At 34.2% G+C, this 144,179-nt stretch overlaps 9 protein-coding genes and 1 long non-coding RNA gene across 18 annotated transcripts; 5 read left to right on the top strand and 5 right to left on the bottom strand.

Moving 5' to 3' along the window:
* Window positions 1-4,101: 4,101 nt before the first annotated feature.
* Window positions 4,102-4,701, bottom strand: LOC117913291 (putative cysteine-rich repeat secretory protein 21). The gene has a single exon (XM_034828239.1). It carries the CDS (start codon window positions 4,699-4,701, stop codon window positions 4,102-4,104), a length of 600 nt encoding a protein of 199 aa, XP_034684130.1.
* Window positions 4,702-39,927: 35,226 nt separating this feature from the next.
* On the top strand, window positions 39,928-41,605 carry LOC117913648. 3 transcript variants are annotated; one of them, XR_004651128.1, is made up of 4 exons: window positions 39,928-40,178; window positions 40,774-40,953; window positions 41,020-41,071; window positions 41,213-41,605. XR_004651128.1 is itself a non-coding variant. In XM_034828680.1 (4 exons), the coding sequence occupies exons 1-4, from the start codon at window positions 40,095-40,097 to the stop codon at window positions 41,220-41,222; spliced, it is 321 nt and encodes a 106-aa protein (XP_034684571.1). In that variant the 5' UTR covers window positions 39,928-40,094; the 3' UTR covers window positions 41,223-41,605. The 3 variants fall into 3 exon arrangements, 1 of the variants encoding a protein (XP_034684571.1); XM_034828680.1 differs by having other exon boundaries at window positions 41,020-41,066; XR_004651127.1 differs by having other exon boundaries at window positions 39,930-40,004; window positions 40,133-40,178; window positions 41,020-41,605.
* Window positions 41,606-58,733: 17,128 nt separating this feature from the next.
* On the bottom strand, window positions 58,734-60,710 carry LOC117913290. Its single transcript, XM_034828238.1, has 2 exons — window positions 59,357-60,710; window positions 58,734-59,218 (listed from the first exon to the last, which is right to left on the bottom strand). The coding sequence occupies exons 1-2, from the start codon at window positions 60,708-60,710 to the stop codon at window positions 58,734-58,736; spliced, it is 1,839 nt and encodes a 612-aa protein (XP_034684129.1).
* A 1,262-nt stretch (window positions 60,711-61,972) lies between these two features.
* LOC117913289 lies at window positions 61,973-63,802 on the bottom strand. The gene has a single exon (XM_034828237.1). The coding sequence runs from the start codon at window positions 63,800-63,802 to the stop codon at window positions 61,973-61,975; it is 1,830 nt and encodes a 609-aa protein (XP_034684128.1).
* A 6,024-nt stretch (window positions 63,803-69,826) lies between these two features.
* Window positions 69,827-78,951, top strand: LOC117912076. 6 transcript variants are annotated; one of them, XR_004650976.1, is made up of 10 exons: window positions 69,827-70,852; window positions 71,384-71,457; window positions 71,539-71,555; window positions 71,725-71,789; window positions 72,690-72,825; window positions 72,940-73,068; window positions 73,157-73,306; window positions 77,146-77,442; window positions 77,550-77,789; window positions 78,454-78,951. It is a non-coding gene; the product is annotated as an uncharacterized LOC117912076 (long non-coding RNA). The 6 variants fall into 6 exon arrangements; XR_004650973.1 differs by having other exon boundaries at window positions 69,827-70,056; window positions 71,539-71,789; XR_004650974.1 differs by having other exon boundaries at window positions 69,827-70,066; window positions 71,539-71,789.
* A 615-nt stretch (window positions 78,952-79,566) lies between these two features.
* Window positions 79,567-85,063, top strand: LOC117913617 (peptide chain release factor PrfB1, chloroplastic). Its single transcript, XM_034828635.1, has 7 exons — window positions 79,567-79,756; window positions 80,435-80,509; window positions 81,522-81,742; window positions 82,270-82,473; window positions 83,469-83,684; window positions 84,244-84,430; window positions 84,610-85,063. Exons 1-7 carry the CDS (start codon window positions 79,594-79,596, stop codon window positions 84,906-84,908), a joined length of 1,365 nt encoding a protein of 454 aa, XP_034684526.1. The 5' UTR covers window positions 79,567-79,593; the 3' UTR covers window positions 84,909-85,063.
* Window positions 85,064-86,460: 1,397 nt separating this feature from the next.
* On the bottom strand, window positions 86,461-101,111 carry LOC117912894 (dehydrogenase/reductase SDR family member 7). Its single transcript, XM_034827683.1, has 11 exons — window positions 101,007-101,111; window positions 100,816-100,905; window positions 100,604-100,702; window positions 100,228-100,376; window positions 99,123-99,161; window positions 98,790-98,882; window positions 98,452-98,550; window positions 95,895-95,975; window positions 90,381-90,464; window positions 87,315-87,380; window positions 86,461-86,757 (listed from the first exon to the last, which is right to left on the bottom strand). Exons 1-11 carry the CDS (start codon window positions 101,074-101,076, stop codon window positions 86,671-86,673), a joined length of 957 nt encoding a protein of 318 aa, XP_034683574.1. The 5' UTR covers window positions 101,077-101,111; the 3' UTR covers window positions 86,461-86,670.
* A 3,310-nt stretch (window positions 101,112-104,421) lies between these two features.
* Window positions 104,422-113,175, top strand: LOC117912895 (acyl carrier protein 2, mitochondrial). The gene is made up of 2 exons (XM_034827684.1): window positions 104,422-104,719; window positions 112,718-113,175. The coding sequence occupies exons 1-2, from the start codon at window positions 104,513-104,515 to the stop codon at window positions 112,892-112,894; spliced, it is 384 nt and encodes a 127-aa protein (XP_034683575.1). The 5' UTR covers window positions 104,422-104,512; the 3' UTR covers window positions 112,895-113,175.
* A 6,154-nt stretch (window positions 113,176-119,329) lies between these two features.
* Window positions 119,330-126,213, top strand: LOC117912225 (calreticulin-3). Its single transcript, XM_034826737.1, has 14 exons — window positions 119,330-119,451; window positions 120,690-120,797; window positions 121,688-121,880; window positions 122,502-122,760; window positions 122,954-123,010; window positions 123,114-123,161; window positions 124,020-124,106; window positions 124,202-124,259; window positions 124,340-124,407; window positions 124,524-124,616; window positions 124,700-124,756; window positions 124,842-124,943; window positions 125,349-125,381; window positions 125,933-126,213. The coding sequence occupies exons 1-14, from the start codon at window positions 119,361-119,363 to the stop codon at window positions 125,942-125,944; spliced, it is 1,266 nt and encodes a 421-aa protein (XP_034682628.1). The 5' UTR covers window positions 119,330-119,360; the 3' UTR covers window positions 125,945-126,213.
* A 162-nt stretch (window positions 126,214-126,375) lies between these two features.
* LOC117912226 (ER membrane protein complex subunit 10) lies at window positions 126,376-141,026 on the bottom strand. Of its 2 annotated transcripts, none has more exons than XM_034826738.1 (9): window positions 140,665-141,026; window positions 139,364-139,426; window positions 139,173-139,268; window positions 130,873-130,920; window positions 130,032-130,103; window positions 129,784-129,842; window positions 129,081-129,171; window positions 128,796-128,954; window positions 126,376-126,766 (listed from the first exon to the last, which is right to left on the bottom strand). In XM_034826738.1, the coding sequence occupies exons 1-8, from the start codon at window positions 140,992-140,994 to the stop codon at window positions 128,799-128,801; spliced, it is 915 nt and encodes a 304-aa protein (XP_034682629.1). In that variant the 5' UTR covers window positions 140,995-141,026; the 3' UTR covers window positions 126,376-126,766; window positions 128,796-128,798. The 2 variants fall into 2 exon arrangements, with proteins under 2 accessions (XP_034682629.1, XP_034682630.1); XM_034826739.1 differs by having other exon boundaries at window positions 126,376-126,754.
* Between the last annotated feature and the right edge of the window lie 3,153 nt (window positions 141,027-144,179).

Here is a 144,179-nt window from a genome sequence, read left to right as displayed (position 1 = left end):
TCGATTACCGCAGTCTGCGCTCATTGTTCAGCCTCTCCGCCTATGTTGGCTCACTGTTATCCTGGTCCTCGTTCAGTATCTTCGACTACGACAGCACATAGATGCTCCACCCGTATCTTGCCACGAATAGAGTTTCCCCTCTATGTCCGTTGACAACAATATTTAGTTGTTGTAATTAAGACAAGGTATATTTCCTTGGTTTATTTTTAATAGAATTGTTTGATTAGATTAGCACAACCTATCAAAATTGAAGAATGATGCAAGGCATGAATTAACATGCTGCCCCCACAATTTTGAGTTATTACTTACATCTACGTGCATGGATATGTCAGAATCAACAATATTTATTAATATTTACGCAATAGTATGCCCACGATCAGTTATATTAGGACACGTGATGTATTTCTCAAACCATTTAGAGATAAAATTGGGCTGAAATCTCCAAGAATGGATGTAATTAATTAACATCTCCACGAAGATTTATGATCTTTGTCCAAATAAAGTATAGCTCTATCAAGAGAATAGTGAAATATAACTAACAATTCATTACCTCATATAGATCATAAAAGAACATGCCTACGATTAGTCATACATATGAGATGCATTCTACAAATGTTATCTAGGATCTATCTCACTAATTGAATCTCCATTTGTTGAGAATTGGACTGAATTTCTCTCCGAATGATCAACCTCATTTATATGAGAATTATGTTCCATCTTCTGTGTGGTACTATGTGTCATAGAGGAGCAGGAAGAGGGAAAGAGTAGCTATTGAATATGGAAGCAATTGAACTCAAAAGGGAAAACAAAATTTGACATTGAACTCAAGAAACTTGGGGACAAAATCCTTGTGGTCAAGTTTTTTTATGGAGATGGGGGATTGTATTTTTGAGAGTTCATATTCTTATTAATTAAACAAGGAAAACTGTGAAGAGAATCTCCATAAATATCCAAAGTTATAAAATAAAAATAGACATGTACAGCTCACACTAAATAGACAAAAATATGAGAAAGAGTATAAAACAATTAGTAAAGCGAAGACTTATGATTTGAGGTGTAAATATAAGGAATGAGAAAAATTAAATATGTTAAAAGTTGTATCTATTTTTCTTTTTAATTTTCTTTATGGCATAATAAAATAATTTTCTTTTCTTTATTGAATAGTTATGACCCACCTAACATATTAGAACCAGGGATTGAAAAATTGGAAAATATCGCCGATATTTCGGAGAAATATCGGATATCGGGCGGCACCGAAACGATAATCGTCACCGATTATCGATCGACGGAAAAATTGGCAAAAAATCGGCAAAATCGCCAATATATTGAAGAAATATCAGTGAAGCACCGATAAATCGGAGAAAAATCGCTAGTGGATCTGATGCGCGGAGCAACCGGAGGAGAATTTCAAAAAATCGCCGAAAATATCGCCAATATTTCGATATTTTTACCTATTTTTCGGAAAATTTCCCGATACCCGCGCACAGGATACAAAATCTGGTGGATTTAGGGTTCGTGAAATTTAAATCCAATGGCACAACAGCAAAGAGACCCTTAAAACAGATCCAGAAAACACAGGGAGTAAAAGAAAAGCAAATTTTTTGGTTTTCTTTGGGGGTTTTGAATGGATTTTCTCGGAAATCAAACGAGAATGAATTTTCTCGGAAATCGAATGGGGGATGGATTTTCTTGGGAATCAAACGAGGGTTGCAAAAAAACATAATATCAACGTGATTAGATTAGTACCTGCGAGGATTGAGAGTGGCAGAGGAAAATAGGTCTTTTTTAGGAATTCTCTCGGCTGGAGGGCAAGTTCAGAAGTGGGTGGCCCTTTTAATTTTTAGATTTAGTAGAGGTAAAAAAAAAAAAAAAAAACAAATCATGAGAACAATTTTCCTCTATCCATATAAATAATTATAAATTATCAAATTTTATTTTGATTATTAAATAAATTAATATTAATAAAAAAACTTGTTACTATATATTTTTAATAAAATTTTAAAAATTAAATCTCAAATAAAATATTTTATATAAATTAATTTAATTTTCATTTAAAATATAATAAAACATGTTTTAATAAAAGTATTTAAAATTTTTTTAAATAAATATTATCTTCAACCAATTGGGTCCTCTTTATCTAACAATATAATGAAACCACATCGATCTCTTCCTTAGTATAAGGACTATTGCAATCTCATATGTATTATATTTATGTATAAATTGTTTTTATTTAATAAAATCAAATATTTTTTAATTCAATTCTAACTTTATACACTTTCAAAATTCATATATATTATTTTTAAAATTCAAATATCGAATCGACCAATATATCTTTATTCACGATATTTTTCTTCTTAATTATATATATGTCAATTACACTTACAAGATAACTTTAAAATGTGTATTTTTACTTATTTTATCATTTTTTGAAGTTTTTTCAAGCATTCCTATTAATTTTAAATAATTTTTACTCTATCGATATTTGTGAAAAAATATCCACCGATATTTCTCCGATATTTCCGATATATCCGTAAAATCGAAGTACCGATATATCCGTAAAAACCAATATTTCAATCCTTGATTAGAACCCATATGTTTCCTTGTGTAAATGATTTATTTTCATCTCTACATTATTATACTAACAAATGAAATTGAAGCTTTTCCCCAACATAACATCAAGTTGTGACATTCATGATCACAACCAAAAGGGGCCTCTGAAAGAGCTTAGACCTATACAAAATCTTTACTCAAGAAAAAGGTTTCCAACCACTCCATACAAGTATAACCTCCTAGAAGATTTGGTGACTTACCTCCCAATATACCAGTATGCAAACTTCTTCCACAATTAGAGGCGGAAAATCACCCTAGTAGATGGCTAAGGTAATATATATATATATATATATATATATATATATATAGATATATAGATATATATATAGATATATAGATATATATATATAAAATTGTCTAATAGATGACTAAGAGTGTGTGTTTTTAAAATTTTCTATTAAAAGTAATTTACTTTCAAATTTTAAGTTATTTTCTACTTTTTCATTACTTATTATAAATTTTCGATTGAATAAAAAAAAATCAAAATATTTGATCTTTTTTATAAATGAAAAAAGTAATATATTGATTTTTCTTTACCTTTTAATATTTAATTGAAATAAAATATTATAAAAACAAACAACTTAATACTCAACAATATTAAGCATTATTTAATTTTAAGTTCTAATTAAAATTAAGAAAAAAAAAAACACCACCTAAGACAAAAGATATCATTATAAATAGCTAAGGCAAAAACATTGCCTTAAAAATTGACAAAGGAAGAAAATTGCTTTAGATTATTAAAAAAGAACTTAGGAAAAATTCTTCATTGAGAAAAAGTAAGGAGAAGATGAAAATTTAAAAATTAAAAAATTAAAAAATTAAAAATAAATAAAAAAAGGGGATAAAATATATACTAGCTATGTATAAAAGAAGAAGAAACCGGCATTATTACAGCTATCAAATATATACTGAAACTGTATTTTTAAAAGATGATTTCTAAAATTCGTATTCAGACTGCATTTTCAAGATAGGAGTTCATACTAATTTACGAAATAATCTAGTAATAATAACAAATAGGTCTAGTTTGGACAATGGTTTCAAAACATACCAAAAATAAATTTGACCCAAAATCCACATGACTCATTGGTTAGTTATTTTGTTTTTCTAAACCATAATAAATTTCCAATCATTTTAATTGATATGATATCCTATGTTATTTCTAAAATTCAACGTCATAAACAATAAAAAAAAAAAAGAAAAAAAGAAAAAAAGAAAGAAGTATCAAATATGAAATTTCAAAAGGCCAAAAAAATTCCAAATAGAAATCCCTGAATGGTCTTCTCAGGAGATTCATGCCACTCTTAATCTAAAAGCAAGTAATATCGTTGAGATGCATACCATTTCCAGTTGTGGCATTGGTTGACGGAGGAAAACTAGGAGGAAAGTTAGTGGGAGATGGTGATGGAGCATCAGGAAGTGGCTCATAGAAGGGGTAGATCTCAAACCGAAAGTTACAACTAGGGGCCACAACTTTCCCTCCTCTCTTCCCATTCATATGCACAGGAATAACCTTAAAAATCTCATCCAGACAGTCAATGCATTACTGCTCTGGTACATCAGGACTGCACTGGACAACTGCATATATAGTTTCAAAGTCGACTTGTTCTCCTGCTGCATGCTTTCGAAGATTCCCACCTGGTTGGACCCATTCACCTCCCAGAAATTTTCACTGTTGGGCTGTTGAAGATGGGGATGTAATTCCCAAGTGCCAAATATGGAGCGGTTAGAGTAACGTAATGTGCAAATATCGTAATATATAATTGCCTCCTTGCTGTTGGGACATAGCCGTCTGAGTTCATGGCTAGAGGTGTTCATACAACTACGGCACTTATCCGGTCCGATGTCGCCTCTACAGAATCCAATTCCTTTGACTTCGCCAGCAGAAGAGTGGTAAAACCCGTAGTCAACCGTGGTATTAGAGAAGGAGGTGAGTAGGGAACTGAGGTTTGCCTGGTAGCTACTGCCGTTTGTGTAGTTGCCTCTCTCTGGAAGGCAGAATGGGGTTATGAGCTGGTGGGCAACAGTGGAAGGAACAAGGTTTGTGAGAATGCATGAAATGAAGAAAAGCCGTCCCAGAGAAGCCATTGCCATTGTTGGACTTTGATAAACTTCAAGAAGAGAGGTTAAGACTCTATACAATCTTTAAATAATACATATGGGCAGGAGAAGAAATGGAGCAATGGGGCCCGGGTCAAATGTTGCCTACTTTTCAAAGCAGGCGAAGGCAGCCGTCTTTAAGAAGCTGTGAAAAAGACGATGCTATTGATGAGGTCCTAGTAGAATAAATTTTGGGCTGGAAAAATTCAGCGTTGAACTATTCTCAATCCAGAGAACAATTGGTGTATGCATTTAATTTATCGCGAGCCATAAATTATGAAAATGGTTGTGAAGGTTCGTAGCCCAATGAGAAGAGGGTAACCAAGGACAAAATGAAAATTCTAAATGCAGGTCAACATTAACATTTGGATCAAAAAGAAAGTTACTGGTAATTTTCTTGTTATTATTATTATTATTTTTAATTTTCTTGGTTTTATATAGATATTTTCATGATTTAAAGGAGATTAATTAAATTTCACTTATGGAGAAAGGACCTAGAATCTTTCATGTAAGAAGAGACTAAAGTTCACTTATGGGCAAAGTACTTATTATCTTTGTATTAAAATAAAGGAGACTGTGAACAAAAATGAAGTTGTAAATATTTTTGAAAAATAATCTCAAAAAATTAAAAGTTGAAAAGAAGGAATATCATGAAGTAACACAAAATAACAAAACCTCAAATTTTGGTTTTTTAAGCAAATATTGTCGTGAATATGTAAATTCTTTCTCTCATCCATCACTTGTTATTTGATCATCCCAATGATAAGTTATACTCAAATAAATAATTGTTTTAAAGAATTTTGAACAAAGTCTTTGCAGAAGTCCTAATTAAATAAAGTCATTTTTCTTATTAGAATTGTGATAGAATTATTTTAGTAATTACTATGTATTAATAGTTTTATCAGGTTGACAATTTTATTTAATCATGCATTATTCTGATATAACTTATTTCTTTATATCTTAACCGTTTTGATGAAGTTTAAGCTACTCAAAGTATGGAAAGTTCAAATGAGGTAAGCATGTGTTTGAACGTAGAAGACAAAGCAATATTATTAATTGAAATTTAAAAAAATTCAAAAGATCAAAGAAAAATGTCAAGAATGGAAAGGGAGGTAGAGTGACCCTTAAACACCCTCCATGTGATGTTCAAACATCATCTTCTCATTGTTTCAACCTTCCTCCCGTTGTTTCAATCTTCTTAAGGTGATGTTTGAAGACCTTATCTAGTTTAAAAGACCAACTTTGAGCAATGCGGTTAGAACATATTGAGTTTTTGTATGAAAATTATGGTTTTAAAAATTTTAAATTATTTTTTTTATAATATATCTCTTCTCAAGTTTACTCAAATTAAGAGTTTGTTTGAATTGCTTTTTCAAAGTACTTTTATTATGATAAGAATTTTTAAAGAAAAATTTGAGGTTTGACAAAATTTAGAAAGTACTTTCAAAAAAATTTAAAAATCATTTATAATACTTTTTATAAAAACACTTGATAGGATTTTTCCCGCAACACTTTTTCGAGAACACTTTTACTAAACACACTTGAAATAGTAACATTAGTAAATGCATTCTAAAAGTTTGTTTAGTAGTAATTTTAAAAAACACTTGTAACTTTTCTAATACTTGAAAAAATTTATTATTCAAGTATTAAAAAAGACTAAAAACGTTTTCTAAAATCAGTACTGGAGCAAACACACTCTAAGAGTCTACTTGACAATGATTTTAGGAAACGTTTTTCCCCTTTCTAATACTTAAAAGCTAAAAAATTTTAAGTATTAGGAATATTATAAACGTTTTTTAAAATCACTTGTACGCACAAATTTCGTAAAATTTTAGTCCTACAAAATTAGCAAAACAAATAGAAAAATAATGCAAACAAAATATTTATTAAAATTGAAAATATTGTGGGTACAATCTCAAAAAATAATATTCTTTTCCAAAAATAATATTTTCCCTCTTATTCTTTTGCCTCGATCACACTTTGAAAGACGACAATGACGTTTTCTGGATTTCGAAGATCAATCGAGGGCCACAAGTGGCTTATTCCCGAATGACCTTGTTGAATGGCGAAGAACGCATGTAGCAGTTCTTTTACCGCTTACCAAACTTGTAGGAGATTTGATGAAGCATTTTTTTTTTCTTTTGTTGTGAAGCCCATTTTCCCATACAAAGTTACCTTTGGATTTTCTCCTAAGGATTTTTCTTTCTGGATTTTTTTCCCTTCTAGATAGAAAACACCTCTATTTATAAGTGTAGATAGAGAATTTGAATTTCAAATTCCCGAATTTTAGTTGCTTAATTCAAGGGATTTAGTTCCTTAATTTTAGCAATTTTTCTTCTAGAGGTTTTACCAACAAGATAATAATAATAATAATAATAATAATAATTTTCTTATTATTATTATTATTATCCTTTTTATAGTTGGAGATTAGGGAAACTTATCCATAAGAGGATTTTTTTTTAATTTATTCATTTTGAATACAAAATTAGTGGTAATTTAATCCACTAAATTTTTTATGTCTACAAAGGCCCCCACTTCAAGATGCATCACGTACATGCATTATCATGTGGATGGGGTGAGCCTTTAAGTAATTTGGTTTTTTTTTTTTTTTTTCAAATTTTTTTTTCTTTCCCACTTTTTTTCCAAACTCGACTTCGTTTTGAATCTTCCGATTCGTTTTCCTTCTTGCTTTACACTTTCAATCCCTTCCAATTTGTCATCCCTATATACATTTTTTTTTTTGTTATTTTAAGGGGGCAATAGTTGAGAAACTTGACTTGAACTTTTTTCAAATAACTCTTTTGATCTTTGGGTGTTCTTCAACCCAACTTGAGAAACCCGACTTGAATTCACTACGAGAAATCTTCACCTCTTTAAATTTGTAAGTTTTTTTTTTGTTATATATATATATATATCATGCCATACCAAGACCATGTAGTGGATGGCATATCAAATTCAATGGAAACGTGCCACAATGGTGTTGCCTTGAAACGTGATCACCTGCATATATATATATATATATATATATATATATATATATATATATATATGTGTGTGTGTGTGTGTGTGTGTGTGTGTGTGTGTGTGTGTGTGTGTGTGTGTGTGTATTTGAGCTTCAATTGGTGTATGGATGAAGATTTAGTATATATCCATTTATGTGATCTCCTAAAAATATATATATAATATATATATATATGTGTGTGTGTGTGTGTGTGTGTGTGTGTGTGTATTTGAGCTTCAATTGGTGTATGGATGAAGATTTAGTATATATCCATTTATGTGATCTCCTAAAAAGTGAATGGAGATTTTCTTTTAATATATATAACATGCATGGAAAAAGTCAACCTTCCATAAGTGATTTCCATACATATTTATATATATGTTGACACGTGTTGTCCTTAAATTATTATTATTTTTCTAACATTTTTTTTTAAAAGAAGAAAAAGACTTACCTTATTCGAACACGCATCAGTCTTCATCATTTATAGAGACGAATTTGATTTCAGGTAATTTTAATTAATTAATTAATTAAATTTTTTAATTACCTTAATATTTGAGGGGAATTTTTTTTTAATAAAATTAAATATCCATAAAAAAATGAATATTTAAAATTTGACCCTCATGTAATCAAGTCGTAGCCCTGACGCGGGGTGGTGTCGTATTTTTGGCACATATGTGCTAAAGTCTTCACCCATGCAAATTGACTTGACTTGAATGCATAGTGGTGTTCCAGTTTTAGTATTTAATTAAAACCAAAATAATACTTGCTATTTGTGCAAACAAGTTATAGCCCTGATGCTACGCAGTGTTGTATTTTCGGCACTTATGTGCTAAAGTCTTCACTTATGCAAATTGGCTTGACTTAAATGCATAGTGATATTCAAGTTTAATATTTAATTAAAATTGGAATAATACTTGGTATTTATACAAACAAGTCATAGCCCTGATGTTACGCGGTGTTGTATTTTCGGAACTTATGTGCTAAAGTCTTCACTCATGCAAATTGGTTTGACTTGAATACATAGTGATATTCAAGTTTTAATATTTAATTAAAACCGGAATTATACTTGGTATTTATGCAAACAAGTTATGGCCCTGATGCTACACAATGTTGTCTTTCCAGCACTTAATACGACTTGAATGCTAAGGTCTTCACTCATGTGAATTGGCCTGACTTAAATGCATAGTGGCATCTAAAAACTTAGACCCATATTTTATTCATCTCTCTTTCTACCTTCCCCCCCCCCCCCCCCCCCCCCCCCCTTTTTTATGTAAGATGACGTTCTTCAAATGTTTCAAAGAGAAGACCATAACCATTCTTGAGGATGATAGTGAAGATTTTAAGGAAGGGACTACCTTGTTAGTGCATAAGTCACTTATTGACCTTCTATCTTTGTCAATGTCAATGACAAAGGACCCATTACACATTTATTCCTAGTCCCGAGTTGCATCTTGCAAGCTTACAAATATCAGCAATTCAAAACTTAATAAGGTGAAACCTATTTCTGATGTTCTACTGTTGAATTCTTCTCACTCAAATACTACTAAAGTTCATGATGAATTTGGATTGTTAGGTTCTCGTGTTCGTGATGGAGAAGCCAAATGGGGAAGCTCATTCAAAGTACTTGGGGAATCTTTCTTTATAGAAGGATATTGGAAATGGGTTGAGGAGGTATTGGGCCAGCATGGACCATTTCTTAAAGGATGTAAGCTTTATGAAGCTATTTTTGCATCCTTATTCAATTATGATCATCATGCCTCTGTGATTAGGGCCTTTTGCGAACGTTGGTGTCCTACCACTAACACCTTGCACACCTCCATTGGAGAGGTTTCCATCTCTCTTTAGGACTTGTATCGTATTGTTGGACTACCCATCAGTGGATCTTTTTATGATGAGATGGTACCGAGCGCGGAAGAGTTATCTAATGATGCAACAAAATCCTCACTCCCACCAAGTTGTCGAAACTTATTCCTTGCATATCATCGAATTTGCTCTTAGACGAAAGGGAAGTCTTCAGTTAAGTTAGCCTCTTGGGTGTCATTTTGGTACAAAGGTTCTATGAAGTATGCAAAACCTCCAAAAAAAAAAAAGTACAAGGAATAAGGTGCAGAGGCCTAACGAGACTCATAACCACTCCGGGGAAATTGATCCTATTAAATCTCGTACTCAGTCAAAGATGGAAGTTTTTGACAACCTTGGCATAGCTAAGACAAATGTTAACGAGACTTACTTGGCCACTTTCTTAGCATGTTGGTTATGTAAGTTTGTTCTTCCTTGGGGGGTGTCAATTTGATTCATCTTGAAGTCTTCAAAGTAGCTAGTAGAATGACTCAAAGTAAGACATTTAGCCTTGTTGTTCTAGTGTTGGCAAGAATTTACAACAGCTTAAATGAAATCGCTTGTTCTTCGAAACCTGGGACTAATGCATCTATTTTCCCTATTCATTACTTATACAGATGGTTAGGTGAATATTTCGACACCCATTTCATTTCTCTCTCCTAGAACCATCCCCCATGGATGACTTATTATGCTTGCGAGTTTTCTACTAAGTGTTTTGATGATTTGCAAGCTTCAAGCTTTGATAATGTCTTGCAAAGGCGTAAAGTTAGACCACTTGGCATTGCGCCACAAGGAGCGTGTGCACTAGACTGATAATGAATCTATTAGTGTTACCAAAGCTTCTTATCTCATAAGTCTTCGCTCTAGCTATTTATTTTTGTTACAAGGTAACCATCGAGTGATCCAACCGTATTATCCTCATCAGTTTTCCAGGCAATTTGGGTATCCTCAGGACCTTCCAGGGAGTTTGCCAGAGATTTTTCGCATTAGAACTTTAGAGGCAGTGTATCAACATTGGGAGTCATGCACCAGGCTTGGTACCTACTCCAAAGTTACTATACCAGATTATTATAGTCTTGAAGAGTTTTTCAGTCACCAAAGCTTATGCGGATTGGTGGATCAGAGTGCGTAATCCTGGTAAGGAAATTCTTACTACTGCTTGTATAGAGCCCCCTCTTGATTTTTCTTGGAAAATACCCTCAAAATCTTTAGAGAGTAGAACGCGCAAGGATGACTCAAGTGTTTCTACTAAGGAAAATGTTCAAGACAATGTTGAGAGTGATTTTGATGATTTACCTGATGATTCAAGAGCTTCTTTTAATCGTTCAATGGGTGGACATCGAACTAATACCTCTACTCACTCAAAGCATGAGGAAACTATTTTCAATGGTGGTAGTACTCATTGTCACAAGACTTTTAAGCAACATAACAATGCGCAGGGTCTTTATGTATCAGATGACGACTCTGAAAATACAAGTGAATATCACTTCAAACGCTAAAAGATTAGACCCAACCCTGTGTACTATGATGAGACCAACTCTCATCCTCTTGATGCAGATGTCTTCTTTGTTGGCGTCCCAACTTCTACTCAACTGATAGAACTTGACTGTGAAGAGGTAATTTTTTTTTTTTTAGCATTGATACTAACAAAAATAAATATTTGCCTTAGGTGGCGGGTGACAACCAATTTTTCGATGAAGGAGATGAGACCTCACCTAAGGATCGGTTCGAAAATGTTGTTGCTACTAAGGAGTCAACGCCCTTTACATTGACTATGCAACGAGATAATCACTCTACCATCTCATTACCTTTGCCTTATTCTCGTTTAGGTGATGAAGGTATTACTAACATCTTAAGTGATGTTCTGATTGAATCTCAAGGTCAAAAGACCACAATTTGAGATACAACATATGATGAATTGACACTTTTAGCAGTTGCAGGTTTAATTGCTCAACAACGAATGACACTCAAGGCCAAGGACACCACCACCTTGCCATGGTGGTGGTTAGGGACAAAGACATCTCTGAGCAAGGAGCAGAGGAGTGGTGGGTGAGCAAAAAAGTGGGTGAAAGCTAGACTGAAAAAAAGGCTAGGACTGTAAGGCTGGATGGGAGCATGTGAGAGTGGGGTTCTGAGAACGTTTTAGGGAGATTAGAGGAGCACTTTCAGGTACCTTTTCCATGCAAATTTCTTATTCACTTTCTTCATTACTCTGTTCTTCATTCTCTTTAGTTGATTTCAGCATGACCTGGATTTCCATTTAATAGGCCGTTTCGATTATCTTTCTTGATCTTAGCTGTACTCTTTTCTAAGTTGTTCATTAATCTGCATTTGGTATTTTTTTACCTTCATCTTTATGTATTATCAATCCATGTGCATGCTTCGGGTCACTCTGTTTTCGCCTTGTGGGTATTTTCTACTGTGTTTTGGGTATAAGTGAGGTACAAAGTTGCGGGTTTGTTGTGCTGAAAGCCAAACACCCTCAAATGAAAGGTTCTCGTTTTTAACTGGAACTAATTACAGTAAAGGGGACTTGATCGCCATGAGAGAAGTGAAGAAGAAGATTCGCTCATTATATCACTCACCCTGGCCCGCACGAAATCAAGTTATGCAGCGACCATAGTTCAAAATCGATCATTGACTCGGGAGGTCCTGAGGCACATCAGTCTCAGTATCTCGGATCAGTATCGGGTGATACACAAAAAAATTATAATTTAAGAGCTCAAAATAATTTTAAAAAATTATGAAAATTATTATAAAAAATTAAATACAAATAAGTAGAGTAAAAAATTAACAAAATAAACTTCTATTATATTAAAATTATTCAAATTATAATAAAAGCATACTTTTGGGATGATTTATAATAATATTAAAAATATCTAAAAATATTTTAATTTAATTACTTGATAATAAATATTTCTTATTAAAAATGAAAATAATAAAAAGTACATTTTTTTATAAAAAATTGTTTAAATTAAATATTTGGTTTTTTAAAAAATATTTTCAATTATTAAAAAGATTAAACCATGATTCATCTTTAAAAAAATAAATAGAATTTTTTTTATAAAATACATTCATTAATTTTAATTTTTATATAAATATTCATTTTCTATTTATTTGATATAAGTCTACTATTTATTATTCATTTTTTTATCATTATAATTTTCATAAAATTATTTAAAACCCAAATCCCCACCAAATACTCATTATCTACTTAGAAAACAAATACATATTAGTCAAAACCTTAGAAAACAAATACATATTATTTAAAACCCAAATCCTCATCTCTGTTAGATACCCATAACCCCCATCCACCGGTTAAACACCTATCTCTCTCAAGATACCCATTTCTCCTCTAAACCCAAATAGCTTGAAAAACCAACACCAAACATAGCAGGAGAGCCTGTCATAGAGTAATGACCAATGGATCGCTTTGAACTGATAGTTTTATTAATAAAAGTTTGGTAATATTGTATTTAACTCCAGGAAATGAAGCACGTGTGAATTTAAGACAAAAATTAATTTCTCATATATACCATGTGCTTAGAAATAGCAATAGCTACCTCCCAATTTCTGAAAATAAAGAAGTTTGAAATTTTACAGTGACAATAGAGAGAAAAGGTTGGGTGTAAGAGCTAGGTCTTTTGCACTTCTCTCTACAATTCAAATTCATTTCTAAATATCTACCTGGTAGGAATCCTCTAATGGCTTCCCCATTATCTTCATCGGTTCTGATCATTCTAAGTTTCACACTCTCTACATGCTGTTTCTTATTCTTTGTGTGAATCGATGCCTAGGGCTTCAATTCAGCTTCCTCTATTTTGCTTCTCTCTCAAGATATCCATTACTCCTCTTAACCCAAAGGATGAAGATGCAAATAGGGATGTAGATGCAGGGTTTTAACTCTCTGTATTTTTCATTTTCGTGGGTTTTGATCCTCTCATCTTCTCCACCATTTCTACTCCAATATTACCTTTTTTTTCCATTACCAATTACCCAAATGGCTTAATCTCAACATGATGTTGGAGTTGTCTCAAAGTTTCCATGGGATTCACTCCGAGACTATTCATTTATCTTCAATTCAATCGAGTTTGTTCACAAGTTGATAAAATATCCAACTAGGGTATCGATCAGGTACCAGCCATGGTTGAGGTGGATACGACTCGACCAAGTCGTACTAGTCTTGACCGAGATTTTGAACCCTAGCAACGACTGCCATCTAGGCTAAACCGGCTTGGTCCCATTGCACCTTCATCACAGCCAATTCCCATGCCTTCTGCCACCTTGCAAACCCACCATTTCTTCAACCTTACCCCACTCATTTCATACCCATCACACCCATGTTGTCGCACCCACACCGCTATATACCTCTCTCTCATCACCACCGTCCATCATCCACCATCACCGCCTCTACCAAATCATTTTCATTATTCATAAGAGCACTTTCCATGGCCATGGAAGCCCAATGTGGCTAGACCACACCAAATTGCCACAGTGAGGTGTATGACGAACCAGGGAGGAGAGAAAATGATGGTCAGACAGGTAAGGAGAGAGAGCTTGTCGATATGTTTCTCACCGATAAAGTTTTGCAGTTCGTTGTTCTTCCAGAGGCGGCTCTCGGTGCCAAACACCATCTCATCATGCATCCCGCCACATGCTACCCCTGCTCCGGTGGCTGTTGTCTCACCAAAAGCGGCTACTTCTCCAGCTCCTCCTCCCATTCCAGTATCAACCGGTTTATGGCACTATTTGTCGCCCCTCTGCTTTCATTCTACTTCATCTCCCCCATTCCCATGCCTTCATTTGCCTACCTATGCCACGATTAAAAAATTGTTGTTTTCATTCCACTTCTCCATTCCCTCACTGCCATCATCAACGTGCATTGGGTTTTGATCTCCACAGTTGATATTTTGAGCTTTGGGTTTTTTTTGGTGGACTCTCAAGGCATTGAGTTGCGATTTAATTTTGGGCCTAAATTGGTTCATGTGGGCTTTAAGCTCCATTTATTGAGTTTAGGCTTCATTTGGGTTTTATATGATTGGGCTTTACAGAAGGTTACTTAGCATGCATATTGATTTTTATTGCTCTGAGCCTTTGTTTGTTTGGTGTAGACCCCAATGGGCCAAGTGTTTGGCCCTCTTAATTCTTTATCTTTTAATGTTAAAAATTAATTTTTTTTTTTATAAAAATTCTATTCTAAAATGACCTTCCAAAATTCACATTTTGAATTCCAATTTTCAAAACTTTCATTTTCAAATACTTTTCCAAAATTCCAATCTTTAAATAATTTTTCAAAATTCCAATTTCTTTCAAATTTAATTTCCAAAACTCCAATTCTAAAATTTAATTTTCAAAATTCTAATTTCTTACAAATTTAATTTTCCCAACTTTAATTTTCAAAACTCTCATTTTCAAATAATTTTTCGAAATTTCAATTTTCAAATTTAATTCTTAGGACTCCCATTTCCAAATATTTTTCTTGAAATTCCAACTTTTAAATTTAATTTTCGAGACTTCAATTTTCAAAACTCCAATTTTCACATTTGATCTTCAAAACTTCAGATTTCAAATAATTTTAATTCCACTTCGTTTTTTTTTAAAGTAATTTTAAGTCTTCAATTTTCGTCTTTCATTAGGGTTTTAAGTTACTAAAAATCCCATTTTTTTAAATAAACTTGCTACCTTTCCTTTAAGGTAAGCACTTTCACAAATTTTCTTTGATTTTAAAATAATTTTTCATTTTCCTTGATTTTTAATAAGCATGAAGACAATTTTCATGATTCCAAAATAATGGAATTTATAGGATTAATTCATGCAAAATAAATTGGGCTTTGGTGGGGGCCTTACATATGAGTTCTGTCTTCTTATTGTCAACTATTATGCTTAATGAATATTGTTTGACTGTCTTTTCCAAATAAGGAGTCATACTTAGGGTTTTCTTTCTTATTTTGTTTTCCCTTAAAAATAAAACAAAAATAAAAAGCGAGTTGCTCCATCGAGTGGGAACGCATCGAGCAAAATGCGGGGTCCACACCAACCTATATATATATATATACTTTTAAAATTAAAAAGGTATTATTTTAAATCTTAGAAACAAAATAAATTTGAAGATAAAGATTCAATTAATTAAGGGAAGATACCATAAATAATTCTAATGGTTTAATCTTACGTCAACTAAGGAAACTTTTCTCCTAAATCACTTCTATATTTCAAAAAATATTAACTTCTCATCAATTTCATGCTTTGGATGGTTATGGCATCCTTAGTAAAGTTACATCAGTAGCACTAGTAGTAATAGTAATGGTAATAATATCTTTGATGTAATTACAATAGTATAATAATAATAATAATAACAATAACAATAATAATAATAATAATAATAATAATAATAATAATAATAATGATAATAATAATAACAATAATAGTAATAACTAATGATAATAATAAAATGATAATGATAATTATAATTTCTTGTTATTCTTAATAAACATATTATATTTATTTTGCTAATAAATATTTACCCTTCTTTTTTTCAAAAAAAAAAAAAATAGTAATTGTTTCTTCTATAAAATTTCACACTTTTTTGTCTTGTGATGCTTAAATACATCCCTTAGAAAGCATGGGAATGCTTAAATACACTTTTGAAAAATCTTAAAATTTAATGAAACAAAAAATTCCCACTTTTTAAAATTTTAAAAAGGTTTTTACGAACACTTTTGGTATAACAGTTACTATATTTTGTACATTAATTAATTTTTTAAAAGTAAAAAAATAAAAATAAAAAGTGTATTAAAATGAATCAAGTAGACATCCAGGCCAGATAACCGCATGCATGCGATTAGTTTCTATCTAAGACTTAACCCGTATAACAAAATATTTTCAAGTTTAAGAATAGATTTGTTAAGTTGAAAATGTTTTTAAGAAAATTTAAGGTTTTTCTTGAAAGACTTAAGGTTCAAAGAGGTCTCCTTGATTGGGTAGCTTAAGTCATCCTTATGTGGAGAACAAGTACTTGAAATACATGCAAAATCAATCAAATAAAACCTAACTAGGATCTTTGTGAAAAATCCAAGATCTTCTTTCACCTTTCCCTTGAATCTTGCAATTTGCTTCCTAAATGGATTCTTGTAGCATATAAAATGATATAACTCTTTTGAAACTATGTTTAACCTTTGCTTTATTATTAACAAAATTAGGTTTACACAACCCATGGGCCTAACAGTATCCCTTTTTTGATGATGGTAAAACTTAGGACGTTACTAATAAACTCTCCTTCAAACTATGCTTATAGTTAATTTTAGATAGAATACGTTTTAAGCAATAGGAGAATACTAAGGAGGCTCTTAAGATATGGAATAAATTTAAAGTACCCAGCAAGATGATAAAACTACATCCATACGTTTCATTATCATGCATTTTTAACCAAATTAGCCTAGCTTCATATAAAGATATATCATTGCTTCCATATGCATACATAGAAAAACATGCAAATGATAGCAACCCAATCCCAGAACACGGAAGGCCCCTTTTGTATATATATTCAAACTATTGCACCTTTAACATTACTATGTTTGGTTCTCAGAAAATTTGAGGGAAAATGTAAGGGAAAGAAAATACAAAGAAAAAATAGAAGGAAAGAAAAAGTGAAGGAAAATAAAAAATGGATTAAAAGTTGATAAGTTATTTTTATTTTTTACTTCAAACTCATTTTATTTATTTTAACTCATTAATATAAAGATTAAATAATTTTAAAATACATAAGTTTTTAATTAGTTTTAATTATATTTGATTTTCTTTTATATTTTTCATAAGACAACCAAACATGAAAAAATCATTTTCCTTTACATTTTTTTTCTTTCCTTAGTATTTTCCGGGAACCAAACATAACCTAAAAGAATAAAGGAAAAAAAAAAAAAAAAACTAATTGTACAGATTATAGTAATATAAATTAAAAAATATATATATATAACTATTCACTGTACTTTTTATTAATGGTCATGAAAAAGAATTAAAAGATGTTAACAACCAACATTATTTTTTCTTTATATTATTATTATTATTTTTTTTCATATTTCCCCCATGATATAAAGAAATATAAAACCTCACTTAACCATTGCCAGCCAAATAAGGACTATGCTGTTGGTTATAAAAAAGAGCTGAAGAGAGATAAATAGTTAGCCCAAAAGGAGTTGAAAAACTTCCTTCACATTACAATGACATTAAGAAATGGATTCTAGATATGAAAAGTTACGATGGTTTTAATATTATTAATAAGTTCTCAATCAGAAAGTTTATTAAAACTTGATTATGGTTGAGTATAAAACCAAAGTTCAAAATAGCCAAAACGTTACAAAGATAGCACGACAGCAACAAAACTCATCATCTAATGCTACGTATTCCCCAAAGTTTTTACATCACAAGCACATTACATTGGATAACTGCATTGACATTCTTAGTAACAGAGACCATACCAGATATAAGGAGCCATGTCATTGGGCTATTATGGCTGAGGAGGAGGAGGAGGAGGAGGTGGTCGTGGTGTTGGTTGTGATGATGGAGGAGGAAGAAGAGGAACTGACAGAAAAACTTGGCGTACATTGACAGTAGGGTGGCTTTCATTCCACTGAACCTGCATGTGAGATATTGAGCTCGAGATTAGGACTTGCCAACGTATAAAAATCAGAAAATTCAGAGCAACAAGAGAATGGTATTTTTCTTACAACACAAACAGCATTGGGATCTTGAGTTGGAGTTGGTTCTGGTGTTGTGGGAGGGCCTACCAGTTTCCTTGACCCATGCATTCAGATTGAGTTTAAGGGAAAGAATAAAAATATCATATAAAGGATGAGAACTGTGATGAAAAGAATTCAATATGGGAATGTACCTGTAATTAGCATACACCTTGGATTAATTTGAAAGCAACAACTTCCAAGTGAAATTCAGTTTCAGATTCTTGACCAAGAATCCGAGAGAGAAACAGTTATGGATCGTAGTTGTCATCACAGCTAATTGATGATGAACAAAGGATTAAAGAATCTGTACCTGATTGATGATGAACAAGACTGAGAAGAAATTGTTGAATGTGAAATCAACAACACCCAAGTTATCAGATTCTTGATAGTTAGCAAACTTGAATTTAATTTTCTGGAGAATGTGAGGCCGAAAGTGAGAGAAAGTGATAGAGAGACAGTTACGATTCCTAAATATGAAACAAACAAATGAACTTGAAATGGATATCTAGAGAAAGAAAGAAAGAAAGAGGGAAGAAAGAGTTCAGAGAATTTTAGCGATTCATGAATAAAAAGACCAAGAAATTGTTGAATGTGAAATCAATAACTTCCAAATTATAAGATTGTGTCAGATTCGTGAAAGCCAGCAAGTTGAATTTTCTAGGGAAAGTGAGAGAAAGCGGGAGTTTGTTATTGGTTTAAAAGAGAGACAGTTATGAATGTGAGAGTAGTAGAAATCAGGTTACTTCCGAGGCCACAATTAAGGCCACAGCATGCCGGAATAAACTACTCGATTAAGGTCTAGGTGAGGGTTCCTAACCAGATTACCGTTTTTTTTTTATTTAAAAAAAAGAAGTAATTTTTTAATAAAATTTCACACTTTTTACCAAAAAAAATAAGAATATTTGTTAAAAGCTTTATTAAATAAATTAAAGAAAATATAACAAAAAGAATTCCTAGAATTAGCTAGGACAACTAGTGGTACATAGTACATTGAAAATAAAAAATACATACTTGGGCACTTGAAAACACTTCTGAAAATTCTTAAAATTTAATGTTGTTATATAACTAGGAACAAACCAGAAATCTTATATGAAAAAGAGTGGAGAGAACTAAACAAAGAATTTCTTTTCGTATATAACTATTGGAATAATAAATGTAATAAATGGGGCAAATGGAAGAGAGGAAGAGGGAAAAGGTGGTGGTCGCCACCACATGTTGAATGCATTTATTAATGCATTTATAACACTTTCCCTTGAATTTCTACCACGCTCTGATGAATATGTGTTATTAAAACCTAATATTTGGTAACAATGACAAGCCGCAGAATGCTTTTGTGTATCCTTAAAATATTGTTGTTCAAGACAATCGATATTGAAAATTTTGGCTATCATTTAGGACAAATGTCTACTATTAGATTTCTCAAGGGAAAAGGCAAGCACACTAGGAATATCCTTTTTCCATAGCCATTGTTTAAGGATTCAACTTGGGAAATATTTGAAAAGGTACGGATTGCCCCAACAAAAATTTCTAAGAACAACCTTTTGCTAGGAGTCTTAAGCATTCCACTCTTGAGACACTTTGCTCGATGCTAAGTAGTTCACAATATTTGCAAACCATGGGATAACTGTTGTAACTAGCAATTGCTCATTCAAGAAGTCGACTTAATTGAGAACCAATTCCTCTTTATCGTCAAAATTCAATCGATGTGGACGGCCAACTACTACATTTTCTACCTCCTTGTCCTTATTTTGAAGCTCAAAACTTATAGTAGTAGTACCCAATGAATCAATCTTGTTTTGGCATCTCTCTCAACTAGCAAGTATTTTAAGGCACAATGATCCATGTACACCACTATTGGGAACCTTATGAGGTAAACTCTAAATTTGTTAAGGGCAAACACAATGGCTAGGATCTCTTTTCCAATAGTGGTGTCATTCATATGTGTACTATAAAGAGTAGTGTTGGTGCATGACATATGGATTTTTGTCTTTCTATCTGTAAGACAACCTAATGGAAAAATCACTTGCATTGCACATCAACTAAAATAGTAAACTCCAATTGAGGGGTTGTATAATAGGTATTGAAATATGTTTTTCATTCATCTATTCAATTGTCTCTTAACACTTTTTAGTCCATTCAAATGCTTGCCTAATAAACATCTTGGGTGAACCTCCTATAAAATCCTACATGTCCTTGAAATGATTTAATTCACTACTACAAAAAAGACATATAATGGCACTTTCTTTCTTGACCCTTCTAAAAATCGTCAATAATTAGCATGACTGATAACATATCTTGGCACTCGTTAAATAACCGGTTAGTAATGGCACTTGTTACAAGCATCATTGATTGACAAATTCTTAAAGACCTTGGCGCTGTATTTAAGTGTAATGAAATAAGCCATTAAACAATATCAAAAAAGCGCCATACTCTAAAATAATATATAAACCCATATTTCTGCCAAATAGATGGTTCTCTCTAAAATTTCATTCTAACAATTGCCACACTGCCTGAAAATCTGCAAATGCTAAACATTGCCCTAAGCCTCTTCTTTGTCTATACTCCTCAGAAACATTTTCTAACCTTAAAACAGAGAAGTTGAAATCCACTACCAATCAACGTGTTAGCAACAACATCAAACATTTTTTAAGCTTAAAATAACAAAGCCAAAGGTAACTCTCTCTTTAGCTCTGTTTTAAAGGTTTATTTTAGGTTAGGGTTTGTATCATGATTGCTTTGCGTGTTTGTATTTTGTTTTTGTTTTTTGTTTTGTTTTTTGTTTTTTGTTTTTTGTTTTACTCTTTTGATTTTTTGTTTATGAAATCAACCTTGTCTATACTCTTCAACAACATGGAAAAATACTTTATCATATTTGGAAGACGATTAAGGTAAGTTTGCTAAACTTTAGTCTTAATTTTGTTTTTCTTCTATTATAAATTCTCATTGATTTCAAATACCTTAGATTAGGTTCGGGTGTGGACAAATTGGGCCACAAGTATTGTTATAATTTGACATTTAGGAAATTAGGTGATTGAATGTTGATTGTTTGATAAATTAAAGTTGTGGTTAGAGTAATTTTTCTTCAAATTCTTTCACCAATATAAGCCATTGGATAGTCAAATGACAATTGGCTTTAGATGAACATTTTAATTTGATTATGACGCTTTGATTTTGCGTTTTGATATTTATAATTCACTTTCATAGTTCACACACACATACTTTTTCTTGGTAGTTTGTATTTAAGATTTCATGTTTTCTAATATTTTTTATAATTATTTGTTTTAAATCTTTTTTCTAATTAAATCAATCCTTAAACTTCTATTTAAAATTCATATTAGTTCCTTTAAGTATGAAATTTCAATTTTCCAAATGACAATGCAACCCCATTTTATTCATCATGCATACTAAAAAGGTTTTAAAATTAATTTTGATCTTGAATGATACATGAATTAAAATTTATAGCTCCAATCAATGAAGTCACTCTTAACCTTGAACTTATAATGATCATTTGAGGTAAAGAATTATGAATGAATTTGTGGAGATTAAAAAGGGATTTGATAGATCCCTATATACAAGGTTTTCCAAAAATTGGTTTTCTATTGCCATTGTTGAATGCCCACTACACCTCTTAACTTGTAAATTGGAGTTCAATAAACTAGAGACCCCCTAAAATTGTTTCAATGATTGGATATTTCTCTAGACTCATCAAATTTATGAAATAAAATAAAATGAAATAACCTAAAACACTTTTTCAATCAATAAATTTAATTTAGTTTTCCAACAGATACAATTTTAACACTATTTTGGATACTCGAAATGTCTTTACAAAATTCAATTATTAAATGATCTCTTTAATTTCCTTGGATTTTTTATTTTATTCTAGACATCTTGAAATTAATTTTTGACACAAAATATTGAAAAATATTTTCCCAATTGGATGATATAATTTTCCCTTTTTGTACCCACCACACTATCACAATTTTAAACCAAGGGGCAATCTAGTTGTTTTTAAAATTGATACATATATTTTCTTGCCTTACCAATATTTTTCTTGTCAAATATGCATCTTAAATTCTTCCATGATTTTTTATATGATTTAATCACATTTATGGAGTGGTTAAAAAAATTGATTTATGCATGCTATAGAATTTATTCTTGTTTTGGAACTTTTAGGATATTTTGGTGAACTGGAATTAATTGGAGCTTTATTAAAATATTTGGTCATTAATATAATAATCTAAAATTTATGAGATATTCTATAAAAAAAATTTAAATTAAATTCACATTCTAGGTATTTTTTTAAGATTTATTTTTTGAACCTTTCTATTATGACTACATGCTGAAATATTCATACAATGTTAGCTTTGTTATTGAATCTGGTGTTGTTTAGCATATCTTTACTTGATCTTGACTTTTTTACTATAATATTGGCATAATGACGATGTTACCTAAAATTTTCCATCATGAAATATTGCATTTAGGTATTTATTTATGATTTTCCTAAAGCAATTGACTATTCAATCACTTTATTGCATATTTTGACTTAGTCACTAATTTTGATATTTTTAATCTCTCTTGCAAATCAATCTATCTTTTATAATAAATTGTTTGTATATCTTATATGATATTTGATATTTTTTAGATTCTTGTCATTTCATTTGAGCCATACATATGCCATGTAAATTAGGGCTTACTGTCATAGTTATTTATTGTCATGATTTATTCTAATCGCTCTAGGTATATGCAGGCATATTGAAAGCTATAAACGTGATCAAGGTATGTCCTTTGTTTCCTTTATTTCTCTAACTCTATAAATAGACTTGTTGTCTTTGTAAACATCTTTATGCTTGATTATACTGTCCTATGCTTTGATCATTGCTTGGATTTCTTGAATGATATGAATTGCATGTTGTATTATTTATTAAACCAACTTTAGTGTTTTCATGAAAGTGCTTTAGGTTTCGGCTCAGGTATGCTCATATCCTTTTCTTTTACATGTGATTGATTTCCTATGATATGTTTGGTTTGGTGTGAATAGCATCCTATAAAGCTTTAGGCATAATCACTTTTATTTTATTTGGTATCCATTGATTCACAAATCAATTATCATAGTTACCTTAACATATTTAGTAGAGACCTGTCTTAAGGCTTAAAGGGGTGCTACCTTCCAGTACCTTCCCAAATAATAGCCTGACCCTCAGACTTGGACTTGGTTTCAAAGACATGTTTTTCCAAAATAAGAAGTCGTATTTAGGGTTTTACTTCTTATTTTGTTTTCTCTTAAAAAAAAATATAAAATAAGTGGCGACTCCAAGTTTTTATAAAAATTAGTTTTTCACTAAAAAGTGAGTCTCGCCATCGAGTGGGATCTCATGTGAAAAATGTAGGTCCACATATATATTTCAAGATTGAATTCTTAGAAGAAATCAAGTCATGCCTTTGGTCAAATTAAGAACACATCTAATCGATTTGTTCTAAGATAGTCGGATTTCTATTTAATACGACATTGTTGATCTACATACAACACAACTTAACTCCCTCTTAATCCTTGTCATCAGATGCCCGAGATTTTATCCTCAAATGCTTGCAAGTCAACCCTAGTGATCAGCCTACTGCTGGTCAGTTACTGGACCATCCATTTGTGAAGAGGCCACTGCACACTTCCTCTAGCCCTGAACCTCCTCGTATGAATGGAATACGACCTTAACAGCTTTTGATCTTGCTACGGAGCATCAAATACATCAAGGTAAAATAAAACACTTTTGTGGATTAATTTCTATTCTTTAGCAACATTGATCCTGGAGGTTTAAAATTGTTGAACAAGGAAAATATAGTGAAAGGATTGACCTCAATATATCCCCTAAATCAATTAGGTGAAGGATGCTTACTTGGAAAACGTCCCTAAAAAAGGTTTTTCAAAGGAAGCAATGACAAGAGCAAAGGACCTCAAAGCTCATTCCTTAGATGTATGGACCCAATTCATCAAAAACATTTTTTTACTTTTTATGAATGATTTTAGAAGAAAAACATGAGTACATTTTTTCAAGGAAAAACTTAAGTATTTAATGCTTTTAAGGAATTTAAAACACTTGTAGAAAAGGAAAGTGACTATAATATAAAGACATTGAGATGTGATAAAGGAGTTAAATTGACATTAAAAGAATTTGAAAAATATTGTGAAAATCATGAGATTTGTCAACCTTTAACAGTTCCATAATCTCCACAACAAAGTGATGTAGTTGAAAGAAAAATAAGAAGATGACTAAAGAATTTTACGCTAAAGTGGTTTATTTATTAAATCATTTTCCTAATTGAAGTGTAAGGAATAAAACATCATAACAAGCTTGAAATGAAAGAAAGTTGAGTATTTCACATTTGAGAGTGTTTGAAGGTATTGCATATGCTCATGTTCTAGATCAAAAGCAACTTACATCAAATGACAAGAGCGAAAAAATATTTTCATTGATTATGGCTAAAGCTCCAAAGACTACATGTTATACAATCCAAACAATGGAAATATTATTATTAGTTGAGATATCACGTTTAATGAAAGTGAAACATAAAATTAGGGTTCTCAAGAAGATAACTACGATATTCCTCCCCTCTATGAAGAAGAAGAATAAACTAGAGAAAGCTTGCAAGAGATTGTTACTCCTCCTTCATCAACACCTCCATCATTGAAGTTCTAACAACATCATCTTCATTGAAAAACTTAAACGAAAGGACAACACATTTTGGAAGTTTACAAGAGATTTGAGGTAACAAAAAATCAAAAAAATCTGATCCTCTTCCAAAAGGGAACCAATATGTTTTGAAAAAATAATTCAAAATAAAAGATGAAAAGAGGATATGGACGAGAAAATAAAAACAATAAAGACGAATGTCAATGAGAAATAATACCTCTTCCAAAAGGGAAAAAGGCAATTAGAATAAGATGAATATAAGAGACAGAAGAATGTAAAGAGAGAAGTACATAGATACAAAGAAAAATTGGTGGCTAAGAGACATGAGCAATAAAAAGGCATTGATTAGGTGAACAAGAAATCATTTATTGCAATGTACAAAAAAATCCTAATTTCCATGATTGAAGCAAGCTCATCAATACAAGATATTATTTTAGTGAAAGATGAAGTGCAATTAAAATTTTCAAAGTTTTAAGATCAAATTGTGGATATGTTACAAAGCTTCTCAAGTTTAAAAATTTTAGAAGACTAAGGATGTTACTTAGAATTATAAATCAAGTTTAAGGGAGCATGTTGGAAAGTTAAACTTGATTTAGAAAGCTTCTAAATATTATAATTAGATTTACTTTCTAAAAGTCAAAGAAAACATTTTATTTCGAGTAGTTGATTTAGTTTCTATATTTAAGTAGTTGAGTACTAAAAGATTTCTATATTTTATTAATAGGAGTTTCTATATTTTTGCTGTTACAAGTTTCTGCCTTGTTAAGTGTGAATATCTACAATGTAATTTTTGAATACGAGTGGTGAAAGACAACAGTTGTGGTGCCATGCCTAATTTTATGACATTTTTTCAAATAACTTCTCTACGAAATCTTGGATAATTGTGACAAGTGGCTACTCCATCAACTGATTCACATGTGGCAGTAGTAGTGTCCCTTTTTGCATCTATATGGTATTTTAAGAGTTTCAAAAGGCAACTGAAATTTTAATAGATGCAGAAAAGGAACCCCTTCTTTTGTTGTTAACAGCTAGCAGATCAAAGTTTTCTGGGTAAGCAAAGAAGTTTGTAATAAGAACAAAGACACGCAGCATGCTAATTACTTCTTAATGCTCTAAAAAGTGTAATAAGTCAGAAAAGATAAAGAGCGGTTGCCTTAGTGTAGGAGTTTTGGATTGGCAATACTTAACAAAAAATCATGTAGAAGAGCTTTCAGCAAAACAGCTGTTATCACATGTATGTTTGGGAATATATCTAGTAGGTTTGAGCTGCCAACAAAAACAACATTTGGAAAAGCAAGCATGAATGATTGTTACCGAATAACAGCAAAGTTGAAGGCCAGCATCTCCCCTTTCATCAGATTTTCTAATTTATTACAAAGACAGGGTTTCGAGGCTACGGATTGTTGGTATAACAGCTGAAAGGACGATTAATTGATTACCTCTTTTGCCATAGGGATGCTGAAGGTATTTGAGCTCCCAAGTACTCTAGATCAAGTTCATGCAACTCTTCACAAACTAATTTTTATCAAGTCATTTATTGATTGATTCTATGAAATATGTTGGCAATGTAGTTGGCAATGGTGAAAAGGAGGCTGTACGTTAGATATGTTCTCAAAAGATTTTCTTGATGCCATCACTCTAAACTATGTGGATATGCTATTCAAGTTTGATGGAGATGTGACTGAAAAATATTTTTCAAGGCAAGGGAGAATGAAGAAATTTTGGGGTTATAATCCAAAACATCGGTTTAGGAGAAGAAATTAAGATGAGTAAACTACCAGAACAGAAAATGAAGGTAGTGTATGCATAGTTTTGGCTACAATGACATACAAGTGATGAAGCCCTTTGGGATAAATATTGAAATGGAAGTCAGAGGCTGTAATGACTTAATGACTGATCAGATAACAGAAGCAGCCAAGTTTGGCATGATTTTATGGATTTTGAGAATGACTTTGTGACTGATCAGGTAACAGAATCAGCCAAGCTTGGCATGATTTTCTGGCTTTGAGGTTTCCTGCAATAGCTGTATGCTTCAATACAAAGTGATCGGTAGAAGCTTAATGATAAAAATCATAAAACTATTACCAAGTTATTTTCTCAATAACTTTATGATTATTTATTAGAGACTGTTAGCAAGCTCATTAATCATCAGTTGTTAGAGGGCTGTACACACATGATTTTGATGGTCTATATAGTTTCTCAATACAGTTTACAGAATGGTAGTACTCTATGGCATTTGTAGTACTTTCTCTTTTGCAAGGAGACTACCTTTACAAAAACAAAAGTTCATAGATCAAAAGCCGAGAGAACTGTATGTAAATGTTCATAAATGTATATATCTCTTCTCCATGTGGTAGATCACCTTGGATGTAAAACTCCTTTTTCAAAGCCCTACAGTATCTAATATGGCATTGATTTCCCAAGCTTTTACCTCTCACAGTGCTCAAACTCGGATTAGGTTCATACAAAAATAATAGGTTTCTTAAAGTCAAGTCAAACCCAATCTAATCATGGGACCAATTCAATGAACCTGTCTATTTTCCAAAACCTAATATTGAATTGTAAACAAATCTATAGCTATATGAACTTAGGCCTATGAAAAATATTGGAATTAATGACTCCAACAGATCATCAAACAAATTCCATGCCCAAATCAAATTATATATACATATGAATCAATGCAGAATATGTTATTAAAAACATGGTCATTGATGTCATAATTTGGCGTCATGTCCTCCTTTAATTTATGCAGTGCACGCATGTTTTCTTGTGATTTTAGCTTAGCCAACTAATTATTCTGTGACATCTACCCAACAAAGGATGCTCTTTCAAGCTCCATCTGTCTCCCTAATCCCTCTTATTCCTTACAAAATCATCTTAATGATTGTCAGTGGGAAGAAAACCAGCACCTTGTCAAAATGAAGGACAATACACAAAACACAAAGATGATAGTTAGAAAAAAAAAACCATATCTTCAGTCTAGGATAATTAGATATATGCCTAATTTAATTAAAAGCAGGAAGAAACCTCAATTATTGATTATGATTAATTATTAAGGAATATTAATTCATAGCTCATACTTCACTAGAGTATCATATCTAATAGTACTACAGTACATGCATGTGATTCACATATCATATATTATCACATGCTTACAGTTGGCAAGAAATAGATCCACTGTGTAAGGAAAACTGAAAGATCTGAAAAAGTTTGAGCCTTCAAATGAACCCAAGAACATTGGATCAAACACTGCCCTAAGCTAAATACTATTTCACAGAAAACGTACCATGTATAGTTATTTTCCAATGTGTATATCTAGGAAAGAAATTATACATTATTGTAGAAACATGTAGTATATCTAGGAAAGAAATTATACATTATTTAAAAATTCAAATATATTTTGATTTAGGAGAAACATGTAGTATCAATTTTGTTCCAAATATTTATATTTCATCCTATCAATAACAAAAATCTTCAATCTTATTGTGATATGTGTTATTTTCAAATCAATATTATTTATAAAAAATTATAAAATAAAAATGCCTTTTAAGCCCAATGGAGCAAATTAGAATGAAAAATTATAAAAGTCGGAACTGCCTTTATATCCACTTTAGGGGTGTTTTCAAATGTAATTTTTTCAATCATCCAATGTAATTATTAAAATCACAAAGTCAACTTCAAAAGAAAAAGGATAATAATAAAATATTTGCTTAAGTAAAACATGCTCCTTATTATATTCATTTAATTAGTAAGAATTAAATTATCTTTGCCTTTAACAAAAATAATTTCTCCATTATTGACGGTTTCAACTTTATTCACATATCCTAAACATCTCTTATCATCATGGGTTTTACATTTATCAAATATTACATTAAGTACTTTAGTTCTAGGGCGAAAGATTTCATTAACAAAAGAAGAGGATTTCATTGTTTCAATCTCTAGAATGAGAGCATTATTTCTCTCGAGAAAAGAATTATGTTTAGACTTGAGAAATCAAATTTTTTTTCAAGGCAACTAGTCCTTTCCTCATTAAGCAATTCAATCTGAGCTTGTGGGCATGAAGAATATCATGATTTTTTAATTCTCACGCTCAACAGCTAGATGATTTTGATAAGCATCATCTTGTTCATCAGTCTAATCACAATAATTGTCACTGTCACTAATCACAATAATTAGACATGAGTCAAGCATTATACCTCTCTATTGAACCATCTATCTTGCATTTGACCTTGAGAACCCACTTGCTCCTAATTATCTTAAGTTGAAAATGGAAGTTCAACCAACTTCCAAATGGAGTTGGTTGTAGCTTTTCACATTTCACAAGTAAAGGAGAGCTTCCTTGAAGTTCCTTGGCATATCATCATCATCATGCAAAGCATACATGAAAACTTCCCCCTTATAGGGTACAACTCCACCTTTGGTTAATTTTTTAATATATTAATAGGCTATCAAACTTTTTTATGTATTTATAATTTAAAAAAGGAAAAGAGAAAAACCCCTAAAGATTAATTAAGTTAGCTTATTATAAGGATTTAGTTTTTTTTTTTCTTTTCATAAATTATAAATTTTTAAAAACTTCTGATCATCTTAATAAATTAAGTGGTTTTTAATTAACAAAAAAGGAAAAATAAAAAGTTGGACAAGTAATTTTATTTTGGAGTGTGGAGCCTTTTTTTTTATTAAGTGATTATAGGACTAATTAGTTGTCGTAATCATTATAAATCCCTTGTATTCTGTTAGCCTGATTTCTCTATGGGGTGTACTCTTGTAAACGAGAAATAGAACAAAAATATACTTGCTCTGATTTATCATAGCAAATATTTATCATATATATTGCTTATAACTCATAAATTAATTAATTTTATTTCATACATAAAATACATATGAGTTCTAATTTTTTAATACATTAATAGGCTATCAAACTTTTTTATGTATTTATAATTAAAAAAAGGAAAAGAGAAAAACCCCTAAAGATTAATTAAGTTAGCTTATTATAAGGATTTAGTTTTTTTTTTTTTTTCATAAATTATAAATTTTTAAAAACTTCTGATCATCTTAATAAATTAAGTGGTTTTTAATTAACAAAAAAAGAAAAATAAAAAGTTGGACAAGTAATTTTATTTTGGAGTGTAGAGCCTTTTTTTATTAAACATCGTTGAATAAATTTTTTTAATCATTTTAATATAAGTACATGAGTTAAAAATTGGTACTTCAATTATAAATTGTTTACAGTTCAATTAGATCTCATATATATGTTAATGAAATCCCTCATTATATTCATTGATTAATCTTGATTCAAGCTAACAATGTCTTACCAAAAAGAAATGTATTCTATATCTCATTAAAGGATTCTATTTAGAGAATATTTAAATAAAAGAATTTGGCTAATAACTATTATTCATAAAATCTTTTGCCCCATTCCTTCCAAAAGTTAATCTCTAATCACTTTCTAATAGATTAGTAAAAATTTTCTTTGCCATAAATAAATATATAAATAACATAATAATAATAATAATAATAATAATAATAATAAGGAAGGAACACTCCTTTTGGTATAATAGAGTGAATGGAGCCCTCAAATATTATGCTAGAGATTATCCCATTAAAAAACAACTTGATTGTTTTGAGATTGAACTGCAATAAATAAATAACATTTGAATAAAAGTTAATTACCATATTAATCCAAAATGCATACCTCATATAATGTGTTACGTTTCAAGATTTGAGATTTCATGACATCTATTAATTCAAATTAGATCATTGAGCTTTCTCAAAGGATTAATTCCTTGGTTATAGAGGATAGAAACTACATATAATTATTAAGTCTTGAAACATCTTATGTTTCAACACTTCTTATATCTATATCTTAAAGTATGAAGTATTATTAGTTCCCTCATTCCACTGGATGTTTCCAACTACTCGTCGTCACATTTCTATCCATCACATATAGTCTTCATAAGTTCATCATCTCTATCCTACAACATTTTCCCACCTGAAATATTTATAAAGATAATTTTAATAATTTTTTTATATTATAAGAAAATATAATATCAAAATGATCAATTCTCAATGCATGAACAATTCAAAAAATTGATAGTAGAGTTCAAGTACTTTTTCTTTTATGGTCTTATATTAATTTATGTATAACTTGTAATGAAATCTTAGCTTGCAAGATTTCATGCTTTCTTTGCTACTCTTATAGATGTTGCCTCCAATAGCCATTCCAACACCATTCAATGTCACATCAATAATGAGTAAGTTTTACTTTTTTACTTGTAAGATTGACCTTTTTGCAAATCTCTAGCTATTGGCTTTATGCCAAAAATTCAAGACTATATAACATTTAGATTAAGAAGAAGAAAATTGGCTTGTATAAATTTTGATTGTCTATATATGTAGAGGTAATGTGACCTTTGGACTAGTCCTAAAACAAATTTTGGGTATACTTATTGGTGGTAATCTAAAACCTCAAGTGGATATTGTCCATCTCTATTGCATTTCATGTCAAATTTTTGTTGGGTGGAGTATCATATATTTTGCTTTATATCTCACAAATAAATTAATTTTATTTCATACATATGAGTTCTAATCTTATAGGTGAATAATATCCCATTCAGGTTTGCGAGCAAAGACAACACATATGAGTTCTAATTTTTTAATATATTAATAAACTATATATCAAACTTTTTTATGTATCAGAATTTAAAAAACGAAAAAACCCTAAAGATTAGTTAAGTTATCTTGTTATAAGGATTTGGTTTTTCCATAAATTATAAATTTAAAAAAAATTCTTATCATCTTAATAAATCAAGTGGTTTTTAATTCACAAAAAAAGAAAAATAAAAGTTGGACAAGTATTTTTTTTACTAGAGCATACATTTAACAATATTTGTACTTTTTGTACCTAAATATCTTCAATCTATCACATACCTACATACATACATACGTACATATATATATATATATATATATATTATATATATATATATATATATATATAATCCAAAGTGGGTTTTATATGATTTCAATTAATAAGTAATTGATAATTTATATATGCCATCAATAAAATGAATTTATAAGACTCCCAACTTTTGAGGAAATATCACCTAAAATATACTCAAAGAACATTTTGTGGTTATTTAGATGAAGTATTGGATATGATGAATTTCTCAAATAATCTAATTTATCTTTAACCATAGGATAATAATTTAACCTTTTTTTTAAAAAAAAAAATGTTAATTTCCACTATTGAATTTTTTTTCTCTTTCTCTAGTATATTGAAGCAAAAAAAAAAAAAAAAAAAAAAAGGACTTATTCATATAAATAGTACTACCTTTAGGACTAAATTCAAATTTTTAGTGGACCCAAATCATATCAAAATACATTCTCCATGTCATATGTGCCAACATCAAGAGCAAGTTTGTAATTACAGAATTCCAATTTTAAATTTTAAATTTTAAAAAGAATTTGAAATATGAAATAAGTAAAATCCTCTCTAAATTTTCCTATCAATAGAGGAGCTTTCTTTTACTTCAAAAGGAGGGAAGGGAATTGGGAAAATTGAGGCAAACCTCATTATCGATTAGAAGGTTTCCTTATACTCTACATCCTCTCTTTGAATGTAATCTTTTGCCATAAGTCAAGCATTATACCTCTCTATTGAACCATCTATCTTGCATTTGACCTTGAGAACCCACTTGCTCCTAATTATCTTAAGCTGAAAATGGAAGTTCAACCAACTTCCAAATGGAGTTGGTTGTAGCTTTTCACATTTCACAAGTAAAGGAGAGCTTCCTTGAAGTTCCTTGGCATATCATCATCATCATGCAAAGCATACATGAAAACTTCCCCCTTATAGGGAACAACTCCACCTTTGGTTTTACCCAATACTTGTCCAATGCAATTTTTTTAGTCAATAAAATTAGACATGAGCATTGAAATCGCATTCCTTAGTGACTAAATTATTAAAATCAAATGAAATCTAATGGTGAAAATGTTTCATATCTCCAAGTTATGTGGAAAATTATTCAAACCTTAACCATGCAATTTGAGTATAAGGTAACAATAATTGAAGAATTGAACGATCATAGTACCATGACATCAAATGAATTGATAGGTTCCTTGCAAGCCCATGAACAACGCTTGGATGAAAGGTCTAAAATTAAGGCGAAAGAAGCACTAAAAAGCCAAGTAAGTCTAAGAAGAGAAAAAATGAGTCTCAAAATAATTCTAAATCAAGTAAGAAAGGTTAGAATTGAAAAATAGACAAGGAAATTCCAAATTAGGCTAAAAATGAGGAAGAGGTAATATTTCAACTAAAGGAAATAATAAATCTCATATATAATATTATAATTGAAAAACAATATGGTCATTGCAAGTTAAAACGTAGGGCTTGGAGATCGAATGAAAGGAAGTTCTAGGCTAATGCTATAAAAGGTAAAGGTAAAAATTCAGAGACCTTCTTATTAGCTTATAGTGTTTGAAAGAATGAAAACAAAAGTACATGGTTTTTGGATACAATCTATAGTAGTCATATGTGTTGTAGAGAAGAGATGCTTTCTAAGTTAGATAGACTTTTAATTTAGAGATAAAATTTGGAAATGACACAATAGTACCAGTTAAGGATAAAGGTAAGATTTTCATTCAATTAAATAATGGATCCTAAAATTTTATCTCTAATTTTTTATATGTTAATAAATATGATACAAAATCGTTTATTTTCGTTAAATATTAATTGTGGATATAACACTACTTCAAAAAATCAAAATAATGACGTTTGATTCCTTGACACTTTTAAAAAGCTTCATTATTTAGATTATAATGTTATATTCAATGGTGCTTATTAAAAGTGCCATTGTTTAGTGTAATATTTTTCAATTCATGGTGCTTATTAGAAGCGTCATTGTTTGATAAGGGCCATCTAGGCATAACTCGGTATATAATGACAGTGTCGTAGCATTAATAATGTACCTTGGCACTTTTCTAAAGCGTCATTGAATTATGGGTACAAATATATCTCCCTAAAATATTTATTCCCCTCCACGATCTCTCATCCGCTAAACATTTCCTCAACCATTTCAAACCCCCTCCCCCAAATGCTCGTCCAAAATCAACCCGTGAGCAAGACTAAATGGGGAGTTGTAGGAGACTTACCAGTGGGCATTATCACACATCCTTCTCATATCCTTCTTCATTCCTAAACCCTAACTTTGACAAACCCTATTTAGGAAACTTATCGAGTTACCCATGTAGCTCACCCTAGATTGAAGCTTTTTTTATTTTATTTTATTGCAAATCAATTAATATCTGTCAATCTATAGTGACCCAAGTGGCATTAAAAACATGTATTTGAGTTATGAGATTCTTAATCCAGTTATTGTGGGTGACAGATATGGGGTTCTTGATTCAGCTATTGTGGGAGAGGCTTGAGGTGGCCATAAGGCATCATCTTGCCTAGATCTAGAGTTACGGCGTTCTTAATCCAGTTATTGTGGGTAATGGATGTGGGGTTCTTGATCCAGCTACTGTAAGCAAGGGTTGGGGTGGCCATAGGGCATCATCTTGCATAGATTTGTAGGGAAGAGTGTCAAATGGGTTGGACTGTTTTGGTTCATGGTGGAGTTGGCCGTCATCGAGGATAATATCCAAGAGGTGATTCCTAGCTGTAGGTTTCTGTTGCTTTGGGCTGGAGTTGAAGATTGGTAAGTCTTTTTGTTTCTTGATTATTTAATAGGGGTTTCTTTGATTCTTTTATTATGAAAAGTTTTATCCTTTTGTTTCTTGAAAACTATTGGGTGAGGAAGTTGGAAGTTGTTTTTGCAGTTGTTATTGCAACAATGGTCCTTTCATTTGGATGTTCGGTGACACTTAAACCCATTGGAAAGGAACTTTTAATAGGCAAGAAATTCATTTTTTATATGAAGTGTTTTTTCCCATGTTTTTATGAAATATTTTCTTAAGTTGCATCCTTGATAAACTGACTTTGACTTTGAATCTATTTCTAGGTGTTGTGATTCCAAACCTTAGCTCAAAAATAATTTGACAGGCAGTAGGAGTTGTTAGTTGTGTTACAATGGCTCACAATGTGTTTTTGCATTCTGCTTTGGTACATTGAAGGAAGATTGACCCTCAAAGTTCAGGTTCAAGAGGCACTTAAATGGTATTCAAGTGAGTCTCCTATTGTCCTTCTCATTTCTTTGGTGATTAATTTGTTTGTGACAATTGTTTTTGAGAAGGGATTTTATGGTAATAAATAGACAGGTCTACTTATGGTAATTCATTTTTTAGAAAGGAGTTTATTGGAATTAAATTAAACTAAAATCTATTTTTAACTATTTATGTTGAAATTTAATTTCTTTAAAACTAAATTCCTTTATTTTAGATATTTAATATAGTAAAATAAGAATCAAAATAAACTTTCATTCATTTATAAGAACCATAAATAGTAATTTAAAGCTAAAAAATTTGATTATATATATTTTAAAAATATTTTTGACAAAAAAAATTGAAGTTTTTTGTCATTGTTAATTAAGTACCATTCTTAAAAAGTTTTATCAAAATTTTAAAGTGATGCAATTCATTTTCTTTGGTGCACTTGGTTTATTTTAAACTATTTCTATTTGAAAGGCATGGTGAATTACACTTAGACTGAAGTTTTCTCTTTGCCTTTGCTTTTATCAGGTAAAACTTGTTCCGAATGGGTACACTATAAAAGGAGAAATGCATATTTTATTGACTAATTTTAATAGGCAAAAAGATAAAATGATGTCATTAGGTTGCCCATGTTTCTCTCTTATGTGTTGTAAGTCTACCCTTCTTGAATTGAATCATTTTCTTTGAAGAATGTGTTGGGTGCACCATATAGAATAATAAACTAAGGTGGTGTTTGTTTTTTTACTTAATTCTAAATAGAACCTTAATGCTTGTTTGTTTTTGTAGTATTTTATTTCTATTAAGTATTAAAAAGTAAAGAAAAATCAATTTGTTATTTTTTCTATTTAGAAAAACTTACATATTTTGGCTTTTTCTATTTAGCAAAAAGTTTATAATAAATTATGAAAAATTAGAAAAACAAACAACTTAAATTCTAAAAACAAATTGATTTCGGTAAAAAGCCAAAAAAACAAACACTACCTAAGTGTCCTCTGTTCTTCTCTCTGCATAAATTTAAAGAAAATTCACAACATTTTCTTTTATAAGGGTCACCTTTTTTAAAGTGAAACACAGTACATGTGTATTAATTATTACCTTTCTTGCTTCAATTGCTTGAACTTAGGCTTTGTAATAGATTTTTTTGAATTAAAACTATGATTTGAATTCTGAAACTTTAAGAGAAAATAGGGACTTAGCTTCAAAGATATAACATTTGAGATTGCTACTCACTATGGATGTATTTATGTTTAACAAAATTAATGAACTATTTGGTTGTTTAGAAATAGTTTAAAATAATCTTAAAATGGTAAAATATGAATATATTATCATTTTTTTCACATTACCCCGTAATTAATATGGCTAGTATAAATGTATAATAATTAATTAATGTCGTATCTAAACTAAAAAATGAAAGTAACAAAATCTATTTCTGCTTTACTAGGATTTTATATGTTTTAAATTCTCCTAATCATAAATAAGATTAAACTTGACATGATTTATTTGTTTTAAAATCTATTTGTGCTTCATTTTTTATATATAAATAATGAAAATTATTAAACTTTACACACACACACATATATATAAACCCACTCTCATTTAATATCCAAAATATTTAAACACCTCAAAAATGGACAAAAAAACCCAATATTTAAACTTTATACATATAAGGGAGAATTGGCTTGGGCTTTAGGCTTTGATAATTTTGGGCCCAACTCATAATTCTCCCTATATATATAATATATAAAATATCAAATAAAACCCAACCCACTCTCACATTCGTGATTGTCTCGCTTTCTCTCACGTTCCCTGCTCATTTCACATTCAACATCTCTTGGTTGTTGTTCAAGAATCCGGTAACATTCTCTTCACCCTTTTCTTTCTTTTTTCTTGTTTCTTTCTTTCTGGAGAGATCCGTACAAGATTCATACCTGTATCACTTTCTCCAGAAAATTCAATTCAAGTCTGTTTCTCTATCACTCTCTCTCTCTGGAGATGCATCTCAAGTAGTCCATTTTCTTTGTTTCATATTTAACAATCATAACTGTTTTTCTATCACTTTCTCCAGAAATTAAATTCGAGTTTGCTAGCTTTCAAGAATCTGATAACTTGGGTGTCGTTGATTTCACATTCAGCAGCTTGTTTCAGGCTCGATGATCATCAATCAGGTATGCAAATCCCAGTTTCTTGGTCAAGAATCTAAAACTAAATTTCACTTTGAATTTGTTGCTTTCTTTTAATCTTTTTTCATCGTCTTGATCTTAAACTTAATTCTGGCAGCGTGGGTTAGGGAGAGTGAAAGTTCCAGAAGTAACCATGCAGCACAAAATCCCGACCCAACTCGAACATGGATCAGCTGTAACCACTGCTCTCAACGTTTTATTCGCAGCCAAAATATTCGAGTATGTCTCTCATATCAGTAATAAATGATTTGCAATGAAGGCACTTGTTTTATGTTTCAGATTTCTCCTTGTAGGGTGTTGTTGTCCAAGACAGGGATGCCGAAGCTAGATATTATGTGGCTGATAACATGTATGTTTACTTGCTAGTAGCTAGGTTTCTCACTGTGCTTTGTTACGGATAGAATAATCATGATCTATATATGTGGATGCAGTCCTGCCATGTTTCCTGTCCGTCCCTAAAAATGGACAAATAATTTATGAAGGATTAGAGGTGCACATCAGTGACTAATTTGACGATGACCCCTGTCTTCTGTTTAATCTGCCGGGAACCTGCTGGCTGGAGAGTCGTAAGAAATACCATACCTTGTTGCTCTGAATTATCTGTTTTATGTGTTGGCAAGCTCTAATCTCTAGCTCAATATCTCACATGCAGCTTAAGCAGAGCCAAAGCCACCCTACTGTCAACGTAGGCAAATTTTTGCTGCCAGTTCCTGATCCTCCTCAGCCATAATGGCTCAAGGACAAGGCTCATGCTCATGGCTGATGCCTCTCTCTGTTACTGAGAATCTCTCAATGTGATGTAATGTAATAGCAATTGAATAAAATTTGAAACTTAATAGTCATTTGCTTCTCTAGCCGAATGTTTTAGGATGAATGAGATATGTGGCAATGTGTAAAATGAGATATGTTGATGCTATGTGGTAATGAGTAAATGAGTACCATTTTTCTTGGTATCCAAGTTGCCATGCCCAAAAGGATTGAATAGCTGACCATTAATTGAATCCCAATTGCTTGAATTAATAATCTAAGAATTTAAGCTAGCTCAAATTGTTCCATCTGATGCAAACCCTATTTTAACTTATCTTTTTTAATAAAATATAAAAGGGTCAGCCCATAATTTAGAACTTGAGGTACCAATTAAAGAACCTCTTATAATATTTATGAGTAAATTTTCTCATTTGAAAGCCTTTAGTGCCATTTGGATTGAAAAACTTCAAGTGTGTCCTTTTATTAGAGTTAGTGGTCTTCATATTTCACTAAATATAGGAAATAGGCCAAATTGAGAAAAAAATAATGAATTTTGTTTGCCAAAAATTAAATTTTCAATTTTTTTTTTATTGGGCAAACCTTTTTTTTAATTAAAAATTTCACTAAAAGCTTTCATTTTATAACTAAAATTGGAAACTCAAATATTTGTTTACTTAGAAATTGTTTTTTAAAGTATTTTTATTCATTTCAAATGGGGTTATATGTTTAAAGCATAAATGTAGTACTAGAAACATAAATCTTGAATTATTAATTCTTATTTGCATACAGATATTATTATTTTTAAAAATGTTGAATAAAACAATTTCAAATTCAAAAATAAAATTTTTTATATCAAAAATAAAAAAATCAATTTTTAATTTTCTAAGTCATATCCTTTATCAATGCAAAATAACAAATGTTATTGTGATGATATTTATTCATCATAAAATATATATAAATCTTTAATATTACTTTTATTTAATTAATTACTTTTTTATGATTAATTTTTATGTGTGTATTTTTATAAATTTGTGTGGTCTAATAATTTGTGATGTTTATTTTTATCAAAAAAATATTTAATAAACAAAAAATCTTATAACATAATAGATTTTTTTATCATATTATATATATACACTAGCAAATAATTTGTCACAATTAAAATATTTTCAAATAGTAACACTTTTATATGGTTCGTGTGTTTGTGTAGTTCACATTTCCAACTGGGCATTTGGTCTCATAAATCATACCATTGAAAGGATACAATAATTTTTAAAATATTAGTAAGTATGACACTTTTAAAATTATTTTACTTCTTCAATAAAATGAAAATGTAAAAGGAATTAATTGGTTAATATATATAATTAAAAACTTATATATGTTCAAATTATTAATTGTTTATATAAATGTAAAAAAATAAGTGATCCTTGTATACATTTTTTATTTAAAAAATAGCTAGTAGTAATAAAAAACGGTTCGAATGATTACCATATTTGTGGAAATAACTCGATCTTTTCAAAACTGAAAGATAAACTCATTTTGGATAAAAATACCCCTTTTATTTTTGTTTCTATCATAGCACAAATTTTCTTTTATTTTCATCTCATTTTTTTCCCTTTTGATTACGTTTTTTTTCTTCATTTATTCTTCGATGGTAAAGAAAGTTGACTTATGACTATTCTTTTCTCTATTCTTCATTAACGGCCATGTAAAGAAATTTAAAGACGCAAACAACTTATTTTATTTTTCATATTTCCCTTTTTTGTCATCAATCCGGTAAAATTCTCCTAACCCTTTCCCTTCTTCCTTTTTTTTCCTTCTTTCTTTCTGTATAGATCCATTATAAGTTCATTTGCGTTGTTTCCTCTATAAGATTCATAACTGTTTATCACTTTCTCTCAGTTTCGCTCACTTTCTCCAGAAAATTAAATTGAAGTTTGCCAGTTTTCAAGAATCTGATAACTTGGTTGTAGTTGATTTCTCCTAACCCTTTACTTTCTTTCTTTCTGTAGAGATCCAATTCAAGTTCATTTGCTTCGTTTCCTATATAAGATTTATGACTGTTTCTCTCTCACTTTCGCTCACTTTCTTCAGAAAATTAAATTCAAGTTTGGTAGCTTTCAAGAATCTGATTGCTTGGGTATGGTTGATTTCACATTCAGCAATTTCTTCCGAGTGTTGTTCATCATTGACTGTTAACACGAATATATTAACTAATCCTTTCTTTCTTTTGTTGGATATCTTAACACATCCTTAACTGTTTGGCTCTCTGTTTCTTGGTCAAGAACCTGAAGCTCAATTTCAGTTGGAAGTTGTTGATTTCTTTTTTCTAATCAGATTGCCTTTTCACGTGGAAGTTGTTGCTTTACAATTAGAAAAAGAATTGATGTGTTTTTAGCTGTTTTTGTGTTTAAAAAATATTTTGATAAAGTATTCTGTTTTCCCCAAAGTGGTTTTCTATTTTCGAGAACTAAGAAAAGAAAAGAGAAAAATATGTAAATATGAACTATTAAAACTATTTTTTTAAGAAATATTACAAAATGAACTATCAAACCTTTAGGTTTCGCTTGGTTGACAAGATAGGATAGGATAGGATATCATATTTATATTATTTTTAAGGTAGGAAATCTAATGAGATATGTTATATCATATTTATATTTAATTTATGAAATGAATAAAAATAATATGAAATATATATTATTCATTTTTCTTAATTTGTCTGAATGATACTGTAGGATCCGTCAAGAAGAGTAGCTGTTAATCTTCGATATTCCAAGTTCCAAGGGCCCTTCCACCAGAAACTGCACGTATGCTTAGTGCTCTTGAAGCCTTTTCTGGATGCCCCGCCACTTTCTTGCGACTTCCGCTGCATCCGTTGCCATAATTACGTTGCTTTTGGCAACAATGTTATTCAGGTAGTTTCTTTTCTGTCATATATATATACATGATTTGTGATTTTAATTTCTTTGCTATTCTTGTAGGATCTTTTTCCATTTTCCATGACTCAGCTCCTCTTTGATGGCGGTGTGTAAGGTTTCCCATGCTCTCAAAACTAAATGTTGTTGACTGTTTTAATTATAAGATTTATGATGTTCCAAGGGTGCAGTATTTGTGTGATGCCTAGAGCATACGATCATTTTCGTGGTGGTCTATTTGTTGGTGGACATCCTGCAGGGAGTCATGAGGATGCGGTTTCTGTCTGCTGTACTTTATGTGGAAGCTGGCTTGGGTGGAGAATAGTAAGGATTTCTATATTTCACAAATTAATTCATTTTCTCTTTGATTTATCTATACCTTAATTGATATTAAGAGTGATAATCATGGCACACATGTTGTTGATTTGGAAGCACAATTACCGCTTTGTAATCCATGAAGGCCAATTTGTACTCGTGGTATGTGGCGATGGTGCAGACATAGAGGCTGTATTTCCTATGTAAATTTTTCTATAGATTTCTATGCAGTTAAAAACACATCAAATGTTGTGATGTCAATGATTGTAAATATAATCGCAATTGTTACTACTACTTGCTGAAGTATGTAGTGCGTACAGTTGCCTCAATATTGGTGCCCCAGAAAGTGTGAGTAATGGTTACAATTCATCAAAATATAACTAAATGAATATTTTACTATTATCTTTTTTCTTTTGAAGTTTTGGTTGTGATTTCAATGATCGTTGCTAATTTTATGGATTGAAAAAATTACATTGGATGATGAGTATTGGGTAGGACCAAAGGTGGAGTTGTTCCCTATTAATAAGGGCGAAGTTTACATGTTTAAATATTGGGTAGCCTCTCATCCTTTACTTGTGAAATGTGCAAAGTTGCAATGATGGAGTCCAGAAGAAAGTACTTCATTTGAGAATTTGTTGAACTTCCACTTGGGCAAAAGACTATTGGGAGTCATGGTTAAAAGTTGTACTCGGAGAGGGTGTCACTATGAGGAAACCTTCTCATCAACAATGAGATTTGTCTCAATTTGCCTATTCCCTTTCTCCACCCCCTTTGGAGTCAAAGAAAGTGCCTTTGTTTATAGGAAAATTTAGAGAGGCTTACTCATTTGATATTTGAAAATCCTTTTTAAATTTATAAATTTAAATTTTTAGGCTTCAATCACAAACCTAATCTTGATGTGTCAAGTTGACATATGTGACATGAAGAATGCATCTTCATATGATTTGGGTCTACCAAAATTTTGATATTTAATCCTATTTTTTATTTTTCATTTTTTAGTGTAAAAAATGTTTTTCTAACTTGTCTAAAAACCTTGCAACAATACTTTTTTAAGTAAATGAAAATATTGAAACTGGTATTACTTGTATGAATAAGTTTTTTTTCCCAAATATACAAGAGGAAGAGAAAAAAAAAAAAAAAAAACTCAATAGTAGAAATTAACATTTGATGTCCTAGTCCTAAAGTCATCAAAAAGTCTGTAAACTACATGGAGTGATATAGATTTGAAGAAAGCGACTCCACTTTTGAATCATGATGATTATTTAACATTTGTTGCATCTCTTGATTCTGTGCATGAGAGTGATAGTGATAGTGACAATGATTGTGATTACACTGATGAACAAAATGGTGCTTATCAGAATAATCTAGTTGTTGAGCATGAGAGTCTTATTAAAAAATATTTAAAAATCATGATATTCTTCATGCCCACAAAGCTAAGATTGAATTGCTTAATGAAGAAAGGACTAGTTGCCTTGAAAAATTTTGGTTTCTCGAGTCTAAACATAATTCTTTTCTTGAGAGAAATAATATTCTCATTCTAGAGATTGAAACAATGAAATCCTCTTCTTTGGTTAATAAAATATTTCACCCTAGAACTAAAGTACTTAATGAAATCTTTGATAAATGTAAAACCCATGGTGATAAGAGAGGTTTGTGGTATGTGAATAAAGTTGAAACCCTTACTAGTGGGGAAATTGTTTTTGTTAAAGGAAAAGATGAAACCCCTAGCTAAGTAGCACCTACCAACACTCCTTCACTTTGCACACATTGTAGGAAGTCTGGACATACTCAACATAGATGCCACACTAGATTTCTTGAGAGGTATGAGTTTCAATTGAATAGGGGCTTGTGAATGATTTTAATTCTCTAAAAAAACAATATTCTAAATAGTGGAAAGTGAAAGAGAACAAATATTAAGCCTAAGAATCAGAAAAACACCCCTAACATGTCCTAGAGTGAAGCAAATTTGGGTTAAAAAAAAAAAAAAAAGACCTCCTCTCTTTCCAAAATAAGGGAAGCAACTATGTCTGAAGATGTTCCTTTATATTCTCTTAGGAATCTGGATCCTAGGAAATCTTTAAGAGTCTCTACCTCTACTTAGCTCATTGCTCCATAGCTTAGGACCCTCTTTTATTGTTTTATCTTTTATCCTAGAGCTATGTTTTGTTTAGAAGTATTTTTTTCTCTCATTATTTCTTTTTAGTATATATATATATTTTTAATGAAAGTAAGTTTCTTGTTTAAGGGGGATTCTTCTTACTTTTACTTAAAAATCATTGGGTGTAGGCCTAAGGATTCATGTTTTTTATACTCATTTTTTTCTTTCTACTCCTTGACCTAAACCAATTCTTCTTATGGAAATTTTGGATACCCTTGTCAGTTGCCTTATTATCATGATTTGTAATATCTCAAGTGTTTAGCCTAGAGAAATATATTAAATCTACAAGATTTGATGTCAATATTCGTAAAATATTTGTTAATCTCTTTTAAGGTATAAGATTCAAGATGAATAAGCATCATTGTATAGTGGAAAATAAACTAAAGTTACATCTTGTGATTGATCAAAAGGGAAACTTCTTAAGTTTAACTAATAAAGTAGATTTGATTTCTTTGCAAGGATTAAAAGTCATGTCTAAATCTTATTGTACACATACCTTGTTTGGCTAAGATCAATATTATTGTTTCCCAAAGAGAGTTAATACAAAATTGAGTTGTCGGCTAAGATTAATTCTTGTATACTTTCCAAGATTCAATCTTTTAATATATGTTGCTCACTTGCAACATTTGGAAACACCCGTAAAAGTGGATACAAAGTCAACCATACAAACAAATAAAGAAAATAATATAGAATCATGGTGTACAATGCCTCCACTTATATATATATATATGTCAAATTATGAGGGAGTTAAGTTGTGTTGTATGTAGATCAACAATGTTGTATTAAATAGAAATCCGACTATCTTAGAACAAATCGATTAGATGTGTTCTTAATTTGACCAAAGGCATGACTTGATTTCTTCTAAGAATTCAATCTCAAAATATATATGTAGATCTATATTTTTCACATGAGATCCCACTCGATGGTCAGACTCACTTTTTAGTGAAAAACTAATTTTTATAAAAAATTGGAGTCGTCACTTATTTTATATTTTTTTTAGGGAAAACAAAATAGGAAATAAAACCATAAATATGACTTCTTATTTTGGAAAAACATGTATTCGAAAACCAAGCCCCAGTCTAAGGGTCAGGTTACTCCTTGGGAAGGTACCGGAAGGTAGCAACCCTTTTAGCCTTAAAACAGGTCTCTACTAAATATGTTAAGGTAACTATGATAATTGATTTGTAAATCAATAGATACCAAAGACAATAAAAGTGATCATGCCTAAAGCTTTATAGGATGCTATTCACACCAAACCAAACATATCATAGGGAATCAATCACATGTAAAAAAGAAGGATATGAGCATACTTGAGCCAAAACCTACAACACTTTCATGAAAACACTAAAGTCGGTCTAACAAATAATACTACATGCAATTCATATCATTCAAGAAAGCCAGGCAATGATCAAAGCATAGGAAAGTGTAATCAAGCATAAAGTCATTTACAAAGACAACATGTCTATTTATAGAGTTAGAGAAATAAAGGAAACAAAGGAGGTACCTTGATCACATTCATAGCTTTCAATATGCTTGCATATGGCTAGAGTGATTAGAATAAATCATGACAATAAATAACTATGATGGTAAGTCCTAATTTACATGGCATATGTATGGCTCAAATGAAATGACAAGAATCTAAAAAATATCAAATATCATATAAGATATACGAACAATTTATTATAAAAGAAAAACTGATTCGCAAGAGAGATTAAAAACCAAAATTAGTGACTAAGTCAAAATATGCGATAAAGTGATTGAATAGTCCATTGATTTGGGAAAATCATAAATAAATACCTAAAAGCAATATTTCATCATGGAAAAGTTTATGTAACATCCTCATTATGCCTACATTATAGTTAAAAAGTCAAGATCAAGTAAAGATATGCCAAACAACACCAGATTAAATAACAAAGCTAGCATTGTACGAATATTTCAGCATATAGTCAATATAGAAAGGTTCAAAAAATAAATTTAAAAAAAATACCTAGAATGTGAATTTAATTAAAAAAAATTTTAGAGAATATCTCATACATTTTAGCTTATTATCCAAGTGACCAAACAATTTAATAAAGCTCCAATTAATTCCAGTTCACCAAAATATCCTGAAAGGTCCAAAACAAGACTAAATTCTATAGCATGCATAAATCAATTTTTTTAACCACTCCATAAATGTGATAAAATCATATAAAAAATCATAGAAAAATTTAAGATGCATATTTGACAAGAAAAATATTGTTAAGGCAAGAAAATATATGTATGAATTTTAAAAACAACTAGAGTGCCCCTTGGTTTAAAATTGGGACAGTGGAGTAGCTGCAAAAAGGGAAAATTGTATCGTCCAATTGGGAAAATATTTTCCAATATTTTATGTGTCAAAAATTAATTTCAAGACGCATTGAATAAAAAAATCTAAAGAAATTAAACAGATCATTTAATAATGAATTTTGTAAAGATGTTTCAAGTATCCAAAATAGTGTTAAAATTATGTCTATTGGAAAACAAAATTAAATTTATTGATTGAAAAAGTGTTTTAGGTTAATTTTTTTTTCATACATTTGATGAGTCTAGAGCAATATCCAAGCATTGAAACAATTTTATGGGGTCTCTAGGTTGTTGAACTCCAATTTACAAGTTCAGAGGTGTAGTGAGCATTCAACAATGGCAGTAGAAAACTGATTTTTGGAAAACTTTGTATATAGGGATCTATCAAATCCCTTTTAATTTCCACGAATTCATCCATAATTGTTTACCTCAAATGATCATTATAAGTTCAAGGTTAAGAGTGACTTCATTGATTGGAGCTATAATTTTAATTCATGTATCATTCAAGATCAAAATTCATTTAAAACCTTTTTTAGTATGCATACCGAATAAAATAGGGTTGCGTTGTCATTTGGAAAATTGAAATTTCATACTTAAACGAACTAAGATGAATTTTAAATAGAATTTTAAGGATTGATTTAATTAGAACACGTGAAATCTTAAATACAAACTACCAAGAAAATGTATGTGTGTGTGAACTATGAAAGTGAATTACAAATATCCAAACGCAAAATCAAAGAGTCATAATCAAATTAAAATGTTCATCTAAAGACAATTGGCATTTGACTATCCAATGGCTTGTATTGGTAAAAGAATTTGAAGAAAAATTACTCTAACCACAACTTTAATTTATCAAACAATCAACATTCAATCACCTAATTTCCTAAATGTCAAATTCTAACAACACTTGCGGCCGGTTTGTCCACATCCAAACCTAATCTAAGGTATTTGAAATCAATGAGAATTAATATAGAAGAAAAACAAAATTAAGACTAAAGTTCAGCAAACTTACCTAAATCTTCTTCCAAGTCTGATAAAGTATTTTTCCAATATGACTTTTTTTTTTTCTCCCAATATGCATCTGCTATGTCTTCATTATTTCCATGAGAATCGGCCATGAATTAACTCTAGTTACTTTGAGGATAATGGATCACTTGCAGACTCTATACTTGGTTCCAATCTACCATCATTATCCATTTCTGAAATACTGAAAGATTCCAAATTCACTCTGACATCTTCCCATTCCATTTTTATCTACTACTCATCAAAGGTGATTTCCTGCCATGTATCAAAGGGAACAATATTATGATAGAAGTAAGTTGTATGAAAGATAGTAAGAAGTGGATGTAATTAAACTACTAATGGTATAATAATAGTGCCAACAAATAAAATGGCCTAATAATTCACTAATTCTCTTCAAAACTTAATTTTCATATTATGGTCATTATTATTTTACTACTATCTTTTTATCAAGGATGCTATAAAGGTCCCAAGTATGAGATTAATGAATAATTAATATTTTTTAATTATAGAAAGAGTTTCTAAAGTTGAGGTAGGATTAAACCATCCAAATTATTTATCATATCTTCCTTTACCTAATGGATTTTTTTTTTTTTCAAAATATTACCTTTTAATTTTAAAAGTAATATATATAATATTTTAAAATAGTATTATTGCACCTTTAACATTTAAAACAAAAAACAAAAACAAGAAAAATTGACAAATTGTGCATGGTCTAATGAAATAAATTTCAAAACAATATAATTATTATTTCCCTTACTCTTTAATATTAATGGTTATGAAAAATAATTAAAAGATGTAATTATATATTTATTTTTCATTCACTGTTGCAAACAAAAGAAAGGAAAAAAAAAAAAGGACTCTCCACTATTAATTATAAAAATAAAAATAAAAGTTAAATAAGTTGAAAATTTTTGGTGGCTTCAATATTGTTGGGAAGTTTTTAGTTAGAATATTTGCCTAAACTTAATTCAAGTTGATTATAAAAAAGTTCCAAAAGGGTGTGTTAATGGGTCATTAAAAATTTTTAATGAATATTTATATGAAATGCCCAATTTTTCTTCACCCTTTAAAATAGTAAGGATATCCTGGATATCCAAAAGGGTTATACCTAAATTCTTTATTTATAAATGACATGAAATATGGGATGAAAAATAATAATTTTTGTTTATTACATTGACTATATACAGTTTATATAGGAGATTACAAGAGAAGAAATAGGAAACAAGAGATATAATAGGAAACTAACTTATTCCTAAATCATAAAACTATCTATTTACAGAAATAGGAAACTAATAAAACTATCTATTTATAGAAATAGGGAACTAACATAATAGAAAAATAATTCTCCTATTTTATTTACAGCTCAACACTCCCCCTCAAGCTGAGGAATAGATGTCTTCCATTCCCAACTTGAATACTAGATCGTGAAACATTGAATGTTCAGCCCTTTTGTTAGGATATCAGCTAATTGATGTTCTAATAGAACATAGAACATACACACTACTCCTTTCTCAAATTTTTATTTGATGAAATGCCTATCAATCTCAATATGTTCTGTCCTATCATGTTATATTGGGCTATGAGCAATATTGATAGCTGAAGGGATTATGGTCTTCAACCTAAGATTCAAAGGATTAAATATTGAGAAAATAACCTAAGATTTATTGAATTAAATAAATAAAAGATATTAAAAAAAGTTTTAAAAAAATTTCAAAGGATTTTATTAAAAATGATTTTGAATTAATGACTTCAATTTATTTACTTACAAAAAAGAATCGATTTATTTTCTCAACTTCATTTGTATTCTATTTTCAAAAAAAGTTATTTACACTTAGTATCAAAAGAATTTATTACAAAATTTCAATTTGGGTACAAAAATTATTTTCACTTGCTTTTACTAGAAAATAATAAATTTTTATAATTTTATTTACAAAAGTATTTAGATTCATTTTCATTTAAAAGAGTGATTTTTACAAATTATTTAAAATGGCATAACTTTATTTGCAAAATAAATTTTAATTAAAAAGAAAAAAAATTAAATCCCTAATTTCTAAAAAATACTTTTAATCCCATTTTAATTAAGGGAAAAAATTTCATTTAAGAAAAACATTTTTTGGACAATTTTATTAAAAATTAAATTTGGGGCAATTTATAAAAACAAATTGGACAATTTTTATTAACAAAGAAATTTTTGGACAATGTCATTAAAAACAATTTTTTGAATTCTATTAAAAACAATTTTTTTGGATTTTTCTAAATGCATTTTTCTGAATTTTTATAAATAATAAAAAAACTTTCTTTTATTAAAAATAATATTTTAAAATCATTGTTTCATCAAAACACATTTACTGAATTCTTCCTCTCATTTAAACAAAATTTCTAGTTTGTTCGATGTTCAATTCTGTACATACAAGTAAATATACACAAATAAATATTTACAAAAATCAATAAAAATAAAACTAAATATAAATGAGAAATAAAAAATGTACCCCAGTAGGCTTACAACAAGTTCAATGCTCCATTTGCAGCTTTTCAAGTCTCACTTTGTTCCATGAAATTCCGTCCTCTGCGTGTCATAAATTTATTCTCAGCCAACAGGTTCACAGAACGAGCCCATGCAAAAACAAAAATAGCACAAGTTTTGTATTAATTTACCATCAACAAATTAACTCAAATTTCATATTAATTCAATAATTCAAATATCACAAACAACAATTATTATTATAATTAAATTGAGCAAAAATGAACAATAATAATAATAATAGTAGTAGTATTGGGAAACGGATGAGATGGGAAGGGGGTCGCCGACCGGCAGTGGCTCCCCGGCGGCGACTGGTCGGTGTCCCGACGGCGGTGAGGGGTTGAGTTTTTGAAAATAATAATAATAAGAAATAAGGAAAAAGAATGGAGAAGGATAGGAAAAAGATGGGAAGGAAATGAGGGGGTGTTTGGCCGGTAGTGTCTGAGGTGCAGTGGATGAAAGGGCTGTTAGGAGAAAGAAAAATGGAAGGGAAAAAGGAAAAACAAGAGGAGAAAATGGAGGTCGGCTGCTGTTAGGGAATTAAGAGGGAAAGATAAGAAAAAAAAATTAGGGCTCGCTGTCATGTATCTGTTAGAAAAACTGAAGAAGAAATAGTGGGGGGAAAATGGGGACTCCAAGTGGGGGCAGCCCGGCCATCCTCCATTTGAAAAAGAAGGAGATGAACTAAAACAAGCCCTAGGGCTTGAATGGGGCCACCAATCGTGCATTGGAATGGGGGAGATGTTAATAAATAAGGAAAGAAATGATGAAGAGTGGAAATTGGGGAGGGCTTGGACGTGAAGTGATGGAAGGGTAGGTGAGGGTAGGTAGGGGAAGAGAGGAGAGAGAGAGAGAATGAGAGAAATAAAAGGAAAAAGAAAAATAAATTAAAATAAAATATAATAATAAAAATAACATAAAAGAAAAAGTAAAATATAATAATAATAAATAAGATAATATAAAAATAATAAATTAAGAATAAATGGTGAGTAAGTAAAAAAAAACACATGTAATCGAGATTTAAATCTATGTACAAAATTGGGTTCAAAATCAATGTAAAATAAAAAATAGACAAATTTTGGGTCTACAGCACCATCTACCCATATGATTTCATTCAACGCAAGAAACGACCTATAATACTCACACTAAACATTAAAAAAAAAAAAAAATTAAGGTTGAAAAATATTTTTTATTTTTTATAGAATAAAAATAAATTTTATGTGTGTGTTTTATTTTTATTATTTTACATATTTATATAATTATTTTTAAAATAATTTTTAGAAAATAAGTAAAAATAATTAAAATATGTTATTTAAAATATTTATTTTTTATTTTTAAAAATAAAAACTATTTTTAAACAATTACTGCCCTAAATTACTATAATAATTTAGTTAAAATATAAAAGTAATTTTTTTTTCTTTCTTTGCAATAGGATAATGGGAAATAAACCATCTCCATATCCTCATCTCTCGTTCAAACCCATTTTTTTCCAATTAGATGAATGATGAAAAACCATCCTCCCTCAGTCAACCTTTTTTTTTCTCTACAAATAGTGAATGAAATTAAAACCATTTGTGATTAAATTCAAGTCTGCTAGTTCTCAAGAATCTGATAACTTGGGTGTCGTTGATTTCACATCACCAACTTGTTTTTGGTCTTGATAATCATCAATCAAGTACAAAATCCCAATTTCTTGGTCAAGAATCTAAAACTAAATTCACTTGGAATTGTTGCTTTCTATTAATCTCATTGAATGTTTTTCATCTCATCCTTTTTACAATATTTTTGTTCTTGATCTTAAACTTAATTCTGACAGCGTGGGTTAGGGAGAGTGAAAGTTCGGGAAACACCAAACAATACGTCTAACAAAGGTTTGGTTCAAACTCATGATTTAAAAAATAAATATAATTAAAAAACAAGTACCATTTCATATTCGAAAAAATGTTGATTAAGTACATCATTGTTATCTTGTAAACTAATTAAGTTTAGTCTTTAAAGATGAAGAAAATAATATATATATAATATATATATATATATAGCATGTATCAATTAATTATTCCAAAAATATGAAAAATATTTTAAAAGTTGTACATTTATAAAAGAAAATAAAATTTCAAACTAAATTTTGTATCAAATAAATTGTTGATTTTTTTTAAACAATTCACTAATTTTTTAATAAATTTTATAATTTTTGAAAAAATAGTTGAGAGTTTATAATATCCAAAATATTTAAACACCTCAAAATGGACAAAAAAAACCCAATATTTAAACTCTCTCTCTATATATAGCATGTATCAATTTAATTATTCCAAAAAATATGAAATATATTTTAAAAGTTGTTACATTTCATAAAAGAATATAAAATTTCAAAGTAAAATTTTGTATAAAATAAATTGTTGATTTTTTTTTTTAAACAATTCACTAATTTTTTTTTAATAAATTTTATAATTTTTGAAAAATGAGTTGAGAGTTTATAATTACCAAAATATTTAAACACCTCAAAATGGACAAAAAACCCAATATTTAAACTCTCTCTCTCTCTCTCTCTCTCTCTCTCTCTCTATATAAATATATTATATTATATATATATAATATATTATATATATGTATGTATGTATATATATATATATGTATGTATAAGGGAGAATTGGGCTTTAGACCCTTTTGCTTGATAATTAATAAAGATCCTTCAACACCCATAATTGATTACAAGGATATGAGATGGAATAGACAAGAATACCCACTTGACTCATTTTTGTCTTATTCTACCACCCTTCACATGCCACTATTCTTTCTTATTTAACTATTTTTGGATTTTTATTATTTTTTAAACTCTTTTTATAAATAATTGAAAATTTGAGCTTAAATATGGAACTGTGGACCCCGCATTTCGGCTCATACGTTTTCCACTTGATGGCGCAAATGATTTTATTTATTGTTTGAAAATGACTTGGAGTCGCCACTTATTTTGTTTTATTTTTTAAAAGGATAAACAAAATAAGAAAGAAAACTCTAAGTGCGACTCCTATTCCGGAAAATATGATCTACGAAAAACCGGATCGGGTTCGAGAGTCAGGTTACTTATCGGGAAGGTACAATAAAGACCGTAGCACCCCTCTAAGTCCCTAAAGTCGGGTCTCTACTAATAAAATGAAGTTGATGTGGTAATTGATGAGGAAATCAATGAATATTCAGAATGATCATACACATGTGAGAATCATAACATACATAGAGGGTGACCGGAGGAGAATGGGTACGGACCTGGTCAGCAAACGGCAATGCGCTATCATAAAAATGGGTAGTGCATAGCAATGAACATGAAATATGTCACTCATATCACCAAACTAAGATAAAGAAGCACATACCAACATTATGCATGACATTTTATTCAATTCCATTCTTATTTTAAAGGAAATTTATTTGATGTTGGGCCCCCACCATAGCCCGTTTATTTTTGTAGGAATTAATTTCGTAAATTCCATTAATTGGAATTACAAAATTAAAATCTTGCTTATTTTAAAACGTTTTAAAACAAATGGGGATGTAGAAATTGTTTGTCAGAAGGAAAGATAGCAACAAAGTTTTATTAAAAATGAGACTCTTGGGGTGATCCTAAAAATTCTAAGGATGAAATATGGGAAGATTGGAATTATTTGAAAATCAGAATTTGAGAAAGATATTTACAAAATGAGGTTGAGAAAATCATTTTTTTTTTAAAATAGTGGATAAGGAAATTGGGGAGTGGCACGCGGCCCAAAGATGGCCCATACTAAAGATGGCCAATGCATGGCCTGGTAGGAATAGGGCCTAGTTGACTTGTCCATACTGGGGCTGCTGATAGACACTGCCTGTAGGTCCCACTATGTCAACAGCACCGGCCATTGTATGAGATTGTTGCAGAAGTGGATGTGCAGGATGATAGATATCGACTGGGCCATGCCCACCTTATGTCGAGGTGAAAGCTACAATGCTGGCTCTGAGGGGGGGATGGCAAGCCAGAAATGTCCGGCTCAGGTGCAGCAATCCAAACTGCTGGACCTTCACTCTGCTGACCAGTGATGCAAACACTATTTTCCTTGAACTGGGATGCAGCTATTTCCTCATGAGCAGTTGAGTTCCCAGCTGCTGGACCTTCATTTTGCTTCTTCATGGTTAATTTCATTATAATAGATGAGTCAACCTAATTGGCTAATCCCCTTTTCATATTTTTGTCTCTTCCATTTACAGAAGAAAAGTTATGCTTAGTTTGACTTTTCCAAAATTTTATTTTTATGATCAAAAGTGTTTTTAATAAAAGTAACATATTCAAACCAAATGGAAAAATATATTGTCACAAAAATAACTTCCAAAGGGTCGAAAGTGTGATACTACATTGGTGGTCAAGCAATATGGCCATAGAGTAATCAATCTCTATATTGACTATTCAATTCCTAGAGCACATAGCTATATTTGATGGATAATTACTAGATAAACCCTTTTGTGGATTATTGAAGCTTCAAGCTATGCAAGGAGTGTTAATCACTCCCCAGGAAATCATAAATTTCGTTGGGCTATCAAATATATTTCCAACAATTTTTTTGCTGAATTCTATTCCACCAAGTGAAGATATTTGAAATAATTGAGGGAGGCCACGTGGGGTCCCGTGATGTGCGTGAATGGCAGGGCATGCCAAAATTGAATTTGGACAATGACACGGACCCCACAAGACAACATGGCTAAATTTGAATTTGGACAATGACTAAGGCCCCGCAAGATACAAAAGCGATTACAAGAGCTAGTGATGGAAAGCTATTTGGACGAGAACTTCTCAAGAGTGAAGCCAAAGCATTCGTCGGATGAGGTGTTGCAGATATGGAGGAATCTTTGCAGTGTTTTCAAGAACCCCAAGCGAAGGTTCCGCTTCACTGCCAACCTCTCCAAGCGTGGCGAGGTGGCTGCTATGCGCCGCACCAATCAGGTCTCCTCTCTAATTCATTACATTTGCCTTTTATTTGTAAATAAGCTCTCGTATTGGAAACCTAAATATTGGACTTGATCTGGAACTTGAATATGGGCATTTATGGGTTTTAAATCTCGTTCCTTTCTCAAACCCTTTGTAACATCTGTTGGTGGCGAAATTTCCCTGCTACAGTGATTGTCAATCAGCAATGAAATCTCGGTCAACGCACAGTATCAGCCCTTCCTTCTTCCTGTAAAAAGGCGTCCGGATGGGATGTCCGGACGCACCCTCCGATGGTTCTGTTAGCCATGGCTCAAGAGATCAAGTTCTCAGGTTGGTTTCAGGGAGAGAAACCTTACCCTCCTCTTGGTGTGAAGACCCTTTTATATAGTGTCAGAAAGCATGGCACCGCTTGGCTAGTGGGTCCCATTGTCATGATTGTGGCCCATAGGCAAAGCAATCATGACATTTCTAGTGTCAGAAGGTGGTTGTCAGGAGGGTATTTAGGCGGTAGACGTCGCCACACTTTATGACTTTTTAAATATCGGAAGTGTGTCAGGAAAACAGAGAAGATTTGGGAATGTATTGTCGAATGTATCTTGCATTAATGATGAGTGACAGTTCAGTGGGCTTGGTCGTCAGTGTTATCAGAGTTATCTTCTTGATATGCGAGCGAGAGTGGATCCAGTGAATCTGTGAATATTCAACTAACTATGCTGTCCGGGTATGCTTTTACTAGAATATCTGGACATGTCTATCCGGAGAAGTCGAATCGTCTTCCCCTTCCCATCCGATGTAAGGTGCCGGATGAGATATACTTGGAGAAGGTGGATCGTCGCCCAGAACCGGATATGAGATATCCGGTTGAGGTGGAAAGTCGTCCGGATATAATGGCGGCTGTGATGCATCCGGATGGGGTGAGCGATGATCCCCGTCCGGGTGGAATTAGTTGTGCCAGGTGTCGTGGGGGGAGACGTCCGCGTGGCCAAAAGAGAGAGAGACACGTGGGACTTTTTAGTGGGGATCCCACAATGCCCCCTTTTATACTACCTGTCTGGCTTCGTCAGAAAAGGCGGGATAAAAATGTTACCTTTACACAATTTCTGTTTTACTTGGACGATGATGACACGTGGCGTTTTCTCGCTTGTGGAAGGTGGTGAAGCGCGCTGACTTTTGAAAATTGTGCCAGACGGTATGTTGCTTCAAAACTTGGTGCCATTATGCTTTCTGCCGTTTGGGAGATTTTTTCGAGGCGTCGCTTTCATAAGTAGGGGCCCAGGATCATCTGTTGATACTTTTCATTCCCTTTCCAGACTTTTGAGTGCTCCCAGAGATCTTTTAGAGCAAGCTTGAAGACGTGATAACTGGTTTTCCACCATTTTCCAGAAATCTTTGCAAGGTTCGCTATTCCACTCTTCTCTTCTCTTTTACTTTGTTGCTTGCGATGTTGCTTGTTTGTCCTTTTGTTGGGATAGATTGGGTTGGTAGAAACTGTTGGTATATGTTGGTTTTTGTTAGGGTTTGAGGTTTGAGGTTTAAAGAAGTCTGTGTCGTGCTGGAGGTTTGATAAAGGGTTTTCAATGCACTTTGAGGGTTATTCACAGGTTTCTTTGAATGTGATGTTGCTGAGAAAATGGTTTTTCTGGTGGGATTGAGTGGTGTCTTCGAGTTAGGGTTTACGGGTTTAGGGTTTTTGCAACGCGACACGCCTTGAATGCGCTTTGATTGTGGCTTTTCTTGTAATGCAGGTTTTACGTAACCTACAATGTCTTCAAAGAAGGGAAAGGTGGCAACTGGTGCAGCCAAGCAAAGCAGTTCAAGCGGGCGATCTAACCCTACTGATCTTTTTAATGAGAAGGAGTTTCGAGATTATTTTAATATTCCAAACGAAGTATCCATCCGTTTGTTAGAGGGTGATGCCGTGTCGACTGCCAAATCGGAGGATAATTCTATTTGCTTCTCCAATGAGCAGTTTAATGCGGGTCTTCGCTTTCCGCTTCCCTCACTCTTCAAGCAGTTCCTTCATTATACACAGATTCCAGCGGCTAGGATTCATCCCAATATTGTCCGGGTGCTGATGGCTTGCAGCATTCTGGATATGTTGTTTAACTTGGATTTGTCCTTGTTGGAGGTACTATTTGTTTACTCCATCAAGAAGGGAAAAAACGACATCTACAGTTTTTTCACCAGTTCTCCATCGCTTCAGCTGGTGACTGGCCTTCCTGATTCAACAAAGGGGGGCGCCACTGGACATGTGGTTGTTGCGGGTGCATGGACGGGTTCGTCAGTGCATCCGGACAAGCAATTCTCTCCCAATCGATCGTTGAAGCACCCAAGTAAGAATAAATTGTCTCTTGCCCTTTTGTAATTGCAAGTTAAATTTGCTTCGTAAGATGACTGATCGGTTTTATTTTCTTGGGTGCAGACAAGGAAAAGAGGGGAAGCTGGTGGAGTGGGTAGAAAAAGCCTCATTTAGCCGTTTGAATAAGATGTTTGAGATTACGGTAAATGAGAGGAACTAGGAAACACTTCTCTCCGCGCAGAATTTGCGTTCAGTTACCCGGGAGCCTCAGCCGTATGTACTTAATATCCTCTCCAGACGGCTTCCCGAGGAGGTGGTGACCGGAGAACATTTCCTTCTTAAAGATCTTCCTTTTTACGCGGAAGCGCGCGAGGCGGACGTCCAGGCCCGTCAGGCACTTCTTAGCGCCCGGGAGGAAAGGAGGCAGGAAGGAACTCTACGAAAGGCTCCCGGTAGTAAACGCCCTGTGCCCTCTTCTCCTGTTGGCGCTCCAGCAAAAAGAAGAAGAAGAAGAAACTGGATAAGGGGAAAGGAATAAAGATGCCAACTCCTCCGAAGGAGTTCGTACCACCTCCTATTGGTTATGAAAAGGAAGTAGAAATAAGAGAGCCAGAAAATCCCCTCCCGCCTTCCATTTCAAGCGGCCCCGGTCATCTCGCGGGTTTGAACCTCTTAGGGCCTTCAATGGCAGCGGATACCCGGATGGCGCTTCTGGCTGAGGAAGCAGCCTCCGTGTGTCAACCTGGTTCTCCTCATCCGGACGAGGACGCAACTGGGGCTTCATGTGGTGAAACATTGCCTCATCCGGTGCCTCCAATGGAAGAATCAATTCTTGAAGATCAAGGTTTGCCCCCGGGTGAACTAAGTTCGCGCGTTCTTGTACCGATGAAGAGGGCACAAATGAAGAAGGCATCCTCTCCGAAGAGGGCACCACTGAAGAAGGCTCTTGCGGAGATGTTTCAATCGGCTCGCGACCTGACGTCTGGACTTAGCGGAAGGCTTCAAGGTCGTTTTGAGGAGACCATTAAGGTCAGTTGTTCATCTGCCCAAGAGGTTCATCCGGTGGAGAGCGAGACAGTGATGACAGAAAAAAGTCTAATCGATCCAGTTCCGGTTATGGAGGAGGGTTCGCCCGAAGAGACCCATCCGGAAATCCAGCCGGCCGCGATCGTTGAAGGTCCGGTTCTGAGGGACGAGCCACATCAAAACATCTCGCCAGAGGGGCATCCGGTTGATGATGCAACTTGCACCTCCGCCAACTCTTTCAGTAGCTATGCGGAGTTGCAAGAGATGCTAAAAAAATTCCCTCTGGCTTAGAGATTGCTTTGCCTTCGTCAAAGATGTTCGAAGGAGCAGAAATGGTATAGCTCGTTTATCTTGAGTTTTGATTTTATATTGGCGTGTCTTTCTGAGGATTGGTATTGAATTGATTTGCTTGTGGATCTTTTTGCAGCTGGTGAGCGGCATTCGCGGCATGGTTCAACATCGCAACCTTTTTACGGACCTGCTGCGGACTGCTGACCACATGAAAGTTTTCGTCTCCCAGCGCGTAAGCAATGAAGATGAGCTGCGCTTAAAATTGGAGCAGGCTGAAGCCAGTTTATCCGCCACCCGAAGGGCTTTTGAAGAGAGCGCTGAGGCTTTGAAGAAGTCTCAGGATGATAATGAAGCTCTCCGGTTGGAGCTGGTAGAGGTAAAGAGCCTTGAGAGGCTACAGACGCCCGCCTGCGCGAGGCGGAGGATGAGGCGGCTCAGCTAAGGAGGAAGGTGAGACAATCCTGGACGGAAGCGGCAGTTGAGAAAAAGCAAAGAGAAGATTTGTAGTTGCGTTTATCAACGCAAAAAGAAGAACTGGAAGCTGAGTTCGCTGCGCAAAGGGAGGAACTTGAGGCTGGGTTTGCTTCGCACAGGGAGGAACTTGAGGTGGATTATCAGAAGCAGGTAGACGAAATGTACTTATTCGGCTACCGTTGCTACATGAAGAAACACGGTATCAAGCGAGATGTCCCCTCGATTCCTCCGGGTGAAGAAGAAAAGTTGCGCCGCAAGCCTCCCCAGTGAAAGCTTTTCTTTTTGTATCTTTTGCTGCTATCTTTCTTTGTATCTGTGGTCCGGATGTCTTTTGTATTCACCTTTTCAATTATTAATAAAACATACTTATTCACATTGTCTTCCCCTTTTTCTTTTATTGATAATATTACTTCAAATTGGCTGCATTCCAAGGACGAAGTAGAGGGGTTCCACTTAAGGTTCGCAAATGGTATGACCCATTTTCGTTTGCTTTTGACACCATATAAGGGCCTTCCCAATTGGCTTGAAGCTTTCCGGCTCCTTTCTCAGCTGTGTCTTCAAAAACCTTTCTAAGTACTAATGAACCTTCCTTGAAAATTCGAGGTCGCACCTTTCTGTTGTAGTATGCTGCTGCCTTTTGTTGATATGCAGCCATCCGGATGGATGCTGTTTCTCTAGCCTCATCTGCCCAATCCAAGTGCTTTGCAAGCTCGTCGTCTTCGTTTCTTTGGCCTTGGATAGCAGTTCGGGCCGTTGGCATTCCTACTTCAGTTGGGATGATGGCGTCTGTTCCGTATGCAAGGGCAAACGGAGTATTTCCTGTTGGCCTTCCGGGTGTGGTACGGTAGGCCCATAGGACGTCGGGTAGCTCTTCAACCCACTTTCCTTTGGCTTTTTCCAACCGTTTTTTCAACGCATTCAGCAAGGTTTTGTTAGTTGCCTCCGCTTAACCGTTGCTCTGAGGGTATCGCGGCGTGGAATACAAATTTTTGATGTGAAGTTCTCCACAAAAAATTTTAAAGACAGAACTATCAAACTGAGGGCCGTTGTCAGTTACAATTGCCTGAGGGATTCCGAATCGACATACTATATTTTTCCAGACGAATCTTTTGACGTCTTTGTCCTTGATGCTTGCGTAGGCTTCAGCTTCTACCCACTTACTAAAATAATCGGTAGCAACGAGCAGAAACTTCTTTTGAGCGGGTGCAGTAGGAAAGGGTCCCATGATATCCATCCCCCATTGTGCAAATGGCCAGGGGCTTGTTACTGAATTTAGCATCTCAGCGGGCATATGCGGGATTGGCGCATGCTTTTGACATTTGTCGCACTTCCTGACATGGGTAGCTGCGTCTTGCCTCATTGTAGGCCAATAATATCCTTGTGAATGCGCCCGGTGCGCTAGGGTTCTGCCCCTTGAGTGGTTCCCGCAGATGCCTTCGTGCAGTTCGGATAGAACATATTGGATATCCGGTTGGATTAAACACTTGAGGTATGGACCTCCAAAGGATCGCCTATAGAGATCACCTCCGATCAGGGTAAAGCGAGATGCTTGTACCCGGACTTTGTGGGCATGCTTGGAATTTTCAGGTAATGCCCCCGATTGTAAGTAAACTCTGATGTCGATAGCCCAGTCATTTTCCTTTGGGCTCACGTTGCAGACGTGTGATTCAACAATGGCGGGAGTGATTTGAACATATATTGGTAGCATTGTTGACTCTTTTATAGGAAATGATGCAGCTATTCCTGCCAAAGCGTCAGCCTGCACATTATCTCCCCTTGGTATTTTTTCAATGACCCATTCTTCCAACCGGTTGAGTGACTCTTGTACTTTTAATGAGTATTTAGCCATGCGCTCATCCTTAGCCTCATATTCTTTTAATATTTGCCCCACAACGAGCTGAGAGTCGCTGTGTATTTTAAGCTTTGAGGCGTTCAAAGTGATTGCAAGGTTCAATCCGGATAGGATGGCCTCATATTCAGCCTCATTGTTTGAGGCGGGAAAATTCAGTCGGATGGATTGCTCCAATCGTTCTCCGGTTGGCGTTTTGAGAAGGAGTCCAACCCCTGATCCGGACGAGCGGGAGGCTCCATCAACATACAGAAACCACCAATTATCTGGAGTTGATGCTTTATCCGGGGCGCTTGCTTCGGGCAATTTTGTTATAAAATCTGCCATGACTTGCCCTTTTAGAGATAACCTGGGTTGATATCCTATTCCATATTCGCTCAATTCTATTGCCCACCGCATCATCCTGCCTGTTATGTCGGGTTTATGAAGGATATTCCTGAGAGGTTGATTGGTGAGAACGGTTATAGGGTGAGCTTGGAAATAGGGACGCAGCTTCTGAGCGGCTGTGCGCAGCGCTAGAGCGGTTTGTTCCATCCTTGAATATCTTGTTTCTGCATCGGTAAGTGCTTTGCTGATGAAATATACTGGCTTTTGTTCTCGAGGCGACAAGGAGCGGAGCAGGACTGCGCTCACTACCTAATCAGTAACTGCTAAATACAGATATAGTTTTTCCCCAAGTTGCGGACTGCTCAGAATGGGGGGTTGAGAGAGATAGCGCTTGATTTCTTCAAAAGCATTCTGGCAGTTCTGCATCCATCTAGATTTGTTAATATCTCTGAGTGCCAGGAAGAAGGGCTTCATCTTGTCTGTGAATTGAGCTATGAAGCGTCCGAGAGCGACAAGTTTGCCAGTGAGGCGTTGTAGCTGCTTCTTGTTTGTTGGTGCAAGCATGTTGGCGACTGCTTTCACTTGATCTGGATTGATTTTGATTCCTCTTTGGGTAACCATGAATCCTAAGAATTTTCCTGAGCTTACTCCGAACGCGCATTTGGCTGGATTGAGCTTCATGCCGTACTTTCTCAATAAATGAAAAACTTCCTGTAAATGCTGGGTGTGTTCGTCCCGGGTTTTGCTTTTGACTACCACATCGTCAATGTACACCTCAATAATATCGCCGATCAAAGGCTTGAAGATCTTGGTCATCAATCTCTGATATGTAGCACCAGCATTCTTGAGTCCGAAAGGCATGACTCTATAACAGTAAAGCCCATGAGGAGTTATGAAGGAAGTTTTTTCTTCATCATCCGGAGCCATGGGGATTTGATGGCATCCAGAGAAAGCATCCAGAAAGGATAGTCTTTCATGCCCAGAGGTTGCATCTACTATTTGATCTATTCGTGGTAGTGGAAAACTATCTTTGGGGCACGCGTCATTGAGGTTGGTGTAATCTACACACACCCGCCATTTTCCTCCCTTCTTTGGGACCACCACCACGTTTGCTAGCCATTCTGGATACTCTACCTCCTTAATAAATCCGACTTTCAATAATTTTTCCATTTCCTCCTGAATGACTTTCTGCCTATCCGGATGAAATCGTCGGATTTTTTGTCGAACAGGCTTGGAGGTGGCTAATACATTGAGCCGGTGAGAAGCAACGCTCGGATGTATTCCAGGCATGTCCGAGTGGGCCCAAGCAAAAATATCTCGATTTTGTTGAAGCACTTTTTGAAGTTCAAATTTCTCAGCCGGCGAAAAGAGGGTACTTATGTACGTGAAGTGTTCACCTTCTTTTGATATCCGGACGGCTTCCAGCGGATCCGTTACCGGGGATCTTTGTCTCCTGGATGCTGTAACTGCTATTGGTCAGAAGCAGTTGCTTCTTTGGAGGAATGCTCACAGTTGGTGCTGGGTCCGGCTTCGCGAGCGATCTGATAACATTGTCGAGCAGCAAGCTGGCTTCCATGAAGATTAACTTGCCCATCGTGGGTAATGAAGCTAACCCTTTGATGATATGTAGATGGAATGGCTTTCATTCCATGTAACCACGTGCGCCCCAAGATGGTATTAAAAGGAGATAAATCTTCAACCACAGAAAATAGAACGTTCAGGATGACTGGCCCAGCATAAACCGACAGTATTACATCTCCGAGTGAAGTTGTGGAGGAACCATTAAATCCGGACAAGGTTCTTCCGGGATTTTCTAAGCTGGAGGGTTCGAAGCCCATTCGTTTGATGACGGCCACCTGCAACAAGTCTGCAGAGCTGCCTGGGTCGATTAGGATTCTTTTCACGTCGTAGTCTCCCACCCCTACTGTTAAGACGAGAGCATCTCGGTGCGGTTGCAACATTTGGGTTGGATCTACAGCGGGGAAGACAATGGTTCCATCTATGGGAGGGGTGCTCCCAGTGGCTAACCCTGGTCGGATGGAGCTTACGTGTTCCCGAATCGTGGCTGCTCGCAACAGTCTCTGTCTTTTCCTTTTGGAATTGTACTTGTCATCCGTGGGTCCTCCGTATATGTAGTTGATCATTGTCCTAACAGGAGCTGCTGGGGCGCGTGGGCCTCGGTTACGGGGAGATTCTTCACCTTGAGGGGCTGGTCGAATATATTGTTTCAAGTGACCTGCCTTCAGAAGATCTTCCACCATATAACGGAGGCTTATACATGCTTCAGTCGCGTGCCCATGATCTTTATGGTATTCGCATCTTTTATTGCAGTCCTTTTCTGAGGGGTTAGATCGTATTGGTACCGGCCACCTGAATCTAGGCAGATTGCGAATTATGGGAAGCAATTTTTCGTATGACTTGGTGAGAGGTGTTCGAACGAGTGGTGGTCGCCGTTCGTCTTGCCTCCGGTTGGATGTCCCAGGAAGGCTGGGTGTTTTGAAGCTTCTGGTGGCTTCATTTTTAGTGGTTTGACCAGTTACCAGGACCGGCTGTACGGCGGCACGGATGTCGTCCTCTAGCATGGAGTATTTATTCGCACGTTGGAATAACTCGTCCATGGTTGTGGGAGGTTTTTTAGCGAGGGACTCGAAGAAGGGGGTCCCTGGGCATATACTCCGCTTAAAAATTTGGAGGATTGTGTCCATGCTGAACGATTCGACTTGTAGAACAGCTTGTCCGAAACGCTTAACAAACTCTCTCAAAGTTTCATTTTCTTGCATTTTGAGGTTTTGCAGGGTGCTGATATTCTGCTTATGTCTGGTTGAGCATAAGTATTGCCCTACAAAAACCTCGGACAAATCCTGAAAATTGTCGATCGAGTTTACGGGCAGTCGGTGGAACCATGAAAGAGCCTGGCCTTTCAGACTGGCTGGGAAAACCTTGCACAATAGCATATCATTCCCCATGTCAAGGGTCATGAGCTGCCGGTAATGCATTATATGATCAAAGGGATCACTTGATCCATCATATGCGGAGAATTTTGGGACGATGAACCCTCGCGGGGGTTCATATTTAACGATACGAGAGCTGAAAGGTGTAGAGAGCATGTCATCCAAACGCCTGCTGATAGAGCCCAAAGGGGCTGTGCGCGAGGGAGGTTTACCACCCTGCACCGCTGGTGGGTGAGCAGCACGTCTTCGTAGAACAGGTGAGCTCGAGGGCTCAGAGTTTACATCCAGTGGTATGGTGATGCGAGGCCTGCTTTTGTAGGGTGTTTGAGGTCCCAGACGCGCATACATGGCGTCAGATAATTGGGACCTCTTCTTACGTCGTGATTTGGAGGAAACTCGGGTAGAGCCTGAGCTCTCATCTCGTCGGATATGGTGAGCATGCACTGGGGTCTGACTAGGCCATGCTTCTTGTGGCCCAAGGGTTGGGCTCGCTTCTCGGGGGAGTGGAACTCCCTGGCTATGACAGGGGTCCTGCCCCGCTGATAGCACTGAGGTTGGGGAGAGCTTCTAATCCTCAAGACACTGTTTTCTTCCTTGAGCTTCCTTGTTTCCTGGAGTAGAATTTGCATCTGCCGTTCATTCTCTCGTTGTCGTCTTTCCATGGCGTCCCACCATTCGGAATGGCTTTCGACACCTTTGGCTGAAACGCGACTCCTTGAGGGTGAAACCATCTTTACAGTTGGAAGGTATAGGATTTACTGAGTAGAGAAGACGGTTCCCACAGACGGCGTCAGTGTTGGTGGTGAAATTTCCCTGCTACAGTGATTGTCAATCAGCAATGAAATCTCGGTTAACGCACAGTATCAGCCCTTCCTTCTTCCTGCAAAAAGGCGTCCGGATGGGATGTCCGGACGCACCCTCCGATGGTTCTGTTAGCCATGGCTCAAGAGATCAAGTTCTCAGGTTGGATTCAGGGAGAGAAACCTTACCCTCCTCTTGGTGTGAAGACCCTTTTATATAGTGTCAGAAAGCATGGCACCGCTTGGCTAGTGGGTCCCATTGTCATGATTGTGGCCCATAGGCAAAGCAATCATGACATTTCTAGTGTCAGAAGGTGGTTGTCAGGAGGGTATTTAGGCGGTGGACGTCGCCGCACTTTATGACTTTTTAAATATCGGAAGTGTGTCAGGAAAACAGAGAAGATTTGGGAATGTCTTGTCGAATGTATCTTGCATTAATGATGAGTGACAGTTCAGTGGGCTTGGTCGTCAGTGTTGTCAGAGTTATCTTCTTGATATGCGAGCGAGAGTGGATCCGGTGAATCTATGAATATTCAACTAACTATGCTGTCCGGGTATGCTTTTATTAGAATATCTGGACATGTCTATCCGGGGAAGTCGAATCGTCTTCCCCTTCCCATCCGGTGTAAGGTGCCGGATGAGATATACTTGGAGAAGGTGGATCGTCGCCCAGAACCGGATATGAGATATCCGGTTGAGGTGGAAAGTCGTCCGGATATAATGGCGGCTGTGATGCATCCAGATGGGGTGAGCGATGATCCCCGTCCGGGTGGAATTAGCTTTGCCAGGTGTCGTGAGGGGAGACGTCCGCGTGGCCAAAAGAGAGAGACACACGTGGGACTTTTTAGTGGGGATCCCACAACATCCGCTCCCAGTTTGTAACATCCTCCTAATCGTTTAGATATTGTGGGCCGCATGAGAGTCTTAAAACGCGTTCCCACACCGTTTAGATATTGTCGTTAGCGTGAGAGCCTTAAAACGCTTCTACAAGCAATTTTTTCACCCAATCCCACAGCCTTCTCCATTCCATTTTTTTTTTTTTTTAATAATAATTGTGAAGTAGAAGGATGCAAAGGTTCAGCTGAACGGAAACGGAAATAGCGAGGATTAGGTTTCATTGAGTTGAGATGAAGATTCAAGATTATCTTGGGCACTAGGAAGTTACCAAAATATTTTGATAAAAGTGGTCAAGTTTATCATGCCTCTTTCAAGATCATCTTAAACACTTAAAAACTACCAAAATCTTTTGAGTATTCAAGAATGATAGATGTGCTCAAGAATTAAAAACTACCAAAGCTTTGATTTCTCTCATTTGATTCCAGTTCTTACTTTCTCCCGTTATTCCTGGATTTATTGCTCAGTACTTTTATTTGCCCAAGTTGTTTTTCCAATGAACTTTTTAATTCTCAACTGTTGGAATATATGCCCATAAACAAATGAGATTTATTTATTTTGCTGATTATTAATATATATATATATTTTTTTTAAGGAATTATTTCAATATTATTGTTGCATGCATGTTATAGATGCTTTATAAATATCGAAAACCCTAGATTATTTAATTATAACTTTAAATATTGTATATAAGTGTTATATACAGGAGGATAATATTTAAAGTAAAATAATCTAAAATGTTCGTAATTAAAAATTAAAGTTGGGATCTTTAATTTAAAATTACTAGCGCGGTTCATTACATTCTGAATGAAATGATCTTATCCGGATTGTTAATAATGAGATTATTGGAATGAAAGCGCTTTATATAATTTGATTATATAGAATTGGAACACGATTAATTATGAATCTTTGATAAATTCCGTTATAATATAGAGCATTCAATATTAATCAATGATGGTCATATATGTATTGATCTTAATTCTGAGTGATTAATAGACTTCTATTTATTGTATTGTATTTTTTGACATACCGGGTAATGACACAAATACATAGTGTCAAATTCTTGGTGTATTGGAAGTATAATAAAATAAATAGCCGGGAATATTAATATACAAGATGAAATCCATTCCTTCGTTAAGAAGTCAGATGGACGGTTCCCATAAGTATTGGTTCGGGCCTTGAATGATAAGAGCGCTCAATTTATGATTAGACCATAAATATATTATTCATTAGAGAACCAATGGCACTTAAGGAGAAAGATATAATTAAAGAGGTTAACGGAAAAACCTAGCTTTAATTATGAACCGTTTATGGAGGATTGACTCATATGGAGTGACTATATCAATGGGCAATTCAAATCCTTTGAATATATTTAATTTTATAATTTTAAGAGTGCAATTCCAAATTTTTAGTGGAGTAATTTTGGAATTAATAATTTTGATTTTTTAATTAAGTTGTTAATTAATTGTCAAAATTATTGGAGCTTAAAATTATAATGTCCATAGTTCCTCTCAATGGCTCCATTAAAATTATATGAACATTTTTTTTATGTTGGGTTGATTTTATTAGTTTGGAATTTTGAATTCTAAATTAATTTCACACAATCTTGATTTGATTTATTTATTTTATAATTTGATTATTTAAAATATTTTTTGATACAATGTAGTGAAGACCACACTTACTTGTATTCCCTAAGAAACACTTTTTAAGTGGGGATCATGGGGAGAGATATTCTCTCCCATGTTTTTCAAAATTCAAAGAAACACTTTTTAAGTGGGGATCATGGGGAGAGATATTCTCTCCCATGTTTTTCAAAATTCAAAATATGTCAGTTATTTTTTTCTTCGTGGTATTAAAAAGTTTTTTTTCTCAATGTTTTTCGGATGATGGGATGAGAATACAAGTTTTCTAGATATCAAGTTGTGTGATATAAAAACCCAAGTGATAAAAAAAAAAAAAAAGACGCCCACTCGTTTTGAGTTTATCATTATTTGGAGAAACGTTAGAGAAAGATCCATGGTGCTTTAGAGGATTTGGAATTCTAAGATCCTTTTGGTGGAGTTCAAATTTATCAGCCTAATCACAAGGTACAATTCTAAATTACCTATATTTGTTATTTCATTAAATTAATACAAGTATTGATCATTGAGAAAAAAAAAATTTTGAGAAAATTTTTTCTGGCTTCCGTTTTTCTTTTATTTATCTGGTTTCAAAACCAACAATTGACAAGAGGAACAAAATTCAAAAGATTTAGAAAATTTGAAATTACAGCTTTTCATAACTTGAGTAACTACAGTAGAAGGTAGGGTGCCCTAGTCTATTGTGCCATTATACAACATTATTTTGCTGAGTGATGAAAGCTTAAGCAAGGGTGGAGGATAGTTGAGTAGTAAGGATTGAAGGTGAATCTGATGAAAATGAGGCAACAAGAGATTGTGAAAGGTTGAGTGATGAAGAAGCTTTGTAGAGTCTATCTTCAAGTATTCCTTGAAGAAGTACCTCCTCGAAGCTTGATCCTTCACAAGAAAATGAGAGGGATATGATTCAACAAAAGCTTGATTATCTGAACAAAGTTTAGTGACATTGGTGAGTTGTTTTGAGATTTGAGGAGTGTGCAAGACATGGTTTAAATGAATGAGTTTCATAGGACTGGAAAACATAACATTACCAATATGTGAAATTCCAATTGACTTACCATTGCCCACTGTAGCCTATTCCTCATTAGTACACACAAATGGATTTGTCAGGTTGCCAAACTCCAATGTAAAGTGATGTGTTGCTCTGAAATCCATGTAGCAAGAATTATCTCAGCCATTAGAGTTCATAAAAGGCGATAATGAAGTGGTGAACATTGCAGGGATGGGATTTGGATTTTGACTTGGAAATTGGGACTTAGGTTGAGAGTTTGGAAACTATGGTTGGTAGCTTAAGTTGGCTCGATGATAGCGATTGAAAGCTATGTGACCGAACTTACCACAAATTTGGCATTGTGGCTTTGGTCTAAAATTTCCAGTACCTTATTTTTGAGGCCATTTGAATGAGGGTTGTGGTTGTCCTTGAGGTTTCCGAGGGATTCTAAGTTGAGAGTTTGCATGAAAAGGTCGATAAAGATTAGTGGGCTTGTTTGGAGAGGATGGATATGGATTTTGTGGGTATTTAGGAAAATTTGGTTGTTGGTTTTTCTGAAATTTGTTTTGGCTAGGATAGGTAGTAAGCTTAGCTTAGGGAAAATTGAGTTGTTGGGTGGTATTTATTTGTTCCAATTGGTATTCATATGTGTAAAGGAGATCGAACTTTTTCCAAAGAAGATTTGCTAGATCTGTTATAGATGGAGGTCACAACTCCATCATATATATATATATATATTTGGATAAGTACACAACTCCATCATATTCTTCAATCAATCCATTCTGAGTATATATGAGTTTATCTCAGATAATGGCTCACCCACAACAGAATACTTATCAAAGACTTAATATGAGCAATATACTCAGAAATGGTGACACCTTCCGTTTTGATCCTTCGAAGTTGAGAGTTCAGCCCCAACTCAGTGGCAATTGAAGGAGATTGATAAACTTTGTTAAGAGCTCCCCATATTTTCTAAGTAGTTTTGTATTCTACAATTCTTTCCACCATGGCATGAGTTAGTGAAGAATAAATCCAACTCATGATGAGTCTATTTGTCCGTTCCCATTGTATGAAGATTGGGTTGATTTATATCTAGGCATCATAAAAAAATTTGGCTGGTATAGGCATATCTCCCTCAATGAAATCCTCCAACCCGTTGGCTATTATCACATTCAGAAGTTGGTTTTTCCAGAGTAGCAGATTCGTCTCATTACGTTTGATAGTGAGTGGTTGAGAAAGAGATGGGTAATTGGTCTGGGTAATATTCGAATTGGGAGCTGGAGTTGGGTTAAAATTTTGGGGATTTGTAGTTAAGGTTGCCGGAGTAGAAGAAGCTGCGGTGAACATCTTCGGCTTTGATACCAAGATTGAGTTGTAGGCAAGAAAGGGAAGAATAGAGAAGGTTCTTGGAATTCTAGCTCAGAGAAAATGAGCATTATAAAAGAAAATATCTGTAACAAACCATACCGGTGTCAAAGCCAGAGACATTGGATGGTACAAAAAATATTTCCTATAATTAAGTATATACAAGAAATGTAATTACATAATTATAGACTAACAATATTACTTAGCAATTCACTTCTAGGATTTCAATGGGCACTTGGTGTTCATATTTTTATTTGGTAATTATTGGAGTGATCCATTTGTGTGTGTTTCTTCTTCTTCTTCTTCTTCTTTTTTGTGTAATTTGACTGTAATTTTGTTAAGATTTTCTGCAGGAGGTTTGTGTAATTTGTCTTGAATTTTGTGAGTTTCTTATATTTTGCTTTTGTTATCATTCTTATTATTGTTATTTTTATTTCTCTTACTTATCCAAATTCAATATCTGCTTCTTTTTACTCTTGCTTTTGAGAAGAGAAACTATGACTCTGAATGCTGCTTGCGTGTTCAATTCATGTGCTTTCCATGCAGACATGTGTTCTACTTGAAAATCATGCATGCTTCTTGTACAGTTGTACTATTTTACATTATTCTTCTGTTAAAATGAATTTATCAAAGTGTAGATACTTGATTTAATTTCTTTAATATTTTTTGTTCAATTGCAGAAAGAGTGCCGTAGCTCGGATTGTTCTCTGCAACTTGGGAGCATGAAGTCGGAATCACTAGGCTTCTTGTTGGCTAGTCATATATCTGAAGTTATCCTTCATGAAGCTGGTGTCACCATAAACTAGCATATTATAGTTTGAAAAAGTATATTCCACGCCCTTGGGTTTGACAGTTCTATTTGTGTGATCCGAGAGCCAACTGGACATGGAGGTTACCGCAGAAACTAGTGAATGGGTAACACAAAGTGTGTCATAAGTATTTGAATTTGAAGTCATGTTTCCTGAATTTAGTAGTAAAAAAGGGATTATCAGATGATGTATGAAATGGATAATTTTGTTGGAATTATTTTATAAAACTATAATCATTATGTCGTTTGGCTAGTACTCTTTGGTGACGGCCTTGCTTTAATTCGTTAGAACTTTTTGGAAAAACCCTGATTGCTGTAATTCTGCGGTGCCACTACGCCTATCTCCTCTGAAAACCTTTGTCATTCATTGCTGTTTTCTAGTCCCCCAAGTGGTTTTAGTTCCTTAGGCATATATATGCATATATATGTGTGTGTGTATTAATAGGTTATATACAATGTCTTTGGATTTTTATTAGATTGATTTTAATCTTTTTGCATTAAAGTTAGCATGACTAAATTTCAATTCCAATTTAAAGTTTTTAGGCTGATATGAGAGTTTGGAGTTGTTACATATGGCTATTGCAGCTATAATTGCAATATCTTCATATTTCCAATTCAAATTTATAGCATTGAAAATATTGTTAGATATGGGTGCTGAGGTTAATATTTTAAAAATAAAATTATCTTTTCTGGTTAAGTTCATATGCTAAAGTGAAAATCTTGAGTTGTTAAATATCTGTATTGGAGATAAATTTCGAAACTTCTTGTTCTTGTTTTTAATGAACTATTAGCAAGTTAGAGCTGTGAAAGTGCTCACTGATCTTGAAGTGGGTATGTATTGGGGAGACATGGGAATTATTATTTTGATGCTGCAACTTGGAGGAGTGACAAGACAAGTGTGAGGTGGGCATTTTTATATTCACCTCATTTGTTTCTTTAATGATCATATGAGAAATAGAATAATGGGACATGATTTTTACTTTTATTTTTTAAATAAAACTGCACCTGTGCAATGATTTGGTTGACATGTTTCATAACCACATTCAGAGCCAGTTGAAAAAAAGAAGCTAAAACATGTTTGTATTTGTCTCACTAGAAAGCTTCCAATTCTCCTATCCTTTTTTGGCCTCAAATGTTTGGGCAGAGGATGAAACATGTTTGTATTTGTCTCACTAAAAGTTTGTGAAATCCCTTATCATAAAAAGGGCTTTCCTTGTATTCGTACATCAAATAATTTTCTTTTGTTTTTCTTATTTGTCTATCCCTTTGATATGCTACACTCTAGCTATTTTCACCAAGCCTATCAGAACATGATTTTTTATACCCATGTTTGATATGATTTAAATTTGATGTGGGGATATTGTTGTTATATGTTCAGTTCATTCGCCATTCTCATTTCAAATTTAACAAACTATACTTCTTCCTATTATGCAGTATGACAAGGTTGAGATGTTGGGTCTAGCATTCTTAGGCAGAGGACTATGGATTGGAATTTTTGATTCTGTGAGGTTGGTTGATGAATATTTTTCTGGACTTTTCTCTATCTGTTTTTACTGGAGAATGATTTGAAGGATTTATTTCTTTTGCAGGAATTCTGTCACACCCAGTTATGTTCTAATACCTCTAGTCTTCCTAGAATATTTGGGATGACCACTTCTCCTATAAAGACTAAAGCTGTCAACAACTTGATGCTTTCTCTATCTTGTTTTGTCTATTTTACAGTATGCTGATTGGTCTACAATTTCAGACTTACTAATTATTTTCTCAACATCTAGGCTCAACATCAACATGGTCCTGTTGGAAAAATATCAATGATCTAGAGACTCTTATGAACTGAAAGGTGCTTCTTTATTCTCTTCTTTAATTTTTCTGCATCTATATTTATTTGGCACCACAATGATTTAATGGCATTGTCCATGTTCAGATTGTTTTCTCTTGGGTTGTTCATCATATTGTTCTAGGAAAAGAAAAAGGTTAGGGACTGAGCAAAATTGCTGATTGGCCTTATGTGACCCAAATCCTCTTCTCTTAAGGGGTCAAACAAACTTTTTTTGGGGGGGTATAGTCATGTTATTATGAGTTAATTTCTTGGGTACTCCTAATGCCATAAACTGTTAATTTTGTGATGTATAAGTTTTGTTTTGCTTGTGAGATATACAATGACCAGTTTGCTTTGACCTTGTATTCCTTTAAACTTGGAAAGTCATTTTGAGTGAATTCTGTATGTTAGAATGATGTTTGAATGGCACTGTAAAACATTTTAATCCATCACATTGAAACCTATATGTAAATTTATTTAAAGTCAATTGTAAATTTGAATTCTTTTCACATTAAACCATTGATATCACTATTTGCAAAGCCTAGAATTTAGTTGGGACTTGGGTCATGGACCATTGTTAATGTAGAGCATCCAAGAAGCTTACCCACACAAAGACGTCCAGTGGCCATCTTAGAATGGGTCAAGCTTGGATTCTCAAATTTTAATGTTTGATTTCAGTTTTATCTATTTGTTCTATCCATCTTGTCTTTTTTCAGCTCGACTACTCTTTTTTAGAAGTTGTTTCTTCAATTGAAATTACCCTTCTGGGCCCCAACCAACTTGTATTCCAATAAAACTACTGATTTTGGTGATTTTCTCTCTCATTATACTTATATCTTGTTTGCTTGGCAATTACAATAACCAATTTGGTTAGTTCATTTCCTTCTATTGCCGAAATTTTTATCTGTCTTCTTGGTGAAGGTACACATGCGTTAGTGATACTGTAATATTGGCTGGATTTGTACCATTCTCAACTTCCAAGTTGCCATCTTATGAAGACATGAATATCTCATGTGCCTTATTTGAGACTTTAGCACATCAATTAACGATTTTGAAGGTAAGGTTTTTACATTTCATCAATGAATGGCTTCTTTCTGAAGCTTTTATGTTTTATTTCTTTTCTAGTAAACTATTTACCTTAAGTAAATAGAGGGCCAAATGTACTTTACAGCATTAAAATTCTCTAGAAAGCTTGAATCTCTGAGAATCTACAAAGGAATCTGCTAAGGAATGGATATCCAAGCTATTTTCAGCATCTTTGTTTTGTATGAATGACCTTGGGCTTTTGTTGGCTTTAAAGGTAGGTATAAACTCTAAAGTTTAATTTGCCCCATTTGTTATTGGAAATAGTATGTTAGACATTAATCAACATTGTATCTGTGAAACAGACTGCAGAGTTCTTATCATGTGATGAAATGGGTTTCTTTTGCTGGGGACAGTTGGATCTGTATGGTGAGAAAATAATTAAAATTTTCAATGAGGATGCACACTAAGTGATCTCAACATATATACCATCTAGTACTTCTACTTCTAAGTTGGTAAGATTTCAATCTTACTCCGTTCTTCTTTTTGCTCGCTAATACAATTTCTTTCATTGTTTTTTTTTCTCTTTCCTTTTATTGTTGGAAAGCATCTCAAATCTCTAATTGGTATATATATATTTTTTATGTAAAATATTACCTATGTTGATATGTCATTGTAATATTATATTTGGTCATAGAATAAAGATGCTATTACAAATATCCCTATAAATATAATAGGTCATGAGGGGAAAACATTATGAGATGGATATGAGTTTGTGAAGACTATATGTGATAGATAGAGATATGAGGAAGAGTAGGAGATAGCCTATGGAGTGAGGGATTGTGGTTCAGGGTGTAGATACAAATTTGTCTTTGGAGCATGCAAAGCTATAAAATTTGTCCTTTCTATGATAAATTTTGACTATCTCTCATAGATTACATATGGAAAATGGTAATGTCGTGATTTGTTCAACCATTCTCTAAATTCTCTTGAGCTCCCATATTACAAATTTTTTTTCTAATATTCTGCTTACCCAAATGGATTAATCCTGTTTTGGAACATCTATGATAACAAATTTTGCTTTCTGTATCTCATGGGATGGTGAGGTAAAATTTCAATTGTGGCATTGGATACCATGTTTCTATTTGTTTGAGTAATATAAAATTCTCCAATTAGGCTCTCACAATGAATTTGTTGGCCAAAAGCACTAGGATAAATGTTCCTTTTCTTACATATTAAATGAAGGAATAATGTGGCCTTGTCCAACATGGGTTCCCTTGAGCTTAGGTTCAAGGAAACATGGGACGCTTGCATGAGCAGCATGAGTTTGTGATGGGTTTGGATAAGGGCAACAAGAATGTCAAGCACCAAAGGTCCATTTGCTCTGCCTGAGGTTGGTTAGTGAAGGACAATATAAATGTTACTTTCTTTGCATATTAGTCAATGAGGACAAGCTCAAGAAGGTTTTTCTGAACAGGCTCAAGAGGTAATAGGGAGGGTGGTATGAAATTCTGATAATATGCATTTTTGGAGGGCCGGCGATTTTTGGATGCTTCTCTTATAGCTAGTAAGGCCATCGACTTTAGAACTCTTCATTGGGATCGGTGTGCAAATTAGACATCAAGAAAGCCTATGATCATGTAAATTGGAAGTTCCTTTTGTCAGTAATAAAGCAAATGTGGTTTTGGTAAAAATGAGTGGGATGGATAAAGTTCAGCATTTCTACAATGAGATTTTCAATTTTAGTGAACAGACCCCACAAATTTTTTCCAAGGTTCTAAGGGTTGCATCAGGATGATCAATCCAGACATTTGGGATGCCGAGTGACCTAGCTAGAATCAGGCTTAAAAATCACTTTACAGGAGAGAATTGATTTCAATGGAAGAGGTGGGGGAGATAAATAAATTGGCTTCATCTTTTGGATGGTTGGATGCCTCCCTTCTACCTATTTAGGCATGCCTCTGGGAGCACCTTTCAATTATGGTGCAGTATAGGATTCGATCCAGGGGCACTTTAAGAGGAGGTTAATTTCTTGGAACAAACAATACTTGTTAAAAAGGGGAAGACTGACTTATTAAAAGCACTTTTTCAAGTCTATCAATTTACTTGATCTCCTTATTTTTCATTTCTAGAAAAGTAAAAGTTAAATTGAAAAGGATTTAAATGGATTTCTATGTGGAATTACCTACAGGGGAGAAAGATTCATCCGATCAACTAGACAGCAGTGTTCTCAGATAAAAAGGTAGGAAATCTGGACATCAAAAAGTTTTCCACCCTAAACATAGCCCTGCTTGGTAAGTGGTCATGGGGATTTGCTAATGAGAGAAAAAACATATGGAGTGAGGTCATTAAAGGAAAATCTGGATAGGTGGAAGGCAGTTAGGGCACTCAAGAGGTGAAGGAACACATGGTGTTAGGCTGGGGAAGCCATTAGAGTGGGTGGGATGTATTCAAACTTTGAACCATCATTTTGGTTAGAAAGTGAGAGGACCGAGTTTTGGTTGGATAGGTGGGTTGGGATAGTTTCTTGACAGAAGCATTTCCTTCTAGTTTTAGACTTGTTATTGAAAATTTTGCAATAATGACATCTTTGGGTGATTAGGAGATGTCAGGGTCATTATTGGAGCTTCTGTTTTAGAAGGTCTTTTCAAGAGTTTAGCTAGAGGTGAAGGATAGGTTCATGCAGAGTATTCATTCTGAAAATTTTATAGGTGAAAGTGAGGATAGTCTCTTGTGGAGGTAAAGTCTTTTTACAATTTGATGTACTCAAGGGATCTTTTTCTTTTTCCCTGCAAAAGAGGTGTGGGGTTCGTATGCCCCCTTTAAGGGCTTGTTTTTTGGCTTCGGTAGCAACTTGGGAGAAGATTTTAGCTATCGACCAAGAAATCATGTCTCCTCCTTCCTTTTTTTCTTTATTCTCCCTTTCCTATTATTGATTTGAACATGAACATCGGTGCCTCCGCCAATGTGTCGTTTTTGAGCATTAGTTGGGTTAAACCCAAGGGCTTGGTTTGCCCTGCTCAAGGTTGGTTAGCTAAGGACAATATAAATGTTACTTTCTGTACAAATTAAATGAAGGGACCCTCAGGCAGTGCCTGACATGTGTTCCCTTGAATTAGGGTTTGATGCAATATAAAAAGATCACTTGCAAAGCATGAGTCTGTGACAGGTTAGGATCAGGGTATAAGCTCTTTGAGTAGCTAGAAGGGACCGCCTATCCTGCTTGAGATTGGTTAGCAATGGATGCTCAACGAATCTGACATGAGTAAGTTAGCCTAACCAACAACTAAAGGGACTAAGAGCCTATCCATGGTTATCTCAATGGTTATTAGTCCCTAGCAATCATTTCTCTTTCCCTTTTTTCTTCTTTCACATTATTTACTTGATCATTGGAAAGTCACACTGGTGCCTCCACTAGTGTGTTTTTTCTAGGTTTTTGTTGGGTTTGGGCCATTCATCCATCCATAGAGTTCAAATCGCAAGTCTGATTCTAACATTAAACATAGGGATATTGTATCAATGGATCGAAATGCAGTCAAAGCTGGAACTGAAATGGTTATCGACCGAATATCCAGCTTGCCAGAGGACATTATTCATCATGTGATGTCATTCCTGTCTACAGTAGAGGTAACTTGAACAAGTGTCTTGTCAAAGAGATTCAATTCCATATGGAGTACCTTTCCAGTTATCGATTTTGATGAGTATTCGTTCCTGATTGGCACACCTTCCATTGATCTGCGAGACCAAAGCAAAATAGATGAGTTCTTGAATTTTGTAGACAACTCTCTCCAACATCATAGATCAAACATCAGTCTAAAAAGATTCAGGCTTTGAGTTGCCTTTTGTTATGTCAAATCGGATCCTCGGATCAACAGGTCAATTGACTTTGCCCTAGAAAGCAATGTCCAAGAGTTAGATCTTGATATCCACCTCCAGAATGGACTTAAATACTACAATTTGCCGCGCAGAGTCTTGGCTGCCAAATCGATTAAAGTTTTGAAGTTAGAAGGCTGCAATTTGGGGGTCCAAGATTTGATATTGAACTGCCCATTAATGGAGGATTTCAGGCTAAAAGACTGCGATGGGCTCAAAAGCATCATGGTTTCAACTGCTAAACTTTTATCTTTGGAGCTTGATTGTTGTAAAGACCTAGAAAGGATTGAGGTTAATGCACAGAATCTTCAATCATTTTTTTTTATGCCCTCTAGACGTAGTTTGGTGACTAAGACCTGTGAGATCAATTTGTGTGCTTGTGAATTTCTCAAAACTTTAAAAGTAGGTGGTCCAAGTATTACAGATAAGTGGTTTGAATGCCATGTTCCTAAATTCACTCTTCTTGAAATGTTGTCTCTAGACGGCTGTGAAACTTTGCAAAAGATTAAAATTTCTCTTCAACGGCTTAAAAGCTTTGAGTTGCTTCGATGTCTCAATATAGTAGATGCAGAGCTTGATGCTCCAAATCTTCTTTCATTCACATACTGTGGTTGGACCCCGCCCTCAACTCCATTGGCTACTTTGAGATGCTCGGATCTGCCTCATGCTAGGGTCTCATGGCAGCCAATTGTTACAACTGCTAAGTCTTCTATTGCGTCAAGGAATTTTCTCGCACTTTTTAATCACTGTGAAGTTCTAACTCTGGTCTGTTTCAAAGGTATCACTTCTTCAAACGTCTGATAATTTTTAATGTTCCTTTCACTTTGGTGTTGTTGTGTACACTGTACACTCATAAGAACCTTTTTCTGTTTTTGATTTATTAAGCATCAGCGTTTTCTTGAAGAGCTGGATGGGAGCTGGCTTCGTCCATTATATGATCTCAAGCATCTGAGGGTAGAAATAGGTTACTTGGTTGCAAGTTTTAAAAACTGGAAGGATGGCTGTTCTGTAGTGCCGAATTGGCAGCCAGTAAAATATACAAAATTGGTGGATAGGTTGCTTCAGCTTTGTCCTCATCCCGATACCTTGGTGATTGCTAATGACCATCTGCAGATGTTGGTAGAGGTAACAAAGTTCCCTGGCTTCTAATCTTTTGAGTTGCTATTGTATGAGAATTTTAAATTCAACCTTAGTCTGAGGGGGAACCCACATTGTGTCTAAGCACGAAACTTTTTGCAATCACAAAACCCATATCTCAATTATTATATCATTGTTATCATCATTTGGCACCCTATGTACACCGGGGTATACAAGAGGCACCAAAAAAAGCATCAAATTTGTAACCTTTTATCCACAATGAAGGCTATCTATAAAGTCCAATACTGCACTATTAGCCAACCCTAGAGGGACCCTAGACCAGTCCAGGAGGCACACAATGAGGGTTTCCTTTAGCTTTTGATCCAACGTCTCTTCCTTATTAAAGATTCAGTAATTACCCTCCCTCCAAATGCACCAAAATAAGTGAAGGGGGACCATCCACTGAACCTTCCTGCTCCACTAATCCAATCCTTGCATCTTCCAGCCCCAGAAGAAGCTCCTTAGTTGACTCTGGAAAGACCTGAATCAAAGCTGTCTAGTCCAAGTGTAATGAATCAAAATGTGACTTGCTGATCCCTCACAGGGTTAGCAGAGGTTACACCTATTCACCATCGGCCACCCTCTCCTCCATTTGAATGACTTTTCTTTGCTTATTAGCACATTTGATATCTCTTCCATTTGAATTTTGCAGTTCCAATATGCAGAGAGAGCAGTGGAAGACAATGCAGACTGCTGCTGCAGGGGCTGGCTTAGGAAGTGTTGGCGACACGACTTGAATGTTACACTATGGAGGTTCAAACACAATGATCAGGAGAGTCTGGTGAAGTTCTTCATCAACAATGGGAAGATGTTGGAGACAATTACAGTTGATAGGAAAACCTTCAAAGTAGTCCAAGGCAAGTGATTGTGTCTAGTTGGCAATTGAGAAGCTGAACTCATCTTTATCTAGTTGGCGTCATTATCTAATGTTCTGTTCTGTTTGGTTGTTGAGAAAGACAAAGAAAATGATATAAGAACTTAAAATCTTTTGAGAACTTTCCTCTTTGTACTGAAAAACAGATGGCGTGAGTGTTGAAATGCCAGTGATCTGGGCATCCCTTTTGAATAAGGCATTGGAAAATGCAGGAGCAGAGCTTTGGATTCTTTGTTTTCATACTCACATGTATGTAGTTAAATATTTCATGGGCTAGTTGGAGTGTATGCACCTTAGGGCCCGTTTGGGAGTAATTCAATTTAAAAGCACTTCTCTTAATGGTGCTTCCATGAGAAACACATACAAGAATCATCATTAAAACATTTAAAAAAGTTTTTCAAACACTTCTCTGTTGGGAATTTGATTGGTATTGTTTTTTTTTTTGGGTCTAAAAAAATGTTTTGTTTGTGAAAAATATTATGGTACCAATTCCACATCATTCTAGACATGCTATCTTGAATTATTTAAATCTACGGTGAAACTTGGATTGTGACAAAGTATTAAATAATGAGATCAAAATATATCTATAGAAATAACTTGAGAGCTAAGGATTTATCGATAATATTTATTTATGATGTGGAAAAATGTCATTTTGGCATTTGGATTTACCCTTTGTTTTTTTAAAAAAAAAAAAAATGACAATGCAACTCATTTTCTATTCACAAATTTAATTTCTATAAATACGGTTTAAATTATTTTTAAATTTTCAAGGAAATTGTAAAAATAGTAAAGGCATTTAAACGACGTCGTTTTGAGTACACCAGACGGGCACCCGCCTCCTCTCCTATATTATTATCCATACAAAATCTACAAAGACGAGAAGAAGGCTAGTCAGTCTTCACTCTCCACAGAGCCACCATGATTGCAATGCAAATTATCCAAAACAGCCTGAGACCCATTTGGTGCGCAGCACCCGACATTTCCCACAAGCCCCATAGGCACCCACCACTGCATCTCCCACTCTCTTCTTCCCTCTCTCATCACCATTTTCTCTCCGCCCCTTCACGGTTTTCTCCCCATGGTGAGTATTTTTTCAAAATTTCCGACCTTTTATCTGTTTCTATGCATGTTTTTCAACCGGATATGCTTTTCTTTGATTCCCCTCTTGCAGGAACTTTCTGGATTTTGTTTAATTCACAGGGAGTTTTAATGGTTTTTTTGTTGTTTCATATATTGTTTGGTAATCGTTGTAATAATCCATGTGTGGATATGTTAACTGGGTGTATTTTCTCCGGGAGTGGGGTTGCTTTTTCTTGAATATTTTTCCCTGGAGATTTTTGGATTTTCTTTACTTCTTCTAGGAGTTTATTTGGTGTTTTTGTGTGCTTGTTTTTGTTTGGTAATTTTTGGAGCGACCCATTGTGTGTGTGTGTAATTCGACTGTAATTTCGTTAAGATTTTATGCAGGAGATTTGTGGGGTTGTGTAATTTGTCTTGAATTTTAGTGGGTTTCTTCTTCTTTTTTTCATGGTTTTTTTTTAATTTTTTTAATTCTTTAATTATTCAAATTCAGTTTCTCCTCTGTTTTCATGTACTCTTAAAAAAAGATAATATGAACGGAGGGGTTCAATTCATGAGCACTTTCTGTGCGGGAATGTGATCTACATGAAGATTATTCATGTCTTGAAGTGAATTTATCAAAGTGTAAGCAGTTGATTTAAGTTTCTCATTGTGTTTTTTGATTTATTGGATTTGACAGTTTTATTTGCATCGCCTGAGAGCCAACTAGATATGGAGGTTACAACAGAAACCAGCAGCGAATGGGCAATGCAAGGTGTGTTGTAAGTAATTGGATTCAAGGCAATTTTTGCTAAGTTGATAGTAAAAATAGAGATTATTGGATGGTGTAACCACTTTTAGTTGTGCATTTCCACTGATATCTAGAGTGGATAGTTTTTCAGACGTGTTTGGGGGAAGAATTTCTCATCCTTCTTTGTATTCACCTGTTTCATGGTAGGAAAAATGTTTGTTTCTGATAAAAAAAAGATTGAACCTAAATTCCCGAATCTCAAATTCATATAAATAACTTAACAATAAAAGCAAGAGTTTAACTTCCACAGAATTGGAATTCCAAATCAGGTCCAACCATGAGTAGAAAAATGCAACCTTAGCAGAAAATGGTGGAAGATTAGGGGAAAAGAGGTTCATCATTCTGAAACTGAGATTAATTCATAATTTGTCTCAGTACATTCATAAGGTTCTTGAGATAACTGACCAGTCAAATATCAACAGACTGACAAAAATAAACAAGGCTCCTGTTGATTTTACAGTTGTTCATTGCCTCTCCTGAAGGAACCATGATAGTTCACTGCCATAGATTCTGAGCAGTGCTTCTGAAATTGTGAGATTTGTAATTGAATTGTGGGGAAGATTACCTAGATGTTGTGCCTGAAACATACAGAGGACAAACTCTTCTGTTATGCATCATGTCAGAGATTTAAAATGTTGGTTGGATTTGAATGTCTGAATCTGATTATGACTGCATTAGTATTAACCCATGACTTAATCTAGCATGTTTGAGGCAGTACTTCTCTCATGTCCATGAGGGTCTGCAGTAACTCAGAGTGAGCTCAGAAACTTTTTTTTATTCAACATTCCTCTTGCTTCTATAACTGTTCAGTAGGCATCTCAAACATATATGATATAACCAATTCTCAAAACTTGGAGTGTCAATGTGATGTAAAGCCACTGGAATTAAGGTTGCAGGGTGTCTTAAGTAGCTTTCTAATCAAATGTATGATCAACCAATTGGTTACAATTTGTGATGGTTCTGGTATTGCTGACAGACTTTTATACCTTAAGAAGAGACGTAGAAGCTATTTCAGAACGTGCTGAAGAGATTAGAGCCTCTGCTGGTTTACAGCAATTAGAAGAAGAACTTGCAGCTCTGGAGATGAAAGCAGCAGATAGCTCCTTCTGGGATGACCGTGCTAAAGCTCAAGAAACCCTTCTGGCGCTAACTGATGTCAAAGACAAAATAAAACTGCTTACAGATTTCAAAACGCAGGTCAGACTCCCGTTCCTTTTTGTTTTCTGGTTTTCTCTTCCTCCATTTTTCCCTCTTTGCATTTTCTGGTTTTTCTTTTATTATGTGAATTACACTTCTTGTATAATTTCAAATACTAGATTTTCAATTGATTGAAGTTCATTATTCTAGGTGTGTAAGTTATCTATGCAACCAATCATCGTATAAAGGCTTAAAAGAGGACTCACTATTAAAAGGATTTATTTTAGCAACTGGGTATAAACCAGGGTCCAAGCCACACTGAGCAGGGTGGTTACAAGTTTAACGACATGAATATTCTTCCCCATTTTTCAAGTCAGATGGGGTTGAGAAAAATTGCCACTCCTGCTCTGTAAAAGCATATGATGATCCTCACATGGTTTTTAGAGCCTATTGGTGCAGTTAGACTTTTAAGTTCTTTTATTTTTATTTTTTCCTTAACACAAATATAAGATCTTTTAGAGCGTAGAAAGTGGAATTCGTGTTTTTTTTCTGGATATGTTACATTTTACATGCTACCCCTGATGCAGGTTGAAGATGCTGAAACTATAGTTAAGCTTACTGAAGAGATGGACTCCATAGATACTGGGCTCCTTGAAGAGGCAGCCAACATCATTAAAGAATTGAACAAGGCATTGGATCGGTTTGAGTTGACTCAATTACTCTCTGGTCCCTATGACAAAGAAGGCGCTGTTATCTCTATCACTGCTGGTGCCGGAGGCACTGATGCGCAGGTAAATATTTTAACTGCAAAATAATAATATTGAACTTGTTTCTTTTTCTTACCATGATGTACATGTTACTTTTCTTCCCCACTACCATGGACCATGCACTTATATGGGGGCCAGGATCTACCTTCCACAGTTAGAATATCGCTGTGGTCTATAGTCTGCCCAATGAATGCCTAAGTGGATGTTTGAGAAAAAAACATAGTCTCTGGTTGGACACACTTCCTGTTTTCTGATTTTAAAAATAGAAAACAGGAAGTGTGATTTTTGAATTCAAACATGGCAAACTGGTTGAGGTATTAAAACTGGGAGTCTCAAAGTTCAGTATATTTTTTAGGTAAGGCGGTAGATAAAGGCTTGTGCCTTCAGAACAATTGCACTACCAAAGAGTCTAGTGTTCTCCTTTTTCTGCTTTCTCCAACAGAAACCAGAGTAATCTTTGCTACAATTTTTTTCACCTTTTAGAGATTATTATGCTCCTTTTCTTTCTGCAGGATCCCAATAAAATTCAGAGTGAACTGTATAAGAATACCTCTCACTATTGGAGTCTTTGGATTAGGGTACTGATATTTTATGTTATGTTTGGTTAGAGGGAGCCATTGTGTCTGGTGGTTAATAATCCTTAGCCATCATTTCATAGGCAGCTAAGTAACTGGTTTTAATTTCTCTTGACCCAACTGGGTGTCCCTGATGATTAAATAAGCCAAGATTTTAAGGAAACCCTATGTTTTATAATCCGCTTGCTAAGTCAGTGCATGTTCTTGACTCATGGTGCTTGCTCTGGCATCTTTGAGAACAAGAATCCACGATTTGACACTGCCCCCTCTACTCAATCCTGTATTGATCCATGACCAATCCTTCTCTGATTAAGATCTTTTGAGATGATTCTATAAGCTGATTCGCTTCTGGGATGTTGTTAAACCTCAACCTACATAATGCCAAGTTCATTCAATAGTGATCTCCTTGTTTTGTGTGAAAATCTTTGATTATTTCCAGTGCAGGACTGGGCTGACATGCTTCTCAGGATGTATGTGAGATGGGGAGAGAAGCAGCGGTATAAGACGAGAGTGGTTGAAAAATCCATGGGAGAAGAAGCAGGTATTAAGTCAGCTACCATTGAACTCGAAGGCCGTTATGCGTATGGATATTTGTCTGGAGAGAAAGGAACACATCGAATTGTGAGACAGTCTCCTTTCAACGCCAAAGGTCTTCGTCAGGTAACTCTACCACTTTCTGTTGAATTTTTCTTTCCTTTTTTCCTTGTTAAGAGAATCAAAACTATGGAATCAAAACCCTACTGGGAAATGATGAGATTACTGAAGTTTTGCACAAAAGCCTACTGGGAAATGACAAGATCGCTGAAGTTTTGAGCTGTTTTGAGCTATCACCTCAATTGTCATCCCCTAGAACTTCAGTCCATTTACTATTTTTTTCCTTGATCATGTTTTTAATATAGAATTGAAAAGAAACTGAAGAACAGTTCCTTGATTTCCAAGCATTTTCTTCTGGTTATTATAAAACAACCTTTGGTTCTCGTCAAGGGTATGGTCAAATCTCAATCACCATAGAAAGAGAGCCATAGACGACCAGCCAAGAACATTTTTTATTTGTCTAGGCAATAACTCTTTTGCAAGTGCTTCCAGAGGCTCTCAGAGTAAATTCAAACAGAACAGTCTGCCTGGAACTTCTTGTTCTTTGGTTTTGTACTGATAAAAGAAAGAAACTGATGATATGAGACGAGTAATACGCTGCTTCATGATGTATGTACATACACAGACAAGCTTTTCTGGGGTTGAAGTCATGCCTCTCCTTCCTGAGGAGTCGATGGATGTTGAAATACCAGAGGAAGACCTGGAAATCAGTTTTTCCCGGGCGGGTGGAAAAGGAGGTCAGAATGTGAACAAGGTGGAAACCGCCGTCCGAATAACCCATATCCCCACTGGAGTCACTGTTCGCTGCACAGGTCCTCCCATCTCACTACTTTTCTCTATTCTCTTTCAATGTAGAAAAGAAAATACACCCGGATTTCTCCTGGGAAAATTGTGCATGGACCTGGAACCCCAATTCAGTAGAATTTTGTGAAATCTGAATTTCGGGTTTTACCCAGAACTCACAGCATTTTGTCTGTTTGATGATTGGCAGAGGAGAGATCACAACTAGCAAACAAGATAAAGGCTCTAAGCCGGTTGAAAGCCAAACTACTGGTGATAGCAGAAGAACAAAGAGCATCTGAAATCAAGCAGATAAGGGGGGATGCAGTGAAGGCAGAGTGGGGGCAGCAGATAAGAAACTATGTATTCCACCCCTACAAGCTTGTGAAGGATGTACGGACAGGGTACGAGACATCAGATATTACTTCAGTCATGGATGGTGAGTTAGAACCCTTCATCAAAGCTTACCTCAAGTTCAAATTCAGTATGACTCTGTCTAAACAAAACTGATGATGGCATTCTTAGCTTCTAAGATCTTGTAATCTAATACATTGACAGAATCTTGGATGTCGGTTTTTGGTCTGTTTAGCGCAGTTGTAACTTTTGGTGAAGAAAAGGTATTTTAATTCTTTTGATATAAGAAATAATATGTAACATCTTAAAATTACTGTTTTACCTCTATTTTTATAGCTTTTATTATTATTATTATTTATTTATTATATAACTATTCTTCTTCTTAATTTTATTATTTAACCAAAAAGAAAATTATTAACTGATATTCTTGTAAAATAAAAAAAAAAAAATCTTTAAAGTGTAATTGTATTATTGTTATTTTTTTTTTCTATTCATATTTTCATTGTTATCAAATTTTAAAATGAAAACAAATAATCATTTTGATCGGACATTTCGAAGTACATCCAAACATAATAATTAAAATTATCAAATTTAATCATCTTAAAGGAGAAATAGAAATAAAAATAAAATATTCTGGCATATTTGATAATTGTTTTTTAAAATAGTTTTAAAAATAGTTTTTAAGAATATTTTTTGAAAATTATTTTATAATATTTTGTAGAACAAAATCTGTTAAAATATTTTTAACTTAGTTTTAATATTTTTAAATATGTTTTAAAAATAATTTATATATATATTATTTTATATTAATCATACTACATGTTTATATAAATTTTTTAAAAATAACCTTTAAAAAATAAATGAAAACAGTAAAAAAACAACTAAAAGATTTGATATTTTCCCCTAAAAACATTCATCTTCTTCATGTTAATCATATTAAGTATTAACCAATATAATTTAGTTAAACCTTTTTAACATTTTTACTTAATAATGGTATATGTTTAAAAATTATAAAAATTAAAAATTCTATATCATTAAAAAATTATATAAAATTCTAAATAATAATAATAATAATAATAATAATAATAATAATAATAATAATATTGATAAGCTTAATTTATCTTTTACCTTATTAACATATTGAGATAAAAATTCAAACTTAAAAACAACTAAAACTATATAGAAATTTAGAGGTTTGAAAAGGTTAAATGATATATAAATTATAATTGTAAAAATATATTTAACAAGTTAGAATCATGCTCAAGAGTTATCCATGTCAATTCATATACAATTATTCTAACTCATTTGTTAAAATGGATTATAAAATTCGTATTGTATTGTGTTATCCATATAATAAACCATTCGTATTTGTATCATAAAAAGATTATATTTAAGTAAATTTTCAATATTTCTTACTTTAAAAAGGCACGAGCCCAACACAATCCATTACCACCTCTAAATCAGATTGAGAATTAAATCGCCCTACACAAACGTACATCAGATAATTACACAAAATCATATATTAGGAGGAGAGTTAACCCGCCAATACCTAAGCTACCAAATCACCTAAAAGCTTAATCTCGTAGGATTTAGTCCCATAATGCATATTATTCTCCAACACAAACATCTCCTAATTCAAAGTGTTTCCGTAACTAAATGATCTACACACAAACAACTTCTAATTCAAAGTATTTGTGTAAGCCAGGAGGAAAAGAAACATCTAAGCATCAAGAGTCTGTATTACCTCAACTTGAGAGATATTTTCAGATAAACCAAGCTGCAGTTTTAGGGAAAAATTACTGAGTATTACACCAAATTATAGAAGGGATTAAATTTGTTTTGAGTATTATACAGAACTATGAAGGGATTAGCATGTACTGGAGGAAGAAATCTGTGAGGATTGTTACAAGAAGAAAAATCATGCTGCCTTCTTTTTCCCAAAGAGTAATCCCAGTGAGTAAGTGCTGCCCTTTTGTTTAGCTGCTTCAACTCGATTCGCACCAACCTAGATGACATTTAAACTAATGAAGTTAGATCTCTCAAGAGTTGAGGAAAAGGGCCAGTTGCCATCGCTCAAAGTGGATGTATGGCACACGGAAATGGAAGGATCAAGTGAACTAATCATCCCATTACATCATGTTTTTTCTTTTCGGTAATTCCCTAGAAAAAGGCATTTCTACAAGAAAGAAGGAAACGATGTTGTTGGGGTGCAATAATGCCACTCTTAAGCCTGGGGATAGATCAATCAAATGATGAAAATGTTGAATGTCATAAAAGGTTTGACCTACTTTACTGTATGAGAATTGGTTTTCAGATGAAATGGTCAAAACTTGATTTAAGAATTAGTATCAAAGTCAAGGGTTGGGGGAGGGATTATTGGGGTGCAATAATGCAGCTCTTAAGCTTAGGGATAATTCACCCAAATGACGGTGATATTGAATGTTATAAAAGGCTTAATCTACCCAATGCAATAAATAAACCAATGAGATATCATGATAAGATTATCGTACAATAGTCATGCCTTTTATCTAGCATAGCTGATAGTGTGGGCATTGATAATACCTTGTCCATGAGCCAGAAGCCAATGGTTGGCATGTACTGCACCAAGTACATAACCGCTAGTACAGGCTGCAAATGTATAAAAAATGATGATGCAAGTTATGATATGCAAAAGTTGAGAATGGAAAAACCATGAGAGAAACGTATTCATGTCAATCATAAAAACTCTCCAGAAAGAAGCTAATGAAGTAGCTAAAACATTCAGCCTTCTGTGGTACAGCAGAAATAAAGTGAGCATCTATCAGAAAAATGTTTTTATGATTTTTATGATTCAAATATAAAACTGAAACTCAAAACTATGGAAAGGTAATCATGAAACCTGTGACTATATAAAGTTTAGTTTACATCAAGTTATACTTCTGATTAGGGATTAGGAAGAGGGACCGACATGTACGGCCACTTGCAGGAGCTATAAGAAGAATGCCACAGTAGAATCTACATGGAATGCCCCAGTGGTTTGGTCGGTTTCAGTAACTGTTTGGGGATGCCAATTGCTGCAGGCTTTGAGAAGGAAATCTGCTCACTCTTTCGGAAAATGGAATCAAGGAAAGGACATGGGGTGAGGGTGTCAGGGAGAAAGAAAAAACCTCTTCTTCATCCCATTTTGAGAGGGAAATCCAAAAGCTAGAGTATTCGGTTAACTACAATAGCTCTCCATTCTCTTTTAGGGGGAAGGGAAGGGGTGCTGGGGATTGAGGAAAGGGGTTGCAATCGGACTGAGGAGGTTTCTGTGTTCAGAAGGGGTCTTCCAACCGTCCAACCGAGCTAAATCAGAAGAAGAGGGCTTTGAATCTTCCAAATTATGGGCAGAAGGAAATTCTACTATTGTGACATCATGGGTGTCTAAGTTGGGGAGAGGTTCTTGGAAGTACAACAAGTGGCTTCATCAAACTTTAGAGGTAGCTAGTAACTTGGGTTGTTTCTTTTCTTGGTCCTCATGTTTAGCTAATGATGTCCTTTTCAAATATTTTTTCCTTCCTTTTTATCATCTATAATATCCCACATCAGATAAGGAAAAATTTTCCTAACGATATATGTATGTATGAACTCCTTGTAAACTCATTTTAAAGTCGTAAAAGCTCTCTAAGTTCAGAATAGACAATATCTACACAGTTAAAAGCGAGTTATTACAAATGATATCAAAGCTGATCTCTGACCTTAGTATAAGAGTTTGTTTGGCCTTACGAGGAGTGTTTGTCTGTTTGACCCAACAATCCTATTGGATACAATGAGGATGTTGTATCTGCATGATTGGAGGGGTTATTGTGATTGTAATATCCCACATCAAATAAGGGAAAAAGTTCATAGTGTTGTATATGTATGAACTCCTTTTAACCTTGTAGACGCATTTTAAAGTTATGAGAGTTAAAGCAGACAATATCTACATGGTTGGGAGCGAACTATTACAAATGGTATCAAAGTCAATTCCCGACCCCGATGTGGGTCTTTGTTTGTTTGACCCTTTAAGGGGTGTCTGTCTGTTTGACACTGCAATACTATGGAACATAATGAGGACGTTGCGTTTGTATGAGGGGTAATTGTGATATCCCACATTAGATAAGGAAAAAAATTCTTAGTGTTATATATGTATAGACTCCTCTTAACCTTTTACATACATTTTAAAGTCATAAGGGCCATTTGAACTTAAAACGAATAATATCTACATTGTATAGAGGAAAAAGTTCATAACATTTTATATGCATAAGCCCCTCTTAACCTTGTTAAAGCATTTCAAAGTCATGAGTGCTCTTTGGGTTTAGAGCGAACAATATTTACATAGTTGAGAGCAAGTCATTACAAATGTATCAGAGTCGATCCTTGAACTTGATGTGGAAGTTTGTTTGACCCCTCAATCCATTTGTTTTGCCCCATAATTTTATGGGACATAATGAACACGTTTTGTCTACTTTTTAAGAGGATGAGAGGGAGGAGATGATTGTGATATCCCACACTGAATAGGGGAAAAAGTTCCTAACACTTTGTATGTATGAACTTCTCTTAACTTTGTAGATGTGTTTTAAAGTCATGAGGGCTTATTAGCCTTGAGAGAATAATATCTACACGATTGAGAGTGGATCGTTACAAATGATATCAAACCCTAGTTTGGGAGTTTGTTTAACCTTGTAATCCTGTGGGACACAACAAGGACGTGTCTGCAATTCCTCTTAATATATTCGAAAATTAGAGTGCACGGTCAATTGCAGGTGGGCTCAAGGGGGCTTCCATGACTGGGAGTTATCCTGTGGGTGCTTGTTGGGGGATCATTTCCTGTTGTTAGACCTCCTATTAGGGTTTTTTTAGCTTTTCTAGGATGGTTTGCTATTAGGGTGGTTGATGGTTTGTTTTCTTTTTTCCTTTCTTCGCTTGCCTTATGGCCTTATCTATATACTCTGTGTTGTACTTTTTTACGCCTTTTTGCAAGTGCCTTTAATATATTCTCCTATTTACCTATCAAAAAAAAAAGAAAAATCTTCTCTTAACCTTATAAAGGCATTTTAAAGCCACAAGGGCCCTTAGCCCAGAACGGACAATATCTAAATGGTCGAGAGCAAGTTGTTACATCATCTTTAGTATCTTTGGAAGAAGTTGTTCATCCTTTGCTTGTACTTAAAAATTCATATCATTAAATTGTTTGTTTCTAAATTTATTTATTTAAAAAAAAAAAAAAGGATGTTAGAATAGGATATACATTGTGAACCCAAATTCTAACAGTTTAAACTCTTAGGAAAGTTTGTAGCTTAAGATAGTATCAAAGCTTTGCTTTATCTATCTATTTATTTGTGATCACCAATTTATGATTTATTTATTTGTTTGTTTTCCCATATGCAATGATCATAAATTCGTCTGTCTCTCCACATGCGGTATGGACTACAATGTTAGACCATGATATACATTGTAGGCCTAAATCCTAACAGTTTAAGCTTTATTGTACCATGTTATCCTCACTGATCATCATAGCTGTGATCATCCAGGTTTATAGCCTACCATTTTTTGTTATTTTAGAAAGATTTTTTATCCACTTGTGTAAATTAATCCACAAAAGGAAGTTTTTAGATTCAATAGAAATACCTGACACGATATCCAAACTTCTTTTAGACCATGGGTTGCAGCAATAATAGTCAGCTCTGCACACCTCTCTGATGACACACGCCTCTGTCAAAAGAATCAAATGAAATCAAGGTGAGAAAGAGAAACTTAAATCCTCCAGTAGATACCATGGTCACTTCTCAAAAGCCTTCTCAACAATTAAGTAAATATCTCAGAATGTAATCAAAGAGTTTTCAACTGAAGAAGAAAAAGATAAAAATATTAATATTAATATCAAAATCACCAAATGACACATTTGACATCATGGCTAAAACATGTTTTCCTTCTGTTTTCCTCAATTTTCTTGGCAATAAAACAAAGCATTAGCAAAAATTTAAGTCGAGATTGGAATCAAAATGATATCCATCTCCTACACATGATTAGAAAATCAATGATCAGATACAAAATAGGGCAGAGTGCATAGACCTCAATAATATAGAAGAGTTAAAATAAATTTGAGTGCTTGCCTATCATCAATAAACAAATAAATAGGAAAACTCAATATACTCCTTTTTCGGTCAAATGATGTTTTTGAGGTAGATGCCCAAAAGATTATCATAAATTGTTATAGCATTGGTAAAGCATAGGGCCACTTATTTGTTTTCCAAGGGGAACAAGTAATCAGCATTTTGGAACTAGGATGCCTTCTAAGATTCGTCATTCATTGAATTGTCTGAGTTTGTGACACCTAATAATTATACAATAATATAAGAAATTTGCATTAATCTGAATATTTGGCCTACAGGGTTTTGGAGTTCCATGACGTGTCTACATTATTAAGCTCCACTTCCTTGGCTCAGCCTCTTTCTTGTGTGGAGTAACTAAACCTAAGAAAGTAATAAGGCTCCTTCCACAATTTGTTTTTCTTACCATAAATACAGTCATTTGATAAAAGTTCAAACAGCACAGATTCAATCACTAAATTTTGGAGCGTCTAATAAACATTAGTGCTAAGTCCTAATGTCATGGTCACATAGAACCACATTGACTTAATTTCTTATCTGTCTAGTTCTGTAGTTCATCAGCTCGAAAATGTGAATATTATATTTTTAATAACAGATAGAGGACATAATCTATACTACTATTAAAAAACATGATAGCCGAAAATTATTCAGTGGACAGAAGAACGCTAAAAAATGATGAAAATCAAAACAAAAATTAATAGTTGGACAAGAGTACCCTGCAAAGTGATGAAAATAAAAAATAAGCAGGATTCCCCAAAGATATAAAAAAATAAAATAGAAAACAAAATTAGCATGTATGAGAATAGCTGTCTAAGGTTTGTTTTTGTCTTCCAATCCTGTCTCTTCTACTAATCTCAATCAAAGTTCACTACAATCAATCAACTATTGTCGAAACAACCAATTTGAGCTTTATCAAATGTCATTTTCATTCACTAACAGATTTGATTTCTGAAGGGGTCAATAGACATATAAGATACACACACACATGTATTATCCATGCTCAATAGAGGTGGCCCTTTACTTTGCTAATCATTGGAGTCCAAGAAATGATAAGGGCATATTTATCCCTCTTGAGTCTTGATCAGCAAATCAGGATGTGACAATGCCCAAGCTCCATCACATTCTTTTGTAAGGGATTTTAACCTTGGTACTTATTTTTTGCTGTTTAATGAAGCCCTGTTTAAAAATGAATATATGATGTGGGCATATTCATGATTTTATGATTACATAAAGTCCTTTAGTTAAGCATAGTTTTATATGGTCAGTTTTTCACTTAACATGTGTCTGATTCTTAGCATGAGACCAAACCACAACATCTAACCAGAAAAGCAGTAAGAAATGGAGCAAATGGAAACATCACGGTAGGTTTACGTGGTTCTGCAGTGACCCATGTTTATGGAGGAGAGAAGAATAGAGATTTCAAAGTTCTCAACTTGATATCTCAACCCACACTCCAATTTTTAGTCACATTCTGACTCTATATAGAGGAAAAAAATTGTGCAAAACTCCTTAGAAGCCCTTTACTAGTTTGGTAATGCTCTGGCAGCCATGACAACAAAGACAGGGTATAAGTGTACTGTATCACCCTAATGAACTATAACAAAATAAATGATCTAACACAACAGTAATTCAAAAGGAAAAGCACATGGCATCAATAATATGAGGTTTAGAAGAAGGTAAAATTGCCTAGATGTGCAGTCCTTAATTGGATCATAATTAAAGCAGATATTTTTAGAACTTTAGGATACATCTTTAATTTAGTCATTAAGACGCAAGGCAATGAATTTCATCCCATTAGCGCTCTTACAACTTAAAGCTAAGGAAAACAGAGTTATGGATGGGGACATGTTCATGAAGTTCTACTGAAAAACAAGGCTCAAATAAAATAATTATTAACCTACAAAATAATTCAATATATAGCAACAAAAAATTATTGCTTAGCTGGAAGTTACTAAATGTCTGATGGAAAGTTAGCAGATTTGACCATCTAGCACTTGATATTTGGTAGGCTGGAAGACAATAAGAACTTAGCCCTTCAACAAGTGGAGTTCTGGGACGGGGTGGAAAGTGAGAGGAGCCTGTCTAAAGGAGAAACTGAGCTGAAAAAAGAAGTCAAGGACTCCTTTAAAAAATGGGTCTTAATGGAAGAGACCCACTGGAGACAATTGTCAAGGGAGTTGTGGCTTAAGGAAGGGGATAGGAACACTGGCTTTTTCCATAGGATGACAAATGCTCACCGAAGGAATAATTCTTTGGATAGAATTAAAATTAATGGAGTATGGATGACTGAGGACCAGGAGGTGAGGGAGGGGATAGTGAATGCTTTTCAGCATTTGCTATCAGAAGAGCCAGGCTGGAGAGCGGATATTGAGGGGCTGCACCTTAATCGCCTCAATTCCCGCGAAGCTGAAGTCTTGGAGATGCCGTTTACTGAAGAGGAAATTTACGCTGCCCTAACGGATATGAATGGTGATAAAGCTCCAGGCCCAAATGGCTTCACAGTTGCTTTTTGGCAATCAAGCTGGGAGCTTGTGAAGGAGGAGATTATGGACCTATTTAGAGAATTTTATGACCAGAGATCTTTTGCCAAAAGCCTCAATTCCACTTTCTAAGTCCTTATCCCTAAGAAAGGAGGGGCCGAAGACCTGGGAGATTTCCGGCCAATTAGTTTGTTAGGGAGTTTGTACAAGCTTTTGGCTAAGGTGTTGGTGAATAGGTTGAAGAAGGTGTTAGACAAGGTGGTTTCTGGGGATCAAAATGCCTTTGTGAGGGGCAAACAGATTTTGGATGCGTCACTTATTGCCAATGAGGTGATTGATTTCTGGCACAAAAGAAACGAGAAAGGGCTAAACTGCAAATTGGACATTAAAAAAGCCTATGACAGCATTAATTGGAATTTTCTCATGAAAGTACTGTTTAAAATGGGCTTTAGGTCGCGGTGGATGGAGAGGATTTGGTGGTGCATCTCAACCGCCAAATTTTCAGTCATGATCAATGGGGTGCCGGTTGGCTTCTTCTCGAATTCCAAGGGGCTTAGGCAAGGAGATCCTCTCTCTCCATATCTCTTTGTGTTGGGGATGGAAGTGCTAAGCAATCTGATAAGAAGGGCGGTTGATGAGGGCTTCTTGTCAGGATGCAGAATTAGGGGGAGAGGGGAAGAGGAGATGATAGATTCACATCTTCTTTTTGCTGATGATACAATCATCTTTTATGAAGCTAGGAAAGAGCAACTATCCGCTCTAAGCTGGATTTTGGCTTGGTTGGAGGCGTCTTCCGATCTTAGAATTAATCTAGATAAAAGTGTCTTAATTCCGATTGGTGAGGTGGAAGAAATTGAGGAAATGGCTGTGGAGCTTGGGTGCAAAGTGGGGTTGCTGCCCACTATTTACTTGGGGCTGCCCCTTGGAGCCCACCACAAAGCTATCTCTATATGGGATGGGGTGGAAGAGAGAATGAGGAGAAGATTAGCCCAGTGGAAAAGACAATATATATCGAAGGGTGGGCGTATCACCTTAATCAAGAGCAGTCTAGCCAGCTGGCCTATTTACAATATGTCCCTCTTTCGAATGCCTAAGAGTGTTGCAAATAGACTCGAAAAATTACAAAGAGAATTTATTTGGGGAGGGGGAAGCTTGGAAAGGAAAGTCCACTTAATTAATTGGGAGGTGGTGTGCACTCAAAAGGAGAAGGGTGGCCTTGGCATTCGGAAGATTGATCCCTTGAACAAAGTGTTGTTAGGTAAATGGTTATGGAGATTTGTCGTTGAAAAGGATAATCTCTGGAATATGGTGATTGGGGTGAAATATGGTCAGAAAGATTTTGGGTGGAGAACTAAAGAAGCCCATGGAACTTATGGAGTGGGGGTTTGGAAGGAGATTATGAAGGAAGGAAAGTGGTGCTGGGATAACATAAAGTTTAAGGTGGGGAAGGGGATTAGAGTTAAATTCTGGACTGACCAGTGCTGTGGCAACGCGGCGCTGTCCCAAACTTTCCCCCAGCTTTTTGAGTTGGCGGTTCACAGGAATGCAACGGTTAATGAGATGTGGGACCCAAGCATTGGTCAAGGAGGTTGGAATCTTAGATTTCATAGAGATTTTAATGATTGGGAGCTGGACTTGATTAGAGGATTGCTTAATATGCTCAACGACTTCAAGATATCTTCAGAGGAGGACGTTGTGCTATGGAAAGGTGGGGGTCATGGCAAATATGGGGTTAAGGTTGCCTACAATGTGTTGGCTGTTACCAATGCATGCGCCTTTCCGACTAAATGCGTTTGGGTGGACAAGGTCCCAACCAAAGCGGCCTTTTTTGCTTGGGAAGCCGCGTGAGGGAAGATTCTCACCTTGGATAGGCTTCAAAAATGGTGATGGCAGCTCCCTAACCGATGTTTTTTGTGCGGTTGTGAAGAGGAAAATGTAAATCACATTCTTTTACATTGTATAGTGGTAAGGGCCCTATGGGAGATCGTTCTTGCCCTTGTTGGGGTTCAGTGGGTGTTTCCAGAGTTAGTTAAAGAGGCGTTATTCAGTTGGAGGGGCTCTTTTGTGGGGAAAAAAGGAAAAAAAAAATTGGAATTCCATCCCATTGTGTATTTTTTGGACGATTTGGAAGGAGAGGAATAGATTAGCTTTTAGGGAAGGTGTGTTACATATACAAAAACTCAAAAAATCTTTTGTATGTACCTTGTGGAGTTGGGCTAGGGTGTACATTAGAGAGGAGTCCTCTTTGCTCTTAGGCTTTTTGGAGTGGCTAGCGGCCACTTAAGGGTGGGTAAGGGTGCTAGTTTTTTGTGTTCTTGTTTTAGGCTGATTTGTATACTCCCTGTATGCTTTGTGGCCTTTGACCTTTAATATATTTGTGATTATCTATCAAAAAAAAAATATATATTTCACGAAGGGAGAAAAAAGGTAAAGAAAATCCAATTGGTGATATCCATCCTTTTCATTTAAATATATGTCAAATATAATAATAATAATAATTAGAAAAAATTAAAAAACAATAATTTAAATAAATAAAAAACACTAAGCTTTACCTCAGTGCTTGCTTTAGAACCATTTGATGTCTCTATTGGTCCAGGACAGACAACAGTCACCTTAATTCCTTTTTGACAGAGCTGTGATCAAAATAGGTGGACTTACACCATAAGCAAGAGAAGAAACTTTTTCTGGATTAGAACATACCAGGATCAAACAGGAGGAAATCCATGAACTTTAAATTAATTACATACTTTGAATAACTGAAACCACAAAACCCTATAGAGTTGCAGCCTTTAAAATTTATGATTTGGATCCTTAGGATCCAAAACAAGGTACATTTCAAAATTGGCCATTCAGAAAAATGCATTTCTTCCCTAATTTTGCAAGGGTAGCACATCAAGAGACAAATAAAAATGGGAAAATAAAGAATGCTTCTACATGATTGATTCACATCTAACAGCCATCCAATGAGAAATACAATTTGAAGATAAATTTTACCAATCATTTTCCATTACAAAGATCATTTCAAAATTAAAACTCTCTGCTTCACATTCTAATTTCAATCTAAAATAAGCCTACCCCATCAGTTTTGGCAAGAGGCATACCTTATAATTGTGCCCTTGTCATATACCATTTCAATCCATGATCAAGGAACATCCTTTGAGCTCCACGATATATATTTTATTTTATTTTTCATTCAGTAAGGTGGAAAATTACAGTACTTGTATTTGATTTATTTCTCATCCTTTGAACACCTTCTTCTTGAATCAAATTATTCCTTGCCGACATGTTCATTGGCTTTTGTTGCATATGAAGAAATCATCTAAAACTCCATTTGATGCTCATCTCCCACAAATGCATTCATTTCTTATTCTATTTTTCTTGTTTTATCACTCATTCATCTTGGCATCCTTATGTCGGGATACTGATTTTTTGATATTTGTTTTTAACTGCTCAAAATTCTTGCCCATAGCAAGTCTTATGGCTGTCTTGGAAAATTTTCCTTCTAACTTAATGGGTGTTTGGGGATCAATCAACACTCGAAAAGCATTTCTCAGCTACAACCATCCTGTTCTAATCCTATATGAAAGGTTCTATTCAATCTCCATGATGAACGATAGACTTTAGATAATGAAATCAATCACTTCTGGGTGTTTTCTGAGCACTACTTGAAATACTCCCTCTCCTATTCCCCTAGTTTTACTAAAGTTGCATATGTCTTAATTATCCTAAAGTTCCCTCCATAGTTTTAAATTTTAATTCAGAATTAGTAATTGCTCTGGTCCTGCCAACTAAAATAATTTTATTAGCAAGCAGCACAATTGGACCTTGTCCTGAATACGCAAAATTAGTTTATCTGTTACCAATACTAAAAGGCTAGGACCTGTTGTGGGCAAGTGACTAGTATTGACGCCAATTCTTCTGAACTAGTTACTGCTCCATCACACATGACCTTAATAAAATATATCTACATGGCTACTTTTCTGTTTTCTTAAACCCACCACACTTACTAAGGAACTGGTGATATGCATTTTTTTTAAGTCAATAAAGATTACCTAAATGTCTTCCTTCTCTCTAGACCTTTCCATTAACTGCCTATGTAAGCAGCTTTCATAAAGTGTCCCCAGCATAAAACCAGACTGGTTTTATGATACACACATTTCATCTCCAAATCTTTGTTCAACAATCTCTACCATGGTTACATAGTATGGCTTACAAGTTTGGTTCCAAGGTACTTTCTGCAACTTGGAGGTCTCCTTTATTCTAATGTATAGCTATGGCAGTGTTTTTCCTCCCTTCTCCTAATTTTTATAATTTTTTTAAATGAGTTAGTATAACCCCATCATCCCCAAACACTTTCAAACCTCCACAAGGATACAATCAGGTGTTACAACCTTTTTCCATTCTCACCCTTTCAAAGGAGCATCATTAACTTCCAATCTCTTGATTTTCAAAAGTATCCATACATTTTCTACCTTGGCAAAACTATTTGGCTCTGGACTTTGTTGTTTTAAGTGATTCTTACTAAATTTCTTGTAGAAATAACTATTCTAGCATCCTTCCAGGGAAAGAAAACTATCATAAACAGATTTGGTACAAGCAAACCAACATGTCTATAGGACAAATTATTACATATAACAAATCGCAATGACAAAATGAATTTACAAATGAAGCAATTTGTAGTCCTCTGTTTCTATGTGCAATCTTGCTAAATTATATTAATGCTTAACGATTCATGGTGGTACAGCTAACTTCATTGTCAGCAGGTTGAAGCAACTGTGGGTGAAAATCTATCTTTACCAAATCTTGACAATTTTTTTCTAATGAGTCCCATCTAACAAAGTCGAGATAGATTGGTTGGTTCAGGGAACTCACTAGCCTGGAAACCTATCCCTTTTATTTTCAAATGATGGCATTTGGAAAGTGTTCCTACATAAGGATGTCTCGTCCTTCTTCATCTTTTTAATTAATAGAAAAGATCTATGTGTTTCTCACCAGGGGGGTGTTTTTCCTACATAATGAAGCAGTGAGTCAATCTTTGCTACAATGTAATTAGTTTATGGCCAATGCGCATGTCTTGATTTTCCCCTCAAGAAAGAAGTTATAAAATACCTCAGAACGCAAGGTGTGGAAGTATCCATTTAGAGCATATTTAGAAGCAGAGTACACAGCCTGTCCTGGTGCAGGTGTCTTTCCTGCAGCACTGCTCATCTGCAAATAAAATTTAATCGCAAATCTCAAACTCATGTTAGAGAATAGCCAACCAAAAAAAACAAACTTCTTTTGGATCAGTAACATAATTGAATTTAATAGTTTAGTAAAGCTGGAAAAGATTCAAGAAATGATCAAGGTCCATTGGAGCTATCCAAAATATTTCTATAATGACATTAGTGAACCCAAAGCAAATTACATTTTCGTGTCAATAAATAACTATAAATGCCCGAACATACCACAACAAAATGACCTCTCTCTCGCTTCAGCATGAAAGGTGCGAGCAACTGTGTAAGAGAGATCGTTCCAATAACATTCACATTGAGAGTAGCCTACTTGCAAAACATAGAAAAAAAAATGTGACCACTTTTGCAGGATGGTGAGAGCAGCTCAAGAGAAACAAACTAAACAATCTTTGACGCACTTGCATAAGTATATCCTAGTGGCTAGACCTGACTTGTGACTATAAACAGACAACACATGGCCCACTAGCTTGTGGCAGCCTATAATTGTCACAAAGTCAGACTAGGTCTAACCATCAGTGCTACAAAAGGATTTCCCTTATGTGATACCTTAAGGCTTTCCTCAGTTACATCCACAGCTGATGCTTTCTGCCCAGAAAAAGAAAGGAAACCAACATTAGATGGTTAACTCAAAATGCAGCTTGATTAAGTCAGCAGTAGTGCCACAACATTGCAAGTTCTATCATGTTGTATTATTCAAATACTGAAATTTCCAACTTTCAATTAGTAGCAATTATTACAGTTTTCAATGCATTTTACCAACCAATCAATCCACACCCTAGTTCTTTAGATTCAAGCCTTTTAGTATTACACTCTCACTTGAACTGGAAAGAAGCTACCCTATCATTCATTACCAGTTTTGTATATGGTTGGTTGGGTTATGTTGGGTGTTTTGCGTCCTGTTGGATGACCTTTACTTATGGGGCACTAAGGCTTTTGGTTTTGGAGGCAAGATGACCTAGAATATGAAGAAGCATCAGGCATTTGTTTGGTTGAGAATAGATTTAAAGCTCCTTCATTTGAGTGGATCTTGATATAGGATCTTTTCAAGAGGATCAGCAAGAGGATGCTAAATGATGACTGGGAGGTTACTCCTCACAGCTAGCTGAAATTTTTCCCTCTCCTTTATAAGTTTGTTTTAGGGTTCTTTGACAAGTAGGCTGACAGAACCATCAATAATGAGGTGAATATCAAGCTGGTGATCTGGCAAACTTGCAGGAAGAGCAAGGGAACTGAGGGAAACATAACTATTGATGTCCTATCAACACTCTGATATCTAGAAACTGCCCCTTGCATCATAAACCTCCATGTCCTTTATTGTTTAGAAGACAACATGCCAGTCTGAAAGTCTTTAGCACCCAAATGCCAGTAAAAACACAGAATCATCTAAATGTTTGAAGATCATCACAATGACATTTAACATTGTTATTGAAGACGCTGCCTGGTGTTTTCTAGAGATTCTACAATTCCAGGATAGAAAATAAAGTTAGCTGATATTCTTTTTGCTTGTCAAAGTGTTATGCATTATTTTTTTTCCTTGATTAAAAGGGAGCTTTGTCTTATATATGTGCATGTGTGAATTTGTGAATCTGATGCTTATAGATGTACATACACATCTCAACCAGTCTGATTTTCAAACAATTCCTTCACTTACAGGGCGCTCGTAAGCCGCATTATGAATCATATAATCAACACCAGCCCCTGAAAAGAACGATTCCGCTTTCTCCACAGCCTCCCTGAGAGAATCCTCACCACCTGCCAAATCCAGAGGCAAAATCTCCACCTCCCCAGGTGCATGCTTCCCTACAATACACACCCATGTGGCTTCAACAGACAAATCGACCAAAACAGCTAAAGAAACAACTCCTTGTTGAATACATACAACCCATGTTTTTTCAAGCAATAGTCAATCAAACATATCAAGAAAACAACTTATTAAACCCCAACATACACAACCATGTTGTTTCAAGACAGCATCAATTCAAAAGAGCCAAAAAAAAAAAAAACCCACTTCTTGTTTAACACTATACCTCTGAGCTGCTGCTTAACTCGCTCCAATTCGACCTCATTTCGCGCTGAAAGAATCAATTTCGCCCCCAAACCCGCAAGTTGCTTGGCAAGAACCTCCCCTGAAACAATTAAATAACAATTTCAAGACTCGCTGTTTCGAGAAAAATCATCCACAAATTAAATACCAGCACAACTGAATTTTCAGGACATCGAAAGAAACAACAGAAAATACCGATTCCGCGGCTGGCACCAGTGATCCAAACGACCTTGTCCTCGATTTCTTGGCGCTTGGGGTGCCTCTTGGAGAGCAGCGTGAAATCGCCTGAAGAATCAAAATTAAGAGAAAATTAGAGACACCCAGATGAGATTATCGAGTGTAGAGACAGAGAAGGAGATTCAGGGAAGTGGGTTTGGAATGAATACCATCTGCAGTGGCGAATCTGAAGAGGAGGGTGGTGGTGAAAGCAAGAATTAATATGGAAATGATGAGCATTTTTTCAGTTATTAGTTGATGTCAACTGAAAGGTGTGGATATATATGTAGTTAACAATGACTCTCGGCCATCGGAAATAAGGACAAAAATAAATAAAATCAACAAAAAATAAATAAAAAAAATTAAGGAAAATGGGAATTACGCAGGTAGCGTTTTAGAAATAGTTTTTGAAAATGATTTTAAAAAAAAAATTATATTATTTTCAAAAATGAATTTTAGTTTGAAAATTAAATTCCAAAAAATAAGGATATGGTTAGGAACTGGTTTTTATTACAATTTTATATTCTCTATAACAAGAAACAAAGAAAACACGTTTGGCAATTAGATTATTCTCATATAACATCTTTTTATAAAGATTTATTGAATAGTGAGTGAGACAAATGTATTATGTATTGGCAGATTGGAGGCTGATCATGTCCATCAATTCTTCTCATATTGGAATGTCATAGCACTTGGGTGAATCATTTATAAGAATAAGGGAGAATTGTGTTTTGGGTCCAACTGAGTCCAAAAATTAACATTTGGTCCATATAACTTTCATAATTGATGGAAATGATATAAAATGTTAAAAGACCAATATATTCTTCAAAATTCTATATATTACCTTTTAAGGATATAAAATAGTAGTAGACTAACTGTATAAAAGTGTACAAGACTATTATTTGTGAAGAATTTTAAATAACTCTGAAAAATTTGTTTGTTTATTTCCCCTAACTGAGGATAAATAACATTCCTTACATACATTGGTTAAGCATACATTCATCTCATGTATCTAACTTGTATATGGTCATTTGAATAGGTATCTCACTTATGATGATTGTAAAACAAAATTATACAACAATTTTTCTTCTTTTTTAAAACCAAACTAATGCAAACATTGTTAACCGACCTATTGTCAGATATTCATGAGATGATATATGAAATTTGAGTTATTGTATAAAGGTATTACACTAACTGTATAAGACAAATTTACTAATTATATAAGGGTGTACAAAACTACTTTTTGTTAAGGATTTCAAGTGATTTTGAAAAACTTTCCAATTTTTTCCACTCAAAGAACTCAAATTCTCTCACTCAAGAATTGTTTCGAATTATATTTTTAAATTTCATTATCAAAATTTTGTAATTGCATATTTTGTTTTTGTAGTTTTAGAAATGTTCTTTCTTTCCACTAATTTTTTTTTTTTTTTTTGTGAAATTTTATCCAAATGAATCTATATTTAAATTATAATCATATTTATCAAATTTTTTTACTAAGATTAATTTTAATTCTTTTAATATATTTATACTCATTTATTTAAAAAATGAAAAACTATTTTTTTTAAACATGTTCTATTACATTTCAAGTAAAAAAATAGATAAGTTTGAAAGTCAATAAAAAAATTTAAATACCACTTTCAATAATTTTTAGATAACATTTTATATAATATATTTTATTTGAAATTTAATTTATAAAGTTAACTAAAAAATTGTATTGACAATTTTCTTGTTGTGAGTTAAAATACTTTACATTAGTCTATCTAGATAAAAAAAATTAATATAATATTAGAACTTCATATCTTAGTTATTTTTTTCAATAAATTTATCTTTTTAAAAATTTTTTAATAAAAACATTAAAAATTAAAAATCTAAAAGGATATATAATAATAAAGTGAAGTGATAATCAATTTTTTAAAATTTTAAAATATGGTTAATGTAAAAATATAAAAAATAATTAAAAATAAGAGAAAAATATAAATGAAAAGGTAATTTAAATTTAAAATAAAAAATGAAAATTAAACTAAAAGATAAATACAAAAAGATAAAAAATATTTGGATGAAAAATCTCAAAATTTTTATCATCGCTTATAATAAGAGTAAAAAGATTCAATATCTTTTAAAATGAAAAACAAAAAAATATTATTGCTTTTTATTTGATATAAAATAGAAATATAGATTGGAAGAAAAAGAAAAAAAAAAGTTAGAAATGAGTAATACTTAATAGGGAATAAAAAAGGGAAAAAAATACAAAAATTGAAATTCACACTCATTTGTGCTATGTAAGGGTTAAGGGTATTTTAGGGATTAATGAAATACAATAACCTTCATCTTAATTTTCATATTTTGTTTGGGTCTTGACTTAAATATGCATGATATATGGACTAAATGTTAATTTTTGGGCCCAGTTGGACTGAAAACACAATTCTCCCTAAGAATAAAGTATGAGCCTTTCATGACAACATTTGTTTTTAAGAAAATTGGTAACATATATTGTCAAGGGGAGATTGTTGACAAATTAAAGGGTGGTCGCATTCATCAACTTTGTTTATGTTTGAATGTCATTGACACACGGGTAAATGCACTATAAGAATAAAGTATTTTCACAATAACAATTGCTTTTAAGGGAATAGGCTAGGGTATTTTTGTAACTACAATTGCTTTTAGGAGAGTTGATAGTGCCCGACGTTCTACAAAATGAAACAACAAATTATATTATTGATTAAAAATGAACAAACTTTTATGGGATTAGAAACATTTCTTAATAATTTAAAATATTTTTTTTGAAAAATGCCATATTTGAAATACTTTTACCAAATAATTTCAAAACGATTCTTATTTTAATCAATACATGTTTGTTTTTTAAAAAATAGGACATTTAGGGTTTATTTGGTAAGTGTTTTCGAGAATGGCTTTTCGTTTTTAAAAAAAAAACAAGAAAATACTTTTGACAACCAAAAACCATTTTTTTTTGTTGTTTTCACAACATCTTTTAATTGTTTTATATATTTTGATTTGTTTTTTTAATGACTGTTTTTAAAAAATAATTATATAAACATGTAAAATGATTAAAAATAAAAACAATAAACATAAAAATTATTTTTAAAACATATTTAAAAATATTAAAAATATGTTTAAAACATTTTAAGTTTCAAACAGACCTTTATTCTACAAAATATAGAGAACTATTTTTAAAAACTATTTTTCAGATTTATTTTAAAAAATAATTATTAAACAAACCCTTATATTCTTCTAAAAGTTATTTTTCATTATTTAAAAAAATACAAATAATTTTTTTTTAAAAAATATTTTGAAATGAATATATTAAAATTATTTCTGAAATTTTGTTCCCATATTCACTATTAAATGTATAGAAACTTTTTGTGTGAAAAAACGATTTTTAAAATTTTAATGTGATTATTTCAAAAAAAATAAAAATTAATGTGGTAATATTATAAAATATTAAAAAAAAATTAATTTAGGTTTATTCAAAAATTTTGGGGAGGATTTTGTAGTTATAGAAAAAACAAGGGATGAAAATATAATACATCCAAATTTACACAAAACCTCAAGAGATCGCCGATGTTACTTCAATTTCATCCGAGGCAGCTGTTCTCTCACATTCTCGCACTTTCCCACACTTTCTCGCACTTTCTCCCTCCCTCATCAAACACTCTCAATGGCGGCGAGGAACGCTCTTCTGAAGTACCTGAGAGTGGAAGCTCGACGCCTGCCGCAAAACCCTAATATTCCTTTCCAACTATCTTTCAATTTGATACGACGCCATTTCTCCGAGGAGATCAGAGGAACTTTCCTCGATAAATCTGAGGTCACGGATCGAGTAATCTCCGTCGTCAAGAACTTCCAGAAAGTGGATCCTTCTAAGGTATAAAAGTTTCATTTGCGAGATATTGTTTTGTTTGCTGTATGTTTGGATAGTGAGAAAACTCAGGAATAAAAACAAAAATGATATTTTTTTTATGATTTGTTTTAGCTTGGATTTTAAAAGCTAGTGAGTTCTGTTGTTTCTGTGCGAAGATTTCTTTTTCATTGATGATAACTTGAAAAGAAAAGAGTTTCCCGAAATATAGAGGAATGCCTGGATTAAAGTAAATGACTGGTTTAGGCTCATTTGAGTTTAGATTTTAGGATTTGATTTCTTTACCATTCTGCTTGTTTACCCTGTAACCAACCGGAGTATTGATTGAAATTTTGGGGGGGAAGAAAAGAAAATATATATTTTTTATTTAAAAATGTGAAGTTGAAAAAATCCTGGAAAAGAATAGAAATAGTTTTAGACTTTTCTGCGTCTCATCTGTTTTGCCAGCATCGGAATGGGGCTTTGTCTAATTGTGTTTTGGAAGGTGAAATTAGGGTTTCTGTTTGGAAATTGGTTGAAATGATACAGCATTGGGGTGTGACAACTTAGGGTTTCTGTTTGGAAATCATTAATGTTTGGATGATGATTTGCACAAATTTTAGGCACCTTCTTTTACTCAGTCAACTAATTGATGGATGAGTCTAGGTTTTTGCTTTCTTGGGTCCTTGATAATATAAATCTATGATTGATCACATATAGTGATAGTCATCATCAAAGATTCAGCATTTTGTTTTTTCTTCTATTTTCCCACATTTTCGAGAAACCAAATGGAGTATTAGTAGTTATGTTCTGGGAAACTGACTAGTGGGGTCTGAGTTTTTGTACATAATATGAAGCTCCTCATGAGGATATTTGATAAAATGAATAGTTGCTTACATTTTTTTTGGTAAAAATTTAAGTTATAAAAAGCCTGAATTCTAGAATCTGAATGACTCGTAGATTAAACTCAATTAGTAATGAGTTTGTATCCTAATCACCATGCAAGAGACATAAATTTACATTCTTCAAGAGAGTTTTGATGGAATCCCAAAAGAGTAAAAGGACTTAAGGCCCTCTTTGGGAACTGTTATTGAAAACAGTTTTCTAATTTAGAAAACATGTTTGATAAACTTTTGAGAAAAAGAAAACAGCTTTTAAAGAATTTGTTCTGAGGTGTTTCAGGTTTTTATTTTTTTTTATTTTTTTTATAGTATTTTTGTAACAATTGAAAATATGGAGTATACTTTGAGAACTTTTACATTATATATAAGTGTATAATATCTTCATGGAAATGGAGAATAACTAGAAAAAAAAAAGTTTTTCATATTTAAGTTCTCAAACAGAATTTTGTTCTTAAAACTATTTTATGAGAACTATTTTTGAAAATGTTTCCAAACAAACCCTAATATTTTGAGCTAAAGTTTTTTTGTTTACTTAGAACCTAACTGGAAACTGTTACAATACTCATGTTAATACTAATTACATTGTAAGAATCACAGTAATTTTCACTAGACCATGAGAACTGGGGTAGTTTTAATGTTGGGAGTATTGTTGAAACTTTTGAAGGATCCAAACTTTTGTAGTCTGCATATTGGCTTACGCTATCTAGTCAAGTGTTGTGTCAATGGCTTTAGGTCCTTCTTCCATTTTTATTTATTTATTTATTTATTTATTTTGGTGATAGGTAAACAAGAATTGTATTAAAAGAAAGAAAGTATACACGTTGTATACAAAAGACAAAAAGGAGCGAAGACACAAAAACCCGCTACCACACCCTATCGAGAGCCTACACAATCCACAAAGTCTAACAATGATAAACAACCACCCTCACTATATGGTTTAACTCAATCCCAAAATAGATACAAGAAAGAATTTTTAATTGCTTGATCCGTGTTTTCAAAGTTGTCAAAAACCCTCTTATTCCTTTCTCACCATAAGGCCCAAAATAAACACAACAGAGCAACCTTCCAAGCCTTCTTCCTCTTTTTACCAACAAAGGACCTGTGCCAGCTTATAAGGACCTCTTTAATGAAATAGTTCAACACCCATTGGATACCAAAGAGTTCAAAAATCAATTGTCATAGCAGAGGAGCTTTCGAATAATGAAAGAGTATATGGTCACTTGTTTCTTCTTATTCCTTGCACAAGTAACATCTATTAGGAATCCTCCATCCCCTTTTTTTGAGCTGATCCAAAGTCAAAATCTTGGCCCAAGTTCTTCCCAAGCAAAGAAGCTAATTTTCGGGGACACCCAAAAATTCTAAGCTATACTACAAGGGAATGACTCTATTCTCCTATTGGTCAAAGAAGAATAGAAAAACTTAACAAAAAAAGCACCATCATTTGTAGGCAACCAAACCATGACATCATCAGTCTCAATGGAGATGGGGTGTGCTGACAACCTCCCGAAGAAGGCTTGCACCTCCTCTAGTTTCCAAGCATGTAGTGCCTAGTAAACCTAGGACTCCAGCCACCATCCTCCCAAAGATCACTAACTCAAGTATCTTTTGAGGAAGCTATAGAATATGGATTTGGAAAGGACTCCCTCAAGGTCAAATTTCCACACCATTTGTCCTTCCAGAACTTCACCTTGTTTTCAAACCCTACCTTAAACCCAATTCTAATCTTAAACATCTTCCATCTGCCTCTAATAGCCTTCCACACCCCCACACCATGCCCTTCTCTCACTACTTCCGTGCACTAACCCCCCTCATCTAGCCCATACTTGCCCACAATTACCCGTTTCCAGAGAGTGTCTCTTTCACTTTCAAATCTCCAAGACCACTTGTCTCATTGAGGATGGATAAATCTCTAATACCCAATCCCTCTTTCTGTTTGTCCAATCAAACAATAGACCATCTCACCAAGTGCGGCTTTTGTTCCAAAGCTCCTCCTCCCCATAAAAGGTCTCTTTGAATCTTTTCCAATCTAACAGTCGCTCTCTTTGGGATGACAAAAAGAAACATGAAGTAAATCAACAAACTAGACAAAGTGCTCTTCACCAAAGTCAACGTTCCACCTTTTGAAAGATACTATCTCTTCCACAACGCTAATCTTTTTCAGAATATTTCTTCCACCCCATCCCAAACCCTAGAGCACTTGAAAGGGGCTCCCAACGGAAGTCTTAAATAGATGGTTGGGAGAGCACCCACCTTACAACCTAAAGGCCCAACAAGATCCTCTAAGTTTGTGACTTTCCCAATAGGGATGAGCTCACTTTTCTCCAAATTAATCTTTAAGCCTAACATAACTGCAAACCACCTATTTGTGATTGTCATGGAGGCTCTTAGTTGTTTGTTGAAGAGAGCGAAGGAGGGGGGGTTTTTGCCGGGGTGGCAGCTTAGTGGTAGAGGAGGTGTGGGAGTGGAGATCACTCATTTGTTGTTTGTGGATGACACTTTAGTATTTTGTGAGTCTTCCATTGATCAGGTGTCCTACTTGAGTTGGCTTCTTATGTGGTTCGAAGCCATGTCAGGGTTGAAGGTGAACTTGGACAAAAGTGAGATCATCGCGGTGGGAAGAGTGGAGAATGTAGAGGAGTTGGCCCTTGAGTTTGGTTGCAAGGTTAGCCAGCTCCCTTCTTCTTATTTGGGTCTTCCTTTGGGTGCTCGTTTCAAGGAGGTGGCAACTTGGGACAGGGTTGAGGAAAGGTTGAGGAAGAAGCTTTCATTTTGGAAAAGGCAATATATCTCCAAGGGGGGCAGAATGACCTTGATCCGGAGCACTCTGTCCAGCATGCCTATCTACTGTATGTCCTGTTTCATATGCCGAGAAGCGTGAGCTTCAGATTGGAGCGGATCCAAAGGGACTTTCTTTGGGGTGGTGGGGCCCCGGAAAGGATGCCCCATTTAGTGGAATGGTCTATTGTTTGCTTAGATAAACGAAAGAATGGATTGGGTGTGAGGAACTTGGCGTTGCTAAATAAGGCACTCCTTTGTAAGTGGAGTTGGCGTTTTGCGGTGGAAAGGGAAGCTTTATGGAGGCAAGTTATATGTGCAAAGTATGGGGAAGAAGAGGGTGGTTGGAGGTCCCGTGTTGTGAGAGGCAATTTTGGGGTTGGTTTGTGGAAAGCGATTAGGAGAGGTTGGGATGTGTTAGGCGACAATTTGGTTTATTCTGTGGGAAATGGTAGAAGGGTTAGATTTTGGAAGGACAAGTGGTGTGGAGATGATCCTTTGTGTACTTCTTTTCCCTCTTTATTTGCTATATCCTTGGATAAGGAGGCATGGGTGGCGGATATGTGGAGCCATTTTGGAGGGTGAGTGTGGGCTCTTAGGTTCTCTAGGCGGCTTAATGATTAAGAAGTGTTCGATGTGGAGCATCTTCTCTTAAGGTTGCAAAGGAGGAGGGTTTATAGTGATGTGGAAGATCAAGTAATTTGGACTAAGGCAAAGGACGGAAGATTTTCCGTTAAGTCTCTTTACAAGGCGTTGGAGTCGGAAAGGCTAGGAGATTTTCCTGCAAGAGTTATTTGGAATTCTTTGGTGCCTCCGAGGGTGAGTTTTTTTGCTTGGGAGGCTATGTGGAAAAAGGCCTTAACCTTGGATCGTATTTAGAAAAGAGGGTTTTCCTTGGCTAATAGATGTTATTTGTGTTTGGCAGAGGAAGAGTCTATTGATCACATCCTCCTGCATTGTGGGTTGATCAGAAGTTTATGGAGCTTACTTTTTTCCCTCTTTGGGGTTTCGTGGGTGCTCCCCTCTTCAGTTAGAGAGGCGTTATAGGGGTGGTTTGGGCCTTGTGTGGGAAAGGAAAGGAAGAAAGTGTGGTTTTCAGCTCCCTTGTGCCTTTTTTGGATTGTTTGGAAGGAAAAAAACAGTAGGGTGTTTGAAAATGAAGAGCATTCGATTCATGGGTGTAAATCGTTTTTCCTTTGTAATCTGTGGGCGTGGCCCAGGGGGTTTTTTGGTTTTGGTCCTCCTTCCATTGTAGATTTTGTTGATTGGTTAGGCCCTGGTTAGGGGGTTTTTTCTCTCCCTTTTGTATACCTCCTGTATACTCTGGGGTGCTTCCTTGAAGTGCCTCTTTTCTTTTAATATATTTATCTTTATTCATAAAAAAAAAAAAAAAAAAAACCTCAAACCACATAAGAATCTAGCCCAAGTACTCAAGGTTTTCCTTCCTAGCATCACAAAAAATGAGGGTCTCGTTCGCAAACAAGAAGTAGGAAATCTCTACCCCCTTTCCATCTCTTCCCCTTACTAGAAATCCATTGATAAACCCTCTCTCCTTTGCCTTCATAAGAATAAGAGAAAGAACCTCCATTGCCACGATGAATAAATAAGGAGACAAAGGGTTGTCTTGCCTTAAACCCCTAGAACTTTGAAAGAAGCTTGAAGGGGACCTGTTGACCTAGACTAAGAAACGGACTATAGAGATGCACCATCTAATCCAATTGGTCCATTTGGAGCCAAAACTCATCTTTTCCAATACTAGAAGAATAAAGTTCCAATTTACATGGTCATAGGCCTTTTCAATAGCCAACTTACAAATGACCCCTCTCAAGTTGGCTTTAACTCTAGAATCAATGGCTTCATTTGCAATCAAAACAACAACTTCCAAAATTTGTCTCCCTGCCATGCTGAAAATCCAACACTATGTTACCCACCACCTTCTTGAGGCGAATAGCAAAGGACCTTAGCTAGAAGCTTATATAAGCCTCCTACCAAGCTAATTGGCCTGAAGTCCTTCTATGAATATTATTTCTCCCTGCTTTTTCATGTTTATCATTGATCTGTGCATTTACATGTGGGGATGTCCAATAACTGCAGATTCCTTTGTTTTGCCCCTTCCATTTTTATTTTAAGTTCTAATTGCAGGATTCTCTTCCTTGTTTTTATCTCATTTAAGTTTTGTTTCTTGAATATACAACTAGCCCAACCTTTCTCACCAGTTATGGAATGAAATAGGATTTTATAGTTTAAGTGGATTTAATTCAAGTTGGAGTAGCTTAAATTTCTTTGGTGGATCTTATTTATTTATTTTATTTATTTGGATAAGAAATAAGAAACAAGAAGTAGATTAAAATAAAACCCAATTGAGGAAGAGTAAGAAGGCCTTCAAGGTTTAAGGGAGGAAAACCAAGAAACAAATCAATGAATTAATTGTACCTGCTTGCACAATTAGCTATAGCACATTATTTTTATGTAAAACATCAATCAATCAAGAATGACATAGCTGCTTTTTTTGAGTGTCCTTGTAACTGCTTGCTCAGATTTAACTTTTAAGGCTTTGGTCAGGACTTTGGCATCTGTTTCAGATATTGATTTATGGAGTTGTACTTTGTTTGTTTTTCAGTTTCTCAATTGTATAATAGAAGGATATGTTTTGATTATGTATTGGGGTGGATGTTAGCTGTTAGCTTTTGTGTTGTTGGCATCATTTATCTAACTACCTATGAATGGCTCCCTAGCATTTATTTTCATTTTCAAGTTTATGTCCTAAGGTTTACTCTTTAGTGCCCTAGCTGGAAACCTTTTGCTCCCTCTTTCATCAGTCGCCTAAGCTTGAACAAGCTAATACATGGGTAGAGAGCCATTAAGGTGAAGACCTTCCTTCACTTAAGCTATGTTCGATTCCTCAAAAGCACGGAGGAAAGAAGAAGATGTTAAGGAAAATGATTTTCTTATGGTTGGTTTTACCACGGAAAATACGAAAGAAAATTCAAATATACTAAAATTAATTAAAAAAATATCTATTTTCAACTTTTTTTAATCTTTATATAGAAGAATTAAAATAAGTGAAATAAGTTTGAAGTATTATATTAAAAATAATTTATGGATTTAAAATCTATTTGTCATTTTTCCTTCACTTTTTCTTAGGTTATATTTTAGTTCTCAGAATATACTAAGGAAAGGAAAATGATTTTTTTATGCTTGGTTGTACCAATGGAAATATCAAAGAAAATCAAATATAATTAAAATTAGTTAGAAATTTATGAATTTTCAAATTATTTAATCTTTACTTGTATTAATATAATATACTTTGTTTATGATAAAAGAAAAAAGAGATAAAATAAGTGAAATGAGTTCGAAATAACATATAAAAATAATCTATTAACTTTAAATCTATATTTTATTTTTCTTACCTTTTTCTTTCTATTTACTTTTCCTTGCATTTTCCTTCAAATTTTCTGGGAACCAAACATAGTTTTAATATTTTTTTCATTCTTAACTTGAATATTTGTTGGTGTTTGTTGTTGTAGGTTGAAATTGATGTAGCGAAAGGATCTTCAAATTCCTCAAAATGTTTTGATTTTTTTTTTTTCAATTGAAATCTGTACTAACAAAATCCATCCCATGTTTAAGATTTTTCATTCATCTGTTCATGCATATTTGTATGCAAACAAAAAAGTATATGTTTTGGTTTCCCTCTAGAGTTAGTGTGCTTAATGGAATCGCACTGTTACCCCCCACAACCCCTATTCCATGAATGAAGCAGTGGCTATAGTAAATCTGAGGATTGCTATTTGGGACTAGAATCTGTAAAACTGGAAAATTTTAAGTGTGTTTATCATTTGTTACAACTATTCTGGGACAGTTTCTGAGGTCAATTCAGTGGATGGAAACAATCCATTTTTAGATCTGAAAACCAAAAAGCAGAGAATTGACAGCTACTCTGGCTTAATGCCCTTTTGATCTCAAAACCAAAAACCAAATATGCTCTGTGTAATGGTGTTTGTGGTGATGAAATCAGTGCTTTGATATGTTTGGTATTATTAGAGTTTACATAAAATTATACCAGGGAATTGCTCAAAGCAATTGAGTTGTGACCAAATAAAGAATTCAAAAGCAACTGATGGAGAGAGGTTTTTTCTAGCATATCCACTGGGTTGAGAGGTAAAAACAAAGGACCAGGAAGATGTTCAATTGCTGATAACAAAGTAGAGAATGCTGTCTTGTTTGTTTTGTTTTATTTTGAAGAATGGTTTCCCACTGTAGCTGTTTCTGTTTTCAAGGGCGTCAATAGCTAGTACCACCATTTGTTTCTTGAGCCTACCTGATATCCGCTTTTTCTTGTCTCCAGGTTACACCAACCGCTAATTTCCAGACTGATCTTGGGTTAGATAGCTTAGACGCTGTGGAGGTTGTGATGGCACTTGAAGAAGAGTTTGGGTTTGAGATCCCTGACAATGAAGCAGACAAGATCAACACCATCAACGTCGCTGTTGACTTCATCTCTTCCCACCCTCAGGCCAAATAAAGGAAGAATATGAACCCATCGTTCTCTTTATTTTCTCTCCCCTTTCCTACAATGACTGAGAAGTAAGTTACATGCGGAAAACTATCCCATTTGCTTTTCCCAAAATTTCTGTCTGTAGAAGATGGTTTCGAATATTTTCCATCATCTATGGTACTACTTTTGCAATTGCTGGAAACTTGATGGCCTAATGTGCTAAACATCTGGTTGAGATTACTGGTTTGATTGCTTTAGTGAGATTCTATTTCAATAAAACATCATGTAGGTCATTGCTTATGAGAAAATATCCTTTAGGCTTAGGGAGTTATGATTTTATACAATGTGCTTTTGCTTCATGAAGATTCGCCTTTTATGGTGGCTTTTGGGCAGGCCATTTTTTCAAATGAGAAGTGTTTGCATGCGAGTTTTAACCTAATTCTATTCCACCTTTCTTTCCAGCAACAAAATTTCAACCTAATGTCCAATTCTTCAAGCTAATCCTCTCAAAACCCTAATCTGATTTTAGAGATCAAGAGATTAGGGCTAGGGTTAGAAGGGGATTAGGTTTAAGATTTTGCATTTAATTTTAGGTTTTTGTTATTTTTATGTATATAGAAGGAGAAAAACAAATATTGCAAATGAAAAAAAAAATAAAAATAAAATTATTTTTAATAAATAAAAAATATATTGAAATGAAACCTTATTTATTCCTCTCTTCTTGTCGATGATGGGAAATTCACCTTATAGTAAAAGTTTAATTCAATTTCTAGTCTCTTCCATCCTTTCCTACTTAAATATTGGTTCAAACTTTAAATCTTTTATTCATTCCTAAAGGGCACTATCCTTTGTTATAGTTACACTTAACTTGGTTAAGACATTTGCAAATGATTTTGGTTAATACATTTTTACAGACTTAGTAGTGCCTCCATTAGAAACATTTTTAAGGATAATTAAGGAAGGTTTGTTTGATATAACTTTCAGTTTTTTGTTTTAGTTGGAAGTAGGTAAACTTCACAATTTTTATGGGTAATATTGGTATCCGACAAGTTTTATTGTATATGAAATTCTTTTTGCATAAACCAAAATGGAATTCTACATGAAGCAATATTTTTATGACTTCCATGTTTAGCTCTTTTTTAAGTCATAATCTCTTTGAACCACATTAGCCAAAGAAGCCTACAAACTCTTACTAAACGTTTTAAAAGGAGTTTTTTTTCCTTCTTAAAGATTAATCCAAACAGGGCTTTAGCATTTGGATATAAACTAAAAAGTTTCTTTGATGGCTTTTTAATAAAGGGCTATACAACCAAAAAAGTGATTTGTGAAATCAAGATTTGGTTAATCTTGGTTTCGATGATAATAAAGATTAATCCAACTAAAGTTGCTTTTTTCGCATGGGTGGCGACATGGGGGAAGGTGCTCACTTTGGATAGACTTCAAAGAAGAGGGCTACAACTTCCAAATCGCTGTTTCCTGTGTGGTTGTGGGGAAGAAAGTGTAAATCATATCCTTATTCATTGTACAGTGGTTAGAGTTCTATGGGATATTGTTTTTGGTTTAGTTGACGTGAAATGGGTTTTTCCAGAAACTGTAAAGGAGGTCTTAGCTAGTTGGAGGGGCTCGTTTGTGGGAAAGGAAAGGAAAAAGATTTGGGACGCCATTCCGTTGTGTATTTTTTGGACGGTGTGGAAGGAGATGAATAGATTAGCTTTTAGGGGAGGTGTGCTGAACATGCAGAAGTTAAAGAATTTTTTTGTTTGTAATCTGTGGAGTTGGGCCAATTTGTATGTAGGTGAGGAGGCGTTCTCCCTTATAGGATTCCTAGAGCGGATAGCTTTCTTTTAAAGGGAGGTATTTTTTTGTAGTTGTTTTTTGAGGCCTTAGCTGCCTTGTATACTCCCTGTATACCTTGTGGCGTTGTGCCTTTTGAATGAATTTGCTTTACTTATAAAAAAAAATGATAATAAAACAAAGTTTTGGAACTAATAGTTTATTTTTAATGTGTTTATATGAAAAGAATAAGTGACAATCATAAAGATAAACCATACCCAAGGACAATCAAGAGAGAGAAAATTTCAAAGAGAATATCAATCAAGATCATTTCTGTATAATCTTTTTGTAAGGTTATTGATGTATTAGGATCATGAATTTCACTTTTACCGAAGCACTTAAATTTATCCATGTATTAAATTGTTTTCAATTCTTTTATGAATTGCATGAAAAATTGAATTGAGGAAAAACCTAAGTTTAATGTGGTTAAAATCTTTTTAAAGGTTTTTCAAAGATTGAAGAGATATTAGCCAAAGTTTCCTTGCCTTAATTCAATTTTAAAAATGTGTTTTTAGTGTGACTAGTTGAGCTAGTTAGGCTAAACTAATCGAGGGAAGCAAAAATATTCAAAATTGGTAGAACCGTATTTCAACTTTTTTAGGCTAAGCCTTGACTAGTTAAGACAAAAGCTGAATCGGTTCTTTGCCTCAATCGGTTGAGCTTGTTAGGCAACGATAACCTTAACCACTAGTAGCCAATTGATTGGTGGAACCCAAACTATGTCTAACGGCTAGTTGGAGTTTTAACTCTTATTTAAAGGCTTCAAACTCTTTGGTATTGATAAGGAAAGAGTTTTAAATCATTTTTGAATATTGTTAAGCCTTGGGGGAGTGTTTTGAGTGCACTTGCTTTTTTATTTTCATTTTATCTTAATGTGTCATCAAACTTTAGGGGATGTTGGATTTTTGGCTGAATACAAAAAATCAAAATATTTGGTTTTTTTTTATTTAGCTAAAAATAACATGTTGATATTAACCAATATAATTAAATTGAACCTATTGATAACAAGTTCACTTTACCTATATTGGTTGATATCAACATGTTAATTTTAATTTAATAGAAAAAGTCAAATATATTAAAATTTTCTATTTAGTTAAAAAATAAACACCACCCGTTTCTTTATATTATATTGTGTCAAATTGTAAACTAAAAATTACATTCTTATCAAATTTTTTCTTGCATACCTTGTGAGGTAGGCTTAAGTGTAAGGTAACACATGAGGGTTTCCAAGTGTAGTGTAACACTTAGGGGTTTCAAGAGTTGTTCTCTTGAGGTGATTGTAAAAGGCACTTGGTACCTTAATCCAAGAGGTTGTTTGGAGTTATAAGTCTAAGAGGGTTAATTAGAACTATAATCCAATTGTAAATCTTGGAAGCTCGAGTTCAAAATTTTTATTAAGGATAGTAATGGACAAGTTTTTTCAAGTACCCTCCTAATTGGACAAATTTGGAATAAATTTAAATAGGTTTGAGGTTTGAGGCAGGTTTGGGGAATTTTTTAAAATCTAGATGGGTTTGAGGCGGGTGTAGATTTGCCTTTATATCACCTCTCCCCTTCCCCGATTATATATAATATTAAATAAAAATATTTTAATTATTTTTTTCACTTTTCATTTTTTTAACATATATAAAATATTACTTTTAAAAAAATTATAAACATTTATTAATTTATAAATGATATTTATTTTTAATACAATTTAAAATTTTAAAAGTACAAAAAAATTGAAATAAAATAAAATAAAATAAACAGGGTGGGGCAAGACAAGGCAAGTATGAGAATTTTCCTTACCTATCAAGTCTTATTTATTTATTTTTTTTGGATAAGGATGTAATAGATATAAATAAATGAGATGGGGTTGGGATGAGGATGACCCATCTCAAACCTACTCTATTGTCATTTGTATCGTTGATTAATGGAACTCTCACTCTATCAGGAGCTTCAAAAGAGTGGATGTATGTCAAGTTATGTTGAACTATAAATCTTGAGTTTACATTTTTCTTTTTCATACTTTTTATTTATTTATTCATAATTTGTTCTTATATTGATTTTTATTATATTATTATTTACATTATCATTTATATTCTTTAAATTTAAAATTTTAAAAGTGACCATCACCTTATTCACCTTTTCCTCTAAGGTGATTTACCTTAGGTTAGTATAACCAATATCTTAACTTGATTTTTGGAAGAACTACTTACTAAGAACTTTTTTGGGAGTGATTTTAATTTAAAGCGCTTTTATTTGTAAGCTTTTGTTAAAGCGTGTTTGACAATATTTCTATTCGAAGCGCTTATCAAGCACTTCTCTAAGAAGTAATACAAGTGATTTTTTAACTTTTTAAAAGTGTTTTTAAAATTTGGGTACATCTTTAATTTTTCCTTAAAAATGTTTTCTTATGCTAAAAGTGTTCTCTAAAATTACTATTTAGCATATAATAGCATTTTTGCTAGAAACACTTTTAAAGAAAGTAATTGTTTAGAAATTTGAAGATTCTTCCGATTTTTTTTTAAATAATTTTTTTAAAAAATGGTGTTTTGAAAAAAGCAATTCTTCAAATTTTAATGTGATTTAAAAAAATAAAAAATTGTTAAACAATGATACCCTATTTGATAACTGTTTTTAAAAACTAAAAAATAATTTTTGAGAACTGTTTTATGATATTTTGGAAAACAATTCAAACATGTTTTCCTTTTTGTTTTTTTAACAACAGTTTTTCTATTCTCATTAAACCGGTCCCAAATTTTTATTAAAAGAATATATAAATATTTTTTATTTTTAACCTATTTTAAAGTCGTTCTCAAACTAGCAAAAACACTATCAAAATAACCCCTTTATTTTTAACTAAATTACCAATTTACCACTAACAAACGCCTTGTATGTTAATTCAAATGGGTGAAGTCAAGAGACTGATCTTGCTGTCTTCTTCCTCGTCTTCTCCGGGAGAAGACTTTGACAAGTCAACACACGACGGGAAGACTCCAAGTCTTCCTAAACCCCACCTATAAAATGCCCTTCTCTTTCCACAAAATTACTACAATACCAATTGCCCAGCCGTTGGGTTAGGGCATTTCCTTTATCATACCATTAGTAAACCATGGTCAAGCTTTTCCTTCTTTACCATCAACTTTTTCTCCAAGTCAACATGATGACTCGGTAAAGAATATATTTCATGTTTTTATTTTTAAATGCACCCGGCCAACCTCCTAAGGACAACCCAAAGGTCCAATGACCTCATATACCACTTAGAAACCTCGTATACTATTAACCTTTTTTAAAGTAATTATTGTCAAGAAAAACATATATCTTAGTTTTATAATACATTCATTCAAATACACACGACATTCAAGTATAAAAGGAATTGATGGATAATCTCGGATCTAACTAACAAAATGTATTCAACAAAAACACTTAATAATTTAGGACTTGTTTGGTTGTTGTGTTTTGAAAATTGTTCTGAAAAACAGTTTTTGATAACAGTTTTTTGTGTTTTTAGAAGAAAAAAAAATGTGTTTGGGAACTGAATTTTGGAAAACAATTTTTTGTTCTAAAAAAAAAAAACCATGTTTGATTGAATTAATAAGAAAGTTTTTTTAGAATAAATAAAACAAAAAACATGTTTGAAAGTTATTTTTTTAATTAATAAAGTGTTTTATTCCATGAATTTGATGTTATAAATATATAAATAATTTTCATATGCATAATTCATTTAAATTTTAAAAAATTTATTCCATTTTGAAATTTTTACACTGGTTATAATTTTTTTAAACAAATGATGACTTTGTAACTATGTGTGAGTATATTAATTTCAATAATTTAAGGAAGAAAAAAGGGTTTGCAGGTGGGGGTATGGTGGTTGGGTGGAACTCACCTTTATGGAAACACAAAGCATCTAAGAAAACATAAAAAGAATAAAGAAAAACACGAAAAACAATCTATTATTTGAACAGTGAAAAAACAATGAATTTTTTTTTTATTATTTTCAAAAAAGTGGTTTTTAAGAACATGAAAAACATAAAAAATAAAAACACACTTCCTTCCCCAAACAAGTTTTTTGTGTTTTTTGTTTTCAAGAATAAAAAACAGTTCTTAAAAACAAGAACCAAACAAACCCTTAGACCTTGTTTGGTTGCTGTTTTTATAAACTGTTTTGGAAAACAGTTTTTGTTCTAAAAAAACATGTTTTATTGAGTTAATAAAAAAAAATTTAGAATAAGTAAAACAAAAAATATGTTTGAAAGTTTTATTTTAATTAATAAAGTATTTTTTTTATTAATTTGATATTATAAATATATAAATAATTTTCATATGCACGATTCGGTGAAAAGGTATAGAAAATATATATATAAATTTTTTTCCTTTCCTTTCTTCTTTTCAAAATACTTTTTAATTTTAAAAATCTAAATTTTTTCTTTTGACAAAGGAAATTTCAAGGAAGGATGAAAGAAGAAAGACAGGGAAAATGACCACAAAGGGCCCACAACATCAAAAGGAAACTCCGCCATTGGGCCTTGCAACGTGGTCTCCCCAATGGTATTTTCCGTAATTAGAGAAAAAACGGAGGGTGTTTGAATTTCCAGACTTCTATAAGTAGCCAAAAATCTAAAATCAAAGCATTCTCCACCAAATGGGGGTCCTTGGCAATAGTAGTGGGTTTAGTGATATGCTCAAGAAGCTTTTGCTACTGCCACTGCTCCTTTCCTTTCTCCTCACTTTCTCACTATCTGAGGTCATTTTTGAAGAGAGATTCGAAGGTGAGCTTTTCTCTTTGATTCGGTTTGGTTGCTGAGAAAATATGGAAGATTTTGGAATGTTTTTGTTTTATGGTGGAGGACAGTCAGTCAACTGACACTCCATGCTCTTTTTTCTCGCTGTTAGCTACGAACCTTGTTTCTCCTCCGGTGTTTTCTCGGGATCCAAACAGGGTTTAAAGGGTTGCTATTTGTGGAAAATCGGAGATTCGGTCGTTTCTGTTCGCTTCTTTTCATTCCTTCGTTTCCGGTCGGCTTTTTTTTTTTTTCCTTTTCTCTTCGGGGTTAAAAAAATAAATAAAACAGAGGAGCTAGTGCGAGAGATTTGTTTGATATCCATTTGTTGTTTTCTGATTCGGTCTCTTTCGTTGACTGAGCTGACACTTAGTACACTTTCTCTCTGTTTTTAAGTTGTTTATTAGGATCTCGAGTGGTGGAAAATTATAGATTTAAGCTATTTTTTTCGTTCGCGAGCTGTGGGCTAGATGAACGAGAAGCTAGTTTACGAGATTTATTTTATAGGTGTTTGTTTTTTGTTTAGTCTGCTTGGTTCCTAAGAAAATCGTAGAAATTTTTTAACATAGAAGGAAGTTACTCAACTGACAGCTTATACGCCTTCTTTCCGTTTACGAGTTGTTTGTTTTACGGTGTTTTCTCGAGAATCAAGCAGGTGTTGGCGTGTGTTTAATATTCAAAAAATGTGTTTTTATGGCTTTAGTTAGTGAAGGTTTTTCAAGTAGTGGAAAATCTGAGAATCGAACATTTATCTTTTTCTTTTTCTTCATTTGATCCGCCACCTGTTTTTTTCTTTGGTTTTTTCATGGATTCATGGATGAAAAGCTGCTTTATAAGATATGTTTGATGTCTGCTTGTTGCTTTTCTAAGGTTTGGTTGCTGAAAAGGAAAGAAAATTTTGAATCTATTTTTTTTTCCGGGTTTTAAAAGTGGAATTGTCTATGTAGGTTAGTCAAAAAAGTTGTGATAGTCAAAATGTTATTAAAATGTCATTTTCTTTTCTCTTCCTTCATAGTTCATATTCTAAGCAACAAACGAATTTCGGGGTGACTTTTTGGTTCATCTATTGGTGAAATGAAGCTCGTTTTTTTTGGTCAATGGTGACCATTGACTTAAATTGGTGACTTTATGCTACTTTCTGAGCGATTATTTTGTGTTCTTTGTTGATTAGAATTTGATTTTTTTTTCCTTGACTAACAATTTTGATTATTATGGTTTGGAAAAAGATGGGTGGCAGAGTCGGTGGGTTAAATCAGATTGGAAGAAAAGTGAAGGGAAGGCAGGATCATTTAAGCACACGGCTGGCAAGTGGGCTGGAGATCCAGATGATAAAGGTAACCTTGGCATTCGATTTCAGATGATATTTTGTTTTCTATTATGTATATTGGATGAATTCATTAGCTCACTAATAGTGGAGACATTTTGTTTTATATATACTTGTGAGTTGACTTAATTGAGTTGCTTTACCTACTCGGGTTGCCGGCTTTTGAAATAATTGAATTTTCTAAGCATTTGACTATTATTACTCTTGTCATATAAGGGGTTCTAAGCCATCTCAAATTTTCCCCCAAATATACCTTTTCAAAAGGTTGTTTTTTGTTTCTTGACTAACAAGTGATAGACATTATATAATTTTAATAGAACTCAGTTTATTCTATCTCAAAGCTTTCCAATATAAAATTTAGGATTAGAATAAAAAACCTTGCTGATGATAGTTGATTTTTCCATGGATTTGTTCTGTAGATTCTGAAATATTAATAATGCATGTTGAGGTTGTGGCTTAATCGTCATTATTTTTCTCGTCTATGTTAAAAGCTGAATACTACTCTAATGTATGGAAGTGGTAACTTGTAAATCATCGTCCTGAGAGTCATGACCAGTTTACACAAAATTTGATCTAGTGTGTTGTCTGGATTAAATTAAAGGGAAAGTTGGACAGTCAGATATTTCAGTCATTTTTCCCTGAACATTTGTAATTTGGGAAATTCTTTGAAAAATCTATCTCTTTGAAAGATCTATCTCTAAGTTTTGAAATTTAGAGAAATTAGACCAAGTAAATTCTAAATATCAAAGTATCTTTTTTTTTCTTTACCCCCCTGAAGTTTAAGCAAAAATTTTGATAAATTAGTCTAATACGATTGGGATATTCACTTGGAGATTGGCAATTTTCAATGTGGAGGGTAGTTTGAATAGCAGTTATTTGATTTTGTGTGGAATCTTGTAGGCATCCAGACATCTACAGATGCAAGGCACTTCGCCATATCTGCTAAGATTCCAGAGTTCAGCAACAAGAACAGAACATTGGTACTCCAGTATTCTATAAAGTTTGAACAGGAAATTGAATGTGGTGGTGGTTACATAAAACTTCTTTCTGGATTTGTCAATCAGAAGAAATTTGGGGGCGACACTCCTTACAGGTCTTTTCCTTACTTCCCAGTATTTTTATATGATTTGTGCCACTACTGTTTACCCTCCATTTATTTGTATTCATTTCAGACTTAACGTTTAAAAATCTGTTAATACCATTTTTAACTGCTAATTTGGAGTTTTTTACTAGGTTATTTTGGGATTGCCATCACTCATGCCCGATGTAGCTGCATGCTTAGCTTGTGAAAGCCCTTCTTGGTCATATGATTATGGATGACTTAGCAATTCCAAACCCTTCACTAAGAAGAAAATGAGTGTTATATGATGCACAAAATTTGGGCATAGAGCAAAGATGATTTCACCATTTCACACCCTCCACTAAGAAGAAAATTACTTACTATGTAATATGATGCATAAAATTTGCATATAGCAAAGATTTTGGTATGTTATGGGGATATGATATCTCATGGCTCAACCTAGAATACGGCTTTTGTGTTTTGACATGCTGCAATGGTGAAAAAGAATCTTTGTTGAGCAATCATACACGATAATCATCAAACCATTTCTAAAATTCAGGACTATGCCCTTCTATCTACTTGGTCTTTCTTCACAAGTTCCTTGTTTGGGCATTATTAAAGATCCTGCTAACTGCCAATTTTCATTCTTTGTAGTGTAATGTTTGGACCAGATCTATGTGGCACACAAACAAAGAAGCTCCATGTTATAGTCTCCTACCAGGGCCAGAATTACCCTATCAAGAAGGATCTGCAATGTGAAACGGATAAGTTATCACATTTCTACACATTCATTCTTAGGCCTGATGCATCGTATAGCGTCCTGATTGACAATCGAGAGAGAGAATCCGGAAGCATGTATTCTGATTGGGATATCCTCCCCCCTCGAAAGATTAAAGACACCAAGGCAAAAAAGGTTTCATTCTTGAACTTAGCATCTCAATATAACCTAGCTAAAGTTATTTATTTACTTGAAAGTGAATCTTGATACCTTGCTTGATGTTTTGTCTCAATCCTCCATTTGAATTTTGCATCTTTTGGACTAAATTTTCCCCTTAAAATTTTGTTCAAGTCATTCTTTTAGTACTGATGTGTACCATCATTGACAGCCTGCAGACTGGGATGACAGAGAATATATTGAAGATCCTAATGATGTCAAACCTGAGGTATCATATTTCTATTCTTTTTCTATCCTAATGATTTCCATAATGTTTCTTAATTGTTGCCCATAAATGACGTGCTCACATATATTCATGGTGGCCATTACAGGGTTATGATTCAATTCCAGCAGAAATTCCTGATCCAAAAGCTAAAGAGGTTAGTGGAGTGCATATCAAGATATATATGCTCTACAAGGGAAGGCCGCATAATTTAGATGCCTTCTACCTTGTTGATATTAGACCCAATAAATGTCCTTCCTTTAGCTGGAGTTGCTTGTGCTAGAAAGAGGCTACTTAGGGCTTGCTTGGGAACTGGTCCTAGAAACAGTTTTCCATTCTTTAGGACAGATAACAGTTTCTCAAATTTAAAACAAAAAAACAGTTTTCAAACTTAAAAACACATTTAACAAATTTTGGAATGAAAATAGTGTTTTGAGAAGTTGTTCTCAAAATATGCTGATTTTTTAGAACAAATTTAAGGTGCTTTTGGACGTTTTTATAGAATGTTATGAGAAACAATTGAAAACATGGAGAATGGTGGGGAACTTTTGCATTGTGCATAAGAGCATTGTGCTTTCACAGAGAATAGACTGAAATAAATAGAATTTTTTCATCCAAAACAACTTAGAATTGTTTTTTAAGAACTGTTCTCAAAAGTTGATTTTGAAAAGGTTGTCAAATAAGCCCTTGGTTTTTGAGAAATTCCTTTCTTTTAATCTCGATTCATTTCCTTTCCAGTCTCAGGTATGAATGGGTGGGCTAGGTAAAAACCCAAAAGAGGCTAGTTCATTAATTACTTTTTTTTTTCCTTTTCTTTTTTGGTGTTTTTGCTTCTTGCTCTTCTTCATTAATTTTTTTCTCCCTTTGACAAGCACATGCACACATGCAAATTTTTTTAGCAATGGACAGTGGAAATTAAGACTGTTTCATAATTCTCTTAGTTTGCCGTTTGATGCTAATCATAGAAAATGAAAAAGTGCTTACAAAATGACACCCCATTGTTATTGCTGATTAGCCTGATAATTGGGATGAAGAAGAGGATGGTCTATGGAAACCACCAAAAATACCAAATCCAGCATACAAAGGACCATGGAGGCGGAAGGTAGGCCAACAAACTTTTAATAACTAACAAATGAAGCTTGAAGCTTAGTTTTTTGTTGCAATTTCTCATCCATGATGTAATTCTTAATGCAACAGAAAATTAAGAATCCTAACTACAAGGGGAAGTGGAAGAATCAATGGATCGACAATCCCGGTATGGAAATGATTTGCAAAATAAATTTGGACTGTTGATCTGGAACAGCTTGCTTATAAGTGGGTTTTTCTCCTCTCCAGAATTTGAAGATGACCCTGATCTTTATGTACTAAAGCCAATTAAATATGTGGGCATCGAAGTGTGGCAGGTATGGCAAACGTATTAGTTTGATGAGTTTGGAGATGTCTGGTTTTATATTGCAAGCATTTCATATTTAGTTATTTGCCAGATGGGTATATAACCTGATTGTGTGGTGGAGTGCAGGTGAAGGCTGGTGCAATTTATGACAACATTTTGATTTGTGATGATCCAGAGTATGCAAAACAAGTTGTGGAGGAAGTATTTGCCCATAGGGAGGTGTGCCCCTGAACCCCAACATTTGCAGGCCAGATTACAAGCTCATAGCTGTGCCTAACTTAATTTTTTGTTTTGAATTTCAGTCTGAAAAAGAGGCATTTGAGGAAGCAGAAAAAGTGAGAAAAGCACGAGAGGAAGAGGTTATCAGCCAGACTACATTTTCTTGAGTTTGGTTGAACTTGTCTGAGCTAAAGATTTCTAAACAAGTCTGCCCTCTTTTTGCAGGAAGCTCAAAGAGCAAGAGAGGAAGGTGAAAGAAGGAGAAGGGAGCGGGGCCATGATCGACGTTATCGAGATAGGGAGCGATACAGAGACAGATATAGAAGGGTTTGTATCTCATATGCTTGATTTTATTACCTATTCATCATAGTTATTAGCTTTGTCTGTTTTGCTAATTCAATTCTCTGATTACCTTCTATTAAGACTCAACGAGGGCTAGATTGGATTGTGTTCTAGAAAGCTTTCTTTACTTCTGTCACCACCTAGTTACTAAACCTAGGTTTATTGGATTTTTTGTTTTTTCATCAAAAACGTTTTTGGATTGGTTGACCTCTCTTTGTATCATTGAGCTTATTGGGTTGTGCATTACCAGTTAATTAGGTTAAATTATGCAATAACCAATACGTGTGTCATGATGATTTTTTTGTGTCGCTGATGCTATTTTGGTAGTTTGGAAGGACTATTATTTATATAATATGCATTGATTTCGTTTCGCTCTTTTTCTTTTTGCAGCATCATCGCCGCGATTACTTGGATGATTACCATGTAAGCATGCATCTCTGCTTTTACTTATTTCTGTATAAAACCCTAGCAGTAGGAATATAGTCCCTCCCTTTTGTGAAAATGCCCTTGAATTATACAATGTCTCAATCACACCTTATGTTCTAACACAAGTCTCTCCCAAAATGATTCCCGGCTCTTAATGAAACTAATTCTCAACTCTTTGTAGATCCTTAATGAAAATATATTCCATATGGAAGAGTGGAATAAAAATCTTGACTAGAGTGGAATTAGGTTTCCATAAAAATGAACTTGTGATTTCTATTCTCATTCTAAAACACAATTCAAACTTAGTCGCATTCCAAACATGCCCCAGATTATTTTAAATCTTCATAAAACGAAACGCTTTTCTAACATTTCATCTCCTGGGGTATTCATCCCCATCTGCATTTCGTCCCATCCCGAATGATTCTCAAATCCTAGCTGGCCTCTTTCATTTCAAAGAACACAAGGCAGAACCTATTGCTCAAAGAAATAGCAGAATTATAACATCAAGCTTGTACACTTTTTAACATAAATCTTATTTGGGTTTGCAGGATGAACTCTGATGATCATGCCCAAACACGAGCCTTTTTGAGATTTGCTGCCCCCCGATGAACGTTTGCGGTACTCTCTCCCCCACAATCTTCCCCTTCCAGCCTCAAGGTCAGAATAACGATGCCAAATCAGCATCATTTTGCCAGTTGGCAGTATGTTTTGAAACCATTGTTGGTATCATTATATCATTCCTGGAAGTATTTCTTGGATGTCAATCTGTTGTTCTATGCATTTAACTTTCTATGTAACAACTGCTCTACAAATAATGTTATTTCCCCAATATACTTATCCAAAACAAGAAACAAAAATTATCCAAGTTAAGTACAATGGTTTATGTAGTCTGAATCAAATAGATTAAAATTTTCTTTGCCAGACAAACCAAACTCATAATTTCAATTTTTACCAAACTGAACTAATAATAAATATCAAAAAACAGAAAAAAGAAAAAAGGAAAAAGAAACATACACACACAGAATTTCAAGTTGATCAGTTTGGTGGTCTTAACCACCTCTAAATGAAACCTCCAATCTATAAATTGGTCCAAGAAAGTGAAGGAGTGAAATATGAAATTAATAAATGCAGTAACCGAATATCCCGACGAGCCACTCCAAGTCTCTACCTCAACTCTGTTATTAGTCTAATGAAAGTATTCCTTTAAAGCTACATTCTCCCATGAGCCCCCACTCCACTCCACGTTCGGTGAAAGGAATCTTAAAGAGTCCTATAACCACCCCCAACAATTTGAATTTAGGTCTGTCTCGTGACCCCAATGGTCTCACAGTCGCATTTGAAAGTGCTGATGGCGCTTGGTTCCACCGTCCATGAAAAATGACCTGTTCATTCCGTTATGAGATAATAAATGTTTGTGTTGAAAGGACAATTACAAGTTCCTACTAATGACTATAAGAGTTCACTTTTTCAATGCCTTTAGCATATAAAATGTTTTTGGAGGAAAATCAGATACCAGATAAAATTCAAAAAATATTTTTTAAAAAATTAAAAAATCACATGTTTTTCAAAGAAACATGAGTTCTGTTGCTAGTGTTTCTATTTTAGGTGTTTTTAGTGGAACCATATTCTCTAAAAGTGTTTTTAGGAATATGTTTCTTCATTAGGAAACAATACAAGTGATCTTTCTTGTAGTGCTTTTAGAAAGCACTTCTAACATGAATGCATTTACCTGAATTTAGAAAAACCTTTTATTTATTTAAAAAAAAAAAAGCCATTTATAGTTTTTCTTAAAAACACACTTGATAATAGGTGATTCTCCCAAAAACACATCCACTAAAAATGCTTTAAATAGAAACATTATCAAACGCGCTCTGCTCCTAGAGCGCGTTTGATAGTGGTTTTCAAAAGTGTTTATAGTCTTTTTAATATTTGAAATTTTTTATCTTTCAAATATAAATGATGCTAAAAACACTTTCTAAAATCATGATCAAACATACTCTTAAACTCCGTTTAGTAGTGATTTTAGAATGCGTTTCTAACATTTCTAACATTTGAAGATTTTTGTCATTCAAATATTAAAAAAGTTAAAAACGTTTCCTAGAATTGCTATCAAACATACTCAAAGTGTATTTGGCAGTGATTTCCGGAAACATTTCTAGCATTTATAACACTTAAAAGATAAAAATTTTAGATATTAAAAAGATTAAAAGCATTTCTTAAAATCAATACCAAACCAACTCTTAATAGATGATTCCTAAAAACCGTTTTTAAATAAAACATTTCAACTAAAATCACTTCGAATACAAACACTCCAAGAAGCACTGTAAAGCTGAGACCATATCATTTCATCAAACTCTAAACCCTTCTCTAACATGCAACAAAGAGAATACACTCATTCCAATAGCTACTATAGGAGTGATTATACGTCTATTTAATAACACTCGAAAATAGTTTTCAAAAAACAATATTTGAGGATATTTCTCTTTAGGGGTTTCAATTGCTTTGGGAACAAAGTTTTACTTGAAAACTCAAATATTAGAAGTCGTTTTCTTGGCGTACTCTAGGTTCAGGTACCATGCATTTTTAAGTACAATGCATAAGTCTTAAAAACAGATAAAAAAACATGAAAAATGGTAATTTTTTTTTTGTAGAGAATGTCAATTTAAAAGGATTGTTTAAAAGAATAATTATATAAATATGAAAAATGATTAAAAATAGAAAACTATACATAAAAGGCTATTTTTAAAACATATTTAAAAATATGAAAAATAAATTTAAGAATATTTCAAATTTCCAAATAGACTATTGTTTTCATTAAAGAATAATTTTTAAAAATTGTTTTTCATAACTTTTTTCTAAGACGCTTCCCAAACAGAACTTAAATAGCTCTCATATTTTGCACATTCATTGGTACAAATCCATCATCTACCATGGATTAGTTGTTATCCTCGGAACAGATGGCTCTTTATCAATCATGGGGCTTCCTTAGATGCCAGTGTTTCAAATTTTCAGTACAGTTTGTGCTCAAGACTTGTCCATGAATGAGAACTTTGTACACAAAATTATGGGTAGAAAAAATAAGGGAGCATTCAATCTTTTCATAGAACATCCAAATGAGGCTTAAGTGGAAGAATCCTTGAAAAAGTGTGGTCTTGGTGGTTCAGTTTAGAAGAGAATGGTTAAACAACACAGCAAATCCCATCCCTTCCATGAAGTGATATGATTTTGTGCAGTGTCAAAATTGATGGCATTGTTTATGATAGAAATGAAATCGAATCAATTAACAGAAAGCGATAGTCTGTTAACATCCTAAAGAAGCAAAAGACAGGTATAAAATATGAATTTCAACAAATCAGACTCAACCCATCACAGGTGAATTCTCATAGACTCTCAGGATAAAAAGGAGCAAACCTTTTATCTTCTTCGCACAGCAGTAGGAGGCCCACGCTGGACTGCTGCTGTTGCCGGTCCTTGGGAGCCTGGCTGGCCAGTAGCCTGCTCCTCAGGCATGTTCAGAGCTTGGGTTACGGCATTCATGACAATGAGTCCAAGAGGGATCAGATACATCCACTGAAACATATACAGAAGGAAAAGAAAGACGAGGTATTTAGAAGTTCCATTTTACTTGGCTATACAAAGTTAAACAAAACAAGAAAGAACAGGTTACGGAAATTATTCGCTCCTTTGAATACTCACATATTTAGCCCAAAAGGACCTTTCCACTGGCTTTACACCTTCACCCTCTCCCTCCTCCCCACCGAGGATCTCTTCAGAAAATACTGGAGCTCTGTGTAAAACAAATTATGATATAATGAAGCAACATAAAATGCAAATATAAAAGATGAACATGGTGATTAGCTAAATGATGAAGCAATAAATGAGTATTAGTTGTATCCTACCCGATTAAATGTGGTTTGGGAATCCATGAGCTAGACGTAGGGGAGAATCTATAAGTGGATTGAAGAAGAGTTGCTTTAGGTTATGTTTAGTAACTTTGCTTTAGCTAAGTGATATAGTGATTTTCAAAATGTTTAGATGTCATGGAAAAAGGTACAGAAGAAATATTAAGCAAAAATGCTAACAGATTTTCCTTCCTATTTTCCTTAGATAAAGATGAGAGAAGTTTGGGGAAAGTGCATTCCTAAACCATTTAATTTTCTTTTCCTCAATTTTTTTCATAGACAATCAAACAAGAGAAAAAATTTATAAATTTTCCACAATTTTTTATTTCTTCATATTTTTCCTCTCCATTTTCTTTCTCTCAAACTTTCTGAGAATCAAACATAGCCTTAACCTTTCTCTAGATTAGAACTATCCCTATGTTGAACGAATTATTCCATGTCATGAACTAAGCCCACAATGTTGAAATATGGAAATAACAATGCAAAAAGCATTTTACCTTGGTGCCTGCTCGGTGTTCTTCAGAATTGTGTGTGAGTTGAAAGACCATTTTCCAGGCTAAAATGGAGAGACCAAAAAAACACATGCAGCAAATGAGAACTTTAGTGTTGAATTAGGTTCTTTGCAATGGTGAAACCATAAAAAGTTACAACAAACAGACAAGGAGAGTATGGAGTTATGATTCCTTTAATTAGATTTGATTTATTTGAAAAGAAGGCCAACTCATAGAGGTTGGTCCCAACTTACAAGCTTCAATTGCCGAGGATACTGGCATGCCCCAGGAGAACCATAATTAACAGCCAAAATATTAACACCATCCTGCAACGAAACGATAAAAGGGAAAAACTGTAAGACTTTGTGCACATCTGTCAAAAAATGGCAAGTTGTGGAACAATAATTAAAATATATATCACCCTGAAAGATTATGTGAAACAATCTAATGAGAAAGTGGGTTCAGCCAAATGAGGATGTTTAGATAGATGAGTAGCAATAAGAGGAAAGATAGGACAAGCCATGCACACATTCATAACAACGTGTAGGTGGCATCAGATGAAAGATGAACAGAAGTCATAAGATTGGTTGGCAGCAACAAAGACCCGATAATTCAATAATAGAGAAGGGTGATTTGATTCAAATTTAAGGCACCAAAGGGACAAAAGGATTGCCAAGAAGGATGGCAATTTAGGCCAAGAAAGGATTGGTATTAGCCAATCCCACATAGTTGGGATTAAGGGTTTAACAATTTGAGCTAACTTGAGTACTCTAAAACAACTATTTAAACAAGAAAATTCTAAATATCCTATCCATGGATGGTCCACAATTTTCAAAGGAAAATAGACTAGGCTTCACATGCATTTGCACTTTCATGAAGGTGTCAACAAGCACACATATTTAGCTGGAGGTTAAATCAGCCTATCCCCACGAGACAGGTAGATGCCACCATCGCAAAACTAATTTATTTCATGAGGCATGATGCAGAAGCACAAAAAAACAAAATTAATTTTAATCACATTAATGCAGTCATTTATAAGCCTGTAGTGGGTTCAACAGAATTCCAAATAATGAGACCATTGATGTTGGACATTACCATGTGTATAACAAAATGCTCGTCCATAGCCTCACGAGGAAGACATCTCTGGAGTTAAACAAACAAAAATGAGTTAGTGCAGTATAAAACTCATAGCCATAGCAATTTTATGAAGGTAGAAACAAATAAGGTAAGCAAAAACACAAGATACACAAACTACAATGTTCAGTAACAGGAAGAACACCGATATGACACCACATCGAAAAGTTTAAAATGAGAAAGCAAACTTTTAATCCTCTTGTGCAGCAAGGCATGGGTATCACAAATTGCTGGATCCTTTCAGAATGAAATGGTATATTTTTAAGAGTTCGTGGAAATAAAAAAAAAAAATGAACAAAATGGAGAAGAGAAAATGTACTCACTTCTGTTTGATGAATAATTTTATTGCCAGAAGAAAAAGGTCAGTGCCCTTGCTATGACTTACTATTATTAAAAATAACAAATTGATAAAAAATAAATAAAAATAAAGAAGAAGAAGTTAATTTCCATATAAAAATAAAATATTTTCCTATTTGAAATAGATTAATAGAAATTTCCCATGCCTATCTTCTACCAACATCAACTTGCATGATATTGGTTACCTTGGAGTTTTTAATCTTCCTATTCCTCTCTTTTGTTTCCCATAATCAACCATTATTGGTACAATCGGTTTGACTTAGAAACAGCTAACCAACATATCAAACTTTTGTCATTAATTATCTAATATTGTCCACAAACAACCTACATGGCACATAACCAGAACAATCAACAAACTGCAAAAATTGCGACTCAAGGGAATCTAAAAGATTAACAAAAGAGGATCCAAACCCAAAACCTTCATCCTACTCCATAACGAGAGACCCTTAGAAACTAGGAGCTTAATTTCACTAATCTTCATAACCTACAAAATTGTTATACTCATTTTCTTTTAAATATTCCCAAAAAATGGCATGTGAAACACCTTTCTGGGCTTACTCAATCTGCTAGTTTTTTTTTATATAGGTAAATAAAGAGAGTATATATAAAAAGAGTGCCAAATAAGCACACTAAAGTACCTAGGACATATACAACAAACACCAAAAGATGTAAACAAAAGGAATAGGAACAACAAAAAACTATTCCCTTAATGAGAACTCAACCAATCAACCAAGTCAATCAAGGAAATTGGACCTTCAACTATATACAACTTGGTCTATGACGACAAATTACAAAGACAAAGGTATTTGGGTCTTTGGTCAGAAAGCTCCTCGTTTTCAAATGATATTCTATTCCTCTCCTCCCAAATTATCCAAAAAAGGCACAAAGGAGCTGCTTCCCACACCTTTTTTTCGTTTCTTCCTAACAAAAGAATCATGTTGTCTTAATAGGATCTCTCTTATGAAGAAAGACAACACTCGAGAGACACAAAAAGAGAAAGTGAAATCTGTCACAAAACCCTTGTCTTTACACAATGCAGTAGGATGTGGTCAATTGATTCCTCTTGGATATGATAAAGGAAACGTCTATTAGCCAACATCCAATCTCTCCTTTGAAGTTGATCTAACATCAAAACCTTCCCCAAGTTGATTCCCAAGCAAAAAACCTTGCCTTAGGTGAAACCAACAAACTCCAAACAATGGAAAGGCACTAATCTTCTCAGCTTTAGGACAAAGTAAAGGGACTTAACGGAGAAACCTCCTCTCTTTTCTTATTTTCTCCTCCCCTATTCACCACCTTTCCTTAGAGCCTCAAAAAGAAACGCTTCACATTCTCAATCTCCCAATCATTCAAATGCTTAAAGAAGCAAGGATTCCAAAAACCCCTTTCATTGGACTGATTCCACAAATCTGCCACCCACACCTCTTTCGAAGCAGCTACAACAAATAAGAAGGGGAAAGATACAAACAACGGCTCATCTTTGCACCACTTATCCCTCCAAAACTTTAACCTCCTCTCATCGCCCACTAAAAAGGACTCTTCCAATGGCTTTCCATAACCCAATCCATACCTATCTCTTACTACCCTAGAACACCCCCTCTCCCCCAACCTCTTTCATCTTCCCCATATTTTTAACTTATGATTTGTTTTCAAAAAGCCTCCCTTCCCAATGCAAAACACCAAATCTACTTGCAAAGAAGGGTCTTGTTGAGTGAAGAAAGACACCTAACTCCCAATACCCCTTCCTCTAGTGTGAACAAACAATAGCCTATTTGACCAAATGTGGCTTTCTCTTTAGATTCTCTCCACCTCAAAGGAAATCCCTTTAAACTAATAACCAACGTTCTTGTTTGGACTCCAATACTCCACCCTAATAGAATTCCAACATTAACCTCTACAAGATCCATTGAATCTCATAGAGATACAAAACAAAAGTCAATTTTTAGGCACTTTGGCAATGTAAGACTAGGTGATCCACCATAGCATTCTTGTGCATTGTACGCCTATTATGTCATCCAAGTCCTATTTATTTAACAAGCCAATGTCAAAGATTCATCCAAAGCAATTGACCATGTTGAGACACCACCTTTGAGGACACCCTTAGACCCCACCCTAAAAACCAAAAAGTTTTTTCCTCCTTCATCGCTTATCTAATTGGATCTAACAAGAAAATTATTAAGCTACTAATTTAATCTAAAAGCTTAAATTGTTGGGTAATGAGCTTATACCAAACTGCCCCCTACCTTCATGTACAACTTCATAACCCTACATTGAAAGACACATCACAGATTACATACTACAAATAGGCAAATGAAAGATAATGGAAGAAGAGTTTCAAACTTGAAATCTCTTCTTAATTAGAGTTCTAATATCATATTAAGTTACCAATTTGACCAAAAAGCTTAAATTGTTACATTTTTTTTTTTTTTTGATAAGTAAATGAATTTCATTAAAAAAGAGACGCTAAAATAGCAACTCTAAGTATACAATACCTATACACCCGCCATCAAAAAGGCCAAAAGACAAAGAGAACCGATTACCACAGACCTACTTAGAACCCAACCAATCAATAAAATTAGCTATAGTTAAAGGGCAATCGTCTATGAACAACTTAACCCCAGCCCATAAAGTAAGAATAAAAGAGTGTTTCAGTCTCTGAATTGACAACGATTCATCCTTGAAAGCCAATCTATTCCTCTCCTTCCAAACCGTCCAAAAAATGTGAAGAGGAGCAGCTCTCCAAGCCTTCTTGCAATTTTTGCCCAGGAAAAACCATTCCAACTTAGAAGGGTCTCTCTAACTGAAAAAGGCAAAACCCAAGACACCCCAAATAAAGCAAAAAGAAGATCCCATAACGCCCTCGTTCTTGAACAATGAAGAAGAAGATGGTTTATGTTCTCCTCTTCCTCAAGACACATAAAACATCTATTCGCCAAGGCCCATCCTCTTTTCTGGACCATATCCAATGTTAAGGCTTTGCCCCACGTAGCCTCCCATGTGAAGAAGCTAATCTTGGGCTGCACATTCACATTCCAAATAAAGCTTGAAGGAAACAAAGATGAACCACCCGCTTCAAGAGCTATGTAGAGAGACTTGACCGAGAATTTACCACTCTTGGTTTCAGTCCAGGACACCGTATCCTCCACATCCTCAATAACTCTTTTACTCTAAATCCTCTCCATAAATCTTTCCGCCTCCTCAACCTCCCAGTCATTGAACGCTCTTAAAAAACAGGGGTTCCAACCCCCCCAGCCTCCCTCAGCCAAGGGATCCCATATATCTGCCACCCACGCTTCCTTCTCAACCGTCAAAGCAAAAAGAGAGGGAAAGGTCATACACAGAGGAGACTCCCCACACCATCTATCCCTCCAAAAACTCACCCTTCTCCCATTACCAACTATGAAAGCCAACCTATCACTCACCAACTTCCAATCCGCCCTTATTCCTTTCCACAAACCCAAACCATGAGCCTCTCTCACTTCCCGCGAGCACCATCCCCCTCTAGCTTCTCCATACTTCCCTCTAATCACTTGATTCCACAAGGCCTCTCTCTCATTTGCGAAACACCAATTCCATTTAGCAAGAAGAGTCTTGTTGAGGAGGGAAAGGCTTTTGACCCCCAATCCTCCTTTCGCCTTACTTAAACACACAAACTCCCATCTTACTAAATGAGGCTTTCGTTCCAGATTGCCCCCACCCCATAGGAAGTCCCTTTGGATTTTCTCTAATCTCTGTCTAACTGAGCTTGGTAAGCACAACAATGACATTAAATAGATGGGTAAATTCGATAACGTACTACGAATGAGAGTCGCCCTTCCTCCCTAGGATAAATATTGTCTCTTCCACATGGTTAACCTTCTTCGAAAGCGCTTTTCCACACCATCCCAAACTGTAACTGACTTAAAAGGAGCACCCAGGGGCATCCCCAAATAGGTGGTTGGAAGACTACCCAAACTACAGCCAAAATCCCCAGCAAGATCATCCATATTCTCCACCCTCCCTACTGGAATTAGTTCACTTTTTTCCAAGTTTATTCTCAATCCTGAAGCAGCCTCAAGCCACATAAGAAGCCAACTGAGGTAAGTCAACTGATCTTGTGAAGGTTTACAAAACACCAGTGTATCATCAGCAAACAACAAGTGGGAAATTAGGACCCCTTCTTCGCTCCGACCTTTCACCCTACAACCTGATAAAAAATCTCCCTCTACTGCCCTTTTGATGAAAACACTAAAGACCTCCATAACTATGACAAAGAGGTAGGGGGAGAGGGGATCGCCCTACCTCAAACCCCTGGAGCTTTGAAAGAAGCTCGTAGGGGTTCCATTGATCATCACTGAGAAACTTGCAGTGGATATGCACCACTGAATCCACCTAATCCATTTCTCCCCAAAACTCATTTTCTTCATGATTGTGAGAATAAAATTCCAGTCCACTTTATCATACGCCTTCTCTATATCTAGTTTGCACAAAATGCCACTCTCATTATTCTTAAGGGTCGAATCAATGGCTTCATTGGCTATCAACACTGCATTTAGGATTTGTCTACCTTCCACAAACGCCCCTTGAGCTTTAGAGACCACTTTTCCAACCACTTTTTTTAGCCTATTGGCTAATACCTTGGCCAGCCACTTGTACAAGCTTCCCACCAAACTTATAGGCCTATAATCCCCTAAAGCTTCAGTCCCTGCTTTTTTTGGAATTAAGACCATGAATGTTGCGTTTAGGCTTTTAACAAATTTATCATTATCGTAGAATTCCTTGAAGAAGCTCATCACATCAACCTTCACGAAATCCCAAGCAAAAAGCCAAAAAGCCATAGAGAATCCATCTGGCCCCGGGGCTTTATCCCCATTACAGCCTACTAGAGCGTCGAATACCTCCTCTTCCATAAAAAGAGTCTCCAATGCACTAGCGTCCAAAGGCTCCAACATCTCAAACTGCAACCCGGAGACAGAAGGCTGCCACTCCCCTGGGTTAGACAACAATGTCTTAAAAGCATTGGCAATCCCTTCCCTAATATCATTCTCCTCTGTAAGCCATGCTCCGTTAATCTTAATTCTGTCCACATTATTCCTCCTCCTGTGTGCGTTAGCCATTTTGTGGAAAAAACCAGTATTTCTATCTCCCTCTTTCAGCCACACTTCCCTAGATTTTTGCCTCCACATGATTTCTTCAAGTAAGACCCATTTTTTATATTCTTCCTTCGCTTTGTTTCTAGCTTCCAGCTCTTCCAACGACAACCTACTGGTTTTCTCCTTTGCATCCCAATACTCCATCTGCTCCAAAGTCGTATTCTTTCTATATTCAACCCTTCCAAAACTGTTTCTGTTCCACTCCTTCAGCTTAGCCTTCAGAAATTTTAGTTTTTTAGCCAAGATAAAACTTGGGGATCCACTGAAGCTGCCTTCCTCCCACCAATGCTTCAATAGATCCTTTACACCTTCCACTTTCAACCACATATTCTCGAATCTAAACGGGATAGGGCCTCTTCTCAGACCCCCACCGTCCATAAGAATAGGAAAGTGATCGGACACGGGTCTTGGAAGAAGAAACTGCCTCGCATCTCCAAAGTGGTTGTCCCACTCCTCATTCACCAAAAAACAATCCAACCTTGAAAAAGACTGGTTATCCGCTCCTCCAGTCCAAGTAAAAGGGCCCCACACCATGGGCAGATCCTTTAACTCCAGATCTTCTATCACTTCTGAGAACCTTCTCATAATTGAATTCAAGCTCCCTCCTCTGCTGCGCTCTTCCAGTCTCAGAATGGCATTAAAGTCCCCTGCAACGCACCACGGCCCATTCCAAAGCCCCTTAATGGCCCCCAGCTCTTCCCAAAAACTCTCTCTCTTCCTCCTCAAAGTTGGCCCATAAACCCCTGTAAACGTCTATATAAAACCATCCTCGCAGCTCTTAAAAGTGCACGAAATAGAGAACAATCCTTTTTGCATGTCAACCAACTCCAACATCCTGTTGTCCCAAATCACCACTATTCCTCCGGTTGCACCCCTTGAGTCTACAGCTCCCCATTCAAGGAACCTGCCCACTCCTAAACTCCGAACAATGCCCGTTGACATTTCCTGAATCTTGGTTTCCTGTAGGCAAACCAAGTCCACCCTATTTTTCCTAATCAAAGCTTTGATCACCTTCCTTTTGTCGCAATTATTAGCCCCTCTTACATTCCAGGTAAGCATTCGGAGCTTCATTTAGACCTGCTCGTGCTTCCCCCCCTTCTCCTCCTCCTCCAATATAGTTCACAATCCATTCCAATTTTCTCAATTCTCTTTCGAATTTTGACGACTCTAATTTCCTCCTTTTTCTACCATCCAACTTACCTTTTTGAAGTTTCCTCTCTTTCATTCTTTTGAGCAAGAACAATATTTCCCCTTCAAATCCCTCCGTCGGCATTCCTAGATAGCGGCTAAATTTAGCCAAGCTACTAGACTGCCAACACAGATCCCCCTCTTTGCCCCTCTCCTCCTCGTCCTCTTGGGAGACTCTTTCCAAAGCCCCTTCTGAAATCTCCTCGGTATTCCCAGACTCTCTACCCACCAAATCCGAGACCTCAGCCTCCCTTCCATCCGCCAATATCATCCTTAGCGGGTCCATAATTGCTCCCCCTTCGTCATCTAAAACTTTTCCTAACACACTTCTCATGGGACAACCTTCTTTACACTTCCATATGAGCTTAATAAATTTGGAGGGGAGGGAATAAACAAGCTGTGAGGTTTGAATTCATAATCTCTCAATCACTAAGATTCTAATACCCAATTTATTCCAAAAGCTTACATTGATAGACAATTAACCCACAATGCCCGAAAAAACTCCATCCAACCCTCATGCTACCTTGTCTTATTGACAACGCTTCTATAGACCATCCATGAATAAAGCTTCTCAAAAAACCAAAAGTACAATCTAATTTGACACCAACTCCGTATCCTTATGCAAGGCCTCCTTAAAAAGGCCACACAAGGTATGTGAGTGGCTTTCAATTTTCCTAAATCAGAAAAAGACAACTTCAGTTTACATCATCATGAGACCATTTCCTGAATCCCACTTCATCATCTAGAGATCAGACATTCCTTTGCAATAAGGACAAGCATCCCAGATTCCCTGTCCTCTACAAAGACATTTAACTGTAGGTAACCACCTAACCCAGTACTTGATACAGCCCTCTTGAACAGCCTTCACAATTATCTTAGAAACATTCCCAACAATGCTTAAGGGCCAGATATATATATAACAAAATAATATAATAAAAAAATCTTTAAAACAGAATCATTCTGGGCAGAGACTAATCTCCTTTACTGAATTTATGTTTTCTTCCGTTTCTTAACAACTAATTTGATTTACAATTACTTACTTCCTTGTCATTTTATCTCAAAGAACAGGTCATGCAGTGCAAATCTTTAGGAATTTCGGACCCAAAAGCACAGTTCATATTACAAAAACAAAGTATCATGCAATTGTGACAACTAACGATGAATCCCAGAAATGTCCACATGTACAATACTTTTGTTTTTATTATTTTTTTCTGATGCAGAAATAAAGACAATAGATTAAAGGGTGCCTAACAAAGTCAATCTTCAGAATTTTAAATTAAAATATATCCATTGGAGTTTTTTCAACTCATAAATTATATACAGCCATTTTCTGAGAGGAGTCATGTTCTATCAGGCAAAAGTCATGTTCTATAATCTCTAGTTCAATATTTTCATTGTATGATGCTTTTGTATTCAAAAACATTCTAACAAGAGACCAAATAGTGCAACTTTGCCACAAATATCAAAGCAGAAACCGCAATCAAACAAGGAACTAAAAGGGAGAAAACAATAGTAACTTTGTGAATTTGTTTTTTAAGCAGTTGCATTTGGGAGATATAGTTATGTGGTTGACTGCCAACTTACAGCTTTCACGGCAGAAATAATGTACTCCCTTCCCGGAGGACTCACAACATTGGATGGTAATCTTATCCTATAGAAGTCATCACCTTGTAACAGCTTCTGCAAAAAGGTATATAACATCAAAAAGTAAAATCGATGCTTACTTGCAAAAAATCTAAGCAACAAAAACAAGAGCTTCAGGCATGACACATTACTTCAAACTTCTCCTTCTCTGCTTCAGTAAAAGCGTTCCTTGAAAACCGCAGTTTTGTAAGGGTCTGTTACAAGTAAAATTTTATGTCAACTTAGCAATATAGTTGGATGTCATCCAGATACAAGGATAATTTAGAGCCAATGCAATTCATGTTGAGTTCAATAAAAGCAAAAAATTAAATTCCATCCCACAAACTCAACTTGGAATTCAATCTAAAATCCCAATTTTTAAACTTGAAATACTCTTTAAAAAAACCATATCAAAAAAAGACAAAAAAAAAACAGAAGAAAACTGACATGATGGGTATCGAGACCATCCATTTCAAGTTTATTATAGGTACAGAAGCAGGGTATAAGAGGTGTTCCTTCCGTCTACATCAATAAAATCAAGCCAATTTGCTCCAAAAACTAGAATTGCAAAAGCAAAGCAAAAAATTCCAACAATCACATTCAAATTTTATTAAAAACCTAAAATTTCACATTGGGAAAGAAAAAAAAAAATCTAAAAGATAAAACTCAATTTGGCAGCCAAGATACGATAAGAAGAAAAAAGGAAACTGAAACTTTCAAGTGATCAAGCTTATAATTTATATGACCTTGTTCTCATTTTTCACATTTTCTTGAAACCAGGTTTATTTTCTTATGTTTTTGGTCGAAACCAAGCCCAAGACAACTGCATCAGCAGGCTTGAAGGGTCTCATATTTTCCTCCTTTTTCTCAGTAACCAAAAAGATGGGAAGCGAAGAACTAGCCCAACTTTCAAACTTTAAAAAAAAAAAAAAAAAAAAAGTCAAAATTCACACCGAAATCTCAAACTTGACATAAAACCAAACTTTCAAAATAAAAAAAATAACGCTAAAAATTAAATAAAATCAAATACAAGTTCAAACCAAAATCTAATTTTCCAAATCAAGGGATCCAAAAAAAAATGAGAGTGAGAAAAAAGAGGAGCTTTTCAACAACAAAAACCCAAATGCACGCTAAAATCTCAAATTCAATCCCCCAGTCAAAACTACTACAAAGAATCCCATGAACTAACACCAATTCATAAATTCAATCTGATGTCTCAACTCAAAACTAGCACTAAGAACCCCATAACATAAAACCATTTCAGCCAAATTCTATATGATTTCTCAAAAAGAAAGTGCAGGATTGCCAAAAAGAAAAGGGAAAATTTTAAAAAACAAAATCTCAAATTTACAATAAAATCCCAAACTTCAGCCCTAAACTCAAACCTAACACTAACAATTCACCAAAACCAAAAAAAAACCAACACTAAATCAAACGCAGAACAGTACGGCACCTGAGCGCCATGGCTCGAGGTCTTGAGGCGAGCAGAGAACGCGCCAGCGGGGGAGAAATCGGAGTCTCCGAAGGCGTGTTCGAGGGAGAACTGGATCTTGGAGTCGGAGTCACTGCCCCCGCCGCCACCGAAATCCGACGACCTACGGCGAGCCGACTGCGGACCAGAGGGCTGGGATCGGATGCGAAAGGACTCGGGAGATCGGCCGCCTTCGAGGCCGAACTCCTCGTCGTCGAGAAGAAGCTCATCGGACTGGAACCCTAGCGACGAGGGCACCAAGAAAGCGAAGCCCAGGCAGCTGAAGAGGAAGAAGACGAGAAAGGCTCTCATCGTTCGTTGGTTGTTGATTACGAGTAGAGACTCCACTCTCATTACATACCTAAAAAAAAAATTATTATAATTATAATTAAATTAGAAAAAAATACTACCCAAAAAAAATATTGTTTTCATTAATATTCCTTATAGAAATGGGCATGTCAATCACATAAACCATGTGAGAGTGTTCTTTGATACACACAACTCTTATAGTGACTTCTTGATTAACCATCAAAGCCTAAAATTATCAAATCACTTATACTATTGTTTGAGAGATTATTTCAAACCATGTAGATACTTTTTTTTTTTTTTTTTTAACAAACTCGATATTCTTGATCCTAAATGACAAACCCCTCTAGTCGATGCATATAAATTTATTCTTTAAGATTGCCATACAAAAAAGCTAAGCATCTAACTATTTCAACTTTAAGTCAAATAATGCAATTATGGTGAAGAACTATGTTTTACAACGGGTGAAAATACTTCATTAAAGTGCACATCCTCTCTTTGAGTGTAATCCTTTGCATCCAAAAAAACTTTGAACCTTATTGTTTCAACCATTAGGATTCCCTTTCTTTTTTTTTCTGCTTGGAAACTCACTTATAACCAACAATCTTCTAGTCTTTAGGTGGTTTCATCAATTCCTCAATATAGCTCTAGTGGAAGAACTCAATTTATTCAATTACGACAATAACCTACTAAGCAAATCTTCTATTAGCAATGGCTTCATGGAAATTAGAGGATTCTGATCTTCAATAATTTGCGTAACAATTCATGTGAAAAGAAATTAAATTTACGTAATCATATACATTTGATGGCTTGATCAAGCTTTTCATCCAATAAATGATAATATTGTATTGATGTTTTTGTTACTTTTATACTTGCATTGGAAATAGATTGAATGGCAGTATTAACTTGCATTTTAGCAACTTCAACCTTGAGCTCCATTCATTCATTGACATCGCAGTGTGTTTTTTAAACTACAACTTGCTTTTATGATTACATGGTATGAAATTCCCATCAATTTTTTCATCAATACTAATCATAAATTTGGGAGATTTAGGTCCATCAAATTCCAAGTATACCAATGTTTGAGTCATTCCCATCATTAATATGATTATATTCAATACAAACAAATACCATCATAACTCATTTAATTCAAAGTCCTTAGCTCAATTGGAGAGGTTGGAGACCTATTCACCAAGTAACAAGCATAATTAATGGCTTCAATGTAAAAATTCTTAGACAAACTACAATTAGAAAGAATGTAGCATGCATTCTCTAAGAGGATTCTCTATTCATACACTTTGCAACTGCTGTGATGTCTTCTTCACAACAAGGTGCCTCACTGTGCACTCATTTTTTATTTTTTTTATAATTATGAAAATTGGCCCTCACAAAATATTATCATCAATTTTGAGATAATTTTTGCCAATTTGCTTCTCCATACACCACCATTTCTTAAAGTTATGAAATACATCACTCTTTTGCCATAGAAAAATATACCTAAACTTTAATAATCATCGATTAACATATACCAACAACCAACTTTAGACTAATTAGGAGAGAGTTTCAAAGATTTGAATGGATATAACTATTATGCCCTTAGTTTCACAATTTTTGTTTCTAAATTTAATATCCTTGATGCTTGTTAAAGTCAATCTTCCCTTTCTTTTTTACTATCTAACGAACCTTTTTACTTATAATTGACACATTTTTTTCATTTATGTATCTTAAGTGCATATGCCACAAATGAAAGTATCCAACTTTATATACATTGAGATTTAGAGAGGAAAACTCTAATATTTCTTATCATATAAACAGTAGAAAAAAGTTAGAATATATAAGAGAAGCATGAAAATAGGCTTGTCATTGAATCCCCACAATTCTAATTCTAGTAATAAACAATATATGAATGGAATTAAAATAAATATTTGAGATACAATCATTCTTATCTTTTTATTTAAGATAGGAAATAAAATTAGACTCTAATCATAAAAAACTAGGAAACCAATTCCTAAAAGACTAAGAAACTAATTCCTAAAAGTTAGGAATTAAATTGAAAATCTACACTTCCCCTAAAGTTGGGGAATATATGTTAATCATTTCTAGCTTGAAAGTCAATTTTTCAAACTTTATTCTTGAAAGGGCTTTGGTTAGCACATCAGCTACTAGAAGATGTGTAGAAGTACGAATTTCAATTTTTTATTTTATGAAATAACGATCCAACTCCACATGTTTAGTCTTGTCATGATGAATAAGATTTTTAGCAATATTGATTGCAGGCAAATTGTCATCCTTCATTGGCACTCAAGCTAAACTTTTTTACTCATCAAGTAATCTTTTTAGCCATATTCTTTCACATAGACTTTGAGCTAAAGCCTTATACTCAACCTCAACACTACTCCTTGCGACAATAAATTGCTTCTTACTACACTAAGTCACCAAGTTTTCCCATACATAGGTGTTGAAGTTGTAGGATTTTTAGGAATTTAATTTTAAAATAAAAACAGAAGATAAGACTTAATTAAGTCCTATTATTTTGGGTTGTTTAGTTTAGATTAGTCCTAGTGTATTTAAATTTGATTTTTATTTTGTTTGAATTAGAGAAAATATCATATAATATTCAATAGGTTGGTTAGTTGCTAAATTTAGGGATTGCTTCATTTATTTAAATTCTAGATGTAAACCTAATTTAATTATTAAAGTATTATTTAGTTTCTCTTCCAAATCCAATATGGTATCAGAGTTCATGATCTGAACGAGAAAAGTTAAACATGGTGAAAACTGGAATGGCTAGTGAACATCCAACAAACTCTTCAAAGGTGACTTTTGATTCTTCTTTTATCAATTCTAGCGATAATGGTGGTTCTAAGAATATCGGACTGGAACCCTAGCGACGAGGACACCAAGAGAGTGAAGCCCAGGCAGTTGAAAATGAAGAAAACGAGAAAGGCTCTCATCGTTCGTTGGTTGTTGATTTTGAGTAGAGACTCCACTCTCATTACATACCTAAAAAAACATATTATAATTATAATTAAATTAGAAAAAATACTACCCAAAAAAAAATTCATTAATATTCCTTATAGAAATGGGCATGTCAATCACATAAAGCATTAGGTAAATGAAAGAACCATCTGAGAGTGTTCTTTGATACACACAACTCTTATGGTGACTTCTTGATTAACCATCAAAGCCTA

Source organism: Vitis riparia, chromosome 4 (genome assembly GCF_004353265.1).
Source record: "Vitis riparia cultivar Riparia Gloire de Montpellier isolate 1030 chromosome 4, EGFV_Vit.rip_1.0, whole genome shotgun sequence".
NCBI classification, from domain to species: domain Eukaryota; kingdom Viridiplantae; phylum Streptophyta; class Magnoliopsida; order Vitales; family Vitaceae; genus Vitis; species Vitis riparia.
The sequence above is the reverse complement of the archived record's forward strand: the minus strand, read 5'-3'. Positions and strand labels throughout refer to the sequence as shown.

Excerpts from the sequence above, each read along its gene's own strand:
- LOC117913648 (XM_034828680.1), top strand. The coding sequence starts at position 40,095 with ATGACTGTTTCTCTCTCACTTTCGCTCACTTTCTTCAGAAAATTAAAT. Across the intron at positions 40,179-40,773 it reads TCAAGAATCTGATTGCTTGG|GATCCGTCAAGAAGAGTAGC; the intron begins GTATGGTTGATT and ends ATGATACTGTAG. Across the intron at positions 40,954-41,019 it reads TTGGCAACAATGTTATTCAG|GATCTTTTTCCATTTTCCAT; the intron begins GTAGTTTCTTTT and ends CTATTCTTGTAG.
- LOC117913617 (XM_034828635.1), top strand. The coding sequence starts at position 79,594 with ATGATTGCAATGCAAATTATCCAAAACAGCCTGAGACCCATTTGGTGC. Across the intron at positions 81,743-82,269 it reads TTACAGATTTCAAAACGCAG|GTTGAAGATGCTGAAACTAT; the intron begins GTCAGACTCCCG and ends CCCCTGATGCAG. Across the intron at positions 83,685-84,243 it reads ACGCCAAAGGTCTTCGTCAG|ACAAGCTTTTCTGGGGTTGA; the intron begins GTAACTCTACCA and ends GTACATACACAG.
- LOC117913289 (XM_034828237.1), bottom strand. The coding sequence starts at position 63,802 with ATGTATGCGCGTCTGGGACCTCAAACACCCTACAAAAGCAGGCCTCGC.
- LOC117913290 (XM_034828238.1), bottom strand. The coding sequence starts at position 60,710 with ATGGAACAAACCGCTCTAGCGCTGCGCACAGCCGCTCAGAAGCTGCGT. Across the intron at positions 59,219-59,356 it reads CAACGGCCCTCAGTTTGATA|CCAAAGGAAAGTGGGTTGAA; the intron begins GTTCTGTCTTTA and ends GGTTGGAAAAAG.
- LOC117912895 (XM_034827684.1), top strand. The coding sequence starts at position 104,513 with ATGGCGGCGAGGAACGCTCTTCTGAAGTACCTGAGAGTGGAAGCTCGA. Across the intron at positions 104,720-112,717 it reads AGAAAGTGGATCCTTCTAAG|GTTACACCAACCGCTAATTT; the intron begins GTATAAAAGTTT and ends TCTTGTCTCCAG.
- LOC117912226 (XM_034826738.1), bottom strand. The coding sequence starts at position 140,994 with ATGAGAGCCTTTCTCGTCTTCTTCCTCTTCAGCTGCCTGGGCTTCGCT. Across the intron at positions 139,427-140,664 it reads CCTCGAGCCATGGCGCTCAG|ACCCTTACAAAACTGCGGTT; the intron begins GTGCCGTACTGT and ends TACTTGTAACAG. Across the intron at positions 139,269-139,363 it reads CAGAGAAGGAGAAGTTTGAA|AAGCTGTTACAAGGTGATGA; the intron begins GTAATGTGTCAT and ends ACCTTTTTGCAG.
- LOC117912225 (XM_034826737.1), top strand. The coding sequence starts at position 119,361 with ATGCTCAAGAAGCTTTTGCTACTGCCACTGCTCCTTTCCTTTCTCCTC. Across the intron at positions 124,757-124,841 it reads GAAAAGCACGAGAGGAAGAG|GAAGCTCAAAGAGCAAGAGA; the intron begins GTTATCAGCCAG and ends CTCTTTTTGCAG. Across the intron at positions 124,944-125,348 it reads ACAGAGACAGATATAGAAGG|CATCATCGCCGCGATTACTT; the intron begins GTTTGTATCTCA and ends TTCTTTTTGCAG.
- LOC117913291 (XM_034828239.1), bottom strand. The coding sequence starts at position 4,701 with ATGGCAATGGCTTCTCTGGGACGGCTTTTCTTCATTTCATGCATTCTC.
- LOC117912894 (XM_034827683.1), bottom strand. The coding sequence starts at position 101,076 with ATGCTCATCATTTCCATATTAATTCTTGCTTTCACCACCACCCTCCTC. Across the intron at positions 100,703-100,815 it reads TGGTGCCAGCCGCGGAATCG|GGGAGGTTCTTGCCAAGCAA; the intron begins GTATTTTCTGTT and ends TAATTGTTTCAG. Across the intron at positions 99,162-100,227 it reads ATGCGGCTTACGAGCGCCCT|AAAGCATCAGCTGTGGATGT; the intron begins GTAAGTGAAGGA and ends TTTTCTGGGCAG.